General features: G+C 42.4%; 2 protein-coding genes across 4 annotated transcripts in view; both read left to right on the top strand.

Annotated features, from left to right (window-relative positions):
* Positions 1-43,073, top strand: part of LATS2 (large tumor suppressor kinase 2) — a 48,480-nt gene extending 5,407 nt beyond the window's left edge. Inside the window, exons 3-8 of the mRNA XM_042867499.1 lie at positions 30,017-30,149; positions 32,860-34,397; positions 37,043-37,625; positions 38,195-38,377; positions 39,681-39,787; positions 40,476-43,073. Of these exons, the coding sequence (XP_042723433.1) occupies positions 30,017-30,149; positions 32,860-34,397; positions 37,043-37,625; positions 38,195-38,377; positions 39,681-39,787; positions 40,476-40,970 (3,039 nt within the window). The 3' untranslated portion in view covers positions 40,971-43,073. The remainder of the gene's footprint in view (positions 1-30,016; positions 30,150-32,859; positions 34,398-37,042; positions 37,626-38,194; positions 38,378-39,680; positions 39,788-40,475) is intronic.
* Positions 43,074-64,416: 21,343 nt separating this feature from the next.
* Positions 64,417-142,726, top strand: XPO4 (exportin 4). Of its 3 annotated transcripts, none has more exons than XM_042867138.1 (23): positions 64,417-64,525; positions 85,079-85,184; positions 90,024-90,165; positions 90,419-90,557; positions 102,586-102,702; positions 103,420-103,573; positions 111,043-111,155; positions 113,567-113,724; positions 113,987-114,161; positions 118,024-118,200; positions 120,403-120,545; positions 120,659-120,804; positions 122,055-122,232; positions 123,680-123,839; positions 125,254-125,423; positions 126,353-126,527; positions 127,595-127,888; positions 128,813-128,993; positions 129,858-129,976; positions 130,516-130,646; positions 131,417-131,534; positions 132,522-132,614; positions 134,746-142,726. In XM_042867138.1, the coding sequence occupies exons 1-23, from the start codon at positions 64,448-64,450 to the stop codon at positions 134,941-134,943; spliced, it is 3,465 nt and encodes a 1,154-aa protein (XP_042723072.1). In that variant the 5' UTR covers positions 64,417-64,447; the 3' UTR covers positions 134,944-142,726. The 3 variants fall into 3 exon arrangements, with proteins under 3 accessions (XP_042723072.1, XP_042723073.1, XP_042723074.1); XM_042867139.1 differs by lacking the exon at positions 64,417-64,525 and adding an exon at positions 73,246-73,430; XM_042867140.1 differs by lacking the exon at positions 64,417-64,525 and adding an exon at positions 73,436-73,453.
* The last annotated feature ends 1,453 nt before the right edge of the window (positions 142,727-144,179 follow it).

The following is a 144,179-nucleotide window of genomic DNA, read 5'->3' as shown; positions in this document are numbered from 1 at the left end:
TCTGAAAGTAACGCCTCCTATTTTGTTATCTTGGTCCAGAACGTCAGAGGCAGATGTTGGTGGGATGGCAGTACAGATTGAACCTTCCCACCAATACTCCATTGTATTTTGTTGCTGTGCAACAGATGGCAGCAGAGGGGCAGTCTGACACAATGGTGTCTGGCACGGAAGTGCATATGAAGCAAAGGTGTGTCATTGAATTCCTCCATGTGGGGAAAAAATGGCACCTCTTGACATTCATTGGCACTTGCGGAGTGTTCACGGAGACTAAGCAGTGGCTGTGAGCACAGTGAGGCAGCGGGTGGTGTGTTTCCACAGTGGCAACAATGGGTCACCTCCACTGGTGCATGTTGTTGTGAGCATGACATGCTCTTGTTCATCACTGGCAAAAATGCATAACTAATGGTGGTGACTGTTGAAAGAGAGAGCAAATCCTCGGCTACAAAACACTATCAAATAGTGTTATTGTGCTCTTTGTATCCGTTGTAGTTTCCATGGAAATGAATAGGAGGCATTGCTTGCAGAGAAACCTCTGTATGCTCTCAGGACCATTCATGTGGAGCAGATCATGGCCTCTTTATGCTTAGCTGCACGTACCTTGGATGTGCTTCGAATTTTGGTACTGACTTTCACCTCTGCCCAAGAATAGCTCAAAATGTCTCTCTTGAGAGAAGAGTGTGCTGTTCCTGGTTCAGGTTCTCATTGCTGAAGGAAAAAAGTTTTCCCATGTGACTAAATGACAGTTGTTTGTCAGGCTGAAACAGTTCATAGTCCTTGAAGTAAACTATGTTCAAAACTAACACACTATTTTTGGTATTCCCTTGATTTCAGAATTTAACCTCTGTTCATTCATGGCAGAAACTTAATCAGTTGGCTCTCCTAGGCCGTATCCCACGTCTGTGTAACGAGGCTGTCTGCGTTTCTTTGGAGCTATATAGGCATTGATTAGTGCTGTTCCTGTTCCATAGAGTTTATGCTGTGTGAGATTAATCAGAGGTTGCAGAGCAGAGTGAGAAGTGCTGCAGTACAACTGAACCACTTTCCATTTCAGTGAAACAAGATGGCTGTAGTGAACAATAATTCAGCTTGTGGAACTGGAGTTTTTGCTGTCACCTTAAGCATGCCATGAAACCAGTTTTTTAGAATTCTACTCTCCAAATTTGCCGAGCTGTTCAGGATGAGAGCAATCCCTGTGGGTATGAGCCAAGGTTAAATGAGCACAGCTGGATTCTGGATTGAAATGTGCATTTGGTAGGTTACATGGGCAAATCATTCACACGCAGAACAAGCTTGTTGAAATCTTGGAAAGCGTTTTGAGCACACAAATGTGAAGCAATGTATAAAACAGAAATACCCAAGCACCTGTTAAAATGTCTTGGCATTAAGCATAGTGTAATGCACTAGACGTGCAACATTCTTAGCTGTTTTGCCTTAAATGTTGATACAGTGGTTTTACTTATTACAGAGCACAGAAAACGAACAGTGATTGTTTGCTACCTTCTTGGTTCTGCATTTTTGTGTTTTTCCTTACTGGCTGTGATTGTTCCATCTTAGCATTTAACTTTCTTCCCCAGCTGTGACTTGTTACATGGGAATGGATTTACTGGGGCAATCCCTTTGGTGTGTTTTGAGTTCAAAACCTAAGCATAAGCATGATCGCGTTTGGCTAGATACCAAGCAGAGATTCCAAAACTGGATTCTGGTGTCTGAAAGGGCTGTGTTTCCTGATGTGGGTCCAGGCCATGTGAAGCTTGGCCCTCTCAGAGCTTTGTGAATGAATGGAGCTTCTTGAGTTGGTGTGAGTGGTATCTGGCCCTGGAGAGTGGTGTAAGGTGACAGCCCTGATTACTACGTGTAGATTCTTCCTTTCCTCCTGGTGCCTGTGTTGCTCTGAATTAACAATTGAAATGTTTCAGAGCATAACGTGAAGTAATTTCATCAGCCGTTCTGAGCTCTCTTGCTTGTGAATCAAAAGTTCAAAATCTCTAGCATGGGGTCATCTTCTATAGTCCAGCGAGCAGCTTATGAATCTTCAGCTGAACAGGGTAAAATCAGCTTCAGCTTCTTTGAACATGGTTTTATGTACACCTGGACCCAGTGCTAATGCGAGGCTGGTAAGTGGGCTTTGCTGCCTTCTTTCCCCTCTGACCTGGGCTCTTTTTTTGTATATATATATTTTTTCCCCACTGCAAACTTTCTCAAATTCCAGAAAGAAGTATGTGAGAGTGAAAGGACTTCAACCCATGGATGACCTACTTTAGCCTTCCAGCAAGCCTCACAGTGTAAGATCTTATCCTTCCTGCCCTGCAGATCCTGTTTTGCAGACTACTGATCAGATGTTTAGTTGCTGCAAGCATCTGAACTTGATGATTAGGTAGATTAAGAAGCTCTAATTATGGGTGTTCTAGGAAGCTAAGAAACTATAACTTTCAGTTATATGACTCTAACATTAATTTGTTCTTGTGTCAGCTCCGTTTTACAATTGATGCTGTTTGGTGTTGTAGGTGGTGTTTTTGGGCAGTAATCCTGCCTGCAGTGATAATCTGCTCTGGTGGACACTGCCAGCATCAGCATTCTTCCATTTATTTATTGGGCCATTCTAAAGATTTCTGGAAGGATGGAGGGAAGTGATGTCAAGGAATGAGAAGTTACATTTTTAACAATGGGAAAATTGGTAAGGGAAGGTGCAGAGAGGTAGAATTAAGATCAGTTTAGAATTGGCTTAATTAGAGAAAAAGGGAACATCATAATCTCTCATTCCTTTCCTCTTGCTGTGTGAAAGACCCAGGCAGACAGGAAATTGGTTATAGGCTGGCTGATAGACTTAACAAGTATACAGAACGTGGTGAAATTCAGGGTAGATACAAAACCTGTGTCTTTCAGTCATTCTAGGTGTTACGCATGCAGATGTCCTTGTAATCAATTAGGAAATTGTATGTGCCCTTTTGAACAGCCCATGTTCCTTCACAAAGGTTTGTTTTCAGCTGTTTGTATTGCTTATGGTTTCATGGTGACGTTGGGCTCCAGAAACCTTATGGGGAGTTTGCTATTGACATGGCAGATGCCAGGATTACACTTCTATAGATAGGTAGATATCTTTATATGTATACAGACAATTAATCACAGTTCTTCTGAAACAAGTGGAGTAGCTTGTCTGTTCTTTGGTGAAGTCATCTCTTCAGCAGTAGTTACCTAGTGAGTACTGATCATTTTTTATTAGAGCAGTGTAAATTGTTGGAACTTGTAGAACACAACTGCAGAAGGCCCGACCTTACTTGTTGCAAAATCTCGAAGCCAGAAGGGCTGGTAATGCACCGTTATTTCCTAAATACAACTTCTTAGGCTTGAAAGCGTAACATGCAGTTGCTGCGAGGACACGAGGGCACAGAGTGTTGTTCCTGCAGGCTGATGAACTCCTGGAATCACCTGGGGCAACTGGATGGCGTGGTGCTAAATGCAGCTGCTGTTGTGCATTGAGTTCTTCTAATGAATAGATGCAATTGAGCATATGATCAGTGGCATTCCACCAACCTGAATGGGCTGTACTGTACTTACTGTACTTCCTCTGAACATAAACAGCAGCTGACATTGTAGTGCAGAGTGGGCTGCAGCGGTTCTGGATGAGCTGAGGAATGCAATGCGTTTGTCAGTTCTTTTCCTCAAGCGGACCCTTTCTGTTTGAGCCATGATGGACCTTCTGAGTGAAGATTCCTGGACAGCTTGAATGGGCAGCTATTTTTAACAGTGATGTTTTAGGGTTTTTCGGAGGCTGCATATCTCTGGGAACATGCAGTACGTACTGTAGCCTGAACAACTGTGTGAATGTGAAGCATGAAAGTCCTTACACTTCTTCCAGAGGCTTTTAATAAATATCTGTGTAATAAAGCCCCCCACCTGTGCTAATGCCAGAACATTCAGAAAAGGAAGATCTGTGCTTTGGGCACTGATTACAGTGTATCCCATGGAAACTGGAATGGTGTTTGTGGATACTGTAATGAGTACAAGAATATCAAGCTGACCATCTTATCACCTACATTACACTGAGTTCTTGAAATTCGGGTTGTAGAAGTATGTGGGTTCGTTATTTTTTTCTTCTTGCTTTGCAGGATTGTCTTGATCTTCTCATCGTGGATTACATCCTTTTTATTATTATGTGTGTAGAACCAGTGTTCCGTGTCATAATTGCGTATAATCCTTGTTTTTTTGTTTTGGTAACGTGTTACAGACAATGCGTAGCTGGGGTTTTGCTTCTAGTAAAATATCTTTTGCAATCTGTTTGCTGAAGAGGTGAAGCCTAGGAAAGGCAGCTTGCCTTCGTGGTGAAGATCAGTGAATTTTATAATATCCCTGAGCAAGTGGGGGAATTAATTGCATAATAAAAGTCTTCCACTTTAATAAACTTCAACTATGTTGAGGGTTCTGCTGTGCAGGATAAGCATCCTAGTCGTGTTCTGAGTGTAGGTCCTTTTAACAGAAAAAGACTGAAGAGTAAACTGTCAGAAGATTGCCTAGATTATTTGCCAAAGATATCAACTGAGTCATCATCAGGTTCTTTTGCAGGTCAGGAACAAATAAAGTATTTGTGGGTTACTGGGAAGGAAAAAAAAAAAAAAAAAAGGGCCTTCTAATGAGGGCACTCACTGTTGAATGTGGGGAGGAATCTTATTTTAGTGACTGATGCAGATTTCATAATTCAGGCCAACAGGTCTCCTGTGTTTTCTTTACTACCTAATTTGAAGGTAGGTTGTGGAGTCTGTCGTCTCTGCTGGCTGTTTCAGGAGCTTATTTCATAACCTTTTGCTGTTGTTTTTTTATTTGTAATTTCTCTTCTGCTTTGACCTTTTCCTTATTTCTGAGAAATTTCCAATGTCTTCCAGGGTTCATCCATCCAGGCTTGTAAGGGAGCGTGTTTTTTGTACCACATACCTGAGGTTGGCCCCTTAAGTCATTTCAGGTTTTAGCCACTTCAGAAAGCAAACGAGTCCCAGCTTTGAAGGGACTGAAAGCAAGAGGTGAGGGCTGTTCTTGAGCTGGTACTCGCTGATTCCTCTCTCTTCTATCCCTGTTCTCTTGTCTCCAACCTTCCTATCAGTTGCTGTCACTTCTGATCACACTGCCTTAGTGCATATACTTCTCTAGGTGTCATTTTGCATTTCCTGCAGTGTATCTGGGAAGGTATTCTGTGGATTTCTTCTATCTGAGTGTGGCTGGTCCTGCAGAAGGGCGACAAATGGTTCTGCTTTTTCTTCCCTTTTCACCTTGGAAGAAATACTGTAGTGGTGGCAGGTGATTTGATGCGCTCCTTCTCGAGACAAGGTGTGTTTTCTTGGCTTAGCAGCTGCGCATTGTTTCAGCACAGAGGAGAACTGCAGCACATCTTGAGTTCTGCCTGTTATTCTTGTTGGTCTGCTTTCTTAGGCAAATTACATAGAATATACTGGGACATCCTACTAGAATTATTTGAAATGGCAACAGGACTCAGATGCCAAATTTCAACTACAGATCCATATCAATCTCAAATTATGGTAAACTGATGCTCCCTGTTCTTGTCAGGAAATCGTTCTTGGAGTTAATTAACACTCTGAAATCATAAATTGCTGTTGTAAGCTACAGGATTAACTCACAGTTGATAGTTGTATTTACTGTAACTTAATTGCTTGGAAAATGTCAAGCTATTAATCTTTGAGGCCATTTCCTTTTTTATTAAAATCAGTAAAAATTCTGCATAAGCATTAATTTCAGTCTCTGTACAGAAAAGCTTTTGTAACCAAAAGTAAAGATTGCCAGTAGCACAGCAGGAAGTTGCTATCACAATAGTATTAGGGTGTAACTATTCCTTTCACATTTGTGTTATTCTCAGTCTACATCTTGGCTGTTGTTTGCAGCATGTATCTGAGTGTGATGTATGCTGTGGTTTTACTCTGAGCCTGGAAATTAGCATCTTTGCATGTGTATGTGGTTTTGTTTGTTTGTTTTCCCAAAAAATAGATAAAAAACAAAAAAAAAAAAAAAAAAGGAACAAAGCCTTGAAATTTGGAGAGAAATGTCAGTAGGAGAGCTTCATGCAGAGGATTTTTATATGCTGCTGTCCTTAGATTAGAGGTAACATAAGATGTTCATTTTGGAACATTTTTAATTCAACCTCGACTCATTCAATTCAATTATTTTTTTGTTAGACACTAAACTAAATAAAAGGGTATTTTAAAGCTGCTAATGGAACTCACGGGAAAGTAGATAAAAGTCCCTGACTGCTTCTCATGTGGTATACAGGTATGTGCCATTTACATGGAATAGTTTTTCTAAAGTGTGGATAAATATGCATAGATGCACTTAGAATAGTAAGCTTTCTTCCCCTTTCCCCCCCCCCCCTCCTTTTTTTTTTTTCTGTCATATTCACAGGAAAAAAATATTTGGAAGCTACTTTGAAGTTACTGGATCAGCAGAACTGAAACTAAAATAACTTGGAGTGGGGGAGAGGGTAGGAGAGGGGAATTTTCATCCCTATCTTCCGTGGAAATACTGACATGGCTGTGTATGTAAGCTTACAGTAACTTAAATTATAAGGGTGTAGCCAGGCATTTGATTGCATAATCTAATATGCTAAAAGAATCAAAGCTACTTTTATTGTATTTCATTCTTAAGATACGATTGCCAGATGTAGTTGTATTTGCCTAAGGGCAGAATGAAGGTACTGTGACTCTGTGCTTCCTGAAGACGTGGTGGTACTGCAACTGTACGTCTTGAAATACTCGGGATGCTGGCTCAGTTCTTAGAAGGCCACTGCTGGAAGGGCAAACAGTGACCAGCACGGCTGTGCCTGGGAGGTGGGAACAGGGAATTGCCCCGCTACTACTCTGCAGTGCCTGTGCTGTGTGACAAAGCAGCAGTGCTGCTGGATCCCCAGGTACTGTCACCTCCCTGCATCACAGTGTCCTGTAACATCCCGTAAGTCAGGCTGCAGCCTGAGTGCCCTTTGTTCTTGGATGTTATCTCACTGTGACTTGCCAACGCATCTGCAGAATCATAGAATCACAAAGGTTGGAAAAGACATCTGAGATCATCCAGTCCAACCATCTGCCTGTTGCCAGTATTTCCCATTAAATCATGTCCCTCAGTATAACATTAAATGTTTCTTCAGGAATGGTGACTCTACCACCTCCATGGGCAGCCTATTCCAGTACCTAACTGCTCTTTCAGATAAGTTTTTCTTGATATCCAACCTGAGCCTCCCCTAGTGCAACTTGAGGCTGTTCCTTCTCATCCTATTGCTGTTACTGGGGAGGAGAGGCCAAGCCCCACCTCACCACAGCCTCCTTTCAGGCAGTTGCGGAGAGTGACAGTGTCCCCCTGAGCCTTCTCTAGACTGAAAATACCAGCTCTATCAGCTGCTCTTCATAAGACTTGCTCTCCAGTCCCCTCACAGCTTTATTGCCCCTCTCTGGATGTGTTCCAGGCCTCAGTGTCTTTCTTGCAATGACAGGTCCAAAACTGAGTGCAATACTTGAGGTGTGGCCTCACCAGAGCTGAGTACAGAGGGACAATCCCCTCCCTGCTCCTACTGGCTGCACTATTGCTGCCAGGATGCCATTGGCCCTCTTGACCACCTGGGCACACTGCTGGCTTGTGTTCAGCTGAGCATTGACCAGCAGCCTCTAACACAGTGAAGAGAGTGATGAAAGAGACCTTCAAGCTGAGCTTTCTTGGTGGTTGCAGAATCGTAGGGGTTGGAAGGGACCTCCAGAGATCATCAAATCCAAGCCCCCTGCAGCTTCCCTACAGCAGGTCGCACAGGTAGGCATCCAGGCGGGTCTTGAACATCTCCAGAGAAGGAGACTCCACCACCTCCCTGGGCAGCCTGTTCCAGTGCTCCGTCACCTCACTGTAAAGAAGTTCTTGCGCACATTTGTGCGGAACTTCCTGTGCTGCAGTTTCTGGCCGTTTCCCCTTTGTCCTGTCTCCACTCACTGCTGAAAACAGTCTGGCCTCACCATTCTGCCCCCCACACCTTAGATATTTATAGACCTGGACCAGGTCCCCTCTCAGTCTTTTCTCAAGGCTGAACAGACCCAGTTCACTCAGCCTTTCTTCACAGGGGAGATGCTCCGGGCCCTTCACCATCTTTGTGGCTCTCTGCTGGACTCTTGCCAAGAGATCCCTGTCCTGTTTGTACTGGGGAGCCCAGAACTAGACACAGTACTCCAGATGAGGCCTCACCAGGGCAGAGTAGAGGGGGAGGATCACCTGCTTCGACCTGCTGGCCATGCTCTTTTTAATGCACCCCAGGATGCCATTGGCCTTTTTGGCCACAAGGGCACACTGCTGGCTCATGGCCAACCTGTCGTCCACCAGGACACCCAGGTCCCTTTCCGCAGAACTCCTCTCCAGCAGCTCATCCCCCAATCTGTACTGGTGCATGCAATTATTCCTTCCCAGATGCAAGACTCTACACTTGCTTTTGTTAAACCTCATCCAGTTTCTTACTACCCAGCTCTCCAGCCTGTCCAGGTCTCGCTGAATGGCAGTGTCAGCCAATCCTCCCAACTTCATATCATCAGCAAACTTGCTGAGGGTGGCCACTATCCCCTCATCAAGGTCATTGATGAAGATGTTGAACAAGACCGGACCCAGCACCGATCCCTGAGGAACTCTGCTGGTTACAGGTCTCCAACCAGACTCTGCACTGCCAATGATGACCATCTGTGCTCTGCCAGTCAGCCAGTTCTCAACCCATCTCGCTGTCCACTCATCTGTCCCACGCTTCCTCAGCTTTGTTATAAGGATGTCGTGGGGGACAGTATCAAAGGTCTTGCTGAAATCAAGGTAGACTACATCCACTGCTCTCCCCCCATCCACCCAGCTAGAGACAACAGCATAGGAGGCTACCAGGTTGGTCAAGCATGACCTTCCCCTGCTGAGCCATGCTGCCTACTCGCGATAACCTCCATTTCTTCCAGTGATGGCAGCTGCTGTTTTTCATACTTAGTGGATATGCCCATTATATACATTCTGTGCTTGTTTTCTGTTGATAACCAAAATACTATTACTGCTGGAATATTTCTGACTTGCCATCGCTTGGTGGCTGGCGTGCCTTCCCTAATGTTGAGTGCTGAGGTGTATCTGTTTGGAGTACTGCATCCAGTTCTGGGCTCCCCAGTACAAAAAAGACAGGGATCTCTTGGAAAGAGTCCAGCGGAGGGCCACGAAGATGGTGAAGGGCCTGGAGCATCTCTCCTATGAGGAAAGGCTGAGTGAACTGGGTCTGTTCAGCCTTGAGAAAAGACTGAGAGGGGACCTGGTCCAGGTCTATAAATATCTAAGGTGTGGGGGGCAGAATGGCGAGGCCAGACTGTTTTCAGTGGTGAGTGGAGACAGGACAAGGGGAAATGGCTGGAAACTGCAGCATAGGAAGTTCCGCACAAACATGCGCAAGAACTTCTTTACAGTGAGGTGACGGAGCACTGGAACAGGCTGCCCAGGGAGGTGGTGGAGTCTCCTTCTCTGGAGATGTTCAAGACCTGCCTGGATGCCTACCTGTGCGACCTGCTGTAGGGAACCTGCTTTGGCAGGGGGGTTGGACTCGATGATCTCTGGAGGTCCCTTCCAACCCCTACAATTCTGTGATTCTGTGATTCTGTTGACTCAGTCTTGATGGGGTCACCCACCCATAGCACATAGTGAAACAGAAGTGTTCTGGTGATCTTACCTTGCTCTCTGGACCGTCACTGGCAGCTTACAAGTTGATATGTAAAAATCAGGTTGTACCCAGGAGATGTGTGTGTTGGTGTGTGTGATGACTGCAGTGTTTGCATGGTACCAGCTGTTAGCAAAGAACTTAATCCATAGGATTTGTTACTGTTCTGAATGTTTCTTTTTCAGCCTAAGTAAACAAGGTACTGCATTCTACTTCCCTGCAGTGCAAGAGATGGACTTCCCTGATTAGAAATTTTTGCTCTTCATTTTAACTGAAGCCAAGCAATTAAAAATGTTTCCCTGGGAGGGAAAGGAAGAAGAGAACAGAAGAGGGTATGGAAATAGTTTTTAGAGAATTATTTCTAGGTCAGTTCATTTTCTGAAGGCCAAGAACACGGTGTACCAGTAACTCTGAATCAGGTAACAGCTGTGGCAGGACAGCCTTTGAAAATAACTGCTCTATGCAGCTGTGCCTTTAATTGTTCTTAGTATATGTGTACATATCAGAAACTGTTACTGCAACACGTGCCATCTTCTGCACGGTTACAAAAAAATAATCCAAAATCAATGCAGAAAAAAATGTTGAGGGTTAAATGTAGGTAGAATTGGAATGTAGGTTGAAATGTAGGTTGAACATTTTGTGATTGTTTTCTATATCCTTTGTTTCTCTAATGCATGACTTGTAAGTCATTTGATCAGAAGTGTACAAAGATGCAGTGTATTAATCTTTACGTAGAGAAAGTGATAGAATGTTAATGATGCTGAGTGGTAATACACAAAAGTTCCTGCCCTGCGAATATATCAACTTTAGTAGGAGAGCTAACTGTCAGCATGAAACCACTGCTGTGTGTTTATATGGCTAGGTTTGACTCGTCATCCCCTATTTATGAATCTGTTGGATGTGTATTATTTCAAAGCAAAATCTAGGCAAGAGCTCAGAGATTGTTGTTGCTGCTCTGTAGCATCCTCCTCTTCATTTTTGTTCTTCCACTGTGTTTAAAAGTAAATATTTTCAAGGCTCTTCTCTTTGCCACCTTCTGGTGTTGAACCTGTTGTTCTGTTGCATTGTTTTCTGCTCAACTGCTTTGAATAACTAGTACTCAAAATCTCCCACATTATTTTCTCCACGTACCTCTGAATACCCCAAATTAATTACATACGTAAAAGTATTAGGAAATAATTATTCTATAGACTTCAACCTTGTTTATGTTTAGTGTGACATCTTAAGGAATTGTAGTTGCAAGTGGACTTGGACATTACATCCTATATATTTTAATTGCTTCATTGTCTTCTGGTTAGTGTCAGGATGCTGTGGTCTGTGCTTCAATTAGGCACTTGTCCTACCTTAGCTTTCCTTCTAGCCAGACTTAGTCTGTTCATTCTGTGTTCCTGCCAGATGTCAGCCTAATAAAGGTGCATAATCTATTTCAATTAATGAACTGCAACCTTGGAACTACTAATACATGCAGCATATCTTGGATTATGGAAACAAATACGCCTGTCCCAATTAAAACATTTTTAAGTCAAGACAAATCTGGTCTGAGCTGTTCTATTCCAAATAACTGCTAAGCAATGTCTGTTCCACCTTGATGAAGCCTAGTTTTTGATTGTCCAACTCATTCTCTTCACCGTGCCCTCAACAGCTCTGCTGACTGCCTGTGTCATGCCCAGATGTGGGAGCAGGCAGCTGTCTTTGTGCTGCAGCAACCTGCGAGTCTTCTCTTTGAAGAGCTCCAGCACTTGCTATGCTATAAACTCATTTCCATCTCCTTCCTGTGGTCCTTTCTGCACCTTGACGTGCCCTCCTATTCAGAAGATTGGTTTATTCTATTTCCTAATGCTAGCACTGAGTTCATTGAATGCTTTCTTGAAGATCTGTTTTGAAGAACTTGTGAAACATGCATGGTATTGCAGGCATGGAGATGGTGGGGAGGTGATGTTGGCGTGGTGCTCTGCTGCACAGATTGGAGACATGGAGGCTAGAAGATGTGTATAAGTGGGCAAAACTTATCAGCTTGTTCTAGGGCACGTGTGAGCCAGTTCCCATACTTCAAAAGTATGTCTGTAATGCCAGCAAATTCAAAAGCAAGCCACAAGAATTTTCTTTTGCGTTGGTTTTCACCCCCTCCACCCCCATCTCTGCTTACTGAGATGTGAACCTTCAGGGCTTTTTAACCACATGAATGTAGCCTAGAAAAGGTATTTTTCGGAACATCTTCAGTGCTGTAAAGCCTGTAACGGATCAGTTCTCCAGGAACTTTCCTGAGATATGTAAGTGTTAGGAGCTGCTGGAAGATGAGAACTGCTACAGCAGGCCCTGCTCTGTGCTGCCAGCAGGCCCAGGTGCTGAGAGCAGGCAGTCACCTCCTGAGCCTGGGCCGTATCCCTGCAGGAGGCAGAGGAGAGCATGAGCTGCAGCACGTCTGCGCCAGGCTGTGGTGCTGGGAGTAGTGCTGCCTTCTGCCAGATTCCAGGGAGGGTCAGAACGTCCTGCTGCCTGTTAGCATCTCTAGGAATGCTGTTTTGCGCAACGAGCTGTGCTCTGTGTTTGACAGTGTTCCTCAGTTTTCAGAAGGAGACATTTTCATTCTCCCTCCTTGTGGAGGGGAGTGCATGTGCTCTCTTCCTCTCTCAGCCTCGGAATGGGCCTATTGCTCTGCACCACACAAATCCCTGAGTTAGACTACCAAGGGGCCATCATCCCCTTGGCACGCAAGTTTTAGCGCCCACCAGTTTGAGGAAAATCTCACCCCCGGGCTGCCATTCTGCTTTATTTTGCCATTTTCATGTAGGATTGCAGTTACCTGGTCTAAGAAGAGGCACCATGGAACTAATTTTTAATTTCCCTTATTTTTCTTACTTTTTTTTTTTTTTTTTTAATCAAACACTGAGACTATGGCAGCTAATGGATAAAGGAGCTATTACTGCTGAGGAAATTCAGATGGTTGGGAAAGTGCTGGCTGGCAACAGTGAGGGTGCAGGGGAAGCACAGTAAGGCTAATGCCCTTGCTGAAGGGCAGGCAGGCACTGGGTGTCTGAGCAGCGTGCAATGTTTGATGTTGACTCTGGGAGGTGGGCAGCTGGGCCACAGGGCTGAAGCTTCCAGCAACAAGAGACATCTTCCCCCACGTGCCCAGCTTGCTGACTCTAAAGGTTCCACGTTGCTCCATGTTTCCCTCTGCTTTGTAGATTTTATGTACTTACTGTGTAAAATCAGGGTTAACCACTCATCTGCCCTTGTGCTCTGCTCACAAGGCTGAACTGCTTTTTGGTAGTATAGATAACTCCCTCCTCTATTCCAAATGTCTTGCTTCCGTGCTCCTTGCAATGGTTATTCTTGCTGTTGGGAAAATAGAGGATTCGCTTTTCATGTAAAAATAGCTTTATTATTTCCATACGCGAGTAGCAATTGGAACAGGCATATTTCCAGGTCAGCGTAGAGATGGGGTTGGATAGCAAAATACTCTGTTCCAAAAATGGGCTGGAACCAGCAACAGTTCTTGCTGTACTGAACAAACCTTGCTGGCTTGGAGAGAAGTGGGATCCCTTTTTTGGGTGCACATGCAGCATGCTGGTATTCTTTCACTTGGGAGCAGCACCCAGCATGGCCGTAGTGAACATTTCGCTCTGTTAAGGACGCAACTTAGTTTTACATTTTTTTTCTTTTTTTTTTTTTTCCTCTCTCTGTAATTGTAGGCATGGTTTTTGAGTAAAAGACAGCAAAGGAGAGCTTCTTAGGCCATGGCCTTTGAAAGTATGGCTGAGCAGAGTGCCTGCAGCTGTCAGTGTCTAGAGAAGCTGAGCAGAAGGGACGTGTGCAGGAGCAGTCTGTATAATTCCACAAGATTGTGCTCAGTTGGGTACTGAGTAAATAAACGGTCAGTGTGCAAATGTTGGATAAAGTTGCTCTGTGCTTGTTTAGATAGTCCAGCTGGACTTTGGATTTTGTTCTCCATGGTAGCTGGCTTGTGAATCTCTCATGGCTCATTGCCATGTATTTCTTGATTTATATGATTATGATGTACATTTTCTTCATATTTTGCTAGTCCATATTTTTTCTTCCTTCAGTCTTAGCTTAGATGTCTCTTTAAGGCCTTGAAAAGCTAGTCAGCTTGAATTTTCCCTTTATCTTCACAAAAATCACTACAGAAGTAAGAAAAAAGCACAGAAGGAGAATTAAAGGCGGCACTAAAAATTTTCCTTCAGAGCAGAAAAGCAAATTTAACACAAATAAAAATCTCAGCTCTGCTTCAGAGTTGCAAACTCTTCTATTCACCAGAGAACTGTTAAAGCTAGTCATTTTTGGCATAGTATCGATCAGGGAAGCGTGACAAAGTGCAGTGGAATGCACTGAGCTGCAATCCAGCCTGTAGTGGTATATGACTTTAGTGCATGGAGCATTGCAGGAAGTGCTTGGGGGTGGGGAGGCCTTTTCCTCAGCTGCTGGGAACTGTGACCTCCTCCCTCAGACCCCACCTGCACCAACAGAGGGTCCCTTGGATACTGTGGGTCAGAAGACAAAATGCATGAAGTTGACACAATCCAGGTTTCTGGCAGGATTTGGCTGCGTTCTCTCAGCACTGCAGCGTGGAGTTCTTGGGCCGCGGGATGGGAAAGTTGGGAAAAGTTATGTGTTGGGATTGAAGAGCAACTGTGCGTATCTAGACTGGGCCTGTATCCCCAGCCCCACCGTGCTGGAAGGCTCTTGTGCTCAGATGCTGTCTTCATTGAAATGAGTAGTAAAATTCTATTCATTTCATCAGGCCTGAGTTTTGCTTCTTTGAGTGATGAGTCCTCCCGTGCCACCAGTATGCACACATGCTGTTTGGAATTAGGTTTTAGGCATAGATTTTAGCCTTAAATGGAAACCTGTTCAAATTCATTTAATATCTGCAGCTTAGAATTTTAGTTTATGTGAACCGTTAATTATCACCTGCAGCTGTACTTTAAGTTAAGGCGCAGTTGTGCAGCTGTAAGATGTACAGTTAAGGTGCTCCTTTCTTCTGAAGTGCACCTGATATTCACTTTCTTTTTTTCTCTCTCTAAATGAAGATGTCGGAGTCTACAGAGTTTTTCAGGCACTGGTAGCAGTGTGAGAAAACACGATGGTGCCATTCCTGGATGAACAGGATCTGTGCTGTAAGACCTGTGTCAGAAATTGGGGAAAGCTTGGCGTGGGACAGATCACATTACTAGCATAAATTGCTAACGAGTTTCAGTGTTCACCTAGGGTTTCACATTTGCATTGCTCCGTTACAGCAATAATCAAATACAAAGGCAGTGTTCTATTGGCATTGCAGTAGAGGTGTGTGGTGCAACAGCTCTGCAAAAAACGAGGACTCTACCAGGAGGTGTCACAGCCAGAACTGACATTTCTAGGGTAGGGGTGTAGGAAAGTCACAACACAGAAAAAATGAAAGGATGGCAGTATTTAGTGTGTTTTTATTGTCCTGTATAGATCTCTCTCATTCTTACCTCACTGTTTGCTTCCTTAATGCTCTTCAGGTGGTAATCTAGATATATGTTCAGTCAATGTTCAGAGCAGAGGTAAATAAGCAGTGAACAGGTGGAATGTCTAGACTGTATACTCCATGTTGGAAGGAATGCTATGGAAGGAATGCTAGTATATGGAGTATATATATTGATTGACAGACAGATCACCTAGATGTTACCACTGAAATACTAACTTAAAGACCACTTGGCATTTATGGTCATAGAATGGCTTGGGTTGGAGGGGACATGAAAGATTTTAATCTCCAACCCCCTGCTGTGGCCAGGACACCTTGCTCTAGATCCTATGTAGGTCCTATTTGAAATGTAGGCTGTCTGATTATTACAGAAAGTAACGGGACGCATATAGAGCTGCTATGACTGTGCTGATGTTTCCTTTGTGTGATGGTCCTTCAGATAGTTCCAGCATTTCAGATATTGTGTGTTCTGGAATATAAATACTACAAGTTTTAGCTGTGGGAGAAAGTGCCTAAATTCAAGTTTCTATTCATACTTGTATCTTTAGTCATACTTCTGAAATTGCTTATCGCTGACTTCTACAGTTAGTCTCTAGTTGTGGCAGTTACTGAAAAGCTTAATTAAATATGAATTGTAATGTCGATAGTTTTGAGACGAGATGGATGCCTTGGAGGAAAGGAGCAGACAGTTGCAATGCTTGTTATGAGAAGTGGATGTTGACCTTGGAAGCAAACTGTCATCTGGAAGCAAATTTGAACACTGATGCTCAGGAATCACTAAACTTACAGTTGTGAGTCTTACAGCGTTGCCCAAAGCAGTGTGCACAGAGATGGAAGCCACGTGGGAGAAGAGAGGAACACTACCACAGGATGATCTCTTGGAGTAGAGTGGTGTAGAGTGACCTCACCATCTAAATACAGAGACCATTTCCATGTATCGTTGCCATGGGTGTTCAGCTTTATTTTGGACTTTGCCTGCTCAGGGAGCACAGCTTTCCTTGATTCTGCAGAGTGGTGTGATGCAACATGTGTTTAACAGGACTTGGCAACACACACGCGGGTTAGATACCAATAGGAGTACTGTCTCTACCCAATTCTTGTAGGGGAAATTTAGGAGTTTGGAGTTGATTGCTTAGCCAGCCATAGATCCTTACCTTTGGCAGCTTTGTAGAACACTTGCATGAAAACTATATTTTTTTACTTCACCCAGAAACTTCACCAGCACCCCGCTGCTCGTGGTGAGATCTTGGTTTCTGGGGAGCTGCATGGTTGAAACCTGTGTTGCTGTGCTGGTTGCTGCTAGTGCTGTCCTGTCAAAGCACTGACCAGTCTTTTGAAATACTCGAGTTTTGCCCTGGGTCATTTTGCCATAGGCACCCCTTCCTAGAATATTATCTCAAGGAAGAAAAGTGGTTACGTGTCTCTTACTGCTTTCTTAACATGTTGCACCCTCAAGGATCTCTGAAGAAACGCAGCTGTCTCTGGATAGTATTGATCCAATCGAGCACACCTTGCGATGATAGCAAAGCCTGGGAAACATCTGCCATTTGTTTTCCTACCAAGTGACATGGCTTGAGAGCATTGGGAAGCAGCAGTCTCCTGAAAGTTGGAGTAAAGCTTGAAAGATGGAGGTGAGGAGCATCTGTCTGTTGCTAGGAGTATTAGTAAGCAGTGGTGTCAGCATGAGACAGTTGGCCAAAGGCACTGCTTCAGCTGTGGAGGAGGATGAGGGGAATTGTGCCCTCTGGCTTTCCTCTATCTCTTTTGTGTCAGTTGAAGGTAGTAGAATTCAGACCTCTTTAGAATTCAAAATACTGTATTTTCATAAAACGTGTAGTTGATACAGAATAGGTTCAATACGTTCTAGAGTCAGTGCTACAGGATAATCCTCAGTAAGGATAGAGTCAGTGCTTGATAGTGGGGCTTTTTTCCCCTTCCTCCTGTGGTTTAAAATGGCTTGTCTAACATGTTGATTTATATCCTGTCCTGTAAGGCTGCTTCCCCTTGGCTATCTCTTTTTAGGATGATCACATGCATTTTTGAAAGATGTCCTGTTGTTACCTTGGAATATTAGGTGGTAACTGTACATGTTAACAGGGATTACCTTGTTAAACCTAATAGGACACCAACACATGAAGTGCTGCAACGGAAAACTTTCTTAAGGCAGGAAGGGGGAAAAACACAAACCAACCAAACCAACAGTAAAACACAAAAGCCCCATCTTATGGCGTGGGGTGTTGTTGGAAGCATATCTGTTCAGCTGAGAAGTTTGCAGGTTGGTGTGCAGGAAGGAGCTCCAACAGAGCTGCTGCCTTCCCACTTTCCCTCCCCTTGCATTCCCACAAGCGGCGCTGGCACCGTGTTGAGCTGAGTGGTGACTGCTCAGGGATCCAGTCCAGGTTAAAAATAACTTTTGGGTTCAGTGGGAGAAATATGAACACAACTGGGGTACAGCACGGGGTGTAGGAATGAACAGAGAAGTCGACCACCACCAGAGAGAAAGCTCCTCCTGTGCTCACCATGCTCCTCCTTCCGGCTGTGCTCCAAAGGTGGCCATCAGTTTCCTGCTGCTTCTCCTCTTCCCCTCACCCAGGTTTGGCAGCCCCAGCTGAGCTGCTGCTCAAGTTAACCCTTGCTCACATGGCTCAAAATGAACTGAGTTACCTTCAGCAGCTTGCTTGAAAGTCTCTGTAAAGCCAGCTGTGAGTGGTCAGGCAAGGGGCAGTTGTTTCTGACACAGCTGCAGTTGGAAGATAACGTGTGCGTGCTGACTTATCAATGCTGAGTACACTGTAGTGGTGTGGTCATTTTTCATGTTCTGTGGCTGATCTCATGGATAGCTAATGGCAGATTTGTGAGGAGATGCTGATGGTCATGGGATGGCTCAGATCTCAGAAGAGGATTACTTTTCTCACAACAGCCCCGGAATACACGTGACAGCCTTTGCGTGTGGGTGGAGTGGAACAAGAAGGGTGATTCTTCAGCACTGTGTGTGTCTTGGTTATTTGAAGTGTGCCACTTTATAGCCAATGGAAACAATGTCAAGGTGAGCTGAGTGGAGGTACTGCTAAGGAAATACAAGGTAAAAAGAGAACTTAACGGGCTGTTGTGGAAACCTTCAAAGAAATGGGTTTACAGTTACCAAATATATCTCTGAAAAGAACTACACAGTAGAAGTGAAACCAGATGACTGTGTTTCTTTTGGTTGTTTTATTCATTATCTGATGATTCCTCTACTACTGCTCTACATTTAACCAGACCTGGGTGTTTGCTTACATGGTTCCTCTAGGACATCAGTGACATTGTTTGTTACCAGCTGGCTCTGTTTGTTTATTACTCTTCCTTGTTGTAAGTGAGCATAGAAAAGGACTGGTGGCACAAAGCCATTGCCCTGGAGCAGAGCATTTCATTTTCTTCCCACTCTTGGTCAGCTTTGGGGACCCTGGTGGGCATTCCCCCCACAGCCCTGAGCTGAAGGAGACGCAGCTGCTCTCTTGGGTGAATTGTTTTGTCTCTCCATGGAATCTCATCCTGGGCAGTTATGTGCTAAGAATGTGAATAATTTTGCTGCGGCTGCTTTACATGTAAAAAGCCTGACCTTCACATATTTTATCTGGTCAGATTTTTTTTCTCTCTTTTTTTTTTTTTTTTTTTTTTTTTTTTGCCTCTAGCACTGTTAAAGGTTGCATTTTACCTTACAACTGCAGGAAGCTGCAGTGACTAGTAGTCACACAGAGCCTTCAGACAGTTTAGGGATATTTCTGTCCTTAAGCAGTGGTAAGTAGTTGCTGCTTTTAGACCCATAGTTGTACACATGCATTTGACAGAGTGAGTGAAACTAAGTGACCTCTGGAACACGTCTCATGAGTTCCCTAATGCAGTGCAGTTGGAGCATATTGCAGTACAAAGCTGAGTGCACTGATTTTTAAGTCTTAAACGATGAATGCCTTATTCATATTTTTGAATAAGATTTTTAAAAGAAAAATTTCCAATTAGTAAATAAAAATCCAAAATACCAGCAAGTTTTAAAGCCGTATTGCATGTAAAAAGTCCAGCATGCATCTTCCTACTCTTTGAACAATAAAAATGCCAAGCAATCTTGCCTTGAATTCTGCTTGAATTCTGTGCTAGTGTGTGTATATGTGTCTGCACTGAAAAATATGAGGAATCTTGAGATGAAAGCCAGATGTTTTATCAGTTACATGAAGCTGCTGCCTAGCATTGGGAGGCTGAGAGAGGAAGGAAGGCCACTTCTCACAGTGTTTCTTGGATTGTTTTTTTCTCTCTGCATGTGCGTTACTGCAGGATATCAGTTGGAGTTCCATTGGAGTCTCATTGTGGTACAAATCCTCAAAGAAGAGATCAGTTCAGTGGCAATGTATTCCAGCCTGGTATCCTGGTGGATTTATAGTTCTGCTAGAGTATTCCTAGGAGAAAAATTAAGGGGGAAACAAGAGTTTATGAGACAACACTTGAAAGTTCTGGTGTTTTTAAACTCTATAAAACCATGCAAAGTTGCAAGAGAGGAGAGGAGTGCACTCCTTAAATGTTAAAATCTTCAGTAATACAAGAAAATTTGTAATGCCTTAAATAAGCAGCACTCAGTAAATCTGACATAGGCCCCATTAATGAGGATGGGTTCAAAATTGAGTCTGTTAAGCTGGATATGAAGAAATGCTGTAAGCTGTACTAATGCATTTCAAATGTGCAGCGCCGAATGACATTCTGGGGTGCAGCTGAGTTTGGCAGTGCTAAAAGCTCTTCCAGTCTTTGACACAATTCCCTTCAGTGCTCTGGGGCTTTATTCCTTAACAACAAAGCTCATAACTCATTTTGCTGGAGCTGAATACCCAGCTGACAAGTCCCTTGTATCGTGTTTGGCTAAGGAATCATTTGCAAGCTCTGTGAATATTTGTAAAAATCCTTTACACATAACTGAAGATGTATCCATAGTAGAAGGGCCATGAGAACCACTCATTTTAGTGTCTGTGGCCACTGAAAAGAAATGCTTTCATATACAAATAGCATCACCGTAAATGGAGTGCCAGCCAAATGCATTTTGGGCTAACATGAGCAATAAAATTAGCAAACACATCACTTGCTGCTAATGAAGGGGAATAAGCTCATCATGAAGCCTTCACTGAACTGCTATTCTATCCAGCTTGATTTACTTGCCCTGATAGGGTAAAAAACCTGCTGTCTCAGAAGGATGTGGGAGCTCGTGGTGGTGTTCTGACTGCTCGGAACGTGATGGGCGGCTCTGGGGGAAGCAGGGACAGCCTGCCCTTCCTGAAGCGAGTGGGCCTGCTTGTCAGGCAGCCTGCCTGGGAGGGAGAACCTGAACAAAGATGTTTCCAAGAGATTGGTGTTAACTGAAAAGGGTTTATACAACCCTTTTTAAATAGCAGCTGGTTCTGGCACAGCACGATGCTGCTTTTGCTGCAGCTACTATTTTAACACCTAGAATAATAGAATCATTTAGGTTGAAAAAGTCCCCTAAGATTATCAAGTCCAACTGTCCACCCATCCCACCATGCTCACTAACCGCATTCCTCAGAACCACATTCTCATGTTTCTTAAACACCTCGAGGAATGGTGACTCCACCACCTCCCTGGGCAGCCTGTGCCATTGCCTCACCACTATTTCGGAGAAACAATTATTCCTACTATCGAATGTGAACCTCCCCTGGTGCAACTTAAGGCCATTTTACCTCTCTTCCTATTGCTGTTACCTGGGAGAAGAGGCCTATGCCCACCTTGCCACAGCCTTCTTTCAGGCAGTTGCAGAGAGCAGTAAGTCTCTCCTGAGCCTTCTCTGGACTGAACAATCCCAGTTCCCTCACTTGCTCCCTATAAGCCTTATGCTCCAGACCCTTCTCAGCTCCGTTGCCCTTCTCTGCACATGCTCCAAGGCCTCAACATCATTCTTGTATTGAGAGGCCAAAACTGAATACAGTACACTCTGAGACCAGAGCTGAGTACAGAGAGACGATCCCCTCCCTGCTCCTGCTGGCTGCACTGTTTCTTACACAAGCCAGGATGCCATTAGCCATCTTGGCCACCTGGGCACACTGCTGGTATATGTTATAAAACAGATGAATTGAAAGGAAGGGTTCAAATGGCAAAAGAGCACTTGAAGATTCTTGCACTGTTTGTTTTCCTCCTCATTATAAGACTTCAATGGCTAATTTTGTCTGCTAATGACTGGTGATACAGCCTGGCAGTTCCCACAGTGCTGCTGTTGAAGGACTCTGAAGGTTTCTCTTGTGCCAGCTCACCTGTTTTCCTCCTCAAAGAAAGGAAATGGAAGTTGGGGTTGGGAAGAGCTGTGTTGAAAGCTTTAGCAACATCAGTCAAAATGAGGCTGGCAACAAGCTGCCTGCTTCTCTGCCCTGCACAAAAGATTTGGTGGTTGACTCTTTCATGAGGAGTCAGTGGGTTGCTTGTTCCTCAAGTGCTAGATGGGAACCTCAGAGCTCGCCCAGTGCTGGATTTGGTGCTGAAACAGGCTGGAGTTTGTGCTGGCACCTCTTTCTGTTCAGAAATGGGAACAGGAACTGGGTGGATTTTTCATGGTATAGTTTGGGATATGTGACGCTTCATGGCTAGGGACAACTTGTGTGTTTACATCAATTTTAAATTTATTTTCTAGTTGCTTTCCATTTCTTTTCTTCAGAATTCTGTAGCTATTCTAAGGTGCTGTGTTACTTCTTCAATACTGAACCTGACGGACCGTGGGTTGGTGTGGCTCCTGTCAGCCAGAGGAACTCAAAAGCCTTGCAGGTGTATGGCTGAGAGCTGTGGGATGGGGCAGCAGTCAGCTCAGAGGCTGCAGCTGGGAAGGGCAGGAGAGATCTGGAGCTGGGAACCTGCTGCAGGCCCTGACCAGTTCCCTGTTCTTGCCTCAAAGTGGTGTCATTTTGAGGAAGTAAAATGACACCTTAGGAAAGGTGCTGTGAGGTGTGTGTGTGTGAAGCAAGTATGGTCTTCCATCCTGCTCTGTGATATAAACCTGACAATGCAATAATTTGTGAAGTGCTATTTATGTAACATATCTTATTCTGAGTACAGGATTTCTGATTTAACACACAATAATGCTTCTGATTTGAGATGCTTCTGCTCCAGCGCTGAGTAAAGAGAGATTTAAAGAACTTTCTGTTGATGAATCGGTCATGGGTCATTTGGTTAGCCTGAGCTCTGAATAGTTGGAATAGCTCTCCAGTGAGCAGACCCAGAATAATGAGGAACAGCTATGGCTGCATATACAATTGTTTGTTCTGCTTTAAATCAGAAATCTCCTTCAGAATAGGATTCTTCCCTTGTGTCTGCGTAGGGCTCAGCACTGTGTGGAAGGCTGTGGGTGTCATCACAGAAAGGACTTGGTGTAGATAGAAGATGAGATCTGTAGCACAGTGAAATCATACAAATATGTGCTTCTTCTTGCCATTAATGCAAGTCTGGCTTGTGAATTTAGCATGGAGGTGATCCTGTCCTACTGCACCTCTCAGTTCTCTGTGTGACCTGCAGCAAGGCATGTTTTCTAGGATTGGGCCTTCCTGTGCTTGTGGAGATGTTCTTGTTGCCTGTCACTGTTGGCAGAGCTTGAACCCGTGCTCCTCACTAAGCTGGCACAGGACAGATGCCTCCAGGAAAGCGTGTCGGTAAATATATGAGCATGGCAGATCCTCTGTGGGTGCTGTCAGTGTCTCTTGTTCTACTGGATGCCTAAGGGAAGTGAGATTTCTCCCAGCACAGGTGTGTTTTTGGCCGGAACAGGAAGGAGAATAGGCACTGCCATGCCCTTCAGGTCCCAAGCCAAGCTGCATGTGCCAAGGGGCCAGCTGCTCACTGCTGCCCTCTGCTCTCCCCACCTCCTGCTTGGGTCACAGCAGCTCTGTTCTCTGAGCAGGCTCTTGGGTCAGAGCAGGCTCTGTTCCAGCCTACTCACCATAAAGATCCCAAAACAAGTGGCATTCGTGATAGCTTTTGATTATTCTCACTCCCTTTTCATTACTGTTAATGCTGTGATCACTCTTTCCTTGCCTGTTTTTAGACGTTTCTTCTGGGCAGCTTGTGTGACTTGCGGGTTTGTTTCTGAGGGTAGCACCTCTCAGTTTCCTGCAAGCCTTCCTGTTACCACCTTCTTTTCAGAGTGCTTAACATGCAACCACATGCATTCTGTCTATCAGCTAGAGTAAACGTGCTATGTCCTGTGGCTTCAAGGATGAAGGCAGTCTCACAGGTTGGTTTGTATGGTAGCAGTATGAAGATTTCTGTCCTGGGACCCAGGTGCAGTGACACACAAGCATTCCAACAGCTTTTGTGCCTACTACTGCAAGTTGAACCATTTGGGCTTGTTTCCTTACTTCTATGTAATCTTAAATTATCATAGTGCCACAAGAGAAACAAGAACAGTTCTACTGTTCTGCTGGCAGCTGTGCAAACACAGGTTAGTTAAGGAGCCTGCAGATGACCGTCTGAATCAAGACTAGAAAGTTAGAGAAGCATGAGCAGTGAGGTGGTGGTGAATGTCATAGTAATTTTATTTCTATTTTTTTTCTTCTGATAGGATGCTGACCAGAAGCTTGTATCGTTTCCTAAATTCTCCCTCTGTTTTTTGGGCATACTCCCTTTGTTAGTTCTTCAAATAAAAAGAAATGTTATTTTAAAACTTTCTTGTTAAACTTGTTCCTTACCTGTAAAACCCCATTATTAACTTACTGCTCAGACTTTTTTCACGTGTTGATTTGATTTAATTTAGTGAGTCTTGTTTTTCACCACCTGCCCATATTTTTGTCCAGCCCTCAGTATTTTATGTACCCTAGGTTGTCTGTTCTTTGTACTTTTTCTGTTACGAAGTCTGATTAAACAAAAAACAAAAAACATTCTGACAACACAAATTGAGAACATACAGTAGGTGCAGAGCAGGGCTGGAGTGGCCTACCAAAGTAATGGATGACCTTAAGGGTTGAGGTACTGTTTGAACTGGGCATAAAATGGAGAACACAAAGAGCAGAGTCTCCAAGCAAGGACTGAAAGCCAGGAGTAAAGCCTCAAACTCAAACTTCCTCTGCTGAAGTCAACAAAGAAAATGAATGACTTTGCTTCCAAAGTAACATCATCTGCACCATCTGCATCTTACTCAGAGTGGTGTGTGCAGCTCTTATCAAAAACCTTATTCCAGTCTGATCTTCCTTGATACAGAGAAGAGCTACTGCAGTGAAGAAGAGAGCAGAGAGCCTGTTTTTGCAAGAGAAAACCAAAGGAATGTGGTTTGTTTAACCCAGGAGGCCAACCTGCAACCCTTGGGATGAGAGGGGGTTCATTCCCAATAGATAACAGCAGAGCTTTTGAAGTTTAAAGATAATCGAAATTAAAGATAGGGGGGATTAACTGGCCATGTGAAATTGAAGCTGAAAATAAGAGGAAGGGTGTACAGCCAGCAAAGCATGGTAACTGTGAAGAGCTTCCTAATGGACTGATGGAGGCAGAAAAATCTTGGCTGGCGTTGAAGTAGATTCCCCTTGTTTTCTGAATGGATTGCATGGATTATGAAGAGGCTAAGTCATCCCATGTCAGACAAGTAGGCACTCAACAGGTCTTTTTTTGCCTGTGCTGTTGTTCTCCTGCTGTTTTGATATCCTAAACTGAAGATCTCTAGTAATTCTCAGGATAGATCTTTAGTTATATGTCTAGAATGTTTCAATTAGGGTTTTAATCAAGCATGGGAATTTGTGGGCAAGATGAAGGCCCTGCTGCCAGCAACCTGAAATCAGGCAAAGCCAAAGTAGAGTACAGAGTTTGATGAAGCGTCCAAATGGAGAGCAATTGCAAATAAGGATTATTAAAAAAATACAGTTCTCTGTTCTGTAGAGCTGCAGTAATTCCATCAGAGCATATTGTACGCATTGTTTCCTGAATTTCTTAGTTTTCGCACATTTAAAATCATGAATGAAATTTCTTACAGTGGTGGACTGTCTCTGAAAGGTTCATAATCAATTCTGCCGCATGCCTTTTGGCATGAGTCTGATTTTTCTCCCTTCCGGAGGGAACCTGTATCTGTTTCCTGCATCTGTTGCCCATCCTCCATTGTGAATGGAAAGTGGGTAATTAATTTTTAGCTGTTGTTAGCAATTAATTGCCCTTGCCAAATTTTGGAGGACCTATTGTCTCCTTCAGACACAATGTTCTTGGGAAAAGGTCTTACTTATTGTGCAATCTTCACTTGGATGATAAATACATCTTGGCAACTGGGAGCCTTCTGAATGAAAAATGTTGCTGGACAACTCTGTACTAGAGCAAGAACGCTCACCGCTGCCAGTGCTGGTGGAGCGAGGCCAGGCAGGAGGGTAAAGCAGGGGAAGCCTTTCACGTTGTCTGTGGAGCACGGAGAGGTGCAGCCTCTTTGTGCACATGTCCAAATATCTGTTTACCATTAAACAAGGATTTTCCCTGTTGAGCATCCGAGCTGAAAGGTGCCTTTCCTTCTAACAACATCCTGAAGCGGCTTGGCAAGCTGCTTTCTGTGGACACAGAAATGGGGAAATTGCTGAGCACACTGGCACGCAGCTCTCTGGTTTGGGTGGCTGCTGGAGGCTCTAGCTGAGAAGCAGCCCCTCTCCCATTTTTCTCTGAACCCACAAATACGGAATTTTGCAGAGCTGCCCCAGTCCACAAAGACTACATTGGTAACTTTGTGGTTCTTGGCCTGACGCTAGTTTTCCATTAGGTCTGTCCTGAACCACAACTACTGAACCACAACCTGAACCACAACCACTGAAACCTCATTTTAATATCGCAGTTGTAACATTAATTATGAAGTTATTAGTTGTTTGTAACAGCGCGTTTTCCTTTTGTAGCTATTCTTTCTTCTTCTCACCAGCAGCAGTATCTAGAGGCAAGAAGGTGCGTGAAGGCTTGCACAGAGACATGTTTGAATGCTCCAAGGGGAATACATAGAATGCAAAGAATGAGCTGGGGCTGGGACTGCTCTGTTCCCTGGTGGTTTGGGCGCACGCTGCCAGGGCTCGTGTTTGTGCTTGGACCCTGACAGCTGGCTGCAGGGTGTGCAGAATGAAGCCAGGGGCTGGGTTTCTCAGCAGTGCTGCAATTGACAGCACTTGGCGTGCTGAAAGGGAAACGAGCAGAAACAGAGAGCAGTGTACCTTGCAGTTAATGGAAAACTTTGTTGACTTCAGTGGGAGTTGGATTTGGTCCTGTGCCTATTTGAATGTTTTGGCATTCAATACTGTTCCAAATGGATTTTTTTTTTATGTCTCATTTCTGGTCTTCTCTTCCTACTGTTTCTAAAATGTACTTACCTTGCAGTGATATCATTGAGACAGCTCTGGCTGTGTCAGTGTAGCTGTGCATATTTCTCCCTGCCCAGTGTCTGTCACGTTGTTCACCAGCCTTTCTGTTGTTTCCAGTATCGGTCTGCAAACTTGCAGCATTGATTCCTCTCCTTCCTGAGCCCATTCTGCTCCTTCTTACAAACACCTTCCATCTGACTTAAACCTCTATCCCCAACCTCCAGCCTCCCATAATTGCAGTTATCGGTGCTATTTAATTCATTTTCTGCACTGCTTCCCCTCCTTTTCTACATGAAATCTTTATTTTTTGTTTGTCGACCCCCATGTGCTTAGAGATGATGCAAGCCTTCTGGGAACTGACCTCATGAACAGAGGCTGTGTGTGTCTCATGGTATCTGTGGGGGGAAAAGGCCAAAGCTATGGGATTTGGGGAATACAGGTGTTCTTTTGAACCACAAGAAACCTTACATTTTTCCAGCAGCGATATAAATGCTGAGCAGACAGGGTCAGTGATGAGGAAACCCTTCTGAGAGCAGGAGCTGACTCATGAAGATGAGAGGCGGAGAGCTGGTACCAGGCTGCTGTCCACACAGTGGGCAGCGAGGGTGCGATTGTCATTGACACATCCACTGGTCAAAGCTCTTGCTGGCTCTTCCAGGTTAACATACGGTTTGTCCTGAAATGTTCGGGGCTTTTCCCTCCCATTATTCCCGTTGATTTAAATATGAATCCCTTGTTATTCCTGCTAAAGGTAGAACACACAGCTGTGAGCAAACTGTTGTCATTTTAGTGGTGCTAGTCTTCTGACAGTGCAATGGCAAAAGATGAGAACTGTAGTGCAAGTATACGAGGATAGGTTTGTTTTTTGAGATATCATGGTGGTGATAAAAGGCCACGTTCTTTAACTTCTCTAAATTCTGTTTATCACATTTAAGATGGGGAGAAGTGCGTTACGTAGACTTTTATTAATGGTTAAGGTAATTGTTTACCATATGTTTGTTCTCTTGATCCCCCATAGCAGACAAAATCAAAAAAAGCTCAAGATCCAGCTCGGAGACCTTGTTGTGTATTGAGCACATTTGATTTTGGGGAAATTGAAGTCTTGTGTCTAAGGTCTGATCCAGCCAATGTCAGAGGGCGGTGTGTGAGCAGCCAGAGCCCCTTGATGGTGAGACGGCTGAGACTGAGATACAAATTTGCTAATGCTTCAGAAATGTATCCAGAAGAAGAAAAAAGAAAGGGGAAAAAAACATTGTGGGAAATTCTTTCCTTCATGCATAATAGTTTTGTTGTTTTAAAATTGCACTTAGTAATGTGTTGATGCCAGTGAAATATTTCAGCTATAGGAAATGTGAAACCCACTACTGCCTTTCTATGAATTATGACTCATAAATTGTATGAAAAATATTCAAACTTGCTATAGCTATTCCCCCAGCAGAACCTCTGAGTAATGGAGAAAATACTTCCACTCTGGGGGGAGTAGCAGGAGACTGAGCTAAGTGAAATTAAATGCCAAGTGCCAGCATGTAGCTTTGTGTTAAGTGTCATCTGAGACCATCCTCCATTGCTAGGTAAACAGTGAGTGTGAATGTAACACGCACTTGCAGTTGAGCCAAGCAAAGCTCTTTGCTCCAGATGATGTGGAAAGGGGCACATGGGCTGGGGCTACCTGCGTGCAATCTGACACATAGCCTTGCCCTGTGGGAAAGCCGGGCGTTTGCAATGCTGCACCAACACAGCCAGCACATCTGCAGCCAGCAAGCCAAATTCCATCTGATTTAGTGCCTATGGGCAGGTCTCAATGGCAGAATCATAGAACCATAGAAACACCAAGATTAGAAAAGACCTTCAAGATCATCTTGTCCAGCCATCCACCTACCACCAGTGTTTCCCCACTAAACCATGTCCCTCATCCGCTTCCCACCGGATTTGTACTCCAAACCCCTCACAGTTCTGTTGCCCTTCTCTGGACACACTCCAGGGCCTCGATGTCTGTCTTGTAGTAAGGGTCCAAAACTGAACACAGTACTCAAGGTGCAGCCTCACCAAAGCTGAGTACAGAGGGATGATCCCCTCCCTGCTCCTGCTGGCTGCACTGTTGCTGATAAAAGCCTGGATGCTGTTGGCCTTCTTGGCCACCTGGTCACACTGTTGGCTCATGTTCAGTCAAGAGTCAACCAACACCCTCCAGGTCCCTTTCCTCAACACAGTCTTCCAGCCATTCTACCCCAAACCTCTAACATTGCCTGGAGTTGCTGTGGCCAAAGCGCAGGACCCAGCACTTGCTCTTGTTGAACCTCATTCTGTTAGCCGCAGACCAACAATCCAGCCTGTCCAGATCCTCTGTAGGGCCTTCCTACCCCCAGACAGATCAACACTTCCTGCCAACTTGGTGTCATCTGCAAACATACGGAGGGTTCACTCAGTCCCTTCATCCAGGTCATCAATAAAGATACTAAAGAAGACAAGCCCCCTAAAATGGCAATAGGGTGGCAAGGTAGCGAGCTCTGCTGACAATTCCTTGACAATAACATTTATTTCATGCAAATTCTGCTATCTAAGAGCTAACTATCTGGTTCAAATTGGTCTTCTAATCGTCTGTCGCCAAAGATGAGTTTATCTCCTGTTGTTTCTGTCTTATGAATTGCTTTCTGGAAGTAATTATGGAAGTACCTGGAAGTTCTCGGCAACTACTTTAGACAGTTAATCTGACTTTTTGATGGCTGAAGTTCAATGCTATGAATTCATGCTGGATTTCACTTTCTCCATCATTTCAGAAAATACCTTGCAGCTATGTGAGGATTTGCAAATTTTACTTTGCAGTCAGAGGAGAGTCACTGTTGAAATCTTTTGTATATACCTGAGCCATAAGTAAGTGTATAAACAAACTCCGGGAGAGTGGTTTCCTGGCTGTAGAGCAAGGGACACTAACAGTGATTATGATGGAGTTGTTCAACTGGAGTATTTACTTCTGTGCAGTTTCATTTTTATGCCTGGCACCCATACTAATTTTTCAGACTGAAAGTAATGTGTGCCCACTGAAATGCAGTTAGAAAGGCCAATAATGTGAAATACAGCTTAATGTGCTAGTATTTTACCACATAGATAGTGAGCAGTACTGCAAAGACCATTGCCTCCAGTGGGGCCAGGATTTGCCCAGTATAGATCAGTCCCTGCCTACTTAACTCTTGTGGTGTTTGGGGAAGTTCAGAATTGCACTCGCTGTGTAGAGAGATGCTGGCGCGTTAGAGAGACGTGCTTTCAACTACCAAAAGCCAAGTATTTCCTTCTGTCTCACACTAAGTCAAACTGTGCTGACTTTTCCAGATCTAGAACTTGGGTAGGTTGAAATTGGTGGGTTCTTTTAATTTTTAAATTGTACAGGGTAAGCAAGTGTTTTCAAAATGTGAGTCCATTTGGCTTCAGACAGCTGTTACCAGGTGTAAATTACAAAAAGTTTCTGTAAGTTTAAGACTGCTTTCTAGCTTGCAGTAAAATGCTTGGGCTTTGTCTTGGAGTGATTCAGTTTGTATTTGCTTTACACAGGAAATGGCCGTGCGGGCGCTGAAGCAGACAGGTAGCAGAAGTATTGAAGCAGCTCTGGAATACATCAGTAAGATGGGCTACTTGGATCCTAGAAATGAGCAGATAGTACGTGTAATTAAGCAGACCTCACCAGGTAAGCACGAAGTTTTCTTCAAACTGTTCTTTCTTGCAATAAACTAGGTTTTGAGTAAACCTGTTGCTGTTAAGAAGGAGAAAGGCTGTGTCCAACAGTAGTCTTGCAGATGGTGGTTATGCACAGCTGGGCTGCAAGGTGAGCATAGCTCACCTGCTTCGCAGCAGCCATCTGCATGCACATTCCTACTGCTCCTTCCTAAACACGAAGCTGTCTGTCCTTCAGTGCAAGTCATCTCAATCATCTTGAGTCTGCCACGGGGTAAAAGCTTGCACGTAGATAATGGCTGTGGAGCTGTGAATCTCACTTCCCAGGAAGTCATTCATGTCGGCATCCTTATGAGTAGACTGCAGAAATAGCTCAGGCTAGGGTAGCTTTTCACTCATCCCTGCTAGTCTGCTTCAGCTCTGTCCCATATAAACTAAGTGAGAGGATTTGGGCCCTGCGTGTGCCTGACCAGCAAACGTCAAAAATAACATACATCTCTTCTAAAAGGGTTAAAAAGTCTTTCCAGGAAAAAAGCTTTAATGACTCCGTTGTTGGTTTTGCTTTCTTAACGTTCTAATACATGCAGATGTTTTGAGTCCTTCACCTTTTGAGCAGATCTCCCTTTACTTTTAGGTACATAGAAAGCAAAACTTAAATATCATGCAAATAATGTTTGCTTGCTTACGGTGCAACAGAACCATACTGATCTGTTTGATGTTGCACTGTTTGTGCTAGGATAGCACAGGTCTCTGCAGATGACTGGGGAGCATGTAATGCTACCTGGGAACTTTCCATTTGCAATTCAGGAATGTAAAACTCACAGTTCTGAATTTCTTGTATTGGTATATGGAAGTAGATTTTTCACATTACTCATTTTAGTTCTACTTTAATAGAGCTAATGAGTTTTAGCATACCATCAAGACTTAAAAATTAAAAGATGTTTCTTTTGGACAGAGACTATATATTAAAAGAGTTGATGCCCTGAGTACAGTTAATGAATCTTACAGAATACACTTAGAACACTTCACAGGCAAGAGATGGTTGTAACCTTTTTGGCTGGGAATGTGCAGGGGGAAAAAAATCAGCAGCAACTAGTATATTTGGTATCTTTACAGTTCCAAATATTCCTTAGACAGACCAGAACAGACTTATACAAATTTTGGAGGTGGAGTTCATACCTCTCCTTACATTAGCAAGACTCTTTATGCAGTTGAAGAATATGTCCCATAAGAGGACAGTTGTTGCTGCTTTCCTCAGTGGCCTATGAGAAAACAAAGTCAGTTTGTCCCTGAGGCTGCAAGTGATTCCTGATGACAGAGATGACAAAAGGGTCATGTAGCTGCCTCCCACATCCAGCCCAGAGCAGCCACTTCTTAGGATTATTTGGATTGCCACAGCCTTATCAGTGCATCTCATTGTGTTCTGGCAGATCAGCTTCCAGGGAGTAGCTGTAAGTACAGCCTTGGAAGTGTGCCCTTATGTTATCGCAGGAAAAACTGCTGCTGATAATAGATGACACTTGAAAGAACGTTGATAATTTGTCCAACTTCATTTAATTTCAAAACATTGCATTGTTTATGATGTGTCATTTGGTATGGGCACAGCCTCTTCAGTGTGCAGAAATGATGCATAGGCCTTGCTTAATGTTCTGCATGTTCTTGTGAGTTTGTGTGTATGCAGGTGAGGAGTTCACAGCAGTGCATAAGGGCGCTGCACCTGGCCCAGCTGAGATATGCTGTAAGGCAAATAAGCTTGCAATCCAGCAGTCCAGCCTGTTGGACTTAATGCAGTGCAACTGCACTTGCAGACCTTTTGAAATCAAGATTTTAAAAGGAAATTGTTCAAGCATACATGGGCCAAGTCCTACAGTTTCTGAAAGCTAAAGAGCCAGAGCGGGAACAAAAAGCCAGCTCAGAGTATCTCTCTTTTTCTGCACCCACAGTTTGTCCATGGATGAGAGAACTGGTGAAAAGTGCTATTAACACTTCCAGCACAGGAATGCTGGCATTTTGTCTCTGCAGTCCTTCAAGCTGAGATTAGCATGTTGACACACTGAACAGCAGGAAAATGAATGATTTAAGGGGACGTTCTTTGCCCGACACATTGGAAAGAAGATAGGATAAGCTGCGTTACACCTTTGTTGTAAATGGAGTAGAAAACAAGGATGTTTGAGGAGCATTGTGGAACAGAGAGATGCAAACAGATCCCCAGCATGAGCAATGAGCTCACTGTAGAGAAGGAAGCGGGCTGATTACCTGGTAGCTTAAAGCAATGTGGATTTCAAGTTGTACTGACAGTGCTTCAGGGAGCTTTTGTCCCTGTTTGTGCTGCACATACCCCTCTGCTCTGTAGCTTCCTCCTGTCTGTGGGCAATGACCAGCAATGTAAAAGCTGGTCCAGCTTTAAAAACCGGGCTGAAGTATAATCTGATGACTTCACAGTAAAGGAATTTGTGCTTCTATTCTGATTATTTAGTAGAACTCCCTGATGATTCCTGGCATGATCAGTGTTGTGAGCCAGTAGCTTGTTATTGGTGGTAATACTTGGCACCTATCACTTTGATTGTTGAGAGTGCTTAATTTAGGTTTTGGGAGGTAGGGTTTTTTTTGTAACACATAATCCCTAGGCTGTGTGCATGTGTATGGATAGGTGGATGAGTAATGCAAAGTAATTGCTTCACCTGAATTGTTTCCTAATGTTTTTCTGTGTTCTTTTTATAAAGGAAAGGGTATTGTGCCAAATAACGTAACTCGCAGGCCAAGCTTCGAAGGATCGAGTGAATCTTTTCCATCCTACCATCAGATCAGTAATGCAGCCTATGAAGGGACAGGCTTTGCAGCAGAAGGTGCAAATATGCTAACTGAAGTTCCACGGCCATACATGGACTATTTAATCTCTGCTTCACAGTCTGCCGCTATGAATGCGCCTGTACAGCGACCCTCTGGCGTAGGCACTCACAGCACTCCAACAAGCCATCAGCAGAAAACATACCCTGCAAATATTGAGTCTTCTGTGATTAATTATCCCGTGTCTAATCACAGCAGCCCAGCCTTGCAGCTGCAGGCCTCCCATGGTTCCAACAGCCAGCATTACAGTAGGCAGCACATGATGGTGCAGGGGGAGCCCATGGGATATGGTGTTCAGAGGAGTCCATCCTTTCAAAACAAGATGCAGCAGGAGGGAGGTTATGCCAATCTCCCAAATAAAGGGGCAGTTGTTCAAAATAACACCAGTCATGCATTTCAGCAGGCACCGGCAAGCCTGTATATGTCACATTCTCATCACAAACAGACAAGTCCTCCCTCCCATCAAATGCACGTGATATCCAGAGGTCCAGCGTTTGGTAATGATTTTGCAGACAGCCCACCACAAAATCTATTAACTCCATCTAGAAATAGTCTGAACATGGACCTCTATGACATGAATAATCCTCAAGTTCAGCAGTGGCAGGCAGCAGCGCCTTCACGGCGAGATTCTTTACAAAACCCAGGAATGGAATCATCTCCACGGCAACACGTGTCCTTCAGACCTGATGCCTCGGTGCCAAGCAGAACAAACTCCTTTAACAACCATCAGCAACAACCACAAGTGACCGTGTCTATGAGACAGGTTCCTCCAGGAAAACCCGATCCTTCAATTACATCTCCAAATACAATCACAGCGGTCACATCTGCTCATATTCTCCAGCCAGTGAAGAGCATGCGAGTGATGAGACCCGAGCCTCAGACTGCAGTGGGACCTTCCCATCCTGGTTGGTTACCTGCCCAGGCGCCGGCCGTGGATGGCCTAGAGATCATTGAACAGCACGTTCCAGCTGTTGGAGCGGCCAACGCCTATCAATTAGATGTGGATTATGGTAACCAGGAGCTGCGGTGTCCACCACCACCGTATCCCAAGCATTTGTTAATTCCTGGCAGCTCCGAGCAGTTCGATATCAATTGCTTATGCATGGGTGTGGAGCAGACTCTCCGTGTAGTCCCCAGTGCGACGTGCAATAAGGCTGAGGAGAACAGTGAGAGAAACGACAAAAACAGCAAGAACACTAAAGCTGAAAAACCAAGCAAGGATAAAAAGCAGATCCAGACATCTCCAGTGCCTGTGCGAAAAAATGGCAAAGATGAGGAAAAGAGAGAATCCCGAATAAAGAGCTACTCACCATTTGCTTTCAAGTTCTACATGGAGCAACATGTAGAAAATGTCATAAAGACCTACCAGCAGAAAATTAACAGAAGATTACAATTGGAGCAAGAAATGGCTAAAGTAATTTTTATATATATATATATAATAAATAGGGTCAATTAATTATTACTATTTTAAATCACTCAAAAAATGTATAAAGGAGAGTTCTCTGGGGAGTGATAATAGATATTCAACACTCCTTGTTCCGGACTGTTTTCACTTGAGGCCTGGGTGCAGATCAGGGAGACTGTTTGAAAAAGCTGAGAGAAGTAGTCTGTCCTCACAAGAAAATAAAGCAGATACACTCCTAGTAGGAAAGTGTTAAGCTCGCACAGGAGAGGACTCAGCCAGGTTTGAGACCATGGTAACACTGACAATACTTCACAGCCCTTGAAAAAATCTGAGAAAGGTTTTCTCTTTGCTCCAGTTCTTCCTGCCTGTTCCATGATAGTGACTGCTTATTCACCAGAGCCACAGTTTAACTTGGCTATGGGTTTACTATGCTGTATTTTCCCCTGAATATATAATACCTGACTGAAAGTTGTCTCTTGAACATACGTTAGTAATAATACCATGCAAGTAATCATCTCTTGGCCAGCTGAAATGATCTTGGGAATTTTGCTGGAGCTTGTTCTAGAGGCAGGTCTCGGTGAGGTGCACTTTGAGAGCTTCATTCACATCTCATAGTAGCACTCAAACTAAACTGACTCACGGACAGGGCTTTCTGAAGCAAGCTGCCAAGTTCTGATGATTGCTCAGGCAGTTCTGTTTTTAATTTTTACATGTGGAAAAGTTTTTGATTTTCTTCCCTTCAGGCGTGATTAGCTAGAATATGACTAGTCTACTTTTGTATTTAAGGATAAACTCTAAGAAAAGTTGTTATTAATGCATGATGGATAATAACTTACCTGATCTTCCCTAGAACTGTCTAGAGTCAATTAATTTGATACTCACACTGCCCTCCTTCAATGGAGATATTCAAGACCTGTCTGGATGCTTACTTGTGCACCTATTGCAGGGAGCCTGCTTTAGCAGGGGGGTTGGCCTCAGTGGTCTCTTGAGGTCCCTTCCAACCCCCGCAATTCTGTGATTCTGCTCAAGAAAATCCGGTGTTTTTTTTTACATTTAATGCTTCTAAAAATCTCTTAAAAGGTCAGTATTGTAGTGACAGTTCATAGTTTGTCCTCAGTGCAACTATAGGTTGTGTTGCACTGCTTGGATTTAGTGAATATTTTCCTGAGGTTGAGATAGCTGGGGAGCAGTCTCTAAAGAAATAAGAAACTAACAGCATCAGTTGTGTTCTGGCCCTTCAGCCTTTGTTCACTTTGTAACTCAGAGATAACTATAAACAAAAACAGCTCCTTCCCCTAGCAACCTCATCTCTGGCTGGAATAACACACCACAAACTCAAGAGATTATGGCCATCTGAATATCACATTATTCCAGAATTAACCAAGAATACAACACACTAATTGTTTTGCATTAAAACAATAAATGCTTCTTTTATTATGGATTGAGGTACCCTACCTATTCTGTGAGGTTTTTTTTACCTCCTTCATCCTTTATTCATATGGATTTCGTTTTTAAGCTGTGGGGATTTGCTGTGTAGTCCAGCTCGACTGCAGGTGTGAAATGGAAAAAATCAGTCAAAGCAGCAGCCTTGTGGGTGAATACTTGGATCTTTAGCCTGCTCCTCAGTCAGCTTCATCTCCATCCCTCATTGCCTCTTCCCATCACTCACTAATCTTCCTCTCAGAATGCTTCACTTAGTTCAAGATCCGGGTTATTCAAAAGGAAGGGGTCTGCTGTGGAGAGGGAATTCTCAGAGGATCCTGGAAGTCAGCCCAGGGGCTTCTGCTGGTGAAGGCTGCCAGTGTTCTCAGACAAGCACTGAAGGCAAAATTGTGCAGGCTCTATCTTGAAGCCTGAGGAGAGTCCAGCTGGGTACTTCTCTGCTTTTCCGGGAGATGTTCACCTTCAGCCATGTGAAATTACATGTAAAAATACTTTTAATTACCTTAAGACTCTGTGGGGACAGATGGTGCCTGGACAAGCCAGCTTTGTTACTGTGCAGGTTCAAAGGGAAAAATTACCCTTAAAAGAGAAATAGGACCTGGATCTTGGCTTCAGTGTCTGGGAGGAGGCCAGAGCTGAGGGTTATATGCGTATATTTTGGAAGATAGGGATCTGCCAAGTGTGAGAGCGGAGGCTCTGTATGACAGAGGAAGAAAAATGGTTTTGAAGAAAGAGGATTCCCCAGATACTTTGTCAAAAATAGCTTCTTAATTGCTATGAAAAAGACAAGTGCTAGGTAGGAAGGTTTCATGTGAATTGCTCTGGGGAGTTATTAATGAACCAATGGGCTTCTGCATCTCAGTTTAAGTTGTGCTGCACTGTGCATACACGTAGTGGAGTGTATTGGTGAAGTGCACAGCTGAGAGTTAAAAACCAAATCCTGTGATCAGATCTGTTCTGTTCTGTTCCCCTGACAGTATTGCCCAATACCTTGTAGTTCAGGAGAATGAGAAACACGTAGCAATCTTAGATTCAGGTAGCAAGGTATGGCAAATGAAACACCTTGACAGACCAGAGGCTGACTGTTTTCAATATCTTATCTAGTTCTAGATTACTTTTTCTGAGAAATGTTTTCTGGGAATGCTAGTTTATTGTTCTATTGCTATGAATATAATCTTACTAGCTGTCGTGGTTTGCTTTCCCTTATAAAGGCAGGCCTTTGCGAAGCAGAACAGGAACAAATGAGGAAAATTCTCTACCAGAAGGAGTCCAACTACAACAGGCTTAAAAGGGCCAAAATGGACAAGTCTATGTTTGTGAAGATCAAGACACTGGGCATTGGTGCCTTTGGAGAAGTATGCCTGGCCTGCAAAGTGGATACTCATGCCCTGTATGCCATGAAAACTCTGCGTAAGAAGGATGTACTGAACCGGAACCAGGTGGCTCATGTCAAAGCAGAAAGGGACATTCTTGCTGAGGCAGACAACGAGTGGGTGGTTAAACTCTATTATTCCTTCCAAGATAAAGAGAACTTGTACTTTGTAATGGACTACATCCCTGGTGGGGATATGATGAGTCTGCTGATTCGGATGGAGGTCTTTCCAGAGCGTCTTGCTAGATTTTATATTGCAGAGCTCACTTTGGCTATTGAGAGCGTACACAAAATGGGTTTTATTCATAGAGACATCAAGCCTGACAACATTCTGATAGACCTCGATGGGCATATCAAACTGACCGACTTCGGACTGTGTACGGGATTCAGGTGGACTCACAATTCAAAATACTACCAGAAAGGTTAGTGTGCCTAGCCTTTATTTGCACTTCTTATCTTGAAACAAAGTTACCTCTTGGCAGAAATGTCAGGAAATTATGATGAGTTTGTCTTACTCATTCTGTCTGTCTGTATCTAGTCTTTTGTTTCCAATACTTTCCAAATCCCTGACAGTAATTTGGCTGGATGCTGCAGTGGCAGCAGTTTTTCAGTTCATATTTGTTTGGAGGGTCTCTGTTGGTAGTGAAAGAATTTAATCCCAGATTTAAACTAATCCAGGTACCTCTTGTGCACGCCATCGAGGAGAACTGGAATATGTCAGCAAAAAGGTCACGAACAATTGGTACAGTTTATCTAAATATATTCTCTGTCTCCTGTATGGGAGCATGCTTCCCTGTGTGGAGACAGAGACATTCTGCTGCTTATGGAAAACCAATTGGAAAGAAGGCAGAAGACATTGCCTTGGATTTAGAGTTCAGGTGCTGTTCTTCAGTGATGTTAGAAGATGGCAAACTAAATCTGGATAAATGCTTTTCTCTTTGCATGTTGTGTTTTATGTCTGTAACTGTAAATTTTCTCTCCCACTTGAAAGGGAGTCACATCAGACAGGACAGCATGGAGCCCAGTGATCTTTGGGATGATGTGTCCAATTGTAGATGTGGAGATAGGCTGAAGACATTGGAACAAAGAGCTAAGAAGCAACATCAGAGATGTCTAGCCCACTCATTAGTCGGAACCCCTAATTACATTGCTCCTGAAGTCCTGCTTCGTAAAGGTAGATAATGTCTATTTATCTCCTGTTTAAATAATCATCAATATTGTGAAATACTCTTCTTTTTTTTTTCTTTTTTTCTTTTTTCCTCCTTAATTTGCTGCTTTGGAAGTTTGTCATTCTGAAGTCCATAGACGCTCAGATTAAGGAGAACAGATTTCTGTGCATGCTCTGCTGATTAGCTTCACAATGCTGACATTAAAGGTGATTGCGCTTTGTCTGTCTCCATATCTCTTCACTCTGAGGCCTTTGATGAACATGTCAGATGTCATTGGCAGTGGTGTTTCTCAAGTTTAAAGCCAGTTATCTGTACTCATAGACCGTGACCACTAGTGAGTTTACAAATAGCAGCAAGTAGCCATCTGATTGTTTAGAATCACCTGTTGAGATGGATCACTGCAGTATAGCTGATAAAAACTTGTGGATACATATTCTTCAGATTCCCAGTCAGAATCCTGAGGAAACAAAATAAAATCTTACCCAAGTTACCCTGGACATACTACACCTAAAAGCTGTGCTTGTGGAATGTAAACAATACTCTGTGACTATCCATGACAAACAGACATGTTCACTGTAGTAAGCAGATTAGATGTTCAGAGTTGTCTGCAACCCTGACCTTGAGGCTTATCTCTACACTTTTTCATTTCTAGAGATTTCAGGTTAGATTCTACAGAATACAGAATTCTAATAACAGAATTCATTGAATGCAGGGTTCAAGTCCTCCATTCCTTTTGAAGATCTCAAAGCTGTGTCTTACTTCGTTTGTCTGAACAATTAAGTGATTTAACTTGTTCCTCTGCTTAGAACTTGCTCAAAGTCATCTTTATCTCTAGTCTGGCTTTGTCTTTCAGCAGCTTCTAAAACCCTAATGTCAGCTCCACTGAACCTGGAGGGGGACATTGGTCATTAAGTAGGTCACTGAGTCCTTTGAGGGCCATCTTATGCTGTGAAGTGGTAGAACTGTTGGATGGGTCTTGAAGAAAAAAAAAAAAACCAAACACAAAAAATAGCTCATTCTTCCTAATTATGTGGTTTCCCCACTTACTGTTGTTGAGAATTAAATATATTGAGAATGCTTCCCAGACAACAGTATGAGATCTTTACTGACAACACTAGAATTTATATCAGCAAGAAGAAGCATTTTATGATGAAGTTGGATCAGGAGTCCTTTGGTTTTGGGTCACTTGTTTGAGGCAAAGTAAAAGTCTGTGTTGCAGTTTTGATCTTCAATTGCAAGAGGAAATAGTAGCTCTGTACAGTGCTGTATAGTGACTGGTGGAGGACAACCTTTTGACTTGCCTTTCAGGATACACCCAGCTCTGTGACTGGTGGAGTGTTGGTGTGATCCTCTTTGAGATGTTAGTGGGACAGCCTCCTTTTCTGGCTCCTACACCCACAGAAACCCAACTGAAGGTAAGTGGAATTCCTGTGGTAGCAAAATTTTAACCTTTTCCATCTTTTCTCCACCACAGACACATCCCCTCTTGTATTGGAGAAAAGAGCCATTGTTATGAAAGCTTGATTTTAAATAGTTCTATGCAGGGACAAAACCTTTTGCAATCAGTGAAGATGCTGATTGTCAAACCAGAACTGACTTGTCCAGTTGCATAGATAGTTGCTGGTTTTATGAACCTTTTCTGCATAATTTTGGTTTCTGGAGCACAGGCTCATCCATGTCAATTATTTAGGGTGCATATCAGATTTGAGTAAGCTGATAGAATAATTATAATGTCAGATGGCAATGTGAGAATTTCAAAGTTAAGCAGTCAGTAGTTTTTATTAGAATGAATATATCTCATAACCAATTTCCTACAATTTGGAGACTGAATGAAGCAACGTCATGGAAATCATTCCATGAACTAATTGTCTTTTTTTTTAAATGTAATTGCTTCTTCTATTTGTTCTCTGACATTTCTTGATTTGTTTAAGAAATATTTTAATAGCTGATGCTATTTAATCATTGGGTTCTTGAACCTCTAAAATAATCGAACAGGATGTGAGTGGACTAGTTTCGTGTATGCTTTTCTACAGTTAGTCTTGACAAAAGGATCAGAAGGTTTCTGCTTCTAGGATTAGATGTTTAATACCATTCTCTCTTCAGGTGATAAATTGGGAAAGCACACTGCACATCCCCTCACAGATCAAGCTAAGCCCTGAAGCAACGGATCTCATCACAAAGTTGTGCTGTGCAGCTGAGGACAGGCTTGGAAGAAATGGAGCAGATGATATTAAGGCCCATTCTTTCTTTCACTCTATGGACTTCTCTGCCGATATCCGTAGGCAGCCTGCTCCCTATGTTCCAAAGATCAGCCATCCAATGGACACTTCAAATTTCGATCCAGTTGAAGAGGAAAGCCCTTGGAACGATGCGAGTGGTGACAGCACCAGGACGTGGGATCCATTGGCTTCTTCCAACAGCAAGCACACCGAGCATGCCTTCTATGAGTTCACTTTCCGAAGGTTCTTCGATGACAACGGCTATCCATTCAGGTATCCCAAACCTTCCGGGATGGAAGTTGGCCAGTCTGAGAAATCCAGCGTAGAGGACAAAGACATGGTGGATCAGACTGGAGCTTGTCAACCTGTATATGTGTAAATTATTGTATAGAGTACTCCAGGTAAGACTAATCTCAAATCCAGTTGGGCCTTTAACTGATCCTTTGGGAGCTGATCCTGCAGTGCTTGTTCATGTCTAACATCAGATGAAGCTGAAGTCATCCTGGGGAGTCAGAAACTTGCAAGGCCAGGTCCTAAAAACGGCACTCTTGGAAGTTCAGGTCAGTTTTACTGTAAATAACTTTGTTGATGATTACACTTGAAGTCCTGGTCTTCACCAAAATCTGCAAGGCCAGAAGTCTATCATTTCTAGGCCTGTTGTTATTTGAGGTCAGCACCCCCCTACTCAGATAAATTTACAGATTTCTGCATCTGTCAGCATTATTTTTTAAATGAATAAAGAGCACTTATATTTTGTTTATAGCAGGGTGTTTTTTTTCCTACTAAATTATAGGGATTAACTTTGACAAATCATGCTGCTGTTCTTCTTTTCTACATTTTTATTTTATCCATAGCACTTATTTCACATTTAGGAAAACGCGTAAAGCTGAAGAGCGTGTGATGAAAGGTCTCTGTGCAATAATGTAAGAAAGGAAAAAAAGAAGAAAAAAAAAAAAGAAAAAAAACCCAAACAAAAAAGTCAGCTCTCTAATTTTCTTAATTTACTGACACCATTATACTCGCACCACGATTTTTGTTTATTATATGTATTTTCCACATTTCAAAATTGTGACGTAACCTTAAAGCTGCTTGATTTCCTTCTGCTTGTTGGAATGTAATAGAAAGTGTGAGCAGGCGACTATTTGGGTGTGATTTCATTGTCTAGCGTGTGAAGAATGTTGCATGAGCAGTGTTTTTCTATTTGAAATGGCCTTTTCTTGCCATTCACAGGCAGGTCCTGTGGATCCGTTTTTTCTGAGGGTCTGAAATCAGACCGTTTTAAACCGTGTGTTGATAATGCATCGTGTGGATGGTTTCTTCTTACGACTGTATCCAGTACTAATTCTGTAAAACAGATGGCAACGTTTAGAACCGAATTGTCATTTTGTGGTCTGACGCAGCGGATCACTGGAGTAAGCATCTGTCGTGGGCACACACACTGCCCCACGAAGGATCGATAGCACGACTGTTGGCAGGGGGCAGATTGGTGGCAGCAGGCCGGCTCTGACCCCTTCACACAGCGTGCAGCACAGCCTTCCTTGCTTAGTGCTGTCCGTAACGCAGAGCACCAGTGCCAGCATGGAGCTCGGTGTCCTCAGAACAGAAGGGGTCAAGCTGTGCTCCTGTAGCAGAGACCCTGAGTTCGTGCAGGGACGCGGCTTTTCCAGCCTGCGCATCTCTCACGTGCCGTCTGTGTGTGGCTGCAGGATCGCGGTGTTTCGGGCCCCGCAGCCGGCGGTGCTGCTGTTGCTGACAGGTCGTTCTGCCCTCTTGTCTCTAGAGAACGTTGCTGTGGTGGAGCACAACAGTCCTTTGTTTCTGTCGGATTGTAGACTTACTTTGAAATATCAATCTTAACTATGTTAAAATATGCATTTTTCTTATATGTATAAGTGAGAATTATTTGAGATGATATCAGAATACTAAAGTAATTAAGCCATACGCATTTGCATATATTATGTATAAGTAAGTAAACACACAGAAAAAATCCTTAATTCAGATGAGTGTAACAGTCCTATTTAAAATGATTGACATCGTAACATGTGAGGAAAACACTCCTTTATGTCTTTTTGCTTCTTTTTTTTTTTTTCTCTAATCTGGAACTTCGTTTTTTTTTCCATATATTGGTCCACATATTATTCCTTAATGTTTTAGCATATCCTATCCTATCCAGTGTTTAGATATCTAAGCAACATCATATAAATTCATCAGCCTAAACTAAACAAAAATGATTGTGTATTTGTTTACATTTGTATGAAAGGAATGTTCTGAGGTATGCAGTGCTTGTGTTGTGACAGTTCATGTAAGGTTCAGTATTACTGCTTTTTTATATAGTAATGCCATGTTTTGTTATTTACATCTATTTGACATTCTTTCATGTGGTAGGTTCTTTCTCAGGAACTCAGTTTAACTGTTATTTATTGATATATCATTGCCTTTGAAAGCTTCTACTGGCACAATTTATTAAAAATCTGAATCAAAATCTAAGCTGCATTATGTGTTCTTGAAAAGGATCATTTCTGCCTATTTTAAAGTGGAATTTTTAAAGGGTCTGTTTTGTAATGTTAGTGATGGGTTTGAGCTACAAGCACAAGATCCAAATCTCACCTCTTTGTAGCATTTGGTGTAGGATTTCTGGGCACATTAAGGCAATTTTGATACAACAAAGTGTATGGCATGGAATTCAACGCTGTCACTTTCACAGCAGCACTTCTTTGGAGCAGCCATTTGGAGGTGTGCTTCCTTCCTGCTCTTAGAGGTAAGTAACTCACCTTCAAGTGCAGAATCTTTGCAATTAAGCAAAACAAGACCAAAAAGAAGTGGTGATTCCATACCTGATAGACTGCTTGTTCAGCGTCTGTACTGCAAGGAACAACTACTGCCACGTCACCCAGTGAAGAGCTGAACTGGAAGTTACATCCTTTCAGCTGATCAGGCACCATCTCCAGAAGGCTCACACCTTCTCATCCACCTCAGGGGAAAACTGAAGTAAGTGTGAAGGCACGTGGCCAGGTAGCTATGCAGCACACATTAGGACTGGCTCCAGGCATTCTCGTTGAACTTCCTGCAAAAACGTTTTCAGTTGTGTCACTTCCATTTATTTGATTTAAAAAAAAAAACAAAACAGCAAACCTCTCGTTTTAAAAGGAAAAAGGGCTTCTGCAGCCTCTCATCTCTGTGTTCTCTGGGGCCAGGAAACAGCAGCAGCTCTTGGTAAGCATATTATTCCTGGTTCAGGGAGAAAGAACTACCTGCAGAAGTCACAAGCTAAGAAGTTACCACCTAGCCTGAATAACTTAAACTAAATGAGGGAAAAAAGCATTTGGTTTTCAAATGGAAACGTAAGAACAGGATTAGCCATGCAAGAAGTGGGGCCATCGCCTGGAGCTGAGTGGAAAATCGGTCTCATAGACTTCAGAAAATTCTCTTCTCTTCCCTGTAGCTTATGAGGTATGAATTAACTGCTCTAAAAGTTTTCCTAAGGAAATTGCTATGGGAAGAGACATTTAGAGCATATAATTCGATTCCATCCCAAAATACAGAATCTTTGGCAGAAAATAGCAACTGCTACTAAAAATATTATTAGAATTAAAAGTATTAAATCTTTCCCACAGGAAATAATCTCAGGAATAGATAATGTAGGAATAGCAACCGTTAAAACACAAAAAAATGTGTAAAAATGTTTTTCCTGGCAAAGAAATCTGCTGCAGCACGAACATGGAAGTTGTGACTTCCTCTGGTTTTTAGTCTGAGCAGTGAATGTGCCCTGAACAGCGTTGGTAAAAACAGAGACCTGGGCTCATTATCATGATTGCTAATAGAAATAAACTGAGGATCTGATCCACAAAGCTGTGATCACCTGCAAAGACTGCATTAGCTCAAGTCCAGCAGAAGCCCAGTGACACGGGCAGTTGAAATTCACTTGAGCTGATGGATGCACTGACTGTCCTTCAGCAAGGTGGAAAATGCCCATGACCACATCTTCTGGCTTCTGCATATCAGAGGAAACTGCTGTTAGCAGAACAGCCCCAGGCATGTGGCCCTCCTTAAAATAAAGAGGGGACTGTATGTGTGCGAGGCTTGTGGGGAGGGGGAGACAGCTGATGGTCGAGAATGGGAGCTGGGAAAAAGCCTTGAGAGCTGTTCCAACCGTGCTGCACTGCGAGTGGTTGCCTTGGGATGTTCATGGGGATTTGGGGGGAGCACACAGCGTAAGATGTCCCATTCCAAGAGTGCTGCTGGGTAGGAGACAGCCTGCAGATGTGTGCATGGAGCAAGCTGGGCCTACAGTCCCAGCATCGTGCTGTGTGGGGAAGAACCACAGTGACATTGCTGAGGGGACACACGCATACACCTGCAGGTAAGCATATTTGTTAAGCACGTACCAAGTCCTTTAGTCACCTTTAGGTTAATGGGTGTCTGCACAACCCTGCTTCATCCCAAAGAGAGCACTGATGGCTTTGTGTACATCGGAAGAGTTACAGTCCCTGGCATAGGACCTCACCTGGATACTGCATCCGGCTGCAGGGCCCAGCATAAGGACATGGACCTGTTAGGGTGGGCCCAGAGGAAAGCCACGAAAATGCTCAGAAAGCTGAGTGCCTCTGCTGTGAAGACAGGCTGAGGGAGCTGGGTTTCTTCAGACTGCAATCCAGGGAGAGCTCATTGTGGCTTTTCAGTGCACAGAGGGAGGTTGTGCAGAAGATGGAGAAAGAATTTTTGCCAGACTGAAAGAGAGTAGGTTCAGATTGGGCATAAGGGAGAAATTCTTCACTGTGAGGGCAGTGAGGCATTGGCACAGAGTCAGAGAGCATGGGTGCTCCGTTCCTGGAGGCATTCAAAGCCAGGTTGGATGGGGTCCTGGCAGCCTCAGCTGGTGGGTGGCAGCCCTGCCCATGGCAGGGGGTTGGGGCTGGGTGGGCTTTGTGGTCCCTTCCAACTCAAAACCTTCTAAGATACTATGTTTCTATTAAGTTCTGTTCAGTAGTGCAAAGTCTGAAAATGAAATTACCTCTAGCAGCATGTATCTCGGCTGCTTGTCACAGTTGCCACGTGGTCTCATTAGTGATCTCTACACCAGGCCAGGCTGTCCTTACAGTTTGACTTGTGTGAGTGCCAGGCTCATGGCCAAGCACTAGGAGAGATGATGGTAACTTCTGCTGTGTGGGACAAACAGAGCACCCAACAGCAGGAGCAATGCTTTTCTGTGTTCAGCTTCCCCATCCTTCATCCTGGCTGTGGACAGGACCGTAACAATGACATAAGCTGTGCTCTGCCCCCACGTGCTTCACTGTAGAAGAAAATTCTCTTAGGCTAAGTGTTTTCCCCCAAGGCGTGGTGAGGCAGTGGCACAGGCTGCCCAGGGAGGCGCTGCAGTCACCGTCCCTGGTGGTGCTCAAGAAACATGGAGATGTGGCACTGAGGGATGTGGTCAGTGGGCATGGTGGGGAGGGTTGATGGTTGGACCGAAGGGTCATAGACATGGTTTCCAACCGTAATGATTCTACAGCTCCAGAGGAATTTTATAAATAACAGCAAATATCTCCCAGAAGAAAGTTATTTTTCCATTCTCAGGGAGCCGGTGTTGGCGGGCTGTTTCCCTCAGGGAACGCTGCTTGTGTTGCTGAAGAAGTCATGGGGGCAGAAAGATGCAAATCCAGAGATTGGTGATTGGTGGGTTTTATTGTTATTTTTTCTCAATGAAAATGCTTTTAAAATCTCAAATGTTGGTTTGACAAAAATGGAAAGGTTTAGGGAGAAACTTACTCATATATTTACAATCATACTTCAAAAAAATAAAAAGATAAAAAAAGGTGTGTCCAAAAATCAAAGTAAAAAAGTATTAAAAGGCCAGAAAATAAAAATGAAAGCTGATGTTTCCAGAGCAGATTTTGGAAATATAATTTCTCGGAAATTTCCAGCCGCATGTTCCAATTTAAGACCAAAGGATATATATTTTTTTAATGTTCAGCTTCCCACATATCAGGACCTGCCAATTAAAATCAGCTCTAAAAATAACAGAAAAGGTCAAACTGAATAATAGCTGGGATAAAAATGAGCTTAATTGACATCCTTCCATGCAATGCTGATGTCATCTGTCTTCAGAATCATGGCATCATGAAGGTTGCAGTGGCCACTAAGATCATCCAGTCCAACCATCAACCCCTACCCGTGACCACTCCAAACCACGTCCCTCACAGCCACATCTCCACACCTCCAGAGTTGATGTCTCCACCATCTCCCTGGGCAGCCTGTCCTGACCTGTGTCCCATTAGGCGTAGGGATGGTTCACAGAAAAGGTCGTGCAGAGGTTGGTAACTGCACGGGTGTCTAATCCATCCTTGGTGGAGGATGTCCTGTGCTAGGAAATTCTCCAGGGCAGGCAGCGCCTGTGGCTGTGGTGGACCTTCTACAGAGGAGCCCAGCCATGAGCATCTTTGTGAAGTGCTTCCACGAGACAAGAGCTCATCACCCAGGCTCATAGCTGGCGAGTTGGCACCCCTTTATGCACACTTTGCTTTAATTTACAGAAATCAAAGCATGTGGTTTGCTGTTTTGCAATTTTTTTCTCTACGATGGCTCTGCTCAGGGTAATGGTTGATTGCTGGAATTGGTGTCAGGAGGGGTTGTGTGTTTGAAGCAACACAGGGACATTTTGTTGTTTTCAAACTAAACTGCAGGGCAGCTTTTCACAGTGCAAGATAAAAAGCAACATACAAGACAAGGTGGTGATGTGAAAGCTTTTCAAGGCCAGTTCGTTTAAGGCATGCTGACCGAATGCCAGCTTTAGTGAGTTGGAAGGAGTGAGCATGTTGATGGGAGTGCAGTGGGGAACAACGGCCATTCCTGACTTGAGAAAAATGTACCAGGAACTGACTCTGGCTCCTGAGAGGTACCAGAAGGCTTCTGTACATGTTGAGCCCGCTCAGGCTGAGCATGGCACATGAAGCCCTCAGGAAGGACTGTTCTGGGGCTCCTCTGTCTTTTCTGTTCCCACAAACTGCTAATGATGATGTTCCATCCCAGCAGGCGCTCAAGACCAGGTTGGATGAGACCCTGGGAAGTCTGGCCTGCTGGCTGGTAATCCTGCCTACAGCAGGGCATTGGAACTGGGTGGTGTTTAAGGCCCCTTCCAACCCAAGCCATTCTGTGATATGATTCTATGGTTTAAAGAGGGGCTCCAGGTGTACCCAGATGAAACAGTCGTGGTCATCAAAAGCCAATTCCACACTTGCAAGTCTTGCTCCTGGCCTTGTTAATTAATGCAAATGACCTTGAAGCCTAATTACTCAAAGTCACAGTGAAAGCCTTGGAGCAGGGCTGAGGCAATGCCCTGGCATGGGTTTGTTGAGAGACAGTGCAGCAGCTGTGTTGTGTCGATGGCTTTCACCTGGTGTTCAGGTTCCATAAAGTTGAGTCTAAAATCTCCTGTGCAGGTGAGAAACTTGATTGGAAGCTGCAAAAATGTAATTGTTTCATGTGGAGATTGCTTGGAGGGATTTTTAACAGCTCGTTCAGTAATCAGCTGATTTTAATAAGTGGTTCTGCCAAAGCAGAGTGAGTTGCTGCCAGCACATTCCTGCCCTGGTGCCTTCTCCTCCCAAGCTGTAGGACACCTTGAGGTGACCTGGGGTAGACCCAAGCTGCCCAGCCTAAGTTCAGCACAAAGGCTGCCCTGAGCCCAAGGGTGGGCTGAGGCTGCTGGGGTCCCTCTGACCAGTGGGGAAAGTGAAGGAGAGCTGTGCCCAGCAGGAGGCAGAGAACGGTTCTGGTTGGGCTCAGGAGTAACTTCTGTGTTCCTTCTCAAGGAAGAGTGGTGCTGTGGTGTGGATGGGCCTCGGTGAGGAATGTTGCACATCCCTGGCTTTTTATCCTCCTGCCTGACACGTTTAAGTTCCTTTTGCAGATAAATGACTGACTTAAATTAGAGGATTTGCACTATTGCACAAGGCATCCTCATCCCTTTATTATGAATTTAAATGTTACTTTGCATTTTCTGACTGTCAATGTATATAATTAGGCTGGAGTTCCTTTTGAGAAACACCAGTAAAATTCTGTTGTCGGGCTCTGGCACAGCTCCCAGTTACCGAGCTACTTGAAACAGCACTTGTCATTGCCAGAAACCATTTTTTTATTGTGCCATGAAATCGGCCATAGGAATTTGTCTGCTGCCCTCTTTCGGGCGTGATAATTACTGCTCTGCCAACAGCTTCCCAGTTATCTCAGCTAGGGGAGCTCACTGATGGGATGGTGTTACAGCATTATGTGCTATTATACCCCAAACCCCAAATGTTGTTTCCTTCCCTCTTTGCAATTCACAGCGTTCTGTCTATGGAGAACTTCAGTCACTGACAGTTTTCTGTCTCTCCACTCCTCTACGGTTCCCATGGGCACTGAAGCACTCTGTGGATCACAAGCCCATACTGTTGGCGATCTGTTGGCATTTTAATTGCTTGCAGAACACCAGGCAGAATAGCACAAGGTGTATGCAGTTTCCCCAGCCTGATTTTCTGATGGTTTTCTCCTGCACTGGGAAGCCCAGAGTTAATATGTGCTTTTGTTAAGATGAACATATGGCGCTTCTGTTAAGACTCTCTGCCCCGGTGTGTGGATTTATTTTTAAAGTGAGTAACGGCAGTAGGTGCTCACAGGGGTGACACCAGAATCTGACAGAGCAGAGAGTGGTAAACGTCCCAGGATAAGGAGTGGAAATGCAGGGGCAGAGAAAGGATGCTTGAAGCCCAGGGAAAAGACATGAAAGAACAACCGTGTCTTTGCCAATCATCTTCTAGTTTAATGTGAAGCCCTGGGATATGAGTTAAAGGTTTAAAGAGAAGCATTTCCCTTTGGGGCTGTGCATGCGGCACCTGTGACTGAGCAGCCCCTGTAAGCAGAAGAGGCAGCCACTATGGAACAGCGGGGAATTTTGGGGAAAACTGGTCACCAACAGCATGCTTTGCTTCCTCTTTCACACTTGGTATTAGTGGACAAAAAGTGAAATGAGGGGAGATGCAGGGTCAGAGAACATGTTGCTGTGCGATTCCTCCAATCTGCCATTCACTTTTATCCGCAGTGTTACACAGAAGAGACACCAAGTCTTGCCACTAGGATTACTTCTGCTCTCCACCGCAGCTCTCCCTAGCACTTGAGCAGTGGGTTGATGGATGGATGTCTCAGGTGTCGGTCTTTGAACAGGGGAGAAATCCAGTTCCTGAAAGGTGCTTGGATGTAACCAAGTTCTTAGTTACCTCTTGCCACAAGATATCTAGTTCTGGCAGCCTTCAGGTTGCCCTGGCAAGCCAAAATCCCATGAGATCTTTGATTTCATGGGGCACAGGCACTTGAACACCAAACCTTACCCTACTCCTTACAAGCTGCCGAAGGTCTTTCTGCAAGCTGATGCCAGGTTGGCACAAAATGAGATTCCCAACCTAGATAACGGGCTGTGTAGCTGGCTAGTAATGCCCACTTTGTTAGATATGGCAAATGGTGACTAACTGCCACCACTGTGCTCTCTGGAGTAGTGGACTGGAATTGTAAGGAGAGGTTTCTGCTTCAAAGCAATAAATTTTGGTGAAATTAAGAGTTTCCATGACAAGACCCTCAGCAGTCTGATGAGACAGGCTGTCACAAAGGGACAAGAAATCTTCTGTCTCCAGAGGATGCAGAGGTCTGGCAGGAGCCACTGTCCCACCTAGCAGTGGACCCTCCAGCCACCAGCCTACTGACAGCACTCAAGCAAAGCAGCTTCCTATTTGTTTGCAGGCCAGGAAGCTGGGTTTGGAATGGTTACCATCCATGAGCAGAAGCAACTCTCTGGCCAGAGGAACCAAATTGGTGTTTCTTGCTCTCTTTCTCATCGGTAAATTTAGCTATTTCAGGTGACTCCATAGGCAAAAATATTTTTGGTATACAATTCTAATCAAACACTCACCTCACTTTAAGAATTATTATGGGATCTACCGATGTCATTTAAGCCTGTAGAATACAAATGACACCACAAGTTCAGGCACTGTAGTCCTCTTCGTTAATCTGTTTGTGGCTATCTTTCTGCTTGAGACCTGAATGTCCTCAGAGCTGCTGGCGCTAATGAGAGCTGAGAGCATCCCATGAACTCACTAGATTAAGTGCTAACCTTAATAGCTGCTGACCTAAGTGTTCCCAGTCCAGCAGCCAAGGAGTGGAAAATTGTTCAGGAAGCATAATTTAATCTCTCAGGTTGGTGTCCTGCACATGAGTCACTGTCCCTGGAGGTGTTCAAGAAATGTGGAGATGTGGCACTGAGGGATGTGGTCAGTGGGCATGGTGGGGATGTGTTAATGGTTGGACTGGAGGATCTTAGTGGTCTTTTGCAATCTCAATGGTTCTATGATTCCCTGTACAGAGCTGTGTGCTTCTGGACTGCCTCCTTACTGAGCTCCATAGCCAGCCTTCACCTTCCAGAAATCTGTGGATGAAGTACTCAGTTTTCATTCTAAATCTGTTTACATCAGATATCACCTAACCACAACCAACGAGGCAGGGAAGAGCATGTAACTGTGGGTGCTGACAGCCTCATGAGCTGGGCAGAGTGCTTGGTGTGTAGAATTAAACCACTATAGAGCTAAGGGTTGTTTGTTTCACGGAGGCCCGATAACACTGGAGAGATGTTTCTCGCAGGAACACTTGATGACAATACACACGGGACTCGACAAGCAGTGCTTAATGCTGGGGCCATCTTGTGGTGAGACTCCAACTGTCCTCCTGAACCAGGCGATGAGTCCACATCGTTGGGCTTAAAAGAACAACTTGAGCCTCCCTCAACCCTTTTGACTTACTGACAGTATTTTAGATACTTTAAAATGCAGGAGACTGTGTAATACCTGGTTACATCTGGTGCAGACTGGGCAAGGCCTGCCAGCACTGCCACGTGAGTCAGGTCCCAGTAGCAGCCTGGTGGAATTGAAAAGAAAAACTCATCTTTTTTTATCCCTTCAGGTAGATTTTAGAAACATTTCAGATCTCCAACTTAATTGTCTTATAGTTTTAAAACAACTCCACAGAAATGCTAAATTAAAACTGAAATGTTGCACGATATCCAGCCTCTCTGAGCCTGGAAGGCTGCCACAGGCAGAGTCACCATCCTCATGTCGGAGCACAACACCCCGAACTGCTGTACCATCATTCAAGGGAGTGAAAATAGTGATGTCAGAGGTGATGGGCCTTTGGAACTGGGATGGGGATTTTCCACCGCTGCACATTTTGGCAAAAGAGTGAGAGCACCTGCAGCTTGCCTTCCTATGAACCAGAGCCAAGGCAATTGTCACATCAACAGGGGCTTAAAAAAAGATGTACAGTTCTGTAAACAACAGTAAACTCTTTGTCTTCTAGAGTTTTCCAATTATTTAAGAACAGTTTTTTAAAAGTTTTTGTTTTTGTTTTTTTCTTAATTTTCCTGAATTTCACCTTGAAATGAACTCCGTTATACCATAGAATCGTATCATAGAATGGCTTGGGAAGGGACCTCAAAGATCATCTGCTTCTAATCCCCACTGTCTTGGGCATCATGTTTGCCCAGGAGCCCAAGAGGCCTGGCCTTGAGTGCCTCCAGGGATGGGGCATCCACAGCTTCTCTGGGCAGCCATGTATTACTCTGATGCATTGTTCCCATTGTTGCATAGACTGGATCATTCCTCACAGCTTAATTTACTCTGAAGTCTACCAGGTCGAACTAAAGTCTACGACTGAAGTTGTAGACAAACAAGTGAAATCTTACAGAGAAGTCTGACAAGTGGCACAGATATCTGTTTTTTAATCTTGCTTTGTTTTCAGGAGAGCATCCACTTGTCACGTTGACTGTAAGGCAGTCCCTTGTTTGAATAACTACCAACAGCAAAACATTTGAAGAAACAAAACAAAAAACAACAACAACAAAACACCTGGAAAGGGCATCTTCTTGCCAGAGAAACTAGATGAATCACTCTCTTTCTTTGGGGACTGCTGCTGCTAAGTGAGTCAGCCCTACTCTGCTCTTTCCCTATGTGGAGCATAGTTTTGGGGTGATGCTGCTCACATGACCTGTCCATACTCATAAAATGTATGAGCTTCAGCCTTGCTCATGGATAAGTTTACCTGCAGAGTCTGGGAACTGTCCTGAGCAAAATGGGTTGTGGAGGCTCAGCCGAGAAGTTTGCATGGCTCTAGCACACAGGATGGAGTGTCCTGCCAAAACTGCTTTGTGAATGAAGGTGGAAAGGAGCATCCTGCCCTGGGATGTCACTTCTCTCTGAATAGTGTCATGGCAGCATTCTGTGAGAATCAGCCTTCAGCAATGGCAGCTCTGGAAGGGATCCTTATACTCTGTCCTGCTCCCTCTTGCTCTTGGGACAGCATCATACGGTGCTGTGGATAGTCTCATTTCATTGGCACCTTCTACACCAAAGTAGTTGGAGCAGAGAAATTAGATGCACTCCCTCTAAATAAAGGTGAGTTTAGTTTCAGAGCTTGCTAAAATTAAACACAAAATGAAGTCAACTGGCTGTTCTCAAACAAAAGTTGGCATTGCAGTTTCAGTATTTCAGTGACACTGAGTGAACTAACCAATATGTCTGTCTGTGTCAGTGTTGGTATGTTGGCCTCCAGCACATTTCCTGCCAATTTGGTAATTACCACTTCCTGGCTAATGAACACAGCCTCAAGTCTATTTGCCCTAATCACCTCGGCCTTCTGCATCAGAGATCATCCAGCCCCAAATGATGATATTGCATTTTTGTTGTGTAGACACATCCTCGTGTCAGGGGAATGGGAGGGGCACATTGTACCACTGGGTCTCCGGATAGCAGAAATGCTATTGCCTGCTGTGATGTATTTCTTCCCTCCTTTTTTTTCCTTTTTTTTTCCCACATCCTAGCAATGATGCTCGTTTTACTTAGGCCACTCTGGATGAGCTATTTCTAACCCGAGCTGCTGACAGTAGGTTCTATCTATGTAGAGCTAAAAGCAGTTCTGTACTGAAGTCTTTCAAGAATGGAGATTGTCAAAAGAACAGCAACAGAGCAAACCATGCATGGTCATAGTATGATTCTTATAACAGATGTTCAAACATTCCAGTAGGAAACCTCTTTCACCATTTTGCCTTGGCATGTAAATCTCTCAAATGCTCAGCAGAAACAAACCAAATCCAAGTCATCACAACATCTCCTTGTTTACACGTGGCATTTCTCCCTCCTTTATCTATACCATGTTTTAGGACTTCTCAAAGGCATGCCTGGATGATAGCATATTCTCTCTCTAACTCAAGCTGAAGGACAAGTTTTAGTCAACATTTCATGCACTTCCAAGCATCAGAGACATCCAGCTTCTCTGCTGCCCTGGAACCTCCCGCACTGTGGCCTCCTTAGCAATTAGTGCCTCAGGACGACCATCCTCTGAGACCACCAGCAGCACCATCACCGAGGCTAACACAACTACCTCAACAGCTCCAGTCTGCTTACTCTGTTCCACTGTTTACTCTGATGCTCACTTTCAAAGGGCATTTCATGTAGAATTACTGAAAAATGTGCTGGCAGATGCTGCAGCTAAGAATAACACGAAGCAGTCGGGTGATTTGCATATGAAGAATTTCTGCTGGTGAAGATGAGTAATCTGACATTCTTTTTTTCTTAAATTAAAATCCCACTCGGAATATTTTCCCTATGGGAAATTGTTAATAGTATATCAATTTGGTTTTGAAATCAAATCAAATCAAATAAAAACTTTCAGAGCATCTATAAACGATGTGAAGAGATTGATTATAAATTAAGATCACTGCCTTCATTTATCCAAAGCAGGACCCTCACATACTGTTTTAGATTGCATAGGACAACTACTTTCAATTTTTAAAATTTGCATTGATTGCTTGCTTACAAATGTTTTTTAATTAAGGGTTAAGCGGACTTTAAATTTGTTTTTTTTTCATGTGCTGTGTAATATGAAGCATGTAATATGAAGCATGCCTCCAAGATCTCAAAACCAAACCCTACCCAACCCCAGGTGAGTACAGGGACACTTGTGAGTGCAGTGCAGCCCATCAGGAGTCCTGGCTCAGAGCAATGTGGAATAGATTATGCACTGATTTCAGATCATCTGTCCTCATCTCTGTCCCACCCTGTGCACGGACATCCCTGGGGACCAGCAGATCACCAAGAAGAAAGACTGGTTCACAAATCCAACCTTACGGTTGCTTTCTTCATCCACAAATTATTTGCAAACAAACCAAAATTTTAGCTTGCCTAGTTTGGGAAGATGTGTTCACAACAAGTTTCAGTAAGTAAATTGAATTGTTTACTACATGTATTCCTTTGAGTGGTAAACACAGAAGGATGCTCATCTAGGAGATCCAGTGCCTTACATCACAATGCGATAGTTTGGTTCGTGACTGCCCAAGCAAATTATTAAGTATTTGCTTTTCTGGTCATCACAAAATAAAACCATTCTGTGATTCAAGTGGTCCCCTCCTAAATACCCGGGATGTTGTACTAAGAGATATGGTTTAATGGGAATTATTAGTGATAGGTGTATGGTTGGACTGGATGGTCTTGGAGGTCTTTTCCAACCTTGGTGGTTCTATGAGTCTATGATTAAATACATCTAGGCCTTTACCCAAAGAAACAAATGGATATAACTTATTTATCACAATTCATCTGAATAACCAGGTGAATGTAAACTCACTGACAACCTCACACATGGGCAACTAGTAATAAATCAGCACTGAAATAGTTTTTAGCAGTAAATCTTTTAATACTCTGCTAACTGTGAAAGAAGAGAAAGAAGGCTGCAAAAAGTGTATCGTTCTCTTCGATTCTTACTGATTTGACCGAGCTTGCTAACACCTACCTAGCATGCTTTCTGCACAAGACAAAAATGGCCCAGCAATCTCGCAGTATTACTTAAAAATTGCAATAGAATACTCTAAAAGGGAGAAGTAATTCATATTTTTTTAGACTTTAGAGACAACGTTTTAAGAAATTAAGAATGAGAATTGAAATGACAAAATGGAAAGGAACTGGTTAAAAAAAAAAAACCAAAATATAACAGAGATTTATGCTGTAACTGATGAAATTAAGAACAGGTGCTACAGGGTTGTATATTAATTTTATTATTGTTTAAGAGAGTACCATCTGGAAAGGGAAATATTAGATAACAAATCTGCAGATCATACAAGTAAATTAATTATCTTAAAAACCAGGAGCAGGATGTGGTAATCAAGAGAGGTTTAATAGGAATATGTGAACGGACAACCTGAGATCAGATGAAAATTCAGCAGTGACAAATACAATACAAATGAACACTGGAGACAAAAATATAAATTATCTACTTATGCTCAAAGGGTCTAAATTAATTTGGCCATCTCAAGGAGAGCACCTGTGCATGGACACAGGCAGCTGACTGAGGACCGCTGCCAGACATGCAGCCCAGTATGAGAACATGTGCGATGGTACGATGGCCAGGGAGCTCCGTGGAATATTGTCACACAGCACTTCTCCCCCAGCACAGCCTCTCTCAGTGTCTCGTTTTGACAGAGCAAAGTGAGGGGGGGTACTTTGAGGGGGAGCCTTGGGGTCACCAGGCTGCACTGACAGATAGAGGACTGCACAGCACCTCTCCAGGCAAGGTATTTAAAATACAAAAAGTACAAAAAGATGAATTGTGTGTAAGAAAGGTGAAAGTTCACAAATATCTTTCTATATTTCTATATCCAAAAGTTAATACTAGAATGTCTTCTGTCTATTCCATGTCTGTTTTCATCTGTTAAAGACATGGATGGCATTGCTCTGAGGACAGATGAGCCAGCTGCTCATTTATGTCCCATTTCATTCTTGTAAGCTCTAGATATACGGCACAGTATTAGATATATGTAAAGTCTAATCCAGTATGGCAATGATTTTGTATCTGTGTTGGTGAAAAGTCTGGAGCACAAATCTTGTGGGGTGCAGCTGAGGGAACTGGGATTGTTCAGTCTGGAGGAGGCTGAGGGGAGACCTCATTGCTCTCTGCAGTGCCTGAAGGGAGGTTGTGTTGAGGTGGGAGTCAGCTCTTTTCCCAGGTAACAGTGATTAGGACAAGAGGGAATGGCCTTAAGTTGTCTGTGGGGAGGTTCAGGTTGGATATTAGGAAACATTTCTTCTCCAAAACAGTGGTGAGGCAGTGGCACAGGCTGCCCAGAGAAGTGATGGAGTCACCGTTCCTGTAGGTGTTCAAGAGATGTGGAGATGTGGCAATGGGGGACGTGGTTAACGGGCTTGGTGGGGATGGGTTGATTGTTGGACTGGATGATCTTAGTGGTCTTTTCTAAATCTAATGATTATATGATTTATTTTGAGGAACCGAAAAACTACAGGCACAAACTGTTAACTTAATCCAGGCTAAATTTCCTAGAATTTAAAAATTATTGCCCTTTTGTCATGCAGAATTAGTTGTTAGAATGGAAACTGTCTTAGACTGACTTATACAGGAAAGAAAATAGAGGAGATGCAGCAGTTTATCAGTCTTTACTAAACGCTTCTAGAGCAGTAAAGCCTAATCCACTAAGATCTTTCCTCCTACTTTGTAGCCAGCTGTCCCGTGCAGACTAACCAGGGGTGGAGCAGGAAAGGATTTGCTGGCCAGCTTCCTCAGCTAAAGCTGCAGAACTGGGTGCCGAGGTAGCCGTTCTGTCAGACCTCAGAGCTCTGAGCTGCTGGCACAGGGGTTGTCTGGGGGGTTTTGATCACAGAATATCCTGAGTCAGAAGGGACCAATAAGGATCATCGAATCCAACCCCTGGCTCCACACAGGACCATCCCAAATCAAACCCTGTGTCTGAGAGTGCTTCCAAACACTCCCTGAGCTGCAGCACTGGGGCCGTGCCCACCGCCCTGGGCAGCTGTTCCATGCCCACCGCCCTCTGGCGCAGCCCCTTCCCCTCACCCCCAGCCGCCCTCCCCTGACGCAGCTCCATGCCGTTCCCTGTCGCTGTCACACAGAGCAGAGCTCAGCGCTGCCCTCTGCTCCCTGTGAGGAGCTGCGGCCGCCATCAGGCCTCCCCTCAGCTCCTCTGCTCCGCACTGAGCACACCAGGGGTCTCCGCCGCTCCTCATATATCTTGTCCTCCAGATCTCTTTCCCCATCCCTGTAGCCTCCTTTGGACACCTTTTTGATTTTGTTTGTTTGTTTGTTTTTGTTTGTTTGTTTTTGTTTGGTTGTTTGGTTGTTTGGGTTTTTTTGTACTGTGGTGCCCACTAGAAAGAGTTGAGAAACGTGAGTTGGGTACAAAAATGGATGAGGCACACATTTGTAAAGGATAGTTAATCTGAAATTTGTTTGCAGTTGCTTGAGATTTCCAAGGCCCTCCCGCAAGACGGAGAAAAATGGAATTCCTGTCTGAAAGTCATTAGGAACTTCTTTGCAGCCGTTTACCTGCGTTGTGGCAGGCAGAGCTGATTCTAGCCCTGAGACAACCTCCAGTGATGCCCTTGAGGACTGGTGATGGAAAATAGAGATGGTATTTCTGCTACATAGACCTTATTGCGAAGGGGCATGTCAAGGGATGGAAAGCCTGAAAATAGACCCATCTATAATACTTTTACAAATGGCTTGAGAACAAAAATAGAGCATGCTAATGAAATCTGCAAATTGTGTTCAGGCACATTCAGTAAAAAGTTACGAAAGGTATTGAAAAAGGAAAAAGTCAGTGACTGATGCATGGAATAACAGAAATAGAATGAAGTTTCTTGCCATAAAACTTCTAGGATTAACACCCTAAAATTCCTGCTATAAGGATATAAGGATTAAGGCACTAAAACATCACAGGCATGAAACTAGTGAAGGCAATTTCATGACTTTGGTGAAAAGTATTTCTAACAGAGCTATAGAAAAAGCAGTGGCCTTTTAAAACAGCCTGGAGGATCACTTATTGCTCAGGTGGCCACTTCTGAGCAGATCAACTCATGTTAGAAGAAGTGCTGGCAGGATCAAAGGGACAGAATGTATCTATGGGAAGTAACTCTCTTCTAATTCTGTATGAACTAGCAGAACAATGAATGAGGGCAACACAACTTTCTAAACATACCCAGAATAAACACTAAGAAGCAAGAAAATCTAATTAGGATAAGGAACAGTATCTACTCCTGTGCCAGCAAGCTGGCTGCAAATAGAGTGGAAGTAAGTAAGCAGGAAAACAGGATGGCAGCTCTTAGAAGTCACACTCTGGAACAGTTGTTCAATAAAAGACATGAGGACAAGAAACTTGGGCCCTTGCTTTTTATGCAGGACAGCAAGACCTTGACTCATAAACTACTGAGAGAAAGGAAAAGCCCTCTCCTAAGCAAGTGGCTTTGGGAATAAACTACTGGAGTAGGAAACTTAAGAGCAGGTATCCTAAGAGCAGAGTCAGAACAGAATGAGCTCTCAAAGACTAAAGCGCTGTAGCCTGTGCTAATGAAGCAGGTGACTTAATCTTGTGTGAATTACATGTACATGAAACAAGTAGGTGTCTGCAGACAGTAGTCTAAAATACCCTGGTGCCGCATCAATCCCATTCAGGTTGGCAAGTTTGCCTTCATGTCAGTTTGAGACAAAAGAGGCAGTATCTGGTAAGCTGAGTCCTCAGCGTGTATGCTTGGACATGCTTTCAGGTTGGGTATTAGGAAAAATTTATTCTCAGAAAGACTGAGCAGGTATTGGAACAGGCTGCCTGGGAGTCACCATGCCTGGAGGCGTTCAAGAAACGTGCAGATGTGGCACTGAGGGACATGGCTTAGTGGGCATAGTGTGATGGGTTGACAGTTGGGCTACATTATCTTGGCACCTTAATGACTCTCTGATTCTATTATATACAGGCTACATGAATATTTTAAAGTGTTTGCTACACAAATGAAACAGGCAGGCTCAAACTATCATCCTAGCATTTACTGTACCAGTAAAGTTTTCCTAAGTACCACAGAAGAGCATAGCAGAGTTCAGCACAAAGGAGGATAACACGCATGTTTTCCAAATACTACTGATAAATGTCCACATGTGAATTATAAGCAACATATTCTAGTCAACCAGTGACAAATCCAGAAGATAACTCTGAAGGTCAAAACTGCTAAACTTGGTGACTGCTGTGTGCTTCCTCCTTCTCAGCACACCGAGGTGCAAACCAACAGTGGCTGCTAGACAATTCATGCTCTATTTTTAATCAGTGCTTATGCTCTTATTATTGTAGTTTTGAATGGAGGAATAAGAGTCAGAGGATGCTAAAGACTAGATTTAGCAATAGTGCTGCCATTCAATTATCCTACAGTTTTTCTTACACTGACATTTTGCATCCTGGCATCACCTGTGTCTACCCCCATGTAAAGCCTTGCTGATGGAAAAGCCATTTGAAGCCTTCACAGAATCCCTAATATTTCATTCCCTCCAATTAACCTCACTTACAACTCATTCCATCCTTAGCCAAACTCCATTCTTAAAACTGAGAACTCTCATATATGGCCACAGCTGTACTAATGAACACAGAATGACTAAACTGGCTTTGCAACACTGTGTACTGTTGTTCTGTAAGAAATAAATGGAAGAGCTAATCATATAATTTGGAGCATAAACAACTTGAAGTGAAACAACTCTTTTTCAGATAGCAAACAGATGTATTTTTAATTACTCACTGTTTTATTTGTAGTTGTAAATCCTCAGTGCTGCTACAACTAGACCCCAGATACCACAACACCCCCATAAAATAAAACACACAGGCTGGTTTATGCTCTGCACCAGAGCAAATGCAAGAGGGTGGTGAGGCACTGGCACAGGTTCCCAGAGAAGCTGTGGATGCCCCATCCCTGGAGGTACTCAAGGCCAGGTGGGTGGGCCTTGTATTCAAAGTGAGCAGCCAGATCTGGTGGGAGCTGTCTTTGCCCATGGCAGGGGGTTGGAAGGTCCCTTCTGTCACCATTCTGTGATTCTACGATTCTAAGAGCAGACAGATGCTCCCATAGAGCAAATTCCTAGAATTTGTTTCATTTTGATTCATCCCACAACTCCTCGTTCCTACGGACAAGACACTTCTATTACGGACCTCTTGTTTATAGATGGATGTTAATTCATTCACTAACGAGAGTTTGGGGGGATAATGGGAAGCATTCTGTTCTCTGTGGAAGAAAAGTGCCTGAGAGAAAAGGAAACTGGACTTCCAGGCTAGAGAAAAGAGATCTACTTAAAAATGAGCATGGGCTATGTGGGAAGAGATCTTTTAAATATACTTGGGAATCAGGAGGAAGTTTTGGGAATGCTAAGGTATCAACCATCAATAAATCAGAATGCATGTCTGATAGGGGAGGATGGTTTCAAAAGCTTTAAACCACCTAAACGTGAAAGATTAATGCCTCCCAAACTTGCCACTGGAAAGCTTGCAATTGTCATTGCTTTTCCATCCTAGTGATCCACTTCCCTGCTGAGACTGGCTTCCTTGTATCATGTAATTTAGTTCTCAGTCACTTCTGTTTCCTCACCATGATGCTCTCAAGTGAAGAAATCTCATCATTACAACAGGTGGATCTTGTTAATGTCCATAAATCCCTGAAGGGAGGGTGAAAAGAGAATGGAGCCAAGCTCTGTACAGTGGTGCCCAGTGCCAGGACAAGAGGCAGTGGGCACAAACTGGAACACATGAGGTTCCCTGTGAACACCAGCAGCACTGCTGTACTATGCAGGTGATGGAGTACTGGCACAGGCTGCCCAGAGGCTGTGGGGCCTCCTACTTGGGGATTTTACAACCCTGGATGTGGTCCTGGGCACCTTGCTCTGGAGGTCCATGCTGGAGTCAATGGACCCAGCATTTTACTGTCTGATCAACACATACTCTTAAATAATAATAATTCATTACTGACTGATTGGCTCATTTTCTTTAACATTTTACATCGTCTGATTGCGACAGGACAAAGGGTGAATGGCTTTAAATTATGAGAGGGGAGATCAAGGTTAGGTGTTAGGAAGAAAATTTTTACTGAGAGGGTGGTGAGGCACTGGCACAACTGCCCAGAGAAGCTGTGGGTTGCCCTATATCTGAAGGCACTCAAGGGCAGGTTGGATGAAGCGCTGGGCAGCCTCAGCTGGTGGATGGCAGCTCTGCCCACAGCAGCAAGGTTGGAACTGGATGGGCTTTAAGGTCCCCTCCAACCTAAGCCATTCTATGATTCTATTATTAATCTTTGACCAAAACTAGCACTAATTGGATGTTTTCAGCTCTGGAAGAAAGCAAGACAGAGGATTGCTAAAGCAGGAAGCACAGGTCCCATTATCAATAGCACTCTTTCTGACTTGGCTGCCAGTCCGAAAGTTTTGAACTATTTTAGGAGTATTAACACCACAAAAGCAGGAAGTGTTAAGGAAGAACGATGCATCTTTTTAGCCAACGGCAGAAATAGCTTCAGCATTCCCTCTGACAAGATACATGAACAATCAGCTTTTCAAGAGAACATGGAGACAGTGATACAGCTGAGAGAAAATGTAACTATGTGAACACAGCCATTTCTCATAGAGATTACTCGTGCATATGCTAAAAAGCAAGAGCCACGTGGACAAAGCCCTGAGCAACATGGTCTGTTGGGCAGAAGACTGGCATGGGGACCTCTTGAGCACGCCTCAACCTGAATAACACCACACTGTTTCTGTTGCTTTCCAAGAGCAGCAGAATGAAGGATCTCATTAGGAATACAAGCTACAAGTACAGAAGTACTCAGCTGAAGCCGTCCTTTACTGAACACACAATTTCTTAAAATAGCTTTTCCAATACTCTTCAGCTTGTTTTTGACGTTACCTCTTTGCATGCAAATTTCTAATTCTTTAGCTCTTCTTTGCTATTTTTTAGTGTAGCACTTGTATATTGCTCCACTTGTCCTATAAACACACTTCAGGACTTAGGAGTGTTGTCACAATTTCACCATCTCTGAGCTCCTCCATCTCTGAGCATAAGTCCAATTGTCCTTGTACTTATTTCTCCTTCCAGAGCAGCCCTGCTGATCTCCCCACACCCTTGAAGAAGGAAATAAGAATGGAGAGTACCCTGAAACACATTAAATGTTTCAGCATGAATTACAATGTGTCCTAGGTAAACCACAAAATCAAAATCACAGAGTTCAATTGCTATTTCTAATCTTGTTTAGCGCTGCTTCTTAGGCACTGAAAGCTGCACTTCTTGAGTGAACACACAGACACCTTTCCTTTCATTCCTCTATTCAGTAAGCTGTATTTCTTTCTTACATCCTATTTTCTTGATCTTTTCTTCCCTCCCCTCACCCCCATCGGTACATTGTATCTACACTCATCTTGCACCAACAGCCTCTGAATGTCGAAGTGTGCAAAGTGAGCTGCTGTGTCCCAAACTTTGTGTAACCCCAGCAGCAGAGGCCAGCTGACCTCATCCTAGTGCTGGGAGAGCCCTGGATGGAGGCACGGTACAAGAGCAGGGCCCGGGGAGCAGAGCAGCGGCGCTGCCCTGTGAGGGACTGGTGCTGAGGGAGCTGTGGGTGGGCCCAGGCGTTCTGTGCTTTGCTGCTACAGGTCTTCCAATTCATCTGCAGGTGTCACAGCTTGTGTGCTCCAAAGGCTGCTCCAGCGTGCAAACTGAGTGTGCAACATCAGATGTGAGAAGCAAACTCCGACCCTTAAAGAATGATAGAATCATCGGAATCGTTAAAGGCCATCTAGACCAACTTCCCTGCCATGAATCATCACATCTACAGGTCCATCAGCTTGCTCAGCACCCCATCCAGACTGGACCTTAAATGCTTCCAGAAACAGGGCATCCACCACCACTCTGGGCAACCTTTTCCAGTGCCTCACTGACCTTATTGTAAAAAAACAAAAACAAAAACAACAACCTTCTTCCTTACATCCAGTTTAAATCTCCCCTCTTTTAGTTTCAAAACACTTCCCCTTGTTCTATCCCAACACACCCTGCTAAAGAGTCCATCCCCTTTCCTGTAGCTCCTGTTAGATACTGAAAGGCCACTGTTCAGTTTCCCCGGAGCCTTTCCACAGCCCCAGCCTCAGCCTGTCCTCGTAGGAGAGGGGTTCCATCCTTTGAATCATTTTTGTGGCCCTCCTTTGGGTATGTTCCAACAGTTACATGTCTCTCCTGTATTGAGGACTCCACACCTGGACACAGAACTACAAGTGAGGTCTCACAGTGCAGAGCAGAGGGGCAGGATCATTCCCTCACCCTGCTGGCCATGCTGCTTTGGATGCAGCCCAGGATGCGGTTGGCTTTCTGGGCTGTGAGGGCACACTGCTGTTTATGTCCAGCTCAACACCCAGAAACAGCAGCGCAAGCACAGCCCGAGTCCCTGTGCTCCTGCAGATGTGCAGCTTCTCTCCTGGACGCTCTCTAGAGGTGATGCCATCCAGTAACCCCCATCTGGACAACACGAGGTGAGCTCCAGACGGAGTTACACGTGAAGTCCAGAGATTTCCATCCCTTGCAAACCTCCTCGGGCTTTCACCTGCGCTAACCACAAAGCAGTTACAACTTCGGAAAGTCGCAGCCCACGTTCTCCATTCCCCACCACGACCTACAACCGTAACCCCGGGCCCTCTCACGCGGCGCCGCGGCGGCCTCCAACCGGCGGAGTAGCGGCGGCTCCGCCCCGGGCGCACCGCGTGCTCGAAGCCCGCCCCGGAGGCGGTCTGGCGGCGGCGGGAGGAAGGCGCGCAGGGGCGGGGGCCTCGTCCGGCGGGCCCTGGCTGGCGGCCGGCGGTCACGCTGCCTCCGGAGCCGCCGCCGCTTCGCCTCCGCGCCGGGGCCGCGCCGCGCCGCGCCCGGGATTGGCTGGGCGGCCGCGTCGTCCCAGAATGCAGCGCATGGCGCGTCATTGAAGAGAGACCATGATGGCGGCGGCCGTGGCGGCAGGGGGGGCCCCCGAGGTGATCGCCCAGCTGGAGAACGCGGCCAAAGTGCTCATGGTGAGGCGGCCGGCCGGCGCCGCCGCTCCCCTTTCCCTTCCCTTCTTCTCCGTCCCCGTCCTCCCTCCGCCGGACAGACCCTCCTCCCTCCTAGTGCCCGCGGGTCCGCCCGGGGCGCGCTGCCCGCCGCTCGGAGCCGGGCAGGGGCGGGCCGCGCCGCTCCGCTTCCGGAGCTCTCCCGGCGCCGAGGCGAGCGCGGCACCTGGGGGAGCGGGATGCTGCCGGGCCGGGCCCGGTGGTGCGCGGCGGGCGCTGGGCACCGTGCCGCTGCGGGGTGAGGCCGCGGCGCGGGGCACGCAGCCGGCCCGGCGGTGGGTCGCCCCGAGACGCGGCGTTCTGCGCCGCGTAAAAGTTTTTCGTCCCCGTGGACCTAAAGCGGCGCGCTGCCCCGCGCCGTCCTTCGTGCGGAGCTGCGTGATGTCCCGCGCGCCGCGGAGCGTGGCGGCGGCGCTGGGCTGGCTGGGTACTACTCTCGATAATATCCGGAGTCCGAGATGGTGCGGTGTTTCCAGTGCTTTGTGTCTGTGCTAGGGAGCCCGGTGCTGCGTGCCCCCCGGCCTGGCAGTGCCACCGAGGGAACGCGTTGTGGTGTAGTGTTAATAAAAGTGCTGGTACTGGGAGAAAGTACCAGGCTCCTGTGGCACTGCTTGTGTTCCCGATGAAGAGCAGATGCCAGACTCTCTGGTCAAGCAGACACGGGTGTTAGGATCTTTGGTGATAAAGGTAATGGGCGCACAGCTGGCTGAATGTGAGCCAGCAGTGTGCCCCGGTGGTTAAGATGGCCAACAGTATCCTGGCTTGTACTAGCAATAGTGCAGTGAACAGGAGCAGGGAGGGGATCATCCTTCTGCACTCGTCTCTGGTGGGGCGACACCTTGAGTGCCGTGTCCAGTTTTGGGCCCCTCGCTATATTAGAAGAAAGATATTGAGGCCCTGGAGTGTGTCCTTCTCTGGGCAGTGGAGCTGTGAAGGCACTGAAGCACATGAATTCTTATGGGGAGCAGCTGAGGGATCTGGGATTGTTCAGTCTGGAGAAGAGGAGGCGCAGGGCTTACTGCGCTCTACAGCACCTGAAGGGAGGTTGTGTTGAGGTGAAGGTCAGCTCTTCTCCCAGGTAACAGTGATAGGAGGAGACGCAAATGGCCTCAGGTTGAGCCAGGGAAGGTTCTTCTCAGAAACAGTGGTGAGGCACAGGCTGCCCAGGGAGGTGGTGCAGTCATCGTTTCTGGAGGTATTCAAGAAATGTGGAGATGTGGAACTGAGGGACATGGTTAGTGGGCATGGTTTGATGGTAAGGCTGGGTAATCTTAGTGGTCTTTTCCAACCTTAATGATTATGTGATCTCTCCCACTCTTCCTCCAGCCTACATCTGTGTGAACATGGACTCGTTGCAGCTCTTAGCTGCTGGTTTGCTTGTTGTAGTTTTTTCTCCACTGTTGCTCTCAGAAGACCCATGGGCAGCATGAAAATGGCAGGAGTCAGTTAAGTCCCTGCTCCCTGTGAAGCCATGTGAAGCAGGCATTTCTGGAGACTGTCTGGGGCTGAGGAGCCCACACCAAGCCTGGGGCTGGCCAGGGAGGCTGCAAGAGCTGCTCAGGGTTCTGCCCTGTGCTCTGTGTTTCTGGGGGTCTCTGGGGCTCCTTGGAAGAGCTCAACCTGGCTGCTGTGAGGCTATATGGTGCTCGGTATAGGGCCCTAGCCCTGAAGGGCTGTGCATGCTGTGTCCGCACCTTCTCAGCAGCTGTGAGCATACTGCAAAATCCTGCTGCAGGATAGCACCTGGGTAGTGATAACCTTCATTTACATTTTCTCTGCCCCTTGGTGAGATCTGTGAAGGGTCTTCTGGGAGCTGGGGGCAATGGGTAATGATGTGTGGCAGTTGGGAGGCACAAAGCCATTAAACAACATGATAGGATTAGTTTGAAAGGTGAAAAATACCTTAGGGGAGGGTGGTGAAACTGGTGCTGATAGTGGAGGCAGTCTGGGGACTGGCACCTTGGAGGGAGCCATAGCTGAAAACTGGGAGAGGGCAGAGCTGTGAATGCTTGAAGAGGGCAGGGAATGGCTGGGAGACTGGAGGAGGAGATGTCACCCTGGGTAGGTGACACTGGCAACAGGCTTGGTCCTCTGCATGGCTGTGAGGACACCAGAGGAGCTGCGTGGTAGCAGAGCAGGGAGTCATTGTAGTTTGCATCATTTCATACTGAAATACTGAGCTGTAGGGGAATTGTGGACTAGAGGAATTCAGGTATGCTAATAGTAATTATAAAAAAAAAAAAGTAAAAACATTCAATTAACCTTCCTTGAGGGTAAGTATTGACTACTTTGAGCTCTCTAAATCTCTGATATTAGATGTTTTGATAATTCTATTTTTATTGCTCTGGGTGAGTAGAGATTTGCTTTGGAAAACTACTTTCTGTGTGTCAGGTATGGGATATTTTTATTCTGACCTCACAAACTGCTGATCCTTATGGGCCTTACAGACCATGGTATGCAGCTTGTGAGAAGTGGAAGGATGTCAGTGTATTCTCTCTCCTACAGCTGTTTAAGAGCCCTTGTCCTTTGTTGCTGTAATGCCTTTCTGCAGATTCTGGGTAGCCTTCGTTCAGAAGGCAGGGTTTGCAAAAAGATTGAAATTTGGTGCAAGTTAGAGCTGTTAAAAAGATAAGTCTGAGTTGTCATTAGCTTCCAAATATGGCTTTGAATGCCAGTCCTATAGCGGTGTTCTTTGGTGTGTGCATTTGTCATATTAAAAAGTAGGCACTTGTGAAACTTGATTCCTTTTCAAACTGTGTGTGTTTGAAGCTCCCCACAGTGCCTCATAACTTAAAACCTGATGTGCTGTGGAGCAGTGCCATGACTGATGGGTGCCTTTGCCCTGAGTGACTTCGGCTCAGTGAGGGCCATGCATAGCTGTGTCTGTATGAACGAAGCTTAGAGCAGTGCTGCTGTGTTTCCAAACAGCACGGCATCCCTTGGCTGTAACATATGGATTCCATCTCTTATGTCCTGTTTAGCTCAGGTGGTAATTAGTGCTGAATGTAATTAGTACCAGTTAAGCACTGTTTTAATAACTGCCTTTGTGGATTAGGAGGATAAGTTGCACCATCTTGAAGGTTTTTTCCAACTGAAATAACTGTGATTAAGGAAAGACATGCGTACTTCATCCTGTAGGTGATGGAGTCTGAAGTGTGCATAAGACTTTAGGTATTGCTGACAGATTGCAGCTGTTTGAGCAAATGATGTTCTCTGTCACATGCATCTAAATTCACAGCTGGTTCTTGCCTGGCCCCTTCTGGAAAGGGATGTTCTGTTCCCACCTGCAGTTCCACCTTCTCCCTTGTGACCCTGTGCTGAACATATTAATATTGCAAAGAGGACACAAGAATTAAGCAAGGGAATGGATTTCTGTCAGGTTAGCAAGATGAATTGATGATCTCTGCAGCCATTTAAATTGCAGAGCTAGCACAAGGAGGGGGCTGAAATTAGATTGTTGGACATGTGCAGGGCTGCTGTGCCCCATTAGCACTGCTGAGCTGTCAGCTTGGCTGCGTTGCATCATACACCTTCGCTGTAAAATTAACTTGCCAGCTCAGGCTGGCTGGGTACTGGAAATGCCAGGCTTTCCTTAGAGATGCATAGTGAAAAGACAAGAGGTTACAGGTTTCAGAGAGGGAAATTCCAGCTGCACAGAAGGAAGAAATTTGCACAGTAAGTGTGCCTGGGGGAGGCAGTGAAGCAGGCTGCTTGCTATGGGATCTCTCATCTTTGGGGAAATCTAAAACTTGACTGAATGAGACCGTGAGCAACCTGATCCAACTTTGAAGCACGTTCTCTTTTTGGCAGCAGTTTGAGCTGAGCAGTGTGCAGAGGTCCCTGTCATCCTCAGCTCTTCTGTGTGGTGTGGTTTCATTAAAGGGTGGGTTCTAGAACACCTGAGCGAAGGCTTTTGCAGAATTCCCTTATTAACACGTTTTTAAATGTTCTGGTCTTTTGGGGGCTGACAGTGGAGGGAATTCATACATTTTTCTCTTCTTGGGGACTTCTCTGTTTGGGATGTCTGTTGTCCTTCCAAGGGGGATGTCAGGATGAAGCTGATAGTCTGACACTGTCAAATTATGTTCTCTTTCAGATGTTTCAGTAAGTTGGTAGAACAGCAGCATAAAGGAGCATGTCAGTATTCTTAAAACTTTATAACAAATTGTTTGTAACATCTGTCCTGACAGTTTGTAGGGGGTTTTCTTTTCACCTGTCTTCCTTGGAGTTTAGGGTGACACTCCTCCTTCCACAAAGAAGTTCCGTTTCTCATGGCATCTTGTCTTCTCTGGGGCAGTTTCTCAGATTTTGACTCTTGAGTAATAGTAAAGATGAGAGGAAGAGATGGAGCAGCTCTGATTATATTATAGCAGGTTACCTGTTGGAAGGAATCCAGACTGATGAATCATTTAAATGCTGAGACTTGCTAAAGTCTTCCAGGTCATCATCTGGCAAGGCTAGCTGGATATATGCCGTAATATTATGGCTGGATTAGACCAGACCTCTGCCCAGCTGAGTTCTGTTTCCAACTGTAACCTGTGGCCGCTGATTTAGAAGAAAGACCTGAAAAAAAAAAAAAAAAAAAAAAAAGGTACTGGTATGTACTTCACCATGTTAAAGTTAGTATTTTTCAAGAGCTCTAGGTAGCATTATTGTTTATAATGACTGTTGATGAACTTTTCACAGAATGGCCAGGGTTGGAAGGGACTTCAAGGATCATGAATCTCCAACCCCCCTGCCACATGCAGGGCCACCAACCTCCCCATTTAATACTAGACCAGGCTGCCCAGGGCCCCATCCAATGTGGCCTTGAACACCTCCAGGGACACAACCTCTCTGGGCAGCCTGTTCCAGCACCTCACTACTCTCTCTGTAAAGAATTTCCCCCTGACATCCAACCTAAATCTTCCCTCTCTCAACTTAAAACCATTTCCCCTCGTCCTGCTGTTATCTACCCTTTCAAAGGGTTGGTTCCCCTCCTTTTTGTAGGCTCCCTTTAGGTACTGAAAGGCTGCAATGAGGTCACCCTGCAGCCTTCTCCAGACTGAACGAGCCCAGTTCCCTCAGCCTGTTATCATAGGGAAGGTGCTCCAGTCCCCTGATCATCTTCGTGGCTCTCCTCTGGACCCTCTCCAACAGCTCCCTGTCTTTCTTGTATTGGGGGCTCCAGACCTGGACACAGTACTCCAGACGGGGCCTCACAAGAACAGAGTAGAGGGGGACAATCACCTCCCTGTCCCTGCTGGCCACCCTTCTTCTCACCCCTGATGGAGCCCAGGATACCATTTGCCTTCTGAGCCGCAAGAGCACACTGCTGGCTCATGTTAAGTTTTTCATCTATCAAGACCCCCAGATCCTTCTCCGCAGGGCTGCTCTCAAGGACCGCTCCTTCCAGTCTGTACGGATGCCTGGCATTCCTCCGCCCAAGTGCAAAACTCTGCACTTTGCCATGTTGAACCTCATCAGGTTCACCCTGGCCCACCTTTCCAGCCTCTCGAGGTCCCTCTGAATGGCATCCCTTCCTTCCACCGTGTCAACCACACCGCTCAGCTTGGTGTCATCAGCAAACTTGCTGAGGGTGCACTCGATTCTGTCATCGATGTCATTGATAAAGATGTTAAAGAGCTCCAGTCCCAAGACAGACCCCTGGGGGATGCCGCTCGTTACCGGCCTCCACCTGGACGTAGAGCCATTGATGACCACCCTCTGTCTGCGGCCTTTCCACCAGTTTCTTATCCATTGAGTGGTCCACCCATCAAATCCACATTCCTCCAATTTGGAGATGAGGATGTGGTGGAGGACCATGTCAAAGGCCTTGCTCAAGTGCAGTAAATGACGTCGGTCGCCTTTCCCTTGTCCACTGATGCCGTCACTCCATTATAGAAGGCCACCAGATTGGTCAAGCATGACCTTCCCCTGGTGAAGCTGTGCTGGCTGTCTTGGATCACACACTCATTCCTTGTGTAATCAAGCATGTCATCCAGGATGATCTGTTCCATGATCTTCCCAGGCACAGAGCTGAGACTCACTGGCCTGTAGTTCCCGGGGTCCTCCTTGCTCCCTTTCTTGAAAATGTGACAGTGAAGGCAGTGACCCTTCCTCCAGTCATCTGGCACCTCACCAGTCAGCCACCACTTTCCAAATATGATGGAGAGCAGCTCGGCAACCACCTCAGCCCGCTCCTCCAGAACCCTGGGATGCACTGCAGTTTTTTTTCCATTAACGTATCTGGTTGTTTCTGGAATATATATTTATTTTTCTTATTTTTTTGCATTATACCTGTTTAGCAGTAATGAGTTTCACTTGTGTTTGAGGGAGGGAACAGCCCAAAACATTGTTTTACTTCAGAGAAGTCTGCTGTTTGATATCTAATTCATTCTTGAATTATGAGAAATAGCAAGTAGTTGGGTTTTCTTCTTCTGTCCTTGAATTTTTGTAGCTCTCTGCCATATTGTGCTCTCCAGTTACCTTTTACGTTCAGTCAGTTTTTCATGTAGGAGACGCCCCTAATTATCCCTGTGTTCCTCTGTAGCATTTTAGGTTTGTGACACTTTTTAAGATGTGCTGACCAGAATTGCATTCTTCTGCAGTGTAGGAGCATGAAGACTTTAGATGGTTGTAGATTTTTAGGGGGGGAATACAGAATTATACCTAACAGTATTTAACATTACACTTCTTTACTTCAGGTCATCGAGGTGGTGTTTTCAGCCATGCTCAAGCAGTCCAGATCTTCTGGAATTGCACTAAATAACTTAGAGTCCATCAGTGTGCATGTATGGTTTTCCTGCCTTTTGCTTGAGAACTGCTATGGTGGGTGCATTTTACAGTTCTCACAGTTCAGATTAAGTTGAGAAGATGAGAACATGCAGTGCACAACATGCTAATGAAACTTCTACCTGGGAGCAAACGTGCATGGAGTGTACCCAAAGCACACAGTGCTAAGGGTGAGAAATTGAGAACAGGAATGTGAAGGTTGGTGCTGGTTCTGAGATCTTTGGCAAACAAACCCAGCATCTAGTGAAACGGGATTCTTCGTGCTCACGGGAGGAGGATTCATCTTTTGAGCCAGTGATATTTCGTGCTCGTTGGATATGTCAGTGTTGCTTTAACATGTTTTTATGTGTAGTTCATGTTGTTAATAAAAATTCTGGGTGTCTGCATCTGGAATTGTCTATTGGGGAGCTTCATTAGCTGATGACTCCATCTGGATAATTGCTCTGCTGCTACCTACTGTTGTCTTCCCTTTAACCTGCTTCCTGAGTCTTATCCTTGTTGGAATAATCTGTGTTCATTAGTTAATTAACAACTTTCCATATGGAGGGGTGGGAGAAATCCTCCTGATAATTAAGTTGAGCTGATGCTGTCACAAACACCTAAGTAATACATTCCTTTCCATGAATTTCTGACATGGTTTTATTACTGAAAATTCTGTCTGGATTAGGCGTACCTGAGTGTTCTTCTGCTTGTATTTCCTGGCCTGATGCAAGGGTAGGATTTGATTATCATGTCTTCTTCCATTTTTCCCTTAGTAAAATGCATTCCTCATTGTGGCAGTTGTTCAGTGCTGCCCTTGGCTTTGCCCAGACATCAAGCAGCAGTGCACCACTGTGTGTGGGTGTTTGGGAACTGGATGCAGGGAGAAACAGAGTTGTCTTGTTTTAGCTGAAATTACTTTTGCTGCATTGCATTATTAACAATTCTGCTACCTTGACTGAGATGAAGAAGGTTGTCTGACCAAAATAAACTTTGGTCAAATTGTGCTGTTCAGCCCCTTAGCAAGGTAAACTTGTTTTCAGATCCAGGCTATTTTCTGGGGTTGGGTTTTTTTGTTATATTTTTAATGGAAAATGTATCTGAAGTTATTTGGCATAGTATAGGAGCAAGTGAGTGAGATTTTATAGCCTGTGTTACTCCAAGTCAGGTAGGCTTCTTCAGTGGTGCCTACTGGCTTACAACTGACATAACTGTGGAAGTGAATACTCAGAAAGACCGAAGGTGTATCATGATTTGTGTTCAGTGTTTCTCTTCCTGCAATCCAGTCGTGTTATATGCTGTGCAAAATGGTAGGGGCATTGAAAATGCCTCTCATCACAGAGTTGCCTGTACTTCCTTTGTGACTGTGAAATCAATAAGGAGCATAAAGGTGTTTTGCCATGGAATTTGTCTGACAGCAGAGCCTGAGGCTTCACAGGGCTTTCCAAGGTGAAGAACATCTGCAGTCCCAGGCTGGTAAATGCCATGCAGATATTGGCTGTGTCGTCAGGGAAGCCTAAACGAGTCCAGCAGCGAATGAGTGAAGAAAACCATTACGTGCCTTTTTGCTGGCTTAGTTATCTGCTATTCTGGTGAGCTGGACTGAGCTGGACTTCTCTTACAGAAAGACCTGTCTGTTGCCGAAGCGGGGAAGAGATAACATTAGTAATGTGTGACTAGTAGTGGAAGGTGAGGAGGGAGGGCTCCAGCTCTACATTGCCTTACTGGTGCTGCAGCTTTGGCGTTTTGCTAAGGCAGTGCCTGTTCACAACTGTTGGCATAGACCAGGATCCCATTGCTAGAAAGGAGAAGGGTGACACTAGCATTCTTCGTAGATGTTTTTGATATCTCTTAGTGGGAAGAGTTTTTCAGAAACGGGTATTTGGTAGCTTTTAAGACACTGAAGGGTGGTTGAGGCATGTTGAATTGGTGTTTTTTTTTTTCAGGCTGCTTTGGAAGGAGCTTGACTCTTTCACATCCCAAGTGAATATCTCAGCTGCTGGGATTTTTCACGTGAAGGAGGGCAGAGGTGACTTCCAGAGTTCACACAGCAGGTTGCAGCATCATTAATACAGAGTCTGAAGATCTGACAGTTGGGACAGTACTCCTGAGGCTGGTGTGTTGGCCTGCGCTCAAACTGTTGAGTTATGATCTTCTTTTTAATAATATTGCAATTAACAATAATTATTGTTAATGGTGTTAGTTACACAAACGGTATAGATGCTAACCTTACAACAGAAACAGTCATGTAAATACAACCCATGATGGCTGTGGTAGGTATGCATTGATCCATTACTGCAGAAATGCAGTCTTTCTATCACGTGGCAGCACAGAATAAATCGGACTGTTGTGCAGCCTGGCTGGAGACAGGGAGAGGCTGCGTGTGTTGGTGATATGGGACAAGTGGGCCAGCGTGGGGACCTCTCTCAGCAGGACATGGTCCTGGCAGATCTGTCTCTCTGCTGTTAGTCTCACTTTACAGCTTAGTTAGTTTCCTCTTGTGTTACACACCTGATCTTACAGCTACATTTAGTACTCTTGTCAGTGGTAGACTTAATGAGAAGTCCTCTGTAGCGGGGTATGTGTACTTATGTGTGTGTAGTAGAGTAACTGGAGGTCCTGAAATGGGAGGCCCGATCCATGGGATCTGTCTCTGATGCAACAGGACTGCAGCCTTGGGGGAAAAGAAAAAAGATGTTCTCCATTCTTGTGTCACTTGACTACAGGTGCTGGTTTGATACTAGGTGCCTTAAAGCTGAATTTGTGTGTTGTTAAAGCAGTGGCTGAAAAACTTTACCCTGATCCTATGTTCACAGAGCTTATGCCATTTTCTGCACTGATCATACATTTATTTTTTTTCCCCCTTAAGGTTACAGCCATTCACACTTAGGTGAGCACTACCATCTCTTCAGTCACAGGCTTCTACTCTTACTTCACTAATAACATTGGCCTTAGGTTGATTCTGTTTGACTTCTCTATTAACCGTGCTTTTTTGGTAGCTTCTTAGATGGCTAAAGTCTTGTATCATCATTGAGAGAATGTAAGAGGTTAACAGATTATGTGCATATCTCTTTTTCTGATGAGAAAAACATGAATAGAGGTTGCCCTACTTGTTGACAACAACAAAACCCAGCTTCCCAAAACCAAACATGTTGCTTTCTGAGGAATCAGGGAGGCTTAGCTGCAATACTGTTAGTGCATGAGGTTGTCTTAAATGGGATTAAGAACAGAAGCTGGGTTAGCTTCAGGATGGTGAATTGTTTATCAGAGAATATAGAAATATAACATTTTAGTATTGAAGAAATCATAATAATGTGTCAGGAGCTATTCTGATGGTTGTATTACAATAACATTGTCTTTAACAGCAATAAGAAAAAGTATGTAAAGATAAGCACATTTTACTTGCAGTCATTTTTCAGTGAGCATGTGGAGCCCTGGCACTGTTCAGAGTTTGAGGTTTAGGTAACTCGCCCTGGTTTTTTGGAGTGAACTTGGACATTTATTTTTAAGGGAGTCTATAAAAATTACCTCTTCTAAAGAAAACGGAAGCCCAAAATGTCTGCATATTAAAGAAAAAGATTTTATTTTCATAGAAGTGCTTTTTGAAGATCCTTTGCAAATATGTACTGCATGACTGCCCGTCTGTACGTGAGGTGGGGGATAAATAGAGACACAAACTTCAGTAACACACGGTTCAAGTTATGCGTGCAAGAGCAGAACAAATTAGTAAAATGCAGTAAAAATAAATGGCATCCTGTGTTCTAATGTGTATGTAGTACTAAATTTCATGTTTCTGTAGTTATATTTCTGATACGAGTGTTGTTTCTCATGTGTATTTTACCTGTCTGTCTGTAAGTTTCCATTAATAACAGTTAAAAGCTTTTAGTAAAAACACTTGGTATTTCAAGGCTTGTGATTTTGATAATACACGAAGCTAGAGGAGTTTTCCATATCAAACTGGGTTGTGCTTTGAAACTTTTAAAATTTATGTCACTTTTAATCAGCTCCTTCAAATTAACTATACTGGGGTGGAAAGGTTTTGAAATGTTAGCAAGGGCAGTGGAGAAGGAAGTGCTAAAACCTCAGTTCTGGAGCTGGGCAGCTGGCTGACATGTAGGCCTTTCCTCTGTAACTCGGTGGGAGGAAATGCCTTTTTGATGAGAAGCAAACTTTGAGCAACAAAAAAATGTGTCGTTATCTCAGTTTAAGTCTTTCACAGAGTAGTGATGTCCAACTGGGTGTTGGCAGAGGTGTTTTAGCATTGTGTAGGTGCCCTGCCACCGCTGCTGCCTCTGCCTCGCAGCCCGCATTGTATGCCTGCTGTCCTTGGCAGGAGCACTGACCTCCTTGGCCAGGTAGGTCTGTCAGTAGTTGCTGTAGCATGGGCTGTGGCACTGAGAGCTGCATGGTGCTTTCAGCCTCTTTTAGTCAGTTTGAGGAGCTCTAAACAGACGTGTGAGGTGGATATAATTGAGTGTGGATATAATTGTGTTTATCCTAAAGTTTTAACGCATGAGCAGTGTAGGAGTTGTGAGTGGCTTTTGCAGATGAACCCATGCTGACTACTTGCAGATAATGTAACCAAGAACTGTAGAACCATGACAGGCTTTTCTGGCTCTATGTGAGTTTGCAAACTTGTTCTGTCTCGAGGTTCAAGCAGTGGCTCTTACCTCTGGGATCTCCTGCTCCGTCTCGCTGTAGAAGGCTGTGTGTGAGGAAAACTAACACTGCCCTTGCAAAACAGGTGGTTATAGCTGTTGCTTCAACAAGTATGATTGAAAATTGGGCAACAGATGCTCCAGAACACTTCTGCTTCACTAAGAAGGCAGTTGCTGGCATTATTTGATGCATGGTTAGCCTACTAAAGAGGCTATATACATCATGTAAATCTCAGCTTGCGAGCATTAGGAAATGAAGAGTGCCATCAGCAGTGTAATTATGATCTGGTGTGTAGTGGGACAGGATCACAACAATGGCTCTTGACTTAAAATTTTGCCCTCAAATTCATTATCACAGTCCTGATTCTTGAGTTAAGCCTGTCTATACTATCTTATACATATGGTAATTTGAAATATAGAGTTGAGCTACTTGAATCTTCAAGTAGTGTCATCAAGGTGCAGGTGTGATTTCAGGGGCTGTGGATGTGTTGGGTTATATTCTACTGTTCCGCTGAAGCACTGCAACGTGCCATAGGTAAATTAACTGCCAGTTCCTGTGGTGGTTTAAGAACCTGCCATCTAAGTCTTCCTGCCATCCAGGATAATGGACTTGGGGCCTCTAGTTGAGATCCATTTATTTTCCATGCCTCCTTGCAAGTCCTATCCACTCTTCAAGCAGCAGGTCTTAGGTTCTTGTTCGATGGTGAAAAGCAAGCATGAACACTGGGAGCTGTGCCCACATGCAGCAATGGCTGTTTCCTCTGCAGACTGGTTATCACAAATTATGTATGTCAGGTGTGTTGTGCAGGTAAATGGATGCTAATTTCAAGGAAGAACTTGTAGTTCTGTGTCTTTGAGGCTCAAATTGTTACTAGAAAATAAAATCTCTGTAGTATTCATTGCTTATCTTAGATAGGAAGCTTGATCTCAGAAGACATTTTGATATTAATGGTAATCATTTACTTTGGCTCTCTCATCAATTAGCCTATATATATAGTATATAAATATAGACCATTGCAAAACTGAGGATAGATCTTATCACAACCACAATCATGGAATAGAATCATGGAATCCTTTGAGTTGGAATAGACCTTTAAAGGCCATCTAGTCCAACTCCTCTGAATGAACAGGGACAGCACAGCTCTCAGGTTGCCCAGGGTCTGATCCAGCCTCGCCTTGAAAGTCTCCAGGGACAAGGCATCAACCACATCTCTGGGCAACCTGTTCCAGTCCCTCACTACCGTCACTGTAAAAGATTTTTTCTTGATATATTTATAAATGTATAAAATGTGTCTTCTGTTCTGCTTGCAGAAGATTGCATTAAGTAGTTAAGCTGCAAAATACAAAATTAAATCTGATGAGAAGAAAAAAATCCTATTGTTAAGTCTGCATGAAAGCAAGGTGGTGAAGAACAGATGTGTAGGAAGTAATTCCTTGAGCAGTCATGCATTTGTTCCAAATATAAACTGAAAAATACTGGGCACTCTGAAGTTCAAATAATTCAACTGATAATCAGTTTGGGGAATATTTTTTTTTCATCCAGCATTTTTTTTTTTTAGTATCACTGTGTTGTTTCTATTGCACATCTGGTCAGAAGGCATCTATTGCATCTTTCTTAGCAATTTTCATAAACAACTTCATCTTTTAATTTGTTAAATGAGTTAGTGCTGTAATGTAAATGATTATCCCAAAGAGCAAGTGCAAAAGAAGTAACTGGAGCATGTGTAGGTCGATCTGAAAATAATGCCTCCCATTTTTTTTTCCATTGAAACTAGAGCAGACACAGTGAGCACAGTAACACTATGTGATGGAGCAGATTCTCTGCCACAAAGCACTGCCTTTCAACCATTAACAATGCATTTTCACCAGTGATGAACAAGATCTGCTTGCTGTGCTTGTAAAATTCTGCACCAGTGGAGGTAACCCATTGTTTCACAGTTGCTGTGATGGCATTGTTGATAGGAAAGTGTTGCTCGTGCAGTCTCATCTTTCACTGATGGGAGTCAGATGGTGCCAAATCCAGACCGTGTGGTGGGTATGGTAGGACAGTCCAGCCTAGATTGGCAGTGTTCTCCATGGTCTTCAAACTGGCATGGGGCCTGGCGTTATCGTGTTGTCATCTTCTCTGGCCTGACTCTTAAAGTTCAAGCTTCAGCTTAGTCAACATCATAATGTAGCAGGAAGAGCTGATGGTCTCTTTGGGTTCCAAGAAATCCAGATCACCCCTTCCCTATCCCAAAAGAAGTGCGTATCACTTTACCCACTGAGGGCATCTTGAACTTTTTCTTTGATGGGGAATTCATGTCACCACTCCTTGGACTGCTATTTTGACTCCAGCTTATCACGATGACACCAGATCTTGTCACTGTTTACTATGCTAGCTTGGTTTTTCTGCAGTAACTTAGCTGTTGTTCAGGGCTTTCACTTCTGTTTAGTGACAGATCTGAACTGGACAGATGAAGCTGCTGTCAGTACCTGTTGTCTAAACTGCTTCCTGGCCTGGTGCCCACAGCACAAATGTCTCATCTACTTGTGGAGTGGTTACTGAATGCTGCTGCCACGCATCTCTGTGCAGCCTGACTTGTTGGCTGGTGGAAGCCTCTCCACAGGTGGGCCGGGCATCCCTGCGTGGTTAGGTGTTGTTTCCTGGACCATGGGGTGAGCAGCTGGGAGAGGAGCACTGCCTGTCATCCAGCTGTCTGCCTGACTACTGTATTTGAGCTCTCTGTTAACTGTTTCAGTAATGCAGATGATGGTTATTGAATGTGTTGTGATGGTAGGAAAAAACTGTAAACTGTTGGGTTGGAGACTGAATCTGTGGATTGACTCCACAGCAGGCAGGATGATGCAGTGTTGGGATGTTGCTTGCCATGACTTTGGTACAATTAAACATAAATGTCCTTATTCTGGAATCTCATTTTTCTGTAAAAATGCATATTCGCTTACATAGAAGAGTGAATTTCCTAAGGTGGTCTTGCTTGTTTCTTTTAAGAGACAAAAGGTTTTCTTTGGATCTGGTAGTAGAGGAGGGAGTGTTGAGCATCCTAGTAGAAGTGCACAGTAAGTTAAGACTTTTCATTACTTAGATCTGTATAATGATTGTTTACATGGATGGAACAATATATTTAGCTTCCCTTAGCGCAACATGTGCACTACTCAAAAATATTGCTTGCTCTTGTATAATTCTGCTCATACTCACTGTCACATGGTATTCCCCTGCACATGCTTTGCAGGATTGCTCACGATCTCTCTGCTTTGCATATGGCTCTGTGTTGCTCAGCTCCATTGCTTGCAGGGAGGTGTTGGTGAGCCATCTGGGCTCCTTCACTCCGTGCCTTGCCTAGTGGTTGCTGTCAGCATGGTCCCAACCCAGTGGTGACCCTGCTGTCTGGGTGGCTCTTGCTTATACTTGTATATTGGTACAGATTCAGTTTCTTGTCTTTTTTAGGCTTCCAGACATCCCTCTGGCAGAGTTTAGACACCATTTGGAAGAACAGCTAATGTGTTTAATTGCTTTTTCTAAGATGATAATGGCCCGCAGGCTGCAGTTAGGGAACAGTTTTATCTTCCCTCTCGACTGCAGGGAAGGCAGATGCCCCTTTGTACCTAGGGAAGCTCACTTGGGGAGTTCAGGGTCAATTTCGTGAAGTCACACTGAATAGCAAGTTTCTTATTTCTACCCTTGTCTAGGTTGTGATTTACTTTTCTTGCAGACATAAACATTGCCTTTGGCAAGGCAGTTTCTTCTTGGCATCAGTAGTAGCAGGTACAAGTAATTTGATCTGTTTTAAATACAAGAGAAGTTGCTCAGGCATATTTGCTTTTTCTTAATGCTTCTAGTGTTGAGGCTGTGCTGCTCATAGGAGACATTTTTTGTAGGTGGAAATACTGTGGGTGTCAGCTTAAAACATTCCAATGCACTTTTCCTGTCTTCTCTTAAAAAGCAGTGAAATCTGGAGGAGGACATGATTGTTCTTTATGCTGTGCTAATTTGCCCATTTCCCTCTGGGTAATTGCAGGAGGATGCTCAATTGGTTGTATTCTGTGCTGTCGTGCCATAGCAGAAATCTGTGAAAAAGTAGAATTTGTCTCTAGCAAATTTTTCCGTCTGCAAGGAATACATTTTGTTCATTTCGTTCTTAATTGCTTTTACATAATCATGGGTGATTTATTTTTGCTTTTTTTTTTTTTTTTAAATATGATGCAGAAATAAGTGCAAATTGGATAAGTAATACTTAAGGATCTCTTCAGTTGTTGATTTTTCAATAATATCACTGTCACTTGACTCTTAGAAGTGTTAATTGTAAGGTACTGTCACTGTCTAGAAGTGATTCATAAGTCTCTGATACTGAAGATCTTTGCATATTGGAAATGACATTGTTTTCTTAAGTAGAAATGTGATGTTTTTCCTATCTGTATTGTTCAACATGAAATTGCCTGCCTAACTGGAGAGGGAAGGAGGTTTGCACCTTTTTCTTCTTTTTTCAGCCAGTCCTCAGAAGTAAGGAGAAGGTCTGAAAAAGCTGACAAGACCTCAAACGTGAATGTGGTGTGACTTCAGCCTACTATCGGCAAATATTCCCACTTCAGACTTACAAAGATTGCAGCTAGCTCTCATGTCTTCATTGCCTTCATTGCTTGGCATTTTCTGTCAGTGGTGAATCTTAGTTATATTTTTTGAAAGGTATATTACTGAGTTAGGAAATGCTTAGGAAATGCATGTACTAAGTGTGTGCTGTGAATGCAAACATGTGACTTTGGATTCCCTATCTGCACCTGACTACTTGTATTTAAAACATGCTTCATTTTTAACCCCTTATTTCTTCCAAGTGCACCTTCAGCCAGTGTTTCCTCGTTGTGCATATTTTTTTCAAAGGACTGTTGGTTTTTCTTGAAGTTACCACTCTCCTGTTTTCAATATGCAGTGAATTATTACTTGAAATTGTTTGTAATATTTGCTTGCTTTAATTGGTTTCTGCCTAGGTAAGGTATTAACAAATGTGTAGCCCTCTTATTCCTTTCTGATTGCACTATCCTTTCTCATGGCACCAGTTAAAAATGACGACATTTAAATTGGTGTACCGCCAGAATAAGAGGAGAAAAATGGAATTTAAGATAGAAATGAAAAATTTGTGTTCAATAAGAAATCCAAAATCTGGGATTGCCTTGGTGATTGGGGCTCTTACTGAAGGGAGTTTTTCACTGGGCTGCTTGCTGCTGATGGTGGAAAAAATGATGGAATCATTTGAATTGGAAGGGGCCTTTAAAAGTCATCCAGTCAGACTCCCTTGCACAGAACAAGAGCACCTACAGCTCAGTCAGGTTGCTCAGAGCCACGTCCAGACTGACCTTGAATGTCTTCAGGGATGTGGCATCTACCACCTCTCTGAAAACCATTGAGAATCATTGCTATTATTTATGATCTCTAAGAAGAGTGAGAAGGTAAGGCAAAGCCCCCATCTTCTCTTCCTTCTTGTTGAGTCATAGAATCATATAATCACCAAGGTTGGAAAAGACCCACAGGATCACCTAGTCCAACCATACACTTATTACCAATAGCTCTCACTAAACCACGTCCCTCCACACAGCGTTCCTTGAGCACCTCCAGGGTTGGTGACTTCACCACCTCCCTGGGCAGCCCATTCCAGTGCCTGACCACTCTTTCAGGGCACTGAGAAGTAGTATTTTCTTCTTTTGGAAAGAGTACTTTCAGAGAAATGGCATTCCCTAATGTCCAGCGTGAATCTCCCCTGGTGCAGCTTGAAGCCATTCCCTCTGGTCCTATCACCAGTTACATGTGAGAAGAGGCCGACCCCCAGCTCACTGCAACCTCCCTTCAGGAAGTTACAGAGAGCAGTGAGGTATCCCCTGAGCCTCCTCTTCTCCAGGCTGAACAATCCCAGCTCCTTCAGCCGCTCCTCATAAGCCCTGTGCTCCAGACCCCTCACTGGTTTCTTTGCCCTTCTCTGGACACGCTCCAGGGCCTCAAAGTCTTTCTTGCAGTGAGGGACCCAAAACTGGACACAGTACTCAAGGTGCGGCCTCACCAGAGCTGAATACAGGGGGACAATCACTGCCCTGTTCCTGCTGGCAACACTGTTTCTGATGCAAGCCAGGATGCCATTGGCCTTCTTGGCCGCCTGGGCACATTGCTGGCTCATGTTCAGCCGAGCATCAATCAATACCCTCAGGTCTTCCAGCCACTCTGCCCCAAGCATTGCCTGGGGTTGTTGTGGCCAAAGTGGAGGACCTGGCATTTGGCCTTGTTGAACCTCATTCCACTGGCTTCAGCCCAGCTATCCAGCCTGTCCAGATCTCACTACCCCTAGGCAGATCGGCGCTTCCAGCCAACTTGGTGTCATCTACAAGCTTACTGAGGGTGCACTCAGTGCCCTTTTCATCAGGTCATCAATAAAGATATTTGTAGAGGACAGGCCCCACTCCTTACTGGTATACAAATGGCATGCAAGATTTTTCACAACTGCCTGGAGAAAGTAGAGGATTTCTGTAAATGTGCACAATACTTAAAAATTCTGACACTGGGGGGAGGCAAGGGTGCTTTCAAGCACAGTGGGTAGGCTGGAGAAAGCTGCCAGCTCACTTAATGCTCTTATAAAGAGAAACTGAGTGTGCAGAATATGTATCACAGAATGGCCTGGGTTGGAAGGGATCTTAAGGATCATGAATCTCCAGCCCCCTGCCACATACAGGGCCACCAACCTCCCCATTTAATACTAGACCAGGCTGCCCAGGGCCGTATCCAATGTGGCCTTGAACACCTCCAGGGACACAACCTCTCTGGGCAGCCTGTTCCAGCACCTCACCACTCTCATATGTGCATACTGGATTTTCTTTGACAGCCCTAAATTAACTGGGCTTGAGCATATTCTTAGTGCAGATGCATACAGCAAAGAAAAAAAAACACACTGGTGCATACAGCAAAGGCAGGAGGCTGTGAGCCGTAGGCTCCCTCTGGTGACTGCCGAGCACTCCTGTCTTCTGCATGGTTTTGAGAGTCTATATTCATAATGTAGAACTAAATTATTACTATTTTTAAAATTTGTATAGGAATACAATACTTGTGCCTTCTCAAAGTGCTAGAGGTCTTCTGCAATCGGATTTCAGAGAACAAGAAGAGTTGAAATAATGTGAAATGGAGTTATTTTTTAGTTATTGTGGGTATAAAGAAGTGTTTCCCGTGGAACAGCGTTGATACCTGTGGGTGGGTGCTGCTGCTGACCTCAAAGAGGATGTGGGCAGGTGCCATGTTCGCATCTCCAGAGGTGGTGAGGCTGAGCTGTCTTGTGAAGGATGGAAGTAGTTAAATCAGGTTTAATTAATTAATTACAGGTGCTTTATTAACTGAAAAACGTTTCTCTGAAGTTAAATACCGCCGTCTTTATGCCCGGGTCTTTGTGCTCTTGTTTCAAGAGCAGCTGTACAAGTCAGCAGGGCAGCTTACGTGCAGTGCTGGGATGGCCAGGGACAATGTTCACATGGGCAGTTCAGAAGCCCAGCTGAGGTACAGCAACATACTGTATCGCCTTGACCAGGCTTTATGCAAGACCTTCGTCTTCACATGTGTGCATGCTCCTTTCTTGAAGGCTGCAGCTCACACTGCCTTGTGGTGTTGCTTCCCCATGTGAGCATTTTTTGCTGTGCACTTGTCAGATAAATCCAAAATAGCAGGCGCTGGGGAATATGAATGGCAAAAGGGAATCATAGGATCATAGAATGGGTTGAAAAGGACCACAATGATATCTAATTTCAACCCCCTGCTATGTGCACGGTCACCAACCACCAGACCAGGCTGCCCAGAGCCACATCCAGCCTGGCCTTGAATGCCTCCAGGGATGGGGCATCCACAACCTCCTTGGGCAACCTGTTCCACTGCATCACCACCCTCTGAGTGAAAAACTTCCTCCTAATATCTAACCTAAACCTCCCCGTCTCAGCTTAAGACCATTCCCCCTTGTCCTATCACTGTCCACCCTTGTAAACAGCTGTTCCCCCTCCTGTTTATATGCTCCCAGAAAGTACTGGAAGGCCACGATGAGGTCTCCCCGGAGCCTTCTCTTGTCCCAGCTAAACAAGCCCAGCTCCCTCAGCCTTTCCTCACAGGAGAGATGCTCCAGCCCTCTGATCATCTTAGGGGCCTCCTCTGGACCCGTTCCAAGAGCTTTGTGTCTTTCTTGTGCTGAGGCCCTAGGCCTGGATGCAGTACTGCAGACGGGGCCTCACAAGAGCTGAGTAGAGAGGGACAATCACTCCACCTCTGTGCTGGTCACTCCTCTTTTAATGCAGCCCGAGGAAGAACAGCCTGGGTTTGTGAATGGCTGGTGTTCTCTGTGGGTTGCTCTGCCTTTGGGCTGTTGCAGCCCTCTATGCAATAAGCTGTCTGTGTGAGCTGTGCTCCCCACACCATGGCCCACCTTGTGATAATTCAGGTGGCTGTTCGGTTTCATGCTCTATTTGGAGGTGACTCAGTTTGGGAAACAACATGGAGCTGGCTTCCATGTGGTGAGAGGCAGGAGGCACTGAGCAGCCAAGTGCCCAATATGTCATGGGGAGCCGTGGTGCCACCATCCCAAACATGTACCCCTCTCTGCAATCTGGGCCTCATGGCATCTTTAGAGTGTCAACTTTAACGTTAAACACTAGAGGGTGGTATGTTACTGCTAATACGCTATTTTATAACAGCCATAGGCAAGAATTATTTATCCTCTGAATTTACGGTATGAGCATATCTTTTAAAACAAATGTAGACCTAGAGCAAAAATAGTATTTTGTGACTGTGAACTTGTTCGGCAACCTTAGTGGTGCACAGTGCTATTTTGGTTTGGGGGCAAAATAAGGGGTGGCTTTCTTTCAGAAGCATCATTAGGAAGATAATAATTAGAATTACTCACTCTCTGCCTGATGTCTTGATAGCCACACTTACATGCACACAATGTGAATACAGTGGAACAGAAGAAGCAGTTTTACCAAGGTTTTGATACTTAACAAGGCAGATACTTTAAAGTTTGTGCTATTGATCGTGCATCTACAGTTTGGTTGTAGTGTAACTGGTTTTTAGTATGAATAAAGTTGTTTCTTTCTCTTTCAGGCACCACCTTCCATGGTCAATAATGAACAACGCCAACATGCCGAGCACATATTCTTATCATTTAGAAAATCAAAATCACCATTTGCTGTTTGCAAACACATCTTGGGTAAGTTTTAATAAATTGAGCAGTTTTTGTAACTAGAAGTATATTCTGCAGCTGGGAATACAGACATCAGGTTTGATTTTGATGAAGGATATTTCTTGTTTGCATGGGTTCTTTTTTATTTTTGTTTTCCCAAATTTCACACTTCATCTACTTGTTTCAGTACAGTAGTCATAGCATTTCAGGGCAAGCACGTGAACAGAGACCTGTTTCAGGTTCAGCTTGTCAATGTCTGTACCCAAATATGGCAGAAGAATAGGAGGCAGCAGTTAGAAGTTGCAAGGAGGCAAGGCTGCTTCTTTTGATATTAGGTTTGGTGCAAAGTCTGCTTGAAACTACAGCTTAAATGCCTGCAGAGCTGCCAGGACTGCTTTAAATAGAGTCTTGTGATGGGGAGGATGAAGCCCCTTGCTGCCATTGGTTTTGTTTCTGGTGCCCTTGTGGTTGGTGAGGTGCAGCTTCATTCAGCGAAGTTCCTGAACTGATAAGTTTAACAGATTAAACTTGTCTCTATTATATCTTGTATTGTAATGCTAGCTAATGCGTGGAATTTGCAGAACTGCCTGTACTGTGGTTGCTTGATGCTTCCCACTGTATCAACCAGTGACACAGTTTGTGTCCTTCTGCCAGATTTTGTACTGGTGCTGTACATAACAATAAACTATTTTGGATTGCACATGTCAGTTGCTGTTAACAGCACAACTATTTTAAAAAAAATGGTTAAAGAAAAGTTTCTGTCTGCCTGATAGAGGCAATAGAGTACTGGTAAAAAAATTTTGTGGGATTATATGCACAGAGACTGGAAAGAAGTATGTAGGTGTCGCTCTTTTAATAAAAAAAAAATCATAGGTTTCTATGGAAATGGTGCAAATTTGGTTATGTTTCAAGTATTTAAAAATAAATCTATTCTTACAGGCCCTATAGAGAATTATTATTTAGTTTGGCAGCTAAATAGTTCAAAAAATCCGGGTGCAGTGAGCATGTATTCCTGCTTAGCACTGCAGCACTGGTCAGATTTATGGTGCTGGGGGAAGTGGAGGGAAGTTTCAGGGAAAGCTGGATCTGAGACCTGGTGATGCAAGCTGATATGTGTGGAAATGCACACACAAAAAAATTAAAAAACAAAACACGTGCCTAAAAATCAGAAAGCAACTTCCCATTTCAAAGAATTTGCTGTTATAAACAGAGAAATGTTGAAGTCTGAAAGGATTATTTTTCTTCTTCATTCTGTGATGTTCTTAACAGTTGCTTTCAATTTTACTGCATTAGAGAAGTATGATTCATGAATATTGTAGTGTTACTAATGCAGTCCATCTACTCTGCTGTCAAATTATTCTGTAATACATGGAGCAGGGTGTGGTTCCTTTCCTATGCCCTCCTCCAAACCAAACATTTTTCTACAAATACGTTTCTTAAGGTTTTTGTGCATTACAGTAGTACTTTGTCTGGTCCTGAAGGCTGTAACCACACTTGTGCCTTGAGTCAGAAGAGTTTGGGTTTTTTTCTTCCTGACATTGATTTTAAATAATTTTACATAGGCAGCGGAACATGTGTAAATAACTTTGTTTGAAGAACATTTCAGTGGCTATTAAGAGATGTACTTGTAACTAATCAGAAGTAATGGAAATTTATGGAATACATGTACCAATATTATGTGTGCTAAGGGATATATTGCTGCATCTTGTCCTCAGAGAAGTACCATGTAGCATTAATAATGAAAAATGTCTGCAGTGATAGTTATTTTTCTTAGTTGTTCTTCTGAAATATAAATGATTGAAGGGAATGTGCTCTTGTTATGAACACCTTTTGGATGCCCAGAAACATTACATCTTTAAACTGATCATGTGCTATCACCATTGAGAAAGCAGTGGTTTTAGGTGGGGCAGGTTTTTCCTTTCAGTTTTCTCCAGTGGGCAGCTGAGTTACTGAGACCCAGAACTGAAGAACTTTCCCCCAGATTTTTTGCTTTTTGAGTAAGTGTTCATACAGTACAGACAGAAAGAATTGCTGATTGAAGGGGTCTGAGCAGGTAAGGATGAGTAGGAACCAGAGGTGCTGGCTTTAAAAAAGAAACAGGAAGGAGTGGTCAAGGCAGGAATTGGAATGCAGGTGGAGAGTGATAAAGATGTTGATGGCATTCATGGAAAGAAGAGTGTATGAGCCCTGCAGGGAAAGCGACAGAGATGGATAGCGTAAGGGAAAGGAGAACAGCCACCGCCATACAGTTTATTTAGAAACCTGTAGTTGAACCCAGGAAGCAGGAGGCTCTACGTTCTTCTGGTGTAAGCTTATAGCTGTTAAATGTATTGGCAAAGCACGTCCTGTCTTTCTTTAGTAACTTCATGTAGAGAATAACAGTGCACTGACTGGTTATAAGTTTACACGGTGCTGGAGGTCTGTGCTGTTAATGATTGCAGTTGTGCATCTGTGGTACTTGACGCAAAGGAGAAATTCCATCTTCTTCTGTTGTTTTTTTTTCTTTTACAAGAGTTTTCTTCTTGTGTGTGCTTTGGGCAGTTTGAGAAACCAAAGATGCAAAAGTTAACAACAACAAAAAAAGCCAAAATTAAAATTCCTGTGCAGGTTTATATTTATTTATTGTTAGACATGCACATTAATCTTTCAATTAAGTGGTTTTGTTGTTTTCCAAATTAAGCTTAGTAGATTTTAAAGGAGGTTTATTTTGATTTTAGCATGTTTAAATCATGGAGGGTTTGGGTTTGGAGCCTGACTAAATTACTTAGCATCCAATTTGCTGGAATGCTTTTATCTGGGATATAGAACTTGCATATAAAGGAATGTTTATTGTTTGCTTGTGTGTATATAATCAGTGTAAGAAAGTTTTTAAAGCCTGTCATCCCATGACTGAGGCTTTCTTCAGCAAATCCAGTTTTTTTCTAGTCCTGGCATGTTGCCCACCGTAGCTCCAACTCCATGTTTAGTTCTGGAATTTTAATTTGTTTTTTATTTTATGTTTTTGCCGCCCCGTAACTACGTTTTTTTCTGAATGCTCTTTGTATGTTTTCTGTAGACTCAGAATGTTTTGAACTGGCTACTGAGATCATAGGGTCATAGAATGGCTTGGGTTGGAAGGGACTTCAAGGATCATCAAGTTCCAACCCCCTTGCCACAGGCAGGTTGCCAACCACTAGGTCAAGTACTAGATCAGATTGCTTAGGGCCCCACAACCTGACCTTAAACACCTCCAGGGATGGGGCATCCTCAACCTTTCCAGGCAGCCTTTCCATGGTAAACTTTCTCAATATGTACTCTAAATTTCCCTTCCTTTTAAAACCATTTTCCCTTTTCCTATCACTATCTACTCATGTAAAAAGTTTATTTTTCTCATGTTTATAATCTTTCTGTAAATTTTGGAAGTCTGCAATGAAATGCCCCCACAGCCTTTTCTTCTCCAGGCTGAACAAGCCCAACTCCTTCAGCCTGTCTTCATAGGAGAGATGCTCTAGCGCTCTGATCATCTTCGTGGTCCTTCTCTGGACCCTTCCCAAAAGCTCCACATCTTTCCTCTGTTGGGGGACCCAGACCTGAACACAGTACTGCAGCTGGGGCCTCACTAAGGGAGGGGACCCTTTGCTGGCCACCCCTCTTCTGTTGGAACCCAGGATACAACTGGCCTTTGAGGCTGCAAGTGCACACTGCTGGCTCATGGCTAAGTTTTTCATCAACCAGGACCCCCAAGTCCTTCTCAGCAGAGCTACTCTAAAGGAGTTGTTCTCCCAGTCTGTATACATACCTGGGATTGCCTCAACCCAAGTGCAAAATCTTGCACTTTGCTTTGTTGAACCTCATTAGGTTCACATGGGCCCACCTTTTGAGTTTATCAAGGTCCCTCTACATGGTTATTTCTAAATTACCAATGGAGTGATGAGGTGTTGGCACAGGCTGCCCAGAGAGGTTGTGGATGCGCTGTTGCTGGAGGTATTCAAGGCCAGGTTTGATGGGGCCCGGGCAGCCTGGTCTAGTATTAGATTAGAAGGTTGGCACTGCATGTGACAGGGGGGTTGGAGCTTCATGATCCTTGAGGTCCCTTCTGACCCAAGCCATTCTATGATTCTATGAAATTAAAATTTTCAAAAGTGAAGGATCAAAAAAATTGTAGTTGCTTTCTATCATCATATAAATCACATTCAAATTCTGGGGTTTCTCTTTGTAGCCTCCTAAACAGTCATTTTTTTTGGTAACATCATCCTCTAGTTCCTTTAGCCCACCTATATGCAAAGCAGTCAGATATTCAGATAGTAAGGGTTAATGATTTCTACACTTCAGTAAGAAAGTTACATTTTGACTACCTGAAAATAATTGTGGAAGTTTGAATGTAGAAAATCTTAAAAACACCAGTCTGTGAAACTTCTGCTTCTGTAATAAAACACAACCGCTCCCTTAAAGCTTAAGTGAGCTTGCTTCTTGTTGCCATTCATAAGATACATGTAATTTATGCACTGTTGGTTTCAAAGGCAAGTTCTTTGATAATAGAGGAGTCTTCATTTTGGCATGCCTGTCAATTTAATCATATCTTAATATCCTGTGACTAAATCTGTCACATGTATTTGTTCTCCAGTTATATTAGCACTCCCATTCTTGATGATTAGCTCAGTCTCCTGGTGTAGCCTGCTTTTGTTCCCCTGAGTCTCTGATAGCACCGGGCAATTTGATAACTGAGTTATTTATTTTTGCCTCTTTTGAGGTGTAAATCTTCATTTTCATCGTAACAAAATTTCATTTAATAATTATGTAATATTAAGAGTCCATTGTTTTTGTTAGAAATAGATGCAAGGTAAATAGATACTCCTGACACTCAATTACTTTTGTTTTTCCCCACAGAAACTAGTAAAGTGGACTATGTTCTTTTTCAAGCTGCTACAGCGATAATGGAAGCAGTTGTAAGGGAATGGATTCTATTGGAAAAAACTAGCATCGAATCACTGCGCACATTCCTTCTAACCTATGTCTTACAAAGGCCGAAGTAAGTACAGAAAAGTGCTGCCAAATGTATAGGATTCAGCCTGCAGACTTGGTTTTCATTTTGTTTGTAAGGGTATTGGCAGAAGACCATTACAGTAGTAACTTTCAGTTTCTTATTGCTCAGTTGAATTCCATAGAGTTGTTAGTTTGCCTTTATGCATTCACACAAAAGGTTTGAAAAAGTGCATCTAAAATATAATTGATCATTGATTTCCAAAGTTATTTGCAAATATTGTTAACAATGTTGTTTACAGCCTTCAAAAGTATGTTCGGGAGCAGATTCTGCTGGCAGTAGCGGTCATAGTGAAACGGGGATCATTAGACAAATCAATCGACTGCAAAAGCATCTTTCATGAAGTCAGCCAGCTGATCAGCAGTGGTAATCCCACTGTGGTAAGTGTTTCTATCCTTTCCTTCAAAATTTAAGCAATCTGTAACAGCAGCGTATGTTGTCCTTTAGCGACGATAAAAATATACTTTTCTTATCTAAAAGTGAAATTTAGTGATTAACTGTCTGAGCAATCATTTACTAAGTCTGAAATTTCTGAATAAAAATGTCTTGGAACTAGTGGTAGTATGTGTAATTCTTTGCTAGGCAGTTATATTGCATATTGGAGGGAACAGCTTTCTCTGACTATATGCTTTACTTTGTTTTTTTGTTTGTTTGTTTGTTTGATTTGTTGTTGTTCCTGTGAGTTTCTTTCACAAAACAGCATGATCTAAAATGGATTTTGCATTTGCTGGCAGGCTCGCTGCGCTCCCTGTCCTTCTTCCATCTGTGCAGCACTGCACCCTCCTGTGCTCAGCTGTCGCAATGGGCTGTGAGTGAGAGGCATGGGCCTCTGTGCTCCCTGGGTAGGTGGAGAGAAAGGGGTGCGAGGAGGGAAAACAGGGAGTGGAAATAGAAAACTTACTCTAGATTTAATATCATACTGCTGGGGTAAGTGTTACCTTCCAGAGGGAGCTCAAAGTGGAAACAAGGTGTCCAATATCTATCTCTGCATTTAGTGAAATGCCATTTGCTATGCCAGGAGATAAGTTTAGAATAGGTCATAATAGAGGCATGAAGCTAGAGATTAAAGAGAGGTGATTTTCTTCCTACCAAATGCAAATCAAAGATTACGTAGATCCGTGCTGAAATTTTTAACTGAAGTTTTTCTCAGATGAGCCAAACCTTGAGGGACTGACTGGTGTGTTTGGAACAGCAGTTGTGCTGGATGTGAGCAACAAATGTTTAACACAAAAAATTTGATCAAAGTGTGCAAGAAGTAAAGCAGCTCATGTCATGGTCCTAAAAATAGCATGTCACCTCTGTGCACAAGTGGGATCTCCCCAGGACGTGGAAATTTTGGTTATTTTCCTAAACCTTTTTTTGCAGCTACCTTAGCAAGAACATTTCAGCTTTTTGGGTTTGTGCAATTTGGATAGAAATGGGTATTTGTTTAGAAGAACAGTGCTTAGTTCGTGCTTTTTTCCAGGGAATGTAATTTTATTTCTAAAATGGAGTTACAACTGAGGTTTTCAGAAACTTTTTGCTTGCCAGTGTGTGTGCTTACGTAGATTTTACTATCCTTCCAAAATATACAAGTAGGGAGCAGATAGCACCCTGCATATTCACAGAGAAGCTAACTCTGAGTTAACTCTTGCCCAGCCCTACTTGTGCACTTGTGTTCTGTGCTTGCATTGATTTGCAGGCAGGCTGCACTGAGCACAGCATGCAGCTCACCACGGCTACCAGCTGTAAATACATTGCCTGATGCATTGCAGTGGTTGTGCTTGGGGAAAGGGGCAGCTCTTCGCTCTCCTCCAAGTGCCACTAGCTGCTTGAGACCACACTTCCCTTTATCCACCCCCTTCACAAACAACATTTGCTCCATAGTTATTGTGAAGTATTTGTGCTCAAGTTTTAGGAAGAGTATTAAAATTATCTTGGTTAGAAAGTGTCATCTCTTCCCATATGCTAATACAACTGTAGGCCTGTTACACCTTTGTGACTCCCAGTTCTGTGTCCATCCTCCTCACCCCTTTCTGTGTCCTTCCCAGACTTCTGCTCTTTCTTCTCTGATCTTTTGCCTGCTTTGTGTCTTCTCCACCCCCTGCCTGAGGCTCACAAATAATGTGAGCTCAGCAGTAAGTCACATAGTGGTTAAAAATGCTTAAAGCTTTCAAATATGGCTCTTAGCCATTGATAGTGGCTTTCTACAGGTGCTGAGATTGAGTCAGGCTTATGGGTAAGGGAGAAGAGTGGATGGGAAGCTATTGAAAAGGAGAATGTGTTTTTTCACCGCAGTAGAGAAAATACTTTTTGGCCTGTTAAGAAAAGGAATGTAGTCAACCTGGGTCTGTATGTGAAGATGTAGTTATTTAATTTACAGAGTAGTCTGAAATTTAGAGTATTTTTTAGAAATACAGAGTACTCTCTTTTGTGTTTCCTGCTTGTTTTCTCATCTGCTGGCTCTGAAGCTACCTGGCCCTTTATCTCATAACTGTGAAGTACTTCATCTTTTCCATTCCCTGCAATGCACTGCCCAGCTCCTGACAGACACCTGTGCCAGTTCTATTTGTGTTAGGTACTTCTGCTCCATGACATTTTCATGACTTGTCAGTAGCGTGTTGACAGGGTCAGGTCCTGAATGTGGGTGTGAAGAGGAAAACTGCATATTTTACTGCCTTCTGCATTCGTGTCCTTTTGTAGGGTTTGATATGCTTGATATCTTCTCTAGCATTGGTTAAAAATATTTTTTAGGAATGGATGCATTTTGAAGATGGAACTTGATGGTATGTTGAATAATGTGCCAAACTGACATGAGAAAGACTAATGAATGAACTGCTGAGAATGAAAAATGAAAGGGAGATAAGAGGAAGAAAATAAACTGGGGAAGGAAAAAGCTGGCTTTAGAACTGAGTAATGTTCTAATAGTGGAACACTGTGTACTTGGTAGGAAAATAACAGGGCATTAAGGAAAGGTAATGCTGCAAGCATGGGAAGAGCTTGTGGTTAGAGCTGGGGTTTGAACATGGAGTATTGGTTCCTGCTGTTGCTACTCCACAGTGTAGACCTTTATGGATCCTATGAAAGTGACCTCTCGTTTGAGAAGGGAACACAGAGAACAGAGGATCTGGCTACCTGCTAATTTATGAATAACTTCAGGTAGTAAACCTCTGGAAGGATAAAGATTAGCATGGCGTTTTCTGGTTTTGTTTTCCCTTCCTCTTGAGCTCCAATAAAAGCTACCTTGATCAGAAGAGACAGGCTGTAAGCTTGTTCCAAATCAAATTCCAGCATCTCTTTTCAAAGTCTTCATCTCTGGGGGACAGAGCTTCTGGCAGTAGATGCAAAATCATGGGCCAGTCTTAAAATATGAATTGCATGTTTCCTGTCACTGATTTTGAAGAACTGTGTGAGCCAAGTTCTTTTCAACTGTAAATACCTTCAATTTCTTGGACTCTCCTGTTTCTGTTAGAATATAGTGCTTTCGCGTAGCTGAAGGGCTGAGTTTGTCTTCGTTCTTGCCAAAAGAACAGGAATTGTTCTGGAATGTGTCCAGAGAAGGGCAACAAAACTGGTGAGGGGTCTGGAGCACAAGTCTTAAGAGAAGTGGCTGAGGGAGCTGGGATTTTTTAGTCTGGAAAAGAGGAGGCTCAGGGGAGACCTCATTGCACTGTACAACCTCCTGAAGGGAGGTTGTGATGAGGAAGGGTTTGGCCTCTTATCCCCAGCAACAAACTGAGGAAATGGCCACAAGTTGCACCAGAGGAGGTTTAGATTAGAAATAAGGAAGAACTTTTTCTCTCAGAGAATGGTCAGGCACTGAAATGGCTGCCCAGGGAGGTGGTGGAGTCGCCGTCCCTGGCAGTGTTCAAGGGGTGGCTGGATGAGGAGCTACAAGATATGGTTTAGTGCTTGTGGTAGCAATGGTGATAGGATTAGGGTTGGAATAGATGAACTTGTAGGTCCTTTCCAACCTTGTGATTCTGTGATTCTATGAATCCTGGCAGCTAGGTGGCTGATTCCCAGGAGGAAGAGGCGGTCTGCACACAAACACAGTCAGATGGACTTTGTCTGAATTCTTCCAGAGTATGGGTAGATGGACACAGAATGGGTCCAACTACTGCAGACCTGATAGAGAATAAGGAAAGCATTTGAAGCTGTGTTTTTGGGCTCACTGATATGTACAGTAGGATATATCCTAATTGTATAGCTCCATACCCGAAGCCTATTTTTTTCTTTACAATGTGCAAGGCTTGTCAAGACTTGTTTGAAGAACACCAGGGATCCTGTCAACTGCTTCTCTGTTAAAATCTACAAATTTGTTTGTCTGCTTCCTGATGTTCACACTCAAGCTAGAGAAGATATTCAGATGCTTCATGTTACCTAGAACTGCGTGGGAATGTGATGTGGATCTCATCTGAGCAGTGGAGGGAAATACAAATAAATAGAATTCTTGATATTCATCTTCAATGAAATTTAAGGCTTTCACTTTAAGGCTGAACTGTTACTTTGCCTAGAGAAAATAAGGCTCCGGGGAGATATTACTATGGCCCTGTAGTATTTGAAGGGGACCTATGGGAAAGATGGGGATGGATGCTTCAGGTAGTATGGCGATAGGACAAGGCATAAGTTGTAAAGGTAGGTAAGGTTGTAAGGGTAGACTTAAATATAAGGAAGAAACTCTTCACTGTGAGGGCAGTGAGGCACAGGCTGCCTAGAGAAGCTGTGGATGCCCCATCCCCGGAGGTATTCAAGACCAGGTTGGATGGGGGCTCTGTGCATCCTGATTTGGTGAGTGCCAGCTCTTGCCCACTGCAGGGGGTTGGATGTGTGTTAAGATCTCCTCTTAACCCAGACCATTCTGTGGTTCTGTGAAGTAAATGTTGGTAGTAATGGTTAAATAGATAACTAATTGTGTTTGCTTTGCATTTACGGGTCTTATTTCTGTTTCAAAGAGGAGTTTTACTCTTGGATCCTTGCCTGTTGCTGTCTTGCATGGTGGGATAAGAGTTTGAGTGCCTCTCTTGGCTTCTATATTTTGACAATTTTGACAAAACCTTGTGTACTATTCCCCTTCACATACACAGATCACCTCTGCCTTCAGCTAAATCTCTTGTTCCAATAAAGGTACTGTCTTTTCCTGTAAACCTTATTACCCTGGAAACATACTGAATATTAAAAACCAGATGGTAAGTGAGAATGTTTAAGCTGCTTCCTTTTTTCTGAGAAGTGGCCGATGAAGGCCTAAGCTAGCGCATTTTAAAATGGTTTGGGGAATCTTAGACATCCTGAAACAACTCCAAATACAAGGTTAACACTGTAAAAGAACTTTAAAACAAGTTCTTTTTTTTAGTGCTCTGTATTAACCAGGCTGCATTTTAAAGGTCTCCAATTTCTCTTTTGAAAGAGAATCTACTTTGCCAGATATGTAATACAACAGTACTCCAGCTTGGTTGCTTAATAACTTCAATATTACAAATTAATGGCTCCCAGTATTATCTTCTACAATACAGCTAGGGTTTCAATGGGTTGTAAAGTGAGGAGGCAAGATCCAGAGGAGAGATGTGTGTGTTCCCTGTTCTGTGTATGGTGTCCAAGGCAGTTGCATCAGTTTAGACATCACATGAGATGTGTAGACGTGGAGGCCTCACTGGAAAGGAAGAAATTATACCTTTCCATGTGTTACACCTATTTCTTTTATTACTGTGGTGATGTACAAATAAATGGATATCAGAAGGGCATCTTTCAGAAGTGCTTTTTGGTCTTTATTCCTTCTCAGGGGTTTACTGCCTTTCTGAAAACAGAACACCTAGTAATAGACTGTCTGTCTACATAGGAACAACCTGACTTCTCCTTCCTAAGCCTTTGGTTTCTTTTTCTAAGCAATTCTGCCCTGGACAACCACAGGTCATTTGGCATATCCTGACAGCAAGGCAAGCACAGGGGACTAGGGCCAGGAGCGAGTGCAGGGAAGAGTCAGGGGAGAAAGGGACCCCTGCCTACCAAAGAGCACTTGCCAGAAGTATGACCTGCCAAAACTAAGTATATATCATCCTCTAGTTCTGCTGCTGGGTAATAGTAATGGCAAGCTGCATGGCTAGTCTTCACTATTTGGTGTGTTGAATTAAATGGGAGGTCTTGGGTTTGTTCATGCAGCTACTGTAGGAATGAAGATCCAACTGGTGCCTTTCAGACAAGAGCCTGGAGAAAATATGTTACCTCTAGATAAATGGTTTGCAGATCTTCACTTTGCTTGATGCGGTTACTTTTCTTTCTCCCTCCTGATTCCTGCTTCACAGAGAAACAAAAGAAAGCATGTTTTGCATCCTAAACTCCAGCAAGCTTACCTCTTTGGCTATTAGTAGAGGCTTTCCTTTTCCCTTTGGCCAAAGTCTGCATACTTCACATGCCACAAGATCATCTTCCTGTGGCCCCTAGTGACTGGTTTCCTCTTTCTCGGCTCACTCTCAGAGGGTTTATTTGCGTGGCTACTCTCTACTCTCGTTTGCCCCAGGAAGCTCGATCTTGGCCTTTGTGCTGCTGTAGATGTGGTGTGTTAACCGTGCATCACTCATCTGTCATTGCAGGTGGTGGTAAAGTGGGGAGGAAAGGGGTGCTCAGCTCAGCTAGTCCCTTACTGCTGACAGCACAAATCTGCAGCTGTGGGTCCTATTCCTATCATCCTGTCCCTGCTCTACAGCTTTTTTCCACCAGTTGGCTCATTTGGGCAGGATAAAATAGATGAAATCCAGTTGGTTCTTCCTGGTGCTTGCTTTTGTTGATTCAGAATATATTTTGTTGGGTTTTTTTACTTTTTAAACTGCTTTTTTTTTTTTTAAACTATATTATTATTATTGTTAGCTATCATTTGTTTTTTGTTTTTTGTTTTTTAATTTTATTTTATTTTGGGTTGGGGCAGCTGCTACTTCAGCTCCTGGTGGATTTTCTGCTGTTTTCCCACTGCAATGGTACTTACAAGTTGAAAAGCCCAAGTAGCCCTGGTTACTGTGTGTTCATAATGTCATTTCTTTTAGTCCTGTCACTGTCCTGTTCACTGCTACCTTTCCATTTGGAGTTGCAGTTTATGTTTTGGGGATTTACTCTGAACATATTAGGAAAATCAAGGAAGATGTCTGTTACCTCCTTTATTAATGAAGGCTTTCTTTAAACAACTTATTTGGTAAAACTGATTTTGACATATTCTCACCACAGAATTTTATCATCTATGAGCACCACAGCAAACTCTGCCTCTTCTTCCTGCTTTACACAGGTTAAAACTAGCTGATTTAGGAATGCTACTAAATGCTTCTTGGCACTTCCCTTTGGTTTCAGTAACTGTTTTAAGAGTGGAGACAAAAGTCCTATAAATATACATTCAGTCTGGCAACAAGTTAATATAACAGGGTTGATTTTGTAATTTACTCTGTGCAGTTGAGATCTTTAGTCTTTTAAAACTATTTTTTCTGTGGGTGTCAGTGACATTGCAGAGTACGCGAGTTTGTGGATTGCCTGATATTTCAGGTTTTCATAGAGGAATGAACAATCAAATGAAGTCTGTGATGAGCTAGCTGATTCTCTGCTCAGAATTTCAGAACAGAGAAAACATTTTAAGTGGTGCAGTTTGTTCTGCTTTGTCAGTTGACTTTTCTGCCTTGGAGCTGGTGTACCACATGTCCATTTTTTCCTAAGCCACATTTGAACTCTTCTTTCTTTCAGATGCTTTGTAACCTAACTACTCCAATGAAGCAGTTCATTTATTCCATGGGCAGTCCAGGCACAAGTGTGAAATCCCTTCAAACATTATGGCTTTAACTTTTGTTGTAGGGGACATTCCATTTGGAGGAATAAGTTGCATTTTCTTATGGCATCTGAGTTTTATGAATTATGCATAAAAGATTACTGTTCAAATGGTGTGTGGCCCTTCTGTGGCGTCTGTGTTTTATGAGAGCAGTTTAAAAAGAAAATCACTAAAACGATGTCACTACTGGGTGTCTGATTGCCAAGTTAATCTCTTATCTCAAGTCCCATTGATCTTCTGTTTGAGCAGCTGAGAGTCTATTTTATGTATAGCGATCTTTCATAAAGTTTATTTCTGGTAATAAAGCTAACTGGGGTGAGTGCCAAGCTATTCTCAGAGGCTCTCAAGAGAGGTATTTTATTTTGTTAGATGGGGTTATTGTTTGGGTATGTACTTGTGACAGAACTAGTGAAATTGCTAGCAAGTGAGTCAAGCTAGGTTTGGAGGTATACTCTTACTGGAGTGAAGTTAATGGCCTTTCTGGGCAAGACATTCAGATCTGACTTTAAATATGATGCCCAACATCATGCGCATTTTCTACTTGTTACTGTGTGGTATTATTGTCATCTGTTCTGTGGCGTGGCAGAAAGCATATGTGAAGTATTAATTAAAAAAAAAAAACGAACTTACAAGTTTGTTCAAATGTATTATGTTAGAGGGAGTAATTTAATTTCACAGTGCAGAATGATGTAGTATTTACACGAGATAATGTTGCTTTTCAGATATTTTAAGTATTTCTTCTAGTACCACAGACTATATTTGTGTTGATAGGCTGTGTGTCTTCGTACCAAACATGCATGTAAATTCAGAAACTGTATTTCAGAATTTTACTTACTAACCTGTAGTGGAATTATTCTTCATAAAGTGAATTTTTATGAAAGTAAAACTTTTTTTCATAAAATAAAGTTTCAGCAAAGTGAAGTTTGAGGAAGCTTTGTTGCAGAAGATCTGAGGTATGATTCTGTGCTGTCAGGAGAGTTTAATGGATGGCAAGACACACATTCTTTTAATTAGTTTGTCTTTCAATATTCTTATAAAAATTGCAGTCTTGCTGCTATGCATAGCAGTTTATGTTAATTAATATCATCTTACGACAGTTTTATGGGAGTTTTGGGGTGGTTTTGTGTGTAGCTCTGTGTACATGCTATGAATTGCCCAGGCAGGCTGCAGATGAGGGGCAGCTCCTGTGCTTTGCCCTCAAACTGAGCTCTGGGAGGTTCACATCTGCTTGTTGGAAAACCAGCATCCAGCAATCTCCTCTGCCTGCTGCTGCCATAGAGCTTAAGTTTGGGGTGGAGATCTTTCCTTTGGCTTTCTGTTGCAATGATATCGTGGCTGTTGGGGCACATTTCCACATCCTCAGAGAAGAAATTGGCAGGTGCAGATGGCAACAGAAGGGCACACAGAGCCTGCGGAGGCCTTGGGATGAGGGGGGAACGAAGCAGGATTCCAGGAATGAACGTACCAAGGTGAGGGTGTTGGCAGGAGTCTGGGAATGCAGGATTTGGGGGAGGAGGAAGGGAGGATAGAGGGATGCAGTGTGTGGTGTTTGCTATGAGCTGGGATGCTGGAAGGAATAAAGAGCACAGACCTGCGGTAACACAGTAAATGGGAAGAAGGCTGTCTTTTTGTGTAGGGAGATAATGATAGCACAAGGGGGAATGGCTTTAAACTAAAAGGGAGGAGATTTAGGTTAGATATTAGGAGGAAATTCTTTACTCAAAGGGCAGTGAGGCACAGGCTGCTCAGGAGCTCTGTGTGTGCCCCATCCCTGAAGGTACTCAGGGCCAGGTTGGATGGGGCCCTGGGCAGCCTCAGCTGGTGGGGGGCAGCGCTGAACGCACAGCAGGGCGCTGGATCTGGGTGGGCTTTAAGATCCTTTCCAACACAAACCATTCTATGATGATAATCTGATGCTTTTCTTCCCTGTGCTTGGAGTAGTATCTGATCTACCTGAAGTAGCTGTTGCTGAAGTCAGTGTTGCTGCTGTAGCTTTTTCATTGGGCCCATGGCAGACTCCCTCAGGCGTAGCTGCATCTGCTGCTCTCTGTATCTTTGAAGAGCTTTCACCATCAGTCATAACATTTGTCTTTCATTTTAAATTTCTCTTTGAGATCAGGAGAAAAGCAGAGTAAAAACATCCAGGACACAATTTTTTTTTCCGTGCTATAGCATGTTACTGTCTGAACAGAGCAGATATGTGGCTTTATGCCATATAAACAAATCAGAGAAAGCAATAGGAGAAAATGTCCACTTCAGCTTGCTATTTGCTCCTTACCTCTAATTCCAACTCAGTGATTTTTTCCAGCAATTGGCAGCTAGCCATAGGGTCTGCACCACTGCTCTGCCTGTGCTGTGCTCTCATAGTGGCAGCTTGCCGTGAGGGTGTCTGTGCTATTGACCAGATAGGTCTCAGCTTTGTCCAGAGCTGTTGTACCATTGCAGTCACAGACACCATGTAGTAATCTTGGAGCACCCAAACCATGCAGATTTGTGATTACAACTAATGATGGCCTTGCATCACTACTTTTCAGAGCTGAAAAGTATCCGCATGTTTGTAATTGAAGCATAAAGTGAAGTCTGTATTGAAGTATTGAGGGTGCCTCGTGAGGCTTCTGCAACTCCTGGTGCAGATTGAAATTGGGCAGTGTTCTCTGGCAACGTGGGATTATTTCTCTAAAAACATGTATTCTTATCTGAAGCATTGTTCTAGAGCCAAACTTCGGGTATTTTTGTGGGGTTGGGTCAGTGGTGTTTTTTTTTTTCTCTACAGACTAATTCTTTCCATATGGAACTTCTGATATTGAACTTGAAAGTCAGTGTTAGCCTTTAATTAGACGTTAGACGTTAATTTTTACATCAACTCAAACCTAGCATTTGTGTTAATTACTTACACAGAAATAGTGAAATAATGAAATAGCTTACACAGAAATTTGGAAAGAAACTACTGAAATGTTTGAGCTAGTTAGAAGTATCTTACATCTTGTATAGGACTGAGAGAATTGTACTTTTGCTGGACCAGATTGAAGTGTGATGTTTTTCACTGAATAACTGTTGCTTTTGTCATGAGCAAGTAGATGAGAAATAATCCACTTGAAATTTCTTTAAAATGGGAAAATTTGGATTTAGCAACTGGTCAACAACATGCTGGCCCAATGTACAGCTTTATTATGCAGCAGAAAAGAACAGCCGTCTAGTATCAGGAAGCTGCTATGTTTGATCTGTCTGGGATTTATTTAGCAAGTAAGAATGTTAATTTAGTGTATACTAGCTAAGATAACTAGTTGTCTGGGGGGGTCAAGGTACTGACTTCAGAGGCATTTCTGAACAAAGATGTTGCAGTTGGTGGGTGGATGGCACTGGTCTCAGCTGTTGTATGAGCTTGCATAAATAGTATCATCTCCACTTTAATCTTTCGGGTGTTCAGAGGTAGTGTGCATATTTCTGTTTAACCCCTGGACACTTGCTGGCATGCATGACCCTTTAACAATTCCTATCCCTCTGTCCATCCCTGGCACCTTGGCTCCAAACAGTCTAGGAGTATAGCCATTAATATGGAAATTTTTTGTTAAGAACGTCTATTTAACAAAAAGTGTTTTCATTTCATCAGTATAAGTTTCCCTTGTGCTTGTTATGGTAGTACATGGCACACTTCTAAAGTACTTGTTGTATCCTCACTATGTTATTTACTTTCCTTTGTGTGTAGTGAACAGTTACAGAAATGCATTCAAACTAGTGATGATGGTTGCTGAACTTCTATATCAGGAAAAAAAAAAAAAGCTTTTTTATTTCAAAAAAGCAGCAACTGTGTCTGGAGCAATGTGTTTCATAAAGGAAGGATGGCTTTTAAGTTGTGATTTAGAATAAGCATTCGATTTACCTTAAATTTTCAGAGTGAAGAAGATACTTAGATTCCTTTCTCTGTGGATTTGTTTCTCTAAAATTAACATGTCTTTTCCTCACTCACTTTTATATTGCTTTGGGGACATCATTCTAAAGGAGTAGCTCTAAAGGTTCTTCCTGAGGCTTGTGGAGCTTGTTCTTTGGAGGGAAGCTTGGAAAAGCTTTCAATTATTGGAGCATTCTGTGTATTCCTCCCTTTTTTGATGGGAGAGCTGTAGTAAATGATGTACTGCAGGTTCTGTTTTTGAGTAGGTTGTTTCACTTTCTGTGGTGTAAGTTTAATGATGATCACATATCAACTTAGTAAGTGTAGCAAATGCAAGGGAGGGCCACAACAAAGTTTACAGTGAACTATTGGATAGAAAATACTGGAAGCTGAATCTTCCTTGAATCTGTAAAGCTGTGTGTACAGTGGGAGAAAATAAATGGACTGGCAAATTGATTACATTTGCTTTCATTTTGTAATGATGGTTGTACAGGTGCTTAGTTGTTTTTTTTATGCTGCTCAAATTCTTGAATCTCTTTTTTAAGGATGGAACTTGGATGGTCCCAGAGATGGCTCACCCTAGTGTCTGTACACCTGAAAGCTTGAGTTGTTGTGCTTTGTCTTATGAAAAATTGAAGTAATAGCCACAGGAATATGCTAACAAACAGACTGAAAGACTGTAAATGGTGTTAAATTATTGGACATCTTTTAGTTAAATTACTCCACTTTATTTTCTTTATAGCAAACTTTGGCCTGTTCCATTTTAACGGCGTTGTTGAGCGAGTTCTCAAGTTCAAGTAAAACCAGCAACATTGGACTAAGCATGGAGTTCCATGGTAACTGTAAGCGTATATTTCAGGTAAAGTAGTTCTGTATCAATATATGCTACCTATATTTCTAAAATTTAAATGTTAAAAAGTGGAAGTATTTTCTTGCCCCTGGGGCATTCATCTACAGTGCATGTTTGATTGCATTTAATTGGATTACTCTGTATTACAAATACAGATATTGGCTACTTTAGAAAAATTGATAATTGTGTCAAAAAGTGCCATCCCTTTTTGCCCATTTTATCAATGTAGAGCTACAGATCTTTACATGGTTGGACTCTTTAATTCCTTGGCTACCAATTGCAAACAAAACGAACACTCTGTGGAACAATGATAGTCTTAAATATAGATTTGGTTTAAAGCCAAGGAGAGCTATGTATTTAAAAATATTATTGCAGATGGTGTAGTCTGGTTGTCTCAGATGTATTGTTTGGCCAGGCAGAAATGTTTTTGTGAAGGCATCGCTTTAAACTCTGACTGTTGTGGAATAATTTACCAACTTTTTTGTGTCAAAGATCAACCCTTCCTTCACCAATTGTTAGAGATATTGTTAAGTTTTTCTTCTAAAACTACTACTTATGATAATATTTTTCTTTTTTTGTTATTTACAGACATGTTGCATTAATTTTGGCAAATAAGTTGGGGTTCTGACTGTCAACTTTGGGTTATTATCTATTTTTCAATGAAAAATAGGGTGGGAACAGAACAGACTGAGAGACTCTAATATATTGTGTCCATCCCAACTGTAGGAGGACGATCTGCGGCAGATCTTCATGCTCACAGTAGAGGTACTTCAGGAATTCAGCAGACGTGAAAACCTCAATGCTCAGATGTCTTCAGTGTTTCAGCGTTATCTTGCACTAGCCAATCAGGTCTTAAGCTGGAACTTCCTTCCTCCGAATTATATCCTTTTTGCCTCAGGCCCTTCATTTCAGATGAGTTGGGTCATGTTCTAATGGGTGATAAGTCTTTGTGAGAAGAGAAAAATGTAAATTTTATAAGCAGCATGTTTTCTTCCATTAATACTCTTGGTGATCCCTGTGCTTGCTTAAAACACGCTTACATATAGGAACTACTGTTACTTTTCATTAAAGTATTTTATACAAAAGACAAAACTAGTTCAAGAGCAGCTCTCAGTTCTGAGCTGATGGTCCATTTGGTGTGTCTGTTGTTGCTGTGAAGGAGAGGGAAAGTGCAACCCTCTGCCTTACTGCAGGACAAAACAGGGAAGAGATCTCAGCTGTGTTTAATTTGGAGTGGGGCAGTTAAGTGCCCAATTTAGGAACGTGCATGCCCAACAGATTCCATTTCTTCTCTTTTGCTGGGAGGAAATATGTATTTTTTTGCCAACACACTGGTGCAGTTTATTCCTGTGTGCAGTTTATTAATGTGTGTTCATTAAGAAAGTTCAGGGGAAATGTAGAGATGGAAAGGAAATAGGAATACAATAAACAGGGAGTGAGCCTCAGTGAAAGAAGGAAGAAGAGTGGAAATGCTTGGCCTGAAAAATGGGCTAGAAGAATATAGTAGAAACATAAAGGTAAGGCATCACTTGGCATACAGCATTGACACCTCTTTTGATAGCTGCTGCCTCATCTTGCAGATGCTCCAACACCCAAACTTTTAAGCTCCTTTATAAACTTCTTAAAACCTTCTGAATAAATTCAACGAAGTTGCACGTACTGCAGGAATCTTATGTTGCCTTCAAATCTTCTGCATAGCATTTTATTTCTCTTCCCTCATTTGACAATCAGAAGGCAGCATCTGTGTCTGTTGTCTTTGAATCTGTTCATTATGTGATGAACAGCAAAAGTGAAATTTATTTAAAATGTACTTATTCTTCTTTAATAAAGCAGAGTGCCAGTTAATATTGTCTTTCTGGAAAATATCATGGATGGAATGATTTGGCAGGGGACCAGAGAGTAATTTATTGCGTGTGCTTATGAGACTGAGATTAGAGTGAAATGATTACATTTACAAAAGTTTTCAGGAGAGGGTTTGGGACTTGTAAGAATTCAAATAATGTGTGGACACTTCTGTTTTTAAAGCAGTCGTCTTAAATAGATAGGAAATGCCCTTGTATTGTGCAGTGGTGTTTGGAGGTAGTTTCTTCTGTTTTATAGTCTTGCTCAGTGGAAACCTGATGCAGTCATGAGTACTGATGATGTTACAGTTTGAAAGGAAAAGCTCTAGGTTTCTTTTCAGGAGTGCTCAGTCATAACCTTGAGTTTTGCAGTGGTGGAACTAGATATACAAGCAATATGTCAGTAACAATTTAGTCAAGCCTTGCAGTTGTGGTTTTCACAAGATACTGCTGCTGTTAAACAAATTCTGGCCACTTCTGGAGGCTGGGTTCTGGTGCTGTACCACCACAAGTGCGCTTATGTGGCTTTATGTCTGATCTTTTCGTAACTTCTGTCCTATCTTACGGCTTTCTACCATTGGGCATTTCAATTTGCTGTAAAATTACTGCACTGATTTTGGTCTCCCTCCTCTATTTAGTGAACTGTTTTCACAGAATTTGGTATAGCTTTAATCGTCTCTGAGAAAAGTGGGTCTTAAGTAAGACTTGGTAGCTGTTAAGGTGGCTGTAGCAGGTAGTGGTGTGGATCTCCCTTACGAAGACTGGTTTAAAAAGTTGCTGTTGATTGTTGGCTCTCGGCAGTGAAGTTTAACTTGGCTGCAATTCCTAAATAGATAGCACATTACACAAGAACATAAGAATTGCTGCATTGATCAGTTGGTGTCCTCTTTCCAAATCTTGACAGCACACACGCCAAAGCAATGGGCATAAATATAATACTAAAGCATGGAGTAAAGTGACCCATTGTGTCCACATATATAACTTTTTTTTTCCTTTGGTTCATATTCCTTTGGCAAGATAATAATGATTCTCAGTATTCCCTGCAGCATAGTGGTGTCTCTTTGTAACCTCTTGCACAATTCTGGTATCTCCAAGGGGAGGGAATAAAAAAACTGAGAAGTGCTGTCACTCAGGATCACTCAGTGTATGTTGCATTGTTAAATGTAGTCTTAGGCAATGCTGCCAGCTACTATAACAGAAGAGCCTTAGTGAATGTGAGCTGTCAGTTACCAGCGAGAAAAGCTGGTACTTGCATTGTGGAATACTCACCTTCTTAGAGCAGTGAAAGAAGAGAGGCTGGGACATACCTACTCCTAAGCTGGAACATTTTTGAGTGTCATAGAGTGCAGTGCCTGCTGCAGGCAGGACACAGTGACCCAGGAGGCCTTCAGTCATGTGCAATTGCTTCAATTTCATTTTCTAACACATAGGCAATCATCTCTTGTTGCTTTCATCTGTTACCTTGTGGTATTGTTTCACTGGTATTTGCAGATGTTTGAGGCTTTTGGCAGTACTCTTGGAAAAGACAATAGCATAGAATTCCTGTTTTGCACTGAGAGCGTGTGGCAGTTGTGGCATGTTGGCTTCTATAGGGTTTCTTTTTTCACTGTTGTCACAGCACAGCACCGTTTGTTTAATATTGTTTGCTTGGATGGAACTTGTTTTAACTGCATCTTTTCTTAAGTAAGTGTTCTGATTGGTTAAGGATGTGCAAGTGATGGGTACTAAGAGGTAGAGCGCCTTCAAGGACTCCTCTCTTAATACATTGCATTGAGTGTTCATCCAGTTAGGGAGGTGTGTGTTGGTAGGCTCTAATGCATTTTGATATGGGCGTATAACTTCTCCTATGGATTCAGGACATAACTATAGTTTATATTCTTTTGCCCCTAGAGAGTTTCTCACTTCTTTACTTTAGGATATATCTGCTCTCGGCAGCCATGTTCTAATGGACTTTGGACAGATGCCCTCGAATATAGGAGTTCTTTATCAAAACATAACCTTTTGTCCTGCAATCTCTCATCTAAATGAGGATGTTTGTTACCTGTTACAAAACTGTTTGTGCATTATTTCATTCATAAAGGCACAGGTTTTTTGTAAAGGTGCTAATAGTACATGAACAAAGAGGAACTTCAGCTTTAGTTCTTCGATTTGGTGCCTCTTCTTGCTTGGAGGCAAGCTGGCAAGTTTTCAAGTGAATGTAGAATCGGGAATTGAATTTAAAATACAGGTTACATAAACCTATGGGAAGTGCTCCAGTAATGCGCATCACTGACATTCCATGAAAATGAATGGTGCAACAATTGTATGAACTGACTGAAGCTTTTGTCTGATCTGAACTCTGTTTTCAGTATGTGTTCCTCAGCCATGCTTTTAGAGGAACAAGCTCTTCAAATCTCTGTGAAAACATCTCAAGCCAGAATGAGAGATCTCTCTCTGGGAGATCCTGTGAACAATATAGTTGAAGTTGAAGACTTGGAGTTAGTCCAACCCTGATTGGTAGCATCTGCTGTGCGTAATGGAAGTGTGTGAAAAACACACAGAATGCTAAAAAAAAAAAAAAAAAAAAAAAAAAAAAAAAAAGCCTCCAGATTTGTTTTGAGGAATTATTTGAGTTGGCTTTGCTGCTGAAAAAGCATCCTGTTCCAGTGACTCCCATGAGTGTGTCACTGAGCAGGGTGGTTGAATACTTCTTTCTACCAGGGTGAGGCCCTGACTTTGATTTGTTGAACAGTGGCAGAAATGACTGAGCCTGTGCTGAGGAGAGGCAATGTGGGTTTCCTTCAGCAGCAGTGCTGTCTTGTTTGCTGGCAGCCTGGGATCATCCAACATTTAATACAGTTTTTATCTGGTAAATGAAAATACTGTCCTGGCTGTTTGGAATAGGAAGTAAAATTCAGTATAACTAAAACAGCTGTGTTGAAGAAAGAGCAAAAGAGAGATCTGTCTTTTACATTTATCAGTTTCATCTCTCTGAAGTGAAAATTAACTTGGATATCTCTACTGCTTAGAAGTTCGTCAGCTTTTTGGTTGGTAAGCAGTGTGTAGAGGAAGGGTGTGCGTCTCCATAGCAGTGACTTCTGCATAGGTGGTTTAAGCATAAGAGAGATGTGGAGCTGTATAGTTGTAGCGAATGTTAGTAGGGATAACAAGTTTCAGTGTGAGCTGCAAATCCCCTTGGTGGTCCACTTGAGACTTCATGTAGGCATGGCTACACCACCAGCAAGAAGTGACTGGTTTTAAAGTTAGCTGAGGGCTTCCTATGCCTCTTAGATTGTTGTTCTGTAGATGCAATCTGAATCTGGTGCTTCCCATATCAGATAGTTTTTCCACTGATAGCAATACTTGTATTTTAACAACTGAATGCTAAAGCACTCTTTCTTTCTCATGAATGCTGAATCTGTTTCCTAAGAGTGTGAATTACATGCAGATTTGTGAAGGTATTCTCCATAGGGGGCAGCAAGCCTCTGCATGTCTTTTTCTACTTGCTCTTAATTCATCCTATGTGCTTGGCTGACGGGCTAGCAAGCAAGGGGAGGTTTAAAAAATACAAATACAACAAGTATATTAGCATTCTAACAATGTGTGGTGGATATCAAGCAGTTACCTTTCTAGTGCATTTTTATTTGTGAGGTGTAAGTCAAAGACTAATATAAAGCTCTCCAGAAATTTTCCAGACAACAAAGGTTAAGCAATTAAAATAACTTAAGAAAAAAAATAATCAGTCATTGCCATTCCGTGGGTTTTTCTTCCATTTCTGAGTTTTTCACTACTGTGGACAAATTTGTGAATTGGAGTCTGTCAGAATACTTAGCCTTGGGTTTTGAGTTCCTAAACTCCTTCATGGTGCCAGGGCAAGCCTTGCCTTGCCTCGCCTCTCACAGTGGGGAAAAAAAGAACCCGAAACTTTGGGAACCATTTGCAAATGTTAGAATTTTTGGGCATCTTGAAGTACTATGATCCTCCATGGCTATGGATGTGAAATATTTTGTTATTCACAATCACTCATCAGTCTCCTCCTGGAAGCGAGGCAAAGACTGTGAAGAAAATTACAGGTTTTTTTACCTTTTCTTTCTGTTACTGTGTTCCAACAAGAAACATATAGAAGTTTTTTATATTAACTGTAAGTTAAACTTAGCATTTTAAAACATGTTATTCTTTTTTCTCGTGTTTGTGAAACAAAGCCCAAATGTAACACTAATGGCTACATATGTGAATTTCATCAAAGACAAAGAACCTCCTTCTTGAACACTGGCATCTCCTCTTCTTCTATAGGCTCTAATCAAGGAACATCAGAGGTGTATCGTGCTGGAAGGCATCTAGTTACATTGCTACTCTTTTCAGTAGAGCTTGGTACGTGTTAATGCATCTTCTTGATGAAGATGACACTTCTCACCACACCCATGCCATGTGCTAGGTAATTCAGTGCCATTTTTTTCAGGTTTGACACATCTGGGCTGCTGTTAATAGGGCTGAAGTTTTGGTATTTCGTGGTAGAAAGCATCTCCACACCCAGCTTGTGGTCGTGTTTGCATTCACCAAGTGTGGAGCAGAAAATAGATGTAAAATCTTGGTAATGGGTGCAGGTATAATTTGTGTTGTTTAATGAACAGATAGTTTACCCACAGATTACTATTGTCAGATGTGTCATCAGTCCATTAGCATGAGAAACAGAACTAAAAATAACAGGAAAGGGCCACTAAATACTGAGGCTTGTTAAAATACCGACAGCAAATCGGCCCTTCTTCCATTCCACGTCAAAAGTGGTATGTAGCTGGTCCCCTCTGTGAGCACAAACAAGTGATGAGCAAGTTGATTTTCAGACTGATAATCAATCAATAGTCTTTTGGTGCTGATGTCAGTCTTACACTGGAGTGTTAAGGCAAAGGACAGTCTTGTAAATAAAGACTGTTGAAGTGTTTTTTCAAGAATATTCCAAATGAAGGGGAAAAAAAAAAAGATGATTTAAAGTGCCAGAGTTGATTAAATTAGTTTTAACTTGTGATATTACTCCTGACAGAGGATGCACGTGATAAATTTTATTTTTATCTGGAAGAACTGAAGCACTTCTGAATCCCTACATGACATTTCTATTTCAGACGGAAGTAAAATAGCCAACTCTGATTTTTTATTATTGTTACCTTTTTTTTACTCTGCTTGAAATGAAATAATGCAGATCTGTTATTGTTCAACACACATTGATAGTGTTGAAAATTGTGAAGATGTCTTGTTTTTGGTTTTTGTGCTAATGAAAATCCATGATTGTTCTCCTGCATTGCAGTGTGCTGTGCCATGGAAAAAGTGGCTGTTTTTGGAACTGCCTTGTGGTTGTTGGGAGCTCATGGACTGGCAGAACACCGAGGACCTAAAATTGTGCCTTCTGCCTTGCATCACAGTGCTTTGTCTGAAACTAGATGCTTGCTTTATGTATGTTCTCTTAATCAATCATCAGATTGCCAGGGGCCTGCTTTCTTTCCTGTGTGGTACTATTTGTAAAAATGTATTTTCATTCAGAGGTATAAATACCTTTTGATAAACTTATTTTTTGTAACGCCTGATGACTTTACACTGCAGACATGTTCAGGACCAGTTATATGCAGCTGAGCATGCTGCACTTTTTCTGATGTTGGCTTACAAAGGGATCAGAGGGAGCAGCGAAGGGCTTTCAAAAGACAAATGAAAACATAACTCGTGTGTTAAACTTCTGCTCTTTGGATTGAGGGGTGTCAGAAGGAAGGACTTTCAAAACCCTTTGATAAATGCTTCTCTGTGATCAGACTGACAAAGAATGCCACATGCTTGTTCAAGTGGTTTTGCTCATGTCTCTGTTATTTTTTTTTTTACTGGAGCACTGGCAGAATTTCATAAAAGCTAAATCATGCCAGAACGTATGGTAATAGCTGGAAGGAGTGCAGCAAAGTCGTAGCTTCACTGCGGAGTGGACGCTTTTATATGGGTCTCATGCAAGCATATGTTTGCTGTGGCAGTACCTTGTGGTGCCTTATGCTTTTGTTCTTCACAGCATGATGAAAAATGTCGATTAATGCAAGGCTAACATATCTGCGTTCTGGGATGCATATTTGGCTATTTAGAAAAATGGGATATGGATTTCAGTGGGCTATCTTTAGCTCTCGTAAGGCCTTTTTAAAAGCTGCCAGGAAAATTTTTTAGGAAATGATTTCCCATTTTGCATAAATTTTACCACCTGTTAATTGCGGTTGCTTTTTTCCCTTCTCGCTGTGTCACATTAGACACCCTGGTTATCAAAGTGATCGTATCACTATGGTATGTCTCATAATTATGATCAAACTGTTATCTAACATTCCTGGAGCATTCTTTTTTTCAATACTTAATACCTTTTATTCCTTGGCCTCATGCATGAATTATGCTGTGTATGTGAAGAGGCTTAAAGTTTGTTTCCATTACATTCTTTCTGAATGGATCCTGTTGTATCTAGGATTTTTTTTAAAGCCAAGTAGGAATGTTATTGTTGACCTTGACACCAGATAACTGGGCAGACATTATATAGCTATGTTTGAATCCTCACAAAATGTGATGCTAAAGCCAACAGAATCCTGGCGTGAGACCCTCCTGGACAGCAGAGTTATGGAGCTTTTCTTTACAGTAAGTTTCATTCTTCAACTTTCATAGTCCAGACCACAGGGAAAGCAGCTCCTTCTTGTTATAAAGCTTTGTTGTTGGATCCTTCCTTTTGCATCAGGTAGGACTGTTTCCCTTCATTTCAGCCAATTTGTCAAAGTGAGCAGAACTATTGTGTTTTTCTTAGGTTACCAGATATGTGTTTTGCCTATAAATTGTCTTAAATTGATAACTGTTAAATAAGAAGTATATAGTTATCTAAGCTGTATGTTTAGTGCTTTGGGAAATAGATTCCAATACTAAATGAAACCAGGCATTGTAAGCGGTGATAAATTAAATCTTTCAGATAAGGTGTAACAGCCCTCAAAAAAAAAAAAAAAAAAAAGAAAAAAAGAAAAAAAGGATCAAGGGGGTGTGTGTGGGGTTATTTGCTGATATTAGAACAATTGCTTAACAGAGCAGCTGAACATTAGTAATGTAATTGCACTGTTCTGGCCAGTTCCGCATGCAGGATTCTGCATCTCTTACCCCAGTACAAAGTGAATCCAAGCATGCTAAATCAAAAGAGATTTTGTTAGGAGTGAAAGGGAAGAGGTGAAGCAGGGAGAGGGAATGCCGTATTCACTTCCATCCTTTAAAAAGAAGTCTGATAATAGAACTCTTATAAGTAATGTTCTTTCTTCCCCCCATTTTGGGGGAGAAGTTGTTGGTGTTTGTTCAACTCGAAGTTGCTGCTGCTGCATGTATTGGCTTATGAGTTAGCTTACTCTGCTATTTTATGTTAAATCTCTGAGGACCTGAGAATTCAGCATTTTCAAGCTACTTTGTTCTTGCAAAGTGGAGAAGCAGTGTGTTCGAAGCGGGAGCAAAGCTTTTACTAGAGGAAGTAAACGGCAATCTCCCGTGGTGCTTGAGTTGTCTGATACATGTTTGTGTACACGTCCGTACTTGGTGGGACATTTTGGTAATTTTTTTTAACTAAAAGTTTTTCTGTTCCAGCAGTTCTGAAAAGGTGAAAAAAATCAGTGGCAGAACTCTTAGCAGCTCCTCACAATTGGAACAGCTGTCCAGGCTATCCAGACAGTTGCTACTGTCAGCTGTGAACCTCCACATGCAAATAACTTTTTGGCTTACATGTTAACCCTTCCTCGTTTAATAATATAAAGCTGTCTGAGTTAAATATCTCTAGCTAGTTTGGGAGACCAGTATGTACTTATGATAAGGATTTTGTTTTAAATAACATGCAGAATTGTTTTATTGCATTTGTATTTTATTTAATAGCAACCATAGCAGACCTGGGTTTGATTATTTTTGAATGAAGGCTAGCCAGGGCAGTGTGCTGTCAGTTTTGGTTTTAGATTCCTGATTTGCCATGCTCGAGGCTGTTGGTATTAGGTTCCTATTTGAAGTATTGTGAGTGAATGGTGGTTGTTCATATGCATATATCTGATCTAAGAAATTTTAATAACCTTGCAAAACTTGGCAAGACTGCCATGTTAAAGAGGAAGCCTTCACTTCTGATCTCAACGTAATGTAGGATGCGTGTTAGAAGGGGTATTTCTGCATTAGGGCTTGTTTCACCTGGCAGTTTGATCTCGCAGAGGTTAGCTAGTTGCAAATTGTGTAAAGCTGAAACTGTAATACCACAAATGGGAAGTGTTTTAACTAGACTTCATGATATTTGTAATTTACATAAATGGGTAGGGGGGGGGAGAGGGGGGAAGAAGCTACCCTACATTTTTTGAGTAAACCTTATGTGAAAACATGGAAGAGTGAGCTTAAGAAAACTCTAAAAAATCCATAGCTGATAACTGAAGTAAGGTAGTGAGAATTTGGTCACTGAAATATTGGCAGATTTGAGCATCTTACCAGCAGAAGTAGTGATGTAACATGCCACAGAAATGAGAGAAGATGACTTGGCCTTGTATAATGTAAGGGTGTTGCCAAGGAAGTGATGCATTCATTTTCGTCTGTCTTCAATGTTTACCTCTGCTAAAGAAGCATCTGTATAATCTTGATTGAACTTGTTGACTAACTTTAGCAAGACTCCGTAGCCGAGGCATAGTTAGCATAATAGAGATGACTGTCATTATTGCTGTTTTTAGCAGGAGCAGTATGTCTGACTGGCTGGCATCTGTTTCTCTCTTTAAGATATAACATTCGGTGCTGAGTTCAATTTCAAAATGTAGGTAAGATTAACTAAACGTTGGTTTCAGCGAGTTAATTGGCAGCTTGCGACTTTGCAAAGCAAGTCCCAGTCTTGTCATTGGCTGTGCTTCAGAGAGCTGTAGGAAGCCTTGCATTTCGGACTGAATAGAATTATAGAAGTTATAATAAGCTTTTTTTGGTGCGTGCTCTTTTGGATTGAGAGCCATGTGACTGTTGTAAGAACTCCCTATTTTCCATGTATTGCTAACTATCTCACTTCCTGAAAGGTACACCGAAAAATCAGAGAAGATACAGATATGGCCCAAGATTCATTACAGTGTCTGGCACAGCTGGCATCTCTGCATGGCTCAGTCTTTCCTGACGAAGGTTCACAAATTGATTACCTGGCACATTTCATTGAGGGATTACTGAATACTATCAATGGGTATGTATGCCTGCTCTCTAAATTTAGATGACATCTTTTAAGCTTTAGTTCAGAGCACAGTGTGTGTTTGTGGAGAACTGTTACGACTTGCTTATTTCTAGGTATAATCTGTCTTTACTTTTGGATTCCTGAAATTTAAAAACTGCATCTGGAAGTGGGTACTTCTTATATAGATGGATTCATTTGAAAGGAATCGGCGAAATCAATTGGCTTTTAGCATTTTTCTTAATGGCAGAAAAGTAACTCTTATTTCTATCTATAGAATTGAAATCGAAGACTCTGAAGCAGTTGGAATTTCCAGTATTATCAGCAACCTGATAACTGTATTTCCGCGCAATATTTTAACTGCCATTCCAAATGAACTTTTCTCTTCATTTGTTAACTGCCTCGCCCATCTCACTTGTTCTTTTGGAAGAAGCGCTGCCTTGGAAGAAGTGGTAAGTATCCATTCTCAGCAAATAGTCTTTTTTGTTTCCCTCTCCTTGTAATAAGGAGTGAGAATTTGGTTCTTTTGTCATTAAGTATTGTGAAATTCAGTGCTTTTGTTCTAGTTGTTTCTGAAATCACATCTGAGATAATTTTGCTTTTGCATAATGTAATGCTCTGCATCTTTCAAACTATGGATTTAAAGCACTGCTTCATATCTTCATTTTTAAAATAACAGGTACACTGAAAAAGTAGGAAAGTCTTTAAATGTTGCTCAGTTGCTGTTGTAGGACTTCTCTGAGAAGTGTTGTAGATAATGAACTTGTTACAGACACAAAAGCTTGAAGTGACAACCTGAGCAAATGGACAGACTGATATTTACGCAGTGGGGGTTCTACAGGCAGGAACTTCTGTTTGAAGTGAATATAGCTGTTAAGGTCTGTTGTTAACCCTATACAGAGAGCAGCTCCAATAACCCCTGTGTTACTGGCATGACTCAAGCAGTAATTCCATGTACATATCTGTACTTCAGAGGACTTTCTGCTGTTCTACAGACTTTGGTTGTAACATTAAAGATCAGCTGGGTTAGGGGTAAGTCTTGTCCTTCCAGAAACTGCATTAAATAAAAACATCTAGGGGAATGGAATTGATTGTAAAAAGCCCATAAGAATTAAGGCAAATGTTGCACCTGAACTACTTATATGGAGTAGTTATTTATTTTAAAATGAAACTATCACAGTAGCAGCCAGTTTTTTGCTGTTAGCGTTACCAATTACTTTTTTTGAGTTCTCTATATTGACCAGGCTTAATAATTGAGTTGGAAAATTGTTACAGAAGTATTTAATTATAAAGTTGACAGACACATTTCTTTACTGAAAATCACAGGTGTATTAATATTAGCATTGCTTGCAGTGCTTGAGAGCTGTGCCGTAAGGTTAAAATGCAATACTTCTGGCCCAGTTTTCATTTAGACTGGAAGCCCTAGAACCTTTACAGAAAGGTTCTGCAAAACCACAGATAGCTATCATTTAAATGAGGGGGGCTAGAGGATATGCATTTCCTCAGGTAGTCTCTTGTTTTATGTAGCCATGTTTTTTCACTACAGCAGCGCTTGGTGGAAGCTGCCAGCTCAGCACTTCTCGTCCCAGCAGAAGCCTGTGGCAGCTTGTACCATTGTGGGTACAGAGTTTGTTTTGGAGATGGCTGTGACCACTGATGCCTACTGAGCAGTGGCTGCCTACACTTATATCATCCCGTTGTTTTTGCTGAAGGCAATTTTTTCAGTGTTATATTCAGCGTTATCAGATCCAGCAACATCAGAAAGAGGACTGTGCAGGACTTTGCCACAGCATGATGTAAAAATTCTCTCTTTAAAGGAAAGGTTACATATTCATCACTTTACTGTATCATAGGTGTAACAGATGTGAAGTTGAGATGTAAACTTCATGTTGTTTCTTTATCTCCAGAATGATTACAGAATAGTGTGATGTTGGGTCTTCCAGAATAATTCCTATACCTGAACAGTGTGTCAGCAGTGAAGTGCACTGTGAGAATTTCAAGCTGTTGTTCACTTACACAGATGGTGTAATGGTATGGTGTGCTCTGACTGTAGAAAGGTGTTGCTGGATCTGGTTTGCATCCCTGAAAGCAATCTTTTAGCTTAGGAAAGTCCAAGCTGTGGTCAACATTCTATCCTAAGCTTCTTGCTGAGATTCCCTGTGAGCTCATGTGCAAATAAGAGTTCTTGGTGAAAAATAGAAAACCACGTGTTTTGGACTCAGTAGAATCCTGAGATAATATTCCTGCAGCTTGTCAGAATTCTAAAATGCAGCATAACACAGGCAAGTGTACACAGCAAAGTTTTGCTGGTGGGACAAGCTGTTTTTCCCATATTTCTGCCAGTAGAACAGCTTGTACGAATGTTGCAGAAACCCCATCAGACACAGGGGATCAACTCAGCCAGAAGACTGCTATTGAAACTGTCAAAATCAGGAGGTCCCAAGCTGTAATGTGCAAACCACTTCAAAGCAGTATGCGTCTTGGCACAGAGTCAGAAGCTGTTGCTGACGGTACTTGCTGCTGTTGCTAATATTGATATTCAACCAAGGGGGGGAGAGAGAGGAAAACCCAATCCAAAAATCATGTTCAAATGTTGTTTTATGCTTACCTGGCTGCTGAGGGAGGTTGAAACACCTGCCTGAGCAGCTCTGCTGCTGGAGAACAGCAAGCTTCAGCCATGCTGAGGGTTGGTCTGCAGTCTACAAGGGAAGAAGTATGAGTTCACCTTTCCCATCCTAGACATTTTAAGCATTGGCCTTACTTATTGCACCTCACCTCTCCTAACCATCTTGAGTCCTGAACTCACTAGTCCTGGCTTCCTTAGGAAAATATAATCAGCTGTTAACATCATTTTTGTGTGATAATTGCCCTTTCAAATTGAATTGCTTTGTCACTAGTAAAAGAACATTGCTTACTGCATTATGCTCTGGATTCTTATTATATGTATGTTTTATAAACGTTCAAGTCAAGATGTTTGGTGATTCAATGAATGTAGCCAAATTTTAAATAAGACATGTTATGTGAGTCATAAATTTACTTTAAGTTAGCACTGAATACAGTTTCGATCTCTCTCTCCATTTTTTTTGTTTTCAGACTTGCATCAGTGTGCCATACTTTAGTTTCTGTAACTATAACTGCATTGCAGTTACAGAAGGATGCTGTGAAGATACCTTGAAATGCTTACAACGTGGTATTTTCCCTTAGTCAGTCATCCAGCCAGTGTTTTCTTTTTCTTTGTTCATGCGGCCGTGTTTGTAACTTCTCTGAAAGTCAGGAATTCTTCTGTGTGGAACGTGACTGAGGCCTTTAGATCTCTGTATTTCATCAAGAAATCCTTTTAGTAAGCTTTGCTATCTCAGAGTAATTTGTGAGCAATCTTGTTGGATAAAAGTTGATAAGACTTTTTAGAGGCAAGAAAAGTCCTGCAGTACAAGCAAATGTGTCCGTATGTTCATATTTAAATTATTTGCAGTTGGTAGTATTTACTGAAGATTAATTTTTGCATAAAGTGTGTGTGGGGGGAAATGCATTAAATGTCCTTTTGAAAAGAAACAATCCCTTTGCTATCTGGGTTCTCTAGCTTGCCTGTAACCCAGGAGTTTTTTTCCAGATGTGAATTTCCTTGTGCCAATTTGAGTGCCTCATGTAAACATACATGAATAGCAGTTAAAATGCACTAAACAATTGGAGGTGCAGGGCTTATTCTATAGAATTCTACTCTCCTTTTATCCTGCACAAAAGGAGACGTTGTGTTTCATCAAAATGGACTACCTGTAGTGGGGTTTCTTTAACATATGCAGTCATAACAACAATTTCTTTCATAATAGAGTTGTAATCTCTTCTCTCTCTTGTTTTCTACTATGTTTGAAATAATATTAATCTATATGCACTTATTCTTTTTATCTAATTAATTAGATATTGCTCAATTATTTGTAGTTTCTAAAATGACCTGAGATGCTTGGAATCATCATAGAGGGAGCCTGCTAGTGCCTGTATTTAGGTAGTCATGCACTAAAGGCTTAACTTAAGACTAGTTTGATTTTGAACAGTAGAAGAAAAAAAAACAAACTAAACACCAACAGATTTTTAAAGCCTAACAAAGCAGCACTGATTTTTTTTTGATGCATTACTTCAATTCTTTCTGATTTATTTATGACTGTCCTTGAAAAGGCTTTGTGATTACTTTTTTTAATTGTTTCACAATTAGAAGGACATCTGTTAAATAATAATGAGTAATAATAATGAGAATCAGTATGTTCCTCTGATTTAGTTTAGGAAATAAGATTTTGTTTTGTTTCTTTCATCTCTTTACAGCTTGATAAAGATGACATGGTATATATGGAAGCATATGATAAGTTGCTGGAATCTTGGCTTACTTTGGTACAAGATGACAAACATTTCCATAAGGGTTTCTTTACCCAACATGCTGTTCAGGTCTTTAATTCTTACATTCAGTGCCATCTAGCTGCTCCTGATGGTACAAGGAATTTGGTAAGCCCTTTCTCTAGTAGTTCTTGCTGATAATATATGGCAACTAACTCATGTTTGTTTTGTTTTGTTTTGTGCTTCGTTATGTAGCTCAAAGAAGGTAGTTGTAGAATTACTGCTTGTGACTTCGACTGGAGATGAAAAAATGCTGAAAGAGTCTGTTACTCAGAGGCTCTTTTTCCAGTCTGTTTCTCTCATTATGAAAAGTAAATAAAGGAATACAAAGATGAAAAATACCTTTAAAAACAAAAACAAAAAAAAACTGTTACTCAACTTGATCTGCATCCTGCTGATCCTCGCTGCCCATGCAGTGACCAAACCTTTGAGTGTCCTTCTCTTGCCTAGAGTCATAGTAAAAATCTTCCGTGACATTGGAAGCCTTCTATGCTTTTGTTACCTTCCAACTGAAGTGTAACTGACATGCATAAATATATAGGAAAATACAGAATAACATGCTCAGTCTAGAAGAAACATGAAATTTACATTCTTTTGGATAAAATGGTACATGACTTCCCTACTGAATTTTTATGAGCGACTCTTCTAGAGGAAAAACAAAATTAACTTGACTAGTTGCTGAATCTTTGAGAAAGAAATCAAGTTAACCTCTTTGCCAGGAGTATGGATCTCTCTGAAATAGATTATGGCACTGAAACTTGGATGTAGGTACTGAATGAATTAATTATTGCAGAGATTTGATTCAATAACTACATTAACTTAAATTGATGCTGTGCAAAGATACTTAAGATACCTCACTCTGAAAATCATTGTGTAAAACCTAATTCTGATATCTTGATATGCAACAGATGGTAATAACAGTGCCAAAACAGAGACAAATATTTCACATGAGAACTTTGCATTCATATCAGGCGGTCTTGACATAGCTTGTATCCACAGGTTAATTCATGTCATTCTGTGAGATAAGTCATTTATCCCATGGGTAACCTTTTAAAAGCCACAGCTGGCATTTTAGAATGCTTCTTGTTCGATATCAAAGCAGTAACAGGAACTTTCAGTCTCTGCCTTGAGACCAGACTCACTCTTCAGTAAACAGCTGCGACTTTGAAGTTGCCAAAAGAGAATGATTTGGTGGGTTAGATAAAGAAAATATGGGTTAAAAGCACGTTAGGTAAGAAATTGTTTGGATTTAATTTTCCAGAGCCTTTGCAAAAACAATGGAGAATGATGGCTTTCTCCACCACTTGTGCTTGAGTTTGTAATTTATGTAAATTCTGTCATTCTTCAAGGGATTTCTTAAAAACACGTATAAGATTGATAAGTGATTTCTACATATGATTCATCTCCTCAAGAAAACAGTCTTGTAATTATTTTGGTATTTTATAATCAAGATGTACTTTGAGAAATCAAACACTGCACCTACTGCATCAGTAAGAAATAAACTTCTAAAACTGAGATTTTTTGTTTTCTCAAGCAGTGAGTTATAGAAAATATTTATTGAAAGAGGTGATTTTCACTTCGTTTTGAAAAATTCTTCCTCTTGTGATTTAAGTAAGATCTCAGAGGAAGAGTATCTTTGGCTAATGAATAGGATGTGGAAGTCCCAGTGTTTCAAATGGTTCTTGGCCTGATTACATGGTTTGAAATCCACATCTACATGTATTTTAGCAGACTCCTGTTCATTGGGTTTGCAGACCATCTCTATGAGCCAGAGTCATTCAGTGCATTGCTATACTGTACCTACAGCAGTGGATGCTTGACCAAGCTTATTTATGTATGTGATTAAAGAAACTGTTCTGCTGTCCAGTCTGCTCTTATTCTATTAATGAGCATCAATTTTCATAACTTCTATCTTTGATTTAGCATTAAATGTGGAGGTTGGTGGCCCTGCATGTGGCAGGGGGGTTGGAGGTTCATGATCCTTGAGGTCCCTTCCAACCCTGGCCATTCTGTGACTCTGTGATTCTTTTCACTAGCGGTGATTCTTTTGACTTGAGAGCACTATTGGAAAAGGCAGCAAATATACAATGAACTGAATTTGCTGTTTCATGATAAGTTTGTGAAATGATTATTTCAAGACAATATAAAGCTTTATGTACTCTTCTGTTTATTTCTTCTGCATCTAACGTAGTGTGAGTCTTGCGTTTCTGTGACACAGAAGCCAAAATAACATAGAGAAGTCCGGTGGTAAAGAATTGTAGTGAATGTAACGTGAATTGGTTGCTTCTGTTTTTGTTGAAATAACACCAGACTGCCAATGGTGTGGCCTCTCGGGAAGAAGAAGAAATCAGTGAACTGCAGGAGGACGACAGAGACCAGTTCTGTGACCAGCTGGCCAGTGTTGGCATGCTAGGAAGAATTGCTGCAGAACACTGTATACCTCTTCTTACAAGGTACAGGACAATGGCCATGAATACAAACAAATAAATTTGTCTAATTGGAAAAACTTGTCTTTGCTGAAACAGCTTAAAGACAGTGAAGTTATTTTATTATGGTTTGTCCACAGTTTATTAGAAGACCGAGTGACAAGGCTCCATGGTCAGTTGCAAAGACATCAGCAGCAGTTGCTTGCCTCACCTGCATCAGGCTCAATTGACAATAAAGTGCTTGATGACCTGTATGAGGATATTCATTGGCTTATTTTAGTCACAGGTTAGTGAACAGTGTTAAGTAGAGCTTATTCTGATATTGCTATAGCAGCTGCAACACCTCAGGAAAGAAAAATCTTTGCATGTCACCTGCTGGTAAATGGTATATGCTTACAATTCACCTGTCTGCAGTAACACAGAAGTTGTCTTTAAAAGATTTATGGCATGATTCATGACATGAAGTACATCCTTTGGAAATTCCCATTAATAATTTTGTCATAGACTTCTGAAATGTTACCAGTCAACGTATTCAAGAGATTGGTCTGTTCATGGTTTCAGCTGTAATGTCTGGGGGTCATACGGCTTTGTGAGGTAATCCACGTGAGATCTGGATAGCAATATTACTTGGTGGTGCCAGAAGTCAAGTAAGTTCCAGAATCTCTCAGGGCTGTTTATCCATGCCCTGGCATTTTGCTATTTCAGAGAACTTAAATTTAGAACCTTTTCATTTTTGATTTTTAGATGGCATTATCTAACATCTGTTTGCAAAATGTAATATTAGCAAAGATAGTGTCTGTATTTCATTAAAAGAAATGTACACTTTATGAAATGTTTTGTGGGGTCTTTCTGAACGCCTGCTGTTTAACTTGCTCTCACATGTTGGCATAAATGTGTTTATAATACTTTTGTATCACTGTGAGATGAAGTTTGTATTCATATCTCAGATGGTTATGAGATCAGACAATGAAAACTCTGAATCTGGAATTAATATTAGTTAGCCTGACTAGAGTATTGTGAAAATCCTTGCTTGACCTGATCTGCTGTTGCTATGCAAGGAAAACTTTGCAGTAGTGAGTTTGATGTCAGAAAGTTAAAAGGAGATTTGAAATGTTAGCAGAGCAGAAGTCCCAAATGAGATGGACTTACTAGGGAAGCTGTAAAATCAACTGCTTGTTCTTATTACTTAACAGAGATAATAGTGACTGCAAAATGTGTATATATTTTTTCCCAATAGCTGAATTGGCTGCAGTACTTGATGTGTTTATTTCATGTACTAAAAGTTTTCCCTGTCTTATTTTTATTACTTAATCTGATGATTTATGTTTTGGTATTTGTTTAATGTCACATTAGGTTCCTCTCTCCAAAGTTAGTGGTACATATTTAAACAGTGTAAGTCAGGGTTTGTATAAACATCTGGTTCTGGTATGATGTCTGCATTTAAGCCAATGGATTCTCTCATTAAAAAGCTTAGGTAAGATTATAGATTAACCTAGGATAGAAAGTTGTGATCACTCTTTCTTTCTTTAATGTAAGGCTACCTCTTGGCTAATGATACTCAGGGAGAGACTCCGCTAATACCTCCAGAAGTCATGGAATATTCCATTAAGCATTCAACTGAAGTTGACATCAATACAACACTTCAAATTCTGGGATCTCCAGGAGAAAAGGCCTCTTCCATCCCAGGGTACAACAGAACTGATTCTGTAATAAGGTAAAAATGCATCATGTGTTATATATGTCGAATGCTTTTTCAGAGGAAAAAGTAAGAACAGGGGTGGAATTCTGTGAACTGTAAAAGTAAAAGGCCAAATGTAAACCCTGAACGTTAGAAATCAAGTGTATCTTTTAACTAGTTGTAAAGTAAGGGTAAATAACTTGTATGAATGTTTTTATAAAAGACACGTTAAGACAGCAATGTAAAAGAAAAGAGAAAAGATTAAGGATAATTTTCTTATGGTAAAGAAGGGAAGAGTGATTACAGGTTATATTTGAAGTCAGGGTGATCCAGGAGGAGGACTGAAGGGCTGAGCGAGAATATGGCATCAAAACAGATCAGTTATTTGAGATGGGATGGCCAAAATGACTAGACTGTTGACCTAATGGCTGTAATGGTGGACATGAGCTGCTTATTAAAACAAATACAAAAACTTTGTCTCTACAGAAAACTTGTCTTTAATCTATTTGTTACAGAAAGTCCATACAGTGGCTCAAATTACTGAAATCTTGTTTTTAAAGCAACACAGATGAATCTTGATAATATACTGTAGGCTATATAAATGCATTCAATATGTGTGCAGCTTGAGAAAGAACTTTCCAGAGCTTTAGTGAGCTTGTCTACTTTAGCCATAGATTAGTTTTTGTGTACTAAACATTTTCTTCAGGAAAAGGCTAGAAAAATCTACCTTCGTGGGTAATCCTAATGTATTAGTTAATGAGTTAATGTATTCATGAGTTTCAGTACTGCTTGTTGATTCCAAGTCTGGCAGCTTCAAGTAATAAACAGTTTCTTAATGCAGTGTCTTGGTGTAGATAGAAATAAAATCAGATATAGATTTGAGGCTCTCTAACAATAGCTCTGAAATTTCTTCAACAAGTAGACCTCTGTCAACTCCTAAATTCCTTGAGAAAACCAATGTTTTGCTACCAAATTTAATTGATATACTGTAAAATCTAACATTTAATACAGTTTTCTTGACTGGCTGTATTGAGGCAATCATTTAGTGATCTGCTACATCACACTGTCTCTCTGTGGTAATGAGAAAGTAAGAAATATCTGGGTGTTTCTGCAGTTGTTCTTCAGGAACTGTTGTGTTACTGAAGCTTTGCCATTAGGCCCCACTCTGTAACTAGGGGAGCAGGAAAGGGAGAAATCCCATGCTGTCAGGATGCATGTCACACTTCTTTTGTTCCGGTGTTTTTGATATCAAATAAAATCACTTTGTCTTTTAATGCATATTCTGACTTCACGGATGATATTTGCCATTGTAGCCTGTCTCTTCTCTTACATTTAAAGAAGCAATAAATTCAAGTGCTCTCTACTTCGTTAGAGTGAAAACACTTTGTTATCTTGTTCTTCCCTTTGTATTTCATGAAAAATAATTTGTTTTGCTTCTCCAGAAAACACTCTCAATATCCTTATTGTATGTTGTAACCTTCAGGTTGTTATCTGCTATTTTAAGAGTGTCAGAAGTAGAATCTCGAGCAATAAGAGCAAATCTCACACACCTTCTGAGCCCCCAGATGGGCAAAGATATTGTATGGTTCCTCAAGCGCTGGGCAAAGACTTACCTCCTAGCAGATGAAAAACTGTATGACCAGGTAAGGATATGACCTTTATGAATGCCTTGGTGAGTATTAGCAACTGTATCTTGTGGATTTAGATGTCAGTGTAGCTATTTTAATACGTAATGATAAAGCATTTCAATACTAACTGGGATTGGGTTTAATTTGGAATAAGTTTGGAAGTAGTTGTCTTCTTTTTTTAAATTAGAAATATAAGCTGTTAGGGGATTCTTCTTGCACATCTTGACATAAATATGATTTCTGGCCAGTGGCATCACAGAATAGCATAGTGTGCTGTCAGGCTGCTTAACAGGTGAGCAATTCTGTAAGCTGCGTCAGCTCTTACAGTGCATCTCTCAGACAGTGGCTGCCCCTGATGGATGATTTAGTGAGTAACCTGGTCATGACTTTGAATTACATAACCTTGAATTACCTTGTGACATTAGCTAAAATCATGATACTTTCTCTCCCAATCTCATATGTTCTTATTGTATATTTCATGATTTTTATAATGCATTCTTTGTAAAGGGCAACATTTCATCATGTTTGGACAGCACTAATCATGATTAGACCTTGATCCTGGTTTTGCTTATACTACTAACTATAATCCAGCTAGAGAAGGTCCTGTTGACTCTAACTTCTGGGAAGGAAGCCTCCTCCTCCTCCCTTTATTTCCACTGCTGAAGCAGCTAAGAGTACTAACGCTTCAGGAGGTCCCTCCTTAACAAAGATGGAGATACCAAAGACTTATAATTAATTCAAGTTACATTATTCAACTTGTCCTTGCAGTAGAGCAGATAGCTGGGGAAGAATTGGAGAGCGTGAAACAGAGTATCTGGGAAATGCTACATGTGTTGGCATGTGGAAGCAATTGAAGATTTCTGTTCAACTCTTATGCTCAGACAGTTTAAAATTAGAAATTCTGATGGTGTGCTGACAGGGAGCCCCTGTGCAAATCTTACAGAATCCTTGGATTTCACTTAAACTTAAACTTTGTTTTCTGAAGATAGGGAAGTGGAGAGTTCAAGGAAGCATATCAAAATAAGTTCTCAAAATACTCAACCTAGATGAAGAGCGAGGTTTATTTCTAGTTACTTTTGTCATATTGCAAGTTCATGGAAACACTTCTGGGAGATGGATTGGTTTGGATCTTTCTGTTCTTTTTTAAAGCTTTTGAACTTTGTGTGGCATTAAAAGCTAGACGTGATCAAACCTGATGCTGTGATGAGGTTGAAACCTTTCTCTTTTTTTAGGTGTTGTGCTTAAAATCGGAAGATAAATTTGGCAAAGATTTTTGTGTTACGGGTATTCTTTGCCTTTGTCTGTGTAACATTTGTGTATTATAAATAGGCGAGAAGTGACAGCCTGAAAAGAATTTGCTGACTGATGACCGTACACTTTGGGGTTCTGCCTTCTGTAAAACTCACTCATTTTAATGCTTTTCTTATAGATAAGTCTGCCATTTAGTACAGCATTTGGTGCTGATACAGAGGGTTCCCAGTGGATTGTGGGTTACCTTTTAGAAAAAGTGATCAGTAACCTGGCAGTGTGGAGTTCAGAGCAGGACCTTGCAAATGATACTGTACAACTGCTAGTAACATTAGTGGAAAGGAGAGAGCGGTAAGTTGCTACACCTTTGGAAGTCAAAAAACTTCTTTTGCTTCCTTTAAATTGTTTTGGCCAAAGTAATCCAGATACGGGGCACTTTATATTCATGTCTCTGTAAGTCAAATTACTTTAGTAACATATTATAAGTGGAAGAAAAAAATGTCTGACCGAGCGAGGAGTGAGACCTAGATTTGACAAACCTAATCTCCATTATTATTTATCAGTGCACTCTCCTTCCCCTTCCTTTGTGCCTCACTTCCAAACAGTGAGAATTGAAAACTCTCCTGGTCTCCACTCTTATTGCAAGGATTTTCATGTTGCTGGTTATTGTTGAGCAAGTTGTGTCAGATTGAGTTCAGATACTGGCTAAGCCTATATATAATGTGTTTTACAAACCTTTAAAGGAAACAATAATCTAGGGTTTGGTGGGTTCAGCCAAATTTCAGTTTTTCCAGTATTATAGACTGTGAAGCAGAAAATGCCTGAATGCTTTTGTGAATTGACATGCAAACGTACATTCAGTCTGTAGAAAGACTGAAATTTTAGGAGTTAAATGCTTGAGAAATTTTCTTTATAAAGATAAGTGAATAAAACCCTCAGGAGCTAGTTTTGGAACAAACTGCTTATTTTATCATGACATAATGAGACTAAGCTCTTAATCCACGTAATATATCCATTAACTGTGTGTGTGTTCTTTTGTGTGTAAAACTAAAGTACTTTCCTGCTTTTCTCCTATATGAATTGAGCTACTTTCGGAGTATATATTTAACAAATTTTAGGACTGAGACATTAAGATGAAAATCAAAAGGCAACTGAACCTTACAAGGCAGGAAATACAATTAAGAAAATTAAAATGTTCTGACAGCTGCTAGCAACCTGATGCACTCTGTTCAAAGTACAATTTTTTGAGTCTTTAATCAAAATGTTTTTTCCCTTTCTAGGGCAAACTTGGTTATTCAGTGTGAGAACTGGTGGAATTTAGCTAAACAGTTTGCAAGGCGAAGCCCTCCTCTTCACTATTTGTCTAGTTCTGTGCAGAGAACACTAATGAAAGCTTTAGTTTTAGGAGGTTTTGCTCATATGGATACAGAAATGAAACAACAATACTGGACAGAGGTAAGATGTTTCGGTGCTTCTGTTACCTTCATTTTAACAAGTTGTACAATTCAAGTCTGGAGTTGATTTGGAGCATTTTATGATGATGCAAACTTAGCTCATTCAGAATCTTCCAGTTTTGACATCTATTTTTTTAGTTATTCTTTGAACATCCATAATCTTATAGCACCTGGGAGTTGCCAAAATTATCTAAACCATCAGTACCTAAACAGAAATAGCCAATAAGTGGCTGAATAACCCTTGGAGGGTTCATGAAATCCTGCATAACAGAATGCTGTTGTAAAGGTGAAGAGTTTCCCTCATTTCTTCCCTTTGTTTTAGTTTGGTGATGGTTATGAATTATTCATTTATCTCATTGAGTGAAGCTAATGAGAAAAAAAATAAAGAAGCTTGATCAGCTTTTCTGTTCTATTAATACTCAGATATTTAATGCCAGGAAGATTGGTAGATGAAATGTGGTCAGGGAATGCTACATTGGCTCTGAAGTTTGAAAAACACTGATCTTCAGAGAAAAGTTTAGCGAAGTTACAAAATTAATGAAGTGAGATGATAAGGCACTGGAACTAATTGGTGAAAAAGCATTGAGCTGTTTCATGGAAATCTCTAAGTTGATTCAAATTGGTTTTGTTACAGCTGCAGTCACGCTGGCTGATTGTAAGAGAGATTGTAATGTGACAAAGATAATGGGGAACATAATTATTAATCAGTGCTTTCAGCACTGACCTGTAACGATTTTGTTGTTGCCAGTATTGAATCTGGAAAAGCATCAAATGCTGTCACTCGAAGTCCTCACTTGTTTAAACATGACAAAGTAATGTTAAATATTTATGGAGGTACTCATTGTGAAACTAACCTGCAGGGGGTGGTGAATAGTGAGAATTACTGATCACTGTCACTTCAGACAATGCTGATGAAACAGAAAAGAACACAATTGCAAACTGGAAGTAACTGAATCTTGTACTGCTATGATAAAAGCAACCCATGAGCTTGCTGAATTACTTAAATCTCAAATCTCATTCATGTATCAACATGCTTATCTTACTGTGACTTTCCTGAAACATTTTCAGGTTCTTCAACCACTTCAGCAGCGTTTCTTGAATGTGATAAACCAAGAAAACTTTCAGCAGATCTGCCAAGAGGAGGAGGTGAAACAGGAAATCACAGCTACATTAGAAGCGCTCTGTGGCATTGCTGAGGCTACTCAGATCGACAACGTAGCGATTCTCTTCAATTTCCTAATGGACTTCCTTAATAATTGCATTGGGTTGATGGAAGTGTACAAAAACACACCAGAGACTGTTAATCTCATAATAGAAGTCTTTGTTGAAGTTGCACATAAACAAATCTGTTATCTTGGAGAGGTAAATAAGCCAAGAGGGGGAAGTGTGTCTGTGTGTAGTCGTATGTGAATGTTGCTATCCCTCTTGCAAAATAATGCAATTTTTTTATGTTTTGTACGGAGAAAAACCCTGTGCTCACATCACTATTCTGTTGATACAGAAAGAAATGGAAATGCTTTATGGTCGTATCTGGTTGAGGAATTCCTTTGTTTAAAAGTTTACATTCTAGAAGATTAAAAGCAGGGCATCTAGACTGTTCTCATAGAAAAAATTATGTAACTATAATTCATCACTAGTCTTAGCAGGTATGAAGGACATGAGTGCAGACCACACTGAGTGCTGATTTAACTGTCTCATACTTCTGTGAAGTCTTGTCTAGCACAATGGCAGGACTGCTGTCTGTGACCAATGCATGCCATAGAGATACTGCTTTGGTCCTAAGCAAGTGGTTGCTGTGAGTGAGTATGGGATGAGTCAATGCAGTCCCCTTGTACTGCAGTACTGTTGGCTAATTTTTATGTTGCGTCTAGGGGAAGCCTACCTCAAACTGGGTCTGCACAGTGTATTATGGCTCCAAACTTCGATAGCTGAAGCATGTCCCTTTGTTTGTCATTTTAATTCCAGTTGGTGAGATTCGTGAGATAGGGCAGCCTATCCCACGTCACTTTTTTCCTAAGAGTGGATTGATAAAAGTAGTGTTGTAGTGCTTTTGTCAACAGCACATAGATATATGGCTCTAAGTATTCTCAGTTCCTGATATTATGGCTCTAATATTCTCAGTTCCACTCAGTATTGTGATTTTTTATGCAGTTATTACAAAAATGGATTATATAAATGAAATTTGATTCTTGAGGTATCACTGACCATGTAGTACAGTCTTAAAACAAAATGTGTCACTTTTGGCATGTAGAAGTTTTCTTACTGTTATCTAACAATGTTTTGTAGGCCAAAGCCATGAACTTGTATGAGGCCTGCCTAACTCTGCTCCAGGTGTATTCAAAGAATAATCTAGGTCGACAACGGATAGATGTTACAGCAGAGGAAGACCAGTACCAGGATCTCCTTCTTATTATGGAGCTTCTCACTAATCTTCTATCAAAAGAATTCATTGATTTCAGTGATACAGGTATGGAGTACTTGGTAATTGCTGAGCTGTAATTTGTGTTAAACATGGGGCATGTGTTCAGTCAAGGTAAAGTGAAAAGTCTGTGCGTCTGCCTTGTTCTGTCATGTATGCACAACACAAAAATGCAAGACCAGATGTAGATTTTGTCCATTGACTAGACAACTCAGTGCTGTTAATACATGCTATTTGAGTCTGACATTGGATGTAAGATGCACTGAAAGTATTGTAAAAAAAATACAGTGAAACCAAAGACCGTGAGCGCTACCTTAATTTAATACCCAGCTATCAAATGCCTTGACAATTGCTGCTAACTTAACGTGAGAATGACAAAAGTAAGGTCATGTCCAGTTGCTGGGAAATATGGATTGTAACAGGAAGTAGAGAAACTTGTCAAATTCTCTATTACAGAGTTTGCTTCAGTAATTTGCCCAATTTATTTATCTTTGTGTTCATAACATTCATATAAATTATTAATGTACACTATCCAGAAATTTAAAGAAAGCATAGAAATGCTTGTAATATTTCGCTCAGTGTATTTATGCAAGTATGAAGCTGATATCATTAGAAACAAATGTAAGATTCTGTAATGGAAGGGCATTCTCAAAGTATCTGAAGTGTTCTGGCTTAGTATGTCATCTGGTACATGTGATTATGAAATGCCTCGTCCTTGTGAATATAAATATAGAGTGATGTGGCAGTCTCTACTCACTACGTTTCTATTTTAAAACAGTGCCTCGTGGTTTTGTTTGGGAAGAGGGTAATAGTCCTATCACTAAGAATGTCTTTATTAAAGTAATATACTCTTCAGTATACTTAGTCTGTATATAGTCTCTTCTGTAAAACATGTTTTTGTCTTTGCTACAGATGAAGTATTTAGAGGACACGAGCCTGGGCAAGCTACAAACAGAACTGTATCAGCTGCAGATGTTGTCTTATATGGGGTTAATCTAGTTCTGCCTCTAATGTCTCAGGATCTGCTGAAGGTAAATTTGCTCTTACATGCAACTGCTGGAATATGAAAGTTTTATAGTAGTGAATCCCAGAAATGGATTCTAAATTGCATTCTACTTAAGTTGAATCAGGGGAACAGTTTTGAAGCGTACCTCAGTTGTCTCCTCTTGACGTGCTTTGGTTCTCATCTGGTGGCACCTACTGAGCGTGAGAGCTGCATGCATTATAGATGAAACCAAGGCAAAGGACGTGCCCTCGGAGCACCCTGCTTGCACTCTAGCTGCTGAGAGGCTTTCTCCCCTCAGGGCTAGACTTGCTCACGTGGAAGTAAAACTCCATAACTTTGTATGGAGTGGATACTGGACAGCTGCCATCAACTTGAACTTGTAGCAGTCTGCTTCTGTTGCACCATGCTTTTTGCTAGTGTAGTTGTAGCCACTGATAACTGAAGTTATTGCCTATAATTGTCTTTTTTCAGGGCAAAGCATCAGACTTGTGTCTTTGTACAGCTGGAAATAATGCCAGGATAATGCTATGTGATTCTGAAACGATCTTGTTTTTCTTTTGGCAGTTTCCATCGCTGTGTAATCAATATTACAAACTAATCACTTTCATCTGTGAGATATTCCCTGAGAAAATCCCACAACTTCCAGAGGACCTCTTTAAGAGCCTAATGTACTCACTGGAGTTAGGGATGTCATCGTATCCTTTGTGGGGCTTGAGAGTGTTTAAAAGTCTGAGCTGCTTTTATAAGGACGTGTTAAGTCTTGATTCTTTTTCTTTGCATTGTTTCTTTTCCTATCAATTTCCGTACCTACAATTCTATATCCATAAACAACTCCTCTTCTGTGCCTCCTAGTGACTGAGAATCTCATGGTAGTGTCTATTGAGATTCCAGTATTAGCTGAATTTCCTGACTCGTGTTGCTTGAATGCAGTGTTTAAGTGGTTTAACGTGTAAGTTTTTTCTGGCAGCCATTCCTGCCTCCTCCATTACTTCACTTCAGAGTGTGTAACTTCATAAGCCTTCAGCTGGCATCCCAAAGCTGTTCCTGAATTAGTTTCTCAGCTGGTAATAGAAAACACTGCTGCTGTTCTCCTGGGCTGGCTCCAGAGCATTTCCTGTCATGTTGCCAATGGGCTCTCCCTCTTACAACAGGAGCACCATTTTCACTAATCTGTGGCACGTGTCAGACACAGATGAGCTTGAGCATAAGGGACTCTTTCTGAAAGTGTTATGTCAGAGAGGGTTGTGGTACTTCAGGGTGTGCAGCTAATAAAGGAAAGCAACAAAGACAGAGTTCCCTTTTTTCCCTTTTTTATATTTATTATTTTATTATTTTATTAACTGCTCTACAATACAAAGATAACTTAGAATATATAAGCATTGAAGTGTTTTCTAGTGACGCCACTGGGAAGTTTTGTTACAATTTCACTGAAATCTGGTGTTGATTCTTTAATGCTCGTTGCCAGAATGAGTTCTGAGGTTTGCCAGCTCTGTCTGGAGGCTGTAACACCGCTAGCAGAACAGTGTGCAAAAGCACAAGAAACAGATTCAGCCCTCTTTCTAGCAACAAGGCACTTTCTTAAGGTAAGAACAACTGTTTCATGTTACTTTGTGGGCTTTTTGTTGTTGTGTTGTAGTTGCTTTTTTGTGTTTTTTGTTTGTTTGTTTGTTGGTTGGTTGGTTGGTTGGTTTTTTGCATACAAGTGGTTTCAAGAGGCCAAATAGTGATACTGTCAGACTACATTAATGAGCATCATGCACAAATAGTAAGAGACAGAACTTGCAGTTGAAGAAGAGCATAGAGGATCAGGAACACTGACTGTATTAGAAAGAAGAGTAGGAACACAGAGAGGAAAATGACTTTTCAACATTCAACAAAAGATCTGAATACTTCAGAATTATTTATATTTATATATAAATATATATACTTCAGCAATTTATATTTTGTCTGTGCTCGGTACGTGAGTTCTTGAATGAATCTCAGTAGTTTCAGCAGTTAAATTTACTGTTAAGTGTGTCACAAAGCTTCCAGAATTGTGTGAAATGAAGGTAGGGTTAGAATACTAAAACAAGAGCATAATTGGGTACAGCAAAGAAAGGTAAATGCTGTCATTTGTTCAATGTACCCAATAAATTTTGCTTTTTCTTGGCAGTTTCCTTAAAGGACCACTCACTGTATTTCATTGAATTTCCAGGTTAGCAGGTAGCAGCCAGCTGGTAGCTCACTGATAATCAGGAACAAAGTGATTGGGGTACTTGCGTTCTGGACTCTGGATTTCAGTAGATCAGTTTTGCTTGATGTTTTCTTACCAATCCGACATTCAGACTGCTAGAGACTTCTCATTAAGAGTTTACATCAGCTAAGCTAAGAGTGTGAGAAACACCTTAAATAACTGTATTCATCATGTTAACATGGCTATCTGCCTTTTCTCTAAATGTTCCACTTAATTTTTTAAAATTGATCTTATTAATCCATTCCTTGTTTGTCTTTCTGTGAGAGAAAGGCTCTTGTGGGAGACTTTAAAACTTGAGGAACTTCATTCTTTCTCTGCTTTTGTTTTGTGATTTCAGATGGTCTTTGATATGCTGGTACTTCAGAAGCACAATACAGAAATGACAACTGCAGCAGGTGAAGCATTCTACACATTAGTGTGTTTGCATCAGGTATGATATAAACACTTCAGAACTCTGAAAACCACTCACTTTTTGATGGAGAATGGTTAATTACTGTGCATTTGGCAAACTGTAGCATCATTCAGGAGGTCTGCAGTCCAACTTCTTGCTTGAAATTGGCTAAATACCAAAGTCGGGTTGGCTCATTCAGGACTTTTTCCAACCGTGTCTTCAAAACCTCCAAGATAGGTGGTGCAGAGCCTCCAAGCAGCCCATTGAAAGCTTTGTTGTCTTTAAAACAGATGTACTTTCAGCACCTGTCTGACTATCTTGGTGGCCCTCCTTTAGATCAGTCACTGTTCTTCAACAATGGGAAATCCAAGGCTGGACACAGTATTCCATGTGTAATATGGAATGAGAGCTCTGTAAAGACAAATAATAAATACAGTCCTGTGTGCTGCTGACACTTCAGCAGCTCCACTGAAACCCTCTGATTCTTTATTCAGCAGAGCTGCTTCTCAAGCTCTCATTTCCCAGTCTGTATAGTTGCAGGGAGTTGGTCTGTTTCTACTGCAATTCTGGACACCCCGGTATAAGGCCCCTGGGCACTATTAAAACTGGCTTCCACGTGGATATGAACCATTAAACACAATCCTTTGGAGATGGACACATTTGATTTCATACAGCCATCAGTGTGTACCCAGTCTCCGCAGTCCTTCAAAGGCAATAGAGTGGCTGGCCTTGAAATAACAAACCTGTCAGCTTTGCTGGTCTTGAGAGCTGCATTGCGCAGGATCTCACCCGCCAGTCTCCTGAATAAGCTGAAATCTGCTTTCAGGATGTGCAGGGTCAGTACTCTCCTATTCTGCCCTCACTCTCTTAAGAATGCTGAACTCCACTATTTCACCATCTGCGCAGCCAAGGCTCTCATTAAGTACCACCTCCCTGCCCAGTACTTCCTTGTCTGTGAGTAGCAAATGCAGAAGAACCTTTGGCCAATCTGGCATGCAGGTGTCAGGGAGATTATCTCCTAAGAGTCTGTGACCCAAATTCTTCTCCAGTTGCTTAAAGATGACCTGGTGGTCCTCTATTCACCTGTTTAGGGGACTTGTAATAACTCACACCATGTCATCATCTTTACTGCCTCTTTATTCTGACCCACGAGCACTCAGCTAGACTGTTGCCTTGTCCATAAGACAGCATCCTTAATTTCCTTCTTTCACGTAAACAGCAACCTTCTGTGCTCTTCTCTGTCCAAAGAACCTCTCTGTCCATTAGAGCACTCCAGTTATATCAGCTGTCCCACCACCTCTAAGTTTCTGCAGTGATCTTGCAGCTCTGCATCTGTTCTTACTGTTTGTTTCCAAGGCTGAATGTATTTCTTCTTAGACATTTGACAACTTCAGGCTGTTTTATCCTTCTTGATGAACACTCTTAGATCTATTACTGCCTCACGTTCTTAGTGCTGCTGATCACCATTCCCACTTGTCTACAAGTTGTTACCACTGTCCCCCAACATGCTCTTGAAAGCCCTTCTTGCCAGGTTGACAAGCCTTTGACAGAGGTGTTCTTAAGCCACTTTTCCATATGAATCTCCTGTCTGGTTAGCAGCACTCATCCCACGTAAAGGGACAAGTGAGCATGTTAGATAAAAAGAGCCAGGAGCCTGGTACTCCCTGAACAGCAGTCAGTTTGCTGCTCTTAAAACCTTCAGGCTTTCCTTCACTATCCTAATCACGTTTAATGTGCTTCTTTGTCTTCTGCTGCTGTTCAAGTGGGGAAACTCTTAGGAATTTAAGCTGTCTGTCCCAGGGAAGGGAATCCAGAGAGAGGGAGAAGTGTGGAGGGAAATGGCGTACTGAATGTGGGGCAGCTGTGAAGGGAGAGAAGCTCAGTTCATAGAACTGAGCATATGCTAAGAGCCAGAAAGAACTTTGAGCGGAGTGCTTGAAGTTTCAGCCTGTTCTGGTTCAAAGTCTTTATCTGGTTTAGAGAAAGGTGGGAGGCCGCAAGTCCATAGCAGCCCCTGGTATGCCAGTTGGTGGAGTCGGTGGGGAGATACTACTGAGGGTTTTCAGTCACAGCCTTAATTCTGGATTTTGTCTTGACAAGAGAAGTTGTATATATTGTGGCTTTGGATATTTTTATTTTTGAATTAATGAGACTCGCGTTTGTTTAACAGGCTGAATATTCAGAGTTAGTTGAAACCTTACTATCAACTCAGCAAGATCCAGTAATCTACCAGCGATTAGCAGATGCCTTCAACAAGCTTACTGCAAGCAGCACTCCTCCTACACTGGACCGTAAGCAGAAGATGGCCTTCTTAAAGAGTTTAGAAGAATTTATGGCAAATGTTGGTGGACTTCTCTGTGTAAAATAAACAACAAAACTCTATGCCTAATTTAGACCCTTTCTGCAAAATGCACTGAGAAACGCTGAATGCTGACTAAATCTTGTACCTGTCTCTGGGTTCTTTGCAGCCATCTCAGATTCGAGAGAGTCTGGAAGTTTGAACATACATAACACAGTGGAATAGGAGAGGTCAACTTCGAATCAGCTTCTGCTATTACGTGTTAGCTGCAATCTGTCATACTTGTGTGTGGGAGAGAATGAACAGAAAATGAGAATTTAATTTTTTTTCCATATATGTGCAAACAGATATGGGCACAATGAAAAATAAATTCAGTGCCTTTTTCCCCACTGGTTTAAAATGAGTGTCCAGATAAACGTGCAGATTTCTTTTCTATCCAGAATTATGTTAGAGTGTGATGCGAATACATAAAAAGCTCTAAACAGTTTAGCTGATTTTAAGCTTTATTTTTTTCCTCTCTAAAGTTTGAGTTTGGTGTTCCAATGGGGAGAAAAAAAGAATGGTGTTTTAACTTGTGTTTTGTTTTGTTTTTCTAGATCAACCTGACATTGCATGTTTCTGTAATGCAGGTTTTTACATTATGTTCTGCTGCCTAAAGTTCAGAAGAAAAAAAGGTGTATATTTTTGTTCCCCTAAAATGAACTTTAGGATCTGCAGCCATTTCATTGCCTTAATTTAAAAGAAAAAAAACTTCATATACTTACAGAACTTAAGGCAAGATTTGACTCTTCAGAGTTGGTTTAGGATGTTGGCATTAAGCTGCCGTGTGCCTGTTGCAGCCCTTCACACAGACAGGTGTCATTTTGGAGTTGAGTGTGATGCAGGGTTCACGCGTAGTTTTACTTTCAGCATCGGTTTGATTCACGTCCAGGCTACGCGCAACTGCGATGTATTTCTACACTGAGCTCTTTGCTCAAGCAATAACAACTCAAAAGGTCTAAATTGCTGACTTACAGACCTTTCAAAGTTGGGGCATTAGCTAAAACACTTGTGCTAGAACAGTGGTAGCAAACCCTTTGACTCGAGGCCGTGCTTACTTGACTCTGGTCAAGAAAGGTAACTGGGATGTGCAGTGCTGTGGGGGATTTGGGTTTTGCTGAATGTAGCTCCGCCTCTGTAGAGCCATCCCAGCTGCTCTGCTCTTGCTCATTTTTTGTCAGCACTTCAGTGGTTATGACAGCAGAACAGCAGAGTTTAGTGGACCAACAAGGAAGAGTAGCACACGAACACAAAAGCGAAGCCTGTTTTGTCTCCAGTCATGAGCCTGAGAAAACTGAAGCAAACACAAATGTTGCGCGCCGAGTAAAATCGGTTTTAGTGGAAATGGAGGCAGAAGTTGGCCCTTTTGTTTAACACCTCTGCTAGATTGTTGTTGAACATTTCCCATATTTTTTGAATTTCTGTAGAATGTACAGTGCACACCTTTGTGTGGCTATGTACAGCATCATGTTTGCAACTCAGTGCCATCCTTCAGCTGTTCATCTCATAATTAGTCACAATAGCCAGAATGTTGAAAAGACAAATCTGTAATACTGTGCTATAAGTGATCTAAGACTTTATTTCTCAGTTAAATCCACACCTCTCTCAAGTGAGGACCCCCAAGGCCAAAAAAGCCATCTCTTCATTGCACATTTATCTTAATTTATGTGAAAGCTGGGCCCGGTCAGATTTACGCATGAGAAAGTGACCATAAAACTTACTAGATCATATACGTTCCCTGTGAGTGTTTTATTTCCAACATAATTTGGATATTTTTTTACAACAGGAGGGATGTTGCACTCTATTTTTCCCTGAAGCTGTAGTGCTTTCCTTCAAAAAAAATACCCCCAAAAACTCCTGACTGTGTACTTGCTCAAATGATAACGATCCCAGCAGATTGATCTTTTTTAATTAGCTTGGTTTTTTTGCTATGATTCTGAAACTGCTTCTGGTGTTTCTCTGAACCTGTATGTTGCACAGGGTGACTGGGGGCATCAAAGCCTGTGAACAGAAGGAGCTCAAAGAGCTGCTGCTGGTTCGTCACAATGTAGATGATGCCAAATATGTAGGCCAATGCCTTCAAAGAGATTGTGGCAAATCATACCTTCAACTTATTTGGATCTGACTGGATAATCAATGCTCCTCTACAACTAGCTGTGCCACTGTCACTTTTTAAAAGCTGTTTCAATATTCAGAAATATAACTGCACATGTGTGACATTATCATAAGTATTATAAGTGATTGGGATACAAATGAAGTTAGTATTCAGAACAAATTCACGTGCATACCCATTACTTTCTACTCAGGCCCGCTGTATTGTAACAAGTGCTGATGCACGCCTTAGTTTGTCTATCAAGACCTGCTAAAGTATGAAGATTTACTTTCAAAAACACATTTTGAAGATAGTTTAAAACTTTTGTTTATCCCTCTATTTAAAATTGATGTTATGTTAAAGGGAAACTGTCCCAGAGAGCGCTTTGTGTGATTTTTGTGCTTAATGTTATGTGGAACAACGCTGTTCTTTTTAATTTTTCTTCTGCTCTTGTCTGTTCAGCGTGGATCTTTCGTTGCCAGACGATTTTTCTTTCAGAGCACGTGCAAAGATGTCTCCACTTAGTGACACTCATGAAATTCCCAGAACGTTTTTCAACGATGAGTTCTCTGAATTCATACCCCTGGCTGGGTGGCTACTTCTGCCTAAACTATTTTGCTTGTATATCCCTTCCTCAACCCCAGCAAAAACAAAACACCGCATCCAGTTGCTGTGAGCGTGTATTGTTCGTTCAAGTCCTCAGAACAGCGCCAAGGACGGCTTTCAGCGCACCTTGAGAGCTGGCTCCAAGTAATGGTCCTGAAATAGCGATAGCATCACTGCATTGATTTTCCATTCAGCATACAAAGGGAGTAGTAGTTTTGAAAAGGCACTTGTTTCTTGAAAGAAAACATCCAAAAAGGGCATGTCAAACTGAATTGCAAATGCTGCATGATGTAATTGTAACAAACTTTATTTGTCTAGGCATAATATTGCAAGAACAGATTACTGCTCCTATGTTTTTCTTCTGAGGGTAGAAATCCAGTAGCTTCTTTCCCATTTTTCCAGCCCTTCCCCATCATCATAGCTATTTTTAATGCTACCACAGTAACTTTCTGTTGTTCAGCCTATAGATTCTGATGCTGGCAAGCATGACTATCTGCTTGGGTCGTGAAATTCAAGACTTTGAAAGCACAGACACGTGGGCAGGGAGAAGTGAACTGCATTACACCTCTGCTTTCATGCGCATAATGCCTTAACTACCTTTGCCGGGTTACCACAAGAATCTGCTACATCTTATTGCCCCCAGGTTTGTGTTTCGCTGTTCAGAGATAAAGGGCTCACGGTTTTCCTCAGGAACGAGAAACTTGTTTTCTCAGCATGTCCAAATCCTACGAGTTCAACGAGAGGGGTTTGAAGCTGGAGCATCTCTTTGATAGTGCATTGCACTTGGTAAAACCCCGATGTTTACCTGGGTAAATCCCGTTGTATTTAAGCCATGTAGTTTTAGAAAATAAGCTTGCTTGGAGTAGTCAGTTGTCCATTTAAAATTTAATTCTTTAAGAGGTAATGTAAATTCTAACTTGTGATCCATGAAAACTATTACAAAGAGACAATTGCAGCATTTCTTTTATAAGACTCTTCAAGTAATTTCAGTTAAATAATTACATAAGAGGGGTGTTCTTTACGGAAGTAGCTTGATGAATATAAGCGCAGGAGTAGGAGCCAGGCTCCTCTAATTTTGTATCAGTTTTTCCACTGGGTCCTCTGAGGCCGTTGGCACGTCGCTAAATCTGTGTCTTTGTAAAAACAGCGATGGTACCTACCTACCTCACAGGGGTGTTGTGAGGGTTAGCTTATGCCTATAAAATGCATTGAGGATCGGAAATGCTATGTAAATATTAAATATTTTAATTTTAGTTTTGCGAGGTGTAAGATTTACTGTCATGAAAACAGGAGGTTTTTGTAATTATAAAGCCGTCGAGGCAGCGGCAGAACGGTGTTCTACAAGAATGGTCCACTGCAGTCCAGTGCTGCTGGCTGTCTGCAGTGGCTGCCTCAGTTACAGTGGTGGCTCCTTCTTCTAAGACGCGATTCCCCACCGCGGTGCCTCGGTTCTGCTCTAAATAGAAAAAACAGGAGGAGGACAGTTGTTAGGTATCCAGGCTTTGGTGCTGCTGCTTCTCTCAAGTGCTTCTCGTGGTGGTAGGTTTATTGCCTTTTTTTTTATGCTTTTTTGCAATGAACAAACATGAATTGTCTCTCCCACGTCTCTCAAGTTTCTCCCACTGTCACTCGAGTTCTGCTCAGTGTAACTAGAGCCTGGTGGCAGTGATTAACACACAAAGAGCCAGCCCTCCAAAACCTCTACATTGCTTCTAGTATAAAATCGTGCCCTCGGCAGTACATGAGATTAAAGCTCCCTAGCACAGATGATGAAGCAAATGGTGTGATTTGCTGTAGAGCCTTAAGCAGCCACCTGTCTTAAAAAAATTAAGAAAACAAAAAGCAATGTGAGATTTACTGGGGCTCAAGCGACTGAGAAATAAGATGTCCCTGGCCTGCCCTCCTCCTCGGTGAGTTAAAGCAAGTGCTGCTTTTTCATTTCGTCCCATTTCCTATCCTGCTTTTCATGTTCCTTGAGGCCATTATAAAAGACTGGGAAGGCTCTCCCAGCCTCAGTGGAAGATCATGCTCGTGCACTTTTCCATCTATTACTGCTCGATATTTGAAAATGATTTTAAAAAGCAAACATACGGCCAAGCTTTCTAATAACACTGCTCAGCGTGTTTGAATCTCTCACTGAACAATTCTAAATTTTATAATGAAGAAAAAATCCCCTTTTATTTGTTCTCTTTGTGCAAAATGAGGAACGTCCATGCAGTAACCATGCAGCTTTAAGGCAATAAATGCTAGGACTGCTGGCAATCAAACGTGTAAATATTTAAATGTACAAGTCAGTACTATGTTGAGTTTATATATCATGAAAAGCAGGGATTGAAGCGCTAGTTAATTTCATGTCTTGTTTTACCTGTACAGTTGACGGTACAAAGTTGCATAGACATATTTCATAGTTTATTGCAATGAACCTTGGGAAGCAGCTATGTAGTCAGGCTGAATTTTCAGTTTTGAAGTGAAAACTCCGTATTTTTAAGATCCGTTAACAGGAGGAGGATCAAAATGTTTTCCCCTGAGAGCTTTTATTTTGTTTTGGCCACGTGTGATGTGTGTGTTATTGTTTATCACATTCCGAAGTCCCACCTACGTTGAACCCCTGAACTATTTCACTTGTGATCCTTCCTTATGGCAGGAGCCAGCAGAGGGCCATTAGGGAACTGGGAGCTAAGCACCAGCAGGGGCTGTGTGAACGAGCAGGCCCTTGGTTCAAGTTGCTGGAGAAAATTCAGGTTAATATCAGCACTTATGGGCATGAGTTCCAACACAAAGAACCATGGTGGGTGTGGGTGTGTGAGGGACGCAGCGCACGGGAGTGCCAGAGAGGTCCTAGAAGTGGCTGGGAACATAAGAACAAATTTACCTTCCCCCTCTCAAAAGAAACAATGTGACTTTTCAGGCCTGCTGGTAGTGTCTGTATTCCCAGAAGGAAGGCTGATTTCTGGCTCTCATATTTTGCGTGTAGATTTAATTTAAACAGTTCTGAGGATGTGTGGCATGGAAATGTTCGCCAAACTCGTGTCTGTTCCCATGTAAATTACATCCAACTGTATGCTACTTTATGTGTTTTGGAAAAGCTTGGTTACAGGCAGCAGCTCCTAATGTTCTGTAATGTGATTATGTTTGGGAAAACTACAGCTGTGCTGTTCTGTTCCCCTCTTCCTCTCACGCATTCACATTGGTTTTTTAAGGAAGAAAAATTCTCGAAGCCTGGAAGTAAAGCTCCGTGACAGCTGTGGTGTTGGCAGCTCGCTGTAACCTCGGCCGTTATGTATCACTGCAATTGCACTGGTTTCTAAAGTTCAGTTATTGCAACCATACCTTGATATTGGCCTGCTTTAGTTCAGTGACTCTTCTGGTGAAGGACAGGAACATCAAAGGTAATTTTGAGCAAGTCCCTGAGAACAGCTGGCAAAGTCCCTGAGAGCAGCAGCACATCCAACAGCCTTGCGTGTAGAAAATGGAACTATTTTACCTTAAATACGAGGTCTGGAATAAACTTGAATGATTTGGGTACAAAACCTTTACTCATGTTTGTTTGTGGAAATGTATTTTTTCCTTTAAGAAATTTCCATGTGCTTCAGTTGTGTTTGAAGTTAGTGGCTGGTTTATTTGGTTTTCCCTCCTGATGGCCGTTAACTCTTAAAAAGGCTGCTGGAGCAGTTTGGCTGCTGAGCAGAGGAGGAGGTCTGGGAGTGGGCATGAGGAGTAGGAAGTAAAACGTTGCAGCCTTTTATAGGGATAAGAAAGAAAAATCACGCTACTCTGTAAGAAGAAAAGCAAGTTCACAGTGCACGTGTCAACATCTCATTACCCGGTGTCATCCCACAAGGGTCAGTAAATGCTGCCCTCCCAGCAGCGTGGGGTTGTTTTGGAATTGTGTGGTACGACACCATTAGCGTGAGGTTTGCTAATTATATAATGGAATCTTTTTTATTTGGGAAGCATTTCAGGCAAATAATCTCCAGCAAACACCAAAGTACCCATCTTGTGCTGTGTAACCACCATTCTTTCTGCTCCTATCTCCGAATCTCATGGCACAACCGTTCTCACCTTAAACCTATCAGCTGTTACCAGATTGATTTTGCTGATCCCACGTTGTCTTTGCAAGTCCAAAGAAGGTAGCAGCTTTGTGTGATGCGTTCCCTTTCCCTTCCCATTGATGTCTGTCTCGCCACTCGTGACTGGTTTGCTGTAACTCATTGCTGTGGATTTCACAGTTTGGGTTCATGATGTATTCAGGTCGCTCCCGATCTGTCACCGTGCTGTTTACCACAGACTCACCAGTGCTTGACTTGAAAGGTTCCTCCATAATCGGCGATAAGTTGGCAAGACATTGCCTTTAGTTTTAGTACCGTGCCAATACCTGTAGTGCTGCTTTGCTCCACGATGCTTGCTGTAACAGAAACCAAAGCCCATCGCCACACTTTGGAGTCTTTAGGAAGACACTGATGTCCTCTCACGAGACCAGCACTCCTCTGGGGAAGGCTGGCATTCTGCCACTGTAAGGAGAGACTGTTCCGAAGTACTTTCTGCCTGCTTGTAGGCTGTTATGCACTTTCATGGTTTAACAAACTACTGTTAAAAATGTACTGTAACATGGAATTTTGATAAGCGCACATGTATGTAAACATTTCACTCAGCCTCAGGAAAGCTGGAAAAATTAGATACCTGTTTTGTATCTCGGTTGTTTGTTACCTACATCCTTGGAAATGGACAGATAATGTCTAGATGCTGTGAGTGTAGCTGTTGTGTGAGATACTGGTGTGGTCTGTAGGAGGAGGACGGTGTCATTTGAATCTAGGGACTGAGAGAATGGTGTCCTCTTATTTTGCTGAAACATACATACACAAAATCTGAATTGGACCTGCAAAAGCAGTGATAAACCCCATTTACTGTTCAGGAAAAATATGTGTTCTGTCATAAAAGCTTGTTTCTGTTTTCTTCCTTCTCCTTAAGAAGCGTATGTGAAATAAGTATGGAGGTATGCGTAGGACAAACTGTAAAACCGCTGCTGTACATAATGTTTGCTACTTGACTGCATTTTCTGTTCTACTTTAATTTTACTGGTTTTGCTAAATATATTTTATATATTTTCCTTCCTGCTTCTTGTGATGGCAGAGTGATTGCATCTTTTGGGGGGGGAACAAAAATGAATGTGAGAAGGCCCTGGCCACAAAGATCCATCAAGTTAGGATGTCAGTATATATATCTCATAACTTCTGTTGAGAGAGAGCACAGCACAAACTGGGGACGATGTGGCACAGTAAAATCAATTGATATATAAAAAGTACAGAGGTAATGGTCATCCCGTTTCAGGGTGGGGGGTTGTTTTGTTGTTTGTTTGATTTTGTTGTTTTTTAAATGGATGCTTCCCTGTGTGACCTACTGCATGAACCTGCATTAGCAGCGGGTTGGAGTGGATGACATCCAGAGGTCCCTGCCAGCCCCTACAATTCTGTCATCATCTAAAATCCATTTAAAACATCAGCACCGTTAGATTTCTCCCAAATGCTTTTCCATCTGAGGTCTGTAGCCCTCTTTGTGGCCCATGAATTATGTGCAAGGGCTCTACAAGGTCTGATAAAAGAGAAGTCATCGTGATCACATGCAATATTTGCACATCCATGAGAGAGAACTGAGAGTCCATAAATGGGCTGAGGTTGAAACCTCCTTCCTACTGCACTGAAAATTCAGAGGATGACTGAGAGCTCCTAGAAGGCCGACAGTAACCTGTGCTGCGGGGACCAGGTGATGTACACTGAGTACCCCACTGGTAGAGCATGCTGTGTTTTGTGTCTGCATCACTAGAAGCAGTCCATCTATATTTAAGTACTGCGTGCTTGGTTGTCTTCCAACTGAAATGTGCACTTGGTTTGCCAGTGCTAAAAACATCCATGTTTTTGGGAAAATAGCTGTTAAGCATGACTTCCATCAGTAAAGACAAAATATGGTGGACTATAAAATAAGCCCAAACGTGAAAACACAAAATCCTGATTAGCAGCAAGTGGCTATTGCTTTCCAGTGTATAAATTGTTTTTTAAAAACTGCTGTGTGCTTTGGTCCTGAGCTGCTCCAACACAAAGCACTTGCTGATGTGTCAGTGAAGCAGCAGTGGTCTGAATGGTCAGACAGAAGTCTCAGGGATGTCCACATCACTGTGTTTCCAAGAAAACTGTGACTGACAGGGCAGGGGTAGATAGCTTACCTTTGGGCAACTTCTGCAAAAAAAGGATTAAGAAACAACAAAGCATACACAATAATTATATTGTAGGGTTCACATGACTGGTGTTCCCACACTGGTGGCTGGTTTGCTCTCATGTCCCCAGAGAAGCAGTTCTGAAAGACATAACCAGTTTTCCTTTGCAAAGGATCATTCCAGCATCTCTGCTTTCCTGCCACCATCACCTATCACAGGTTCAAGCAGCTCCAAGCAGTGCCTTACAGCAAAGCCAAAAGGCTGCTGCCTGCCCGCCCCCAGGCCTGCAGAGCTGTGCGTGATTCTGTGACCCTTTGGAAAGGAGGAGCCATCGGTGGCAGCAGGGTCTGGTGCTCCAGG

The sequence above is a fragment of the Lagopus leucura genome, unplaced genomic scaffold (assembly GCF_019238085.1).
Source record: "Lagopus leucura isolate 7727_CA_CO unplaced genomic scaffold, USGS_WTPT01 Super-Scaffold_100001, whole genome shotgun sequence".
NCBI classification, from domain to species: Eukaryota; Metazoa; Chordata; class Aves; order Galliformes; family Phasianidae; genus Lagopus; species Lagopus leucura.
This window is presented reverse-complemented; position numbering and strand designations above follow the sequence as displayed.

Bases quoted from the DNA above. Each gene is read 5' to 3' on its own strand.
- XPO4 (XM_042867138.1), top strand. From the start codon at position 64,448: ATGATGGCGGCGGCCGTGGCGGCAGGGGGGGCCCCCGAGGTGATCGCC. The intron at 90,166-90,418 runs GTAAGTACAGAA...TGTTGTTTACAG, and splicing joins TATGTCTTACAAAGGCCGAA to CCTTCAAAAGTATGTTCGGG. The intron at 126,528-127,594 runs GTAAGATGTTTC...AAACATTTTCAG, and splicing joins AACAACAATACTGGACAGAG to GTTCTTCAACCACTTCAGCA.